Below are 144,179 nucleotides of genomic sequence, written 5' to 3' on the forward strand. Positions count from 1 at the left end.
GAAGGTCAGAAAGAGTGCGAAATGCACCTGAGAGGTATGGATTTATCATTGAGAATGATGAAGCCCACATCGTTGATAACGATGACCCTCTGACCTATTCGGAAGCTGTCAAGAGTAGGGACTCTGACAGATGGTTGGACGCCATGAAATCCGAGATAGATTCTATGTATACAAACCAAGTGTGGACTTTGGTTGATGCACCTGAGGGAGTGATTCCAATAGGGTGCAAATGGGTATACAAGAAGAAGATAGGAGCTGATGGCCAAGTAGAAACCTACAAGGCCAGGCTAGTGGCAAAAGGTTTCAGGCAAAAACAAGGCATTGATTATGATGAAACTTTTTCGCCAGTAGCTATGCTCAAATCTATTCGGATTATGCTTGCTATAGCTGCATACTATGATTATGAGATCTGGCAGATGGATGTCAAAACCGCCTTCCTTAATGGTCACCTTGAGGAAGAGGTCTATATGACACAGCCAGAGGGATTTGTCTCAAGAGGGAGAGCAAATCAAGTATGTAGGCTTAAGAAATCCATTTATGGATTAAAGCAGGCATCTAGAAGTTGGAACATCCATTTTGACATGATAGTCAAAGAGTTTGGCTTCATTAAAAATATAGATGAACCTTGTGTGTACAAGAAGACTAGTGGGAGTGCTATTGTCTTCTTGATATTATATGTGGACGATATATTGGTCATTGGAAATGATGTTCCAATGATGCAATCGGTCAAGACTTGGCTATCAAAGAAATTTTCCATGAAAGACTTGGGTGAAGCATCCTATATACTTGGTATAAGGATCTATAGAGATAGATCTAAAAGGATGCTAGGTTTGTCCCAGTCTAGGTACATTGATAATGTGCTGAAGAGGTTCAACATGGATGGAAGTAAGAAAGGTTTCTTACCCATAGGACATGGCATACAACTCTCTAGGAAGATGTCTCCTAAGACATCTGAAGAGAGGAATAGAATGAGTTCTATTCCCTATGCTTCGGCAGTAGGGTCGATCATGTATGCTATGTTATGTACCAGGCCTGATGTAGCTTATGCCTTGGGTATGGTAAGTAGATTTCAGGCAGATCCCGGGGAGGATCATTGGAAAATTGTGAAAAGCATTCTCAAATACTTGAGAAGGACTAGAGATGTTTTTCTGATTTATGGAGGATCAGAATTGAAACTAGAAGGCTATTCAGATTCTAGCTTTCAATCTGATCCAGATGATAGCAAGTCAATCTCTGGATATATCTTCACTTTGAATGGTGGAGCTGTGAGTTGGAAAAGTTCCAAACAGCAAACTGTAGCTGACTCAACTACTGAGGCAGAATACATAGCTGTTAGTGAAGCTGCTAAGGAAGCAGTCTGGATGAAGAAGTTCATCACAGAGCTGGGTGTAGTTCCTGAGATTGCCGGACCAGTCCCAGTTTATTGCGATAACACTGGAGCAGTTGCACAAGCTAAGGAACCAAGGTCTCATCATAGATCCAAGCACATTTTGAGACGCTTCCACCTTGTTCGAGAGATAATCGAAAGACAAGACGTCAAGATTGAACGAGTAGACACAAAGAACAATATAGCAGACCCATTTACTAAAGCTCTACCACAACAGCAATTCAATCATCACCTCGATTGTATGGGGTTAAAATATAAGGGCGATTGGCTTTAGTGCAAGTGGGAGATTGAAAGAGTAGATGCCCTATAAGCCAATCATTTGATGGGTTTCTCTTTGTAATCCTCCAAATCATGTACTTTGACACTCGATATATATCAATAAAGGCATTGTGTTTCATCATTTGCTGCTTATCTATTTTATTATTGGATGATGAACCCCATAAATTAGGACATTGGTTTTAGGGTTATGATGAGATCATACCAGTGAGACCTAAAATCCTAAAATCCTAATTTAGAATATTCCCAGTCAAATTGGTATATTGAGTCGGGGATCAATATTACCGGAAAGACTGGCACATCTTATGTATGCTCAATGTAGAGGGTGATTGATCTCACAATCACTTGTGTGAGACACTAATACAAAGATGTGGGTGCTCATTAGAGGAATGAGTTCACTGAAATGACCAGCCATGAGAACATCTTATGGATTCTTACTTAATTATCAAAAGATGGTTCTCATAGTGGGAGTTGTGCAAGTGATCCTTAGACCTGAGATCACCATGGTACCTTGTGCACTTGAAGCTATGTTTTGGTTTACCCTCATTCACGACATTGCGTTGTGTACGGGGTATTCTGAATATGGTGGATTTTGTACGAAGGTTGTGAGTAGGTCAACAAGGAATCAGTCACTTCTAGTAAGAGAAGGTAACATCCTACTTACTCTAATCTTATGATGATTCAAGAAGCCTTTGATCAAAGCAAAATGAATATTAGAAAGAGTTTCTAATGTTTCATTATTTGAATTATCATATAAAAGATTGAGAGAGACATGAATAAGTGATTGAGTTTGATATTGATCCATACTCGAGCACTTATTCAGGATGTAGTATGACTGAGGGATTGAATTGCACAGTAACTTTCCACTGAAGGGTATGTTTGGATTTGTCCAATACATTCCTCATCTTCCGGGTAGACATGATACGTTGCTAGACGTCAATCATGTCTTGTGGGTTGATCGGATCAAAGAGTTTGATTAGATCAAAGCATCAGAAAGGTTCTGATTGCTAAGTCAGGTTTAGCACTAAATTGAACCTAAATTGGATTAGAGGTATTCTAATCAGGTTAGGTCAACTTGCACCTGCACCTACTGCTGGCTAAGATAAGGAACCCAATGGGTCACACACAAGGGAATTGATCAAGGGTCTAATTGGATTAGATCATGTTTGCAAGATGAACATGCTAGCACGTGTTGCAAACCCTAGCTCCTGATTCGAATTAAATTCGAATATGATTCTTAGATTAGGTTGATCTAATATGATTAGATCATGACCTAATATGGGTTAGCCAAGAGTTGAAACCCATTTGGCTTTAATTAGACCTGATTTGATTAGGTTTAATGTTTTCTTTAAGTTGGTTAAACCCAATTGGATTGGGTTTGATAGGGCCTTCACTTCTGGACCATTGGATCGCTTCCTGGATGAAGGATCTGGTCCACTGGTTGGCGCCTTCATCTGGACCATTGGATGGCTTCCTGGATGAAGGATCTGGTCCACTGGTTAGCGCCTGAAACTGGACCACTGGATGGCTCTCTGGATGAAAGATCTGGACCGTTGCTCAGCGCCTGAATCTGGACCACTGGATGGCTCTCTGGATGAAAGATCTGGACCGTTGCTCAGCGCCTGAATCTGGACCACTGGATGGCACCCTGGATGATGATGCCCTGATCTGGACCATTAGATGGCGCCTAGATCTGGACCATTGGCTTTGGTTCACTGCATTTGGGCCCTTGGATCATCAGGATTTAAGAGGGAGATGTGAGAAAGAAGTTGATACACCCTTCTCCTTAGCACCCCATCATGATGGGATGCATCTCTTGGCACATGCCTCATCATGATGAGGTGTGTGGATGGGATGCATCCCTTTATGATGCATCCCTCCATCTCTTATAAATAAGGAGGTGCCTTGGGGTTCTAAAGATCATCCAAGAAAAAGCCTCTCCTTCTCTCTCCCTTATCCCTTCTTTCTTACAAGCCTCTCTCTTTTGTCCTAACCCAAGACAAGAGGGTCTTCTTTAGGACAAAAAGGCTAGTGAATGTTTTAGAGGTAGAAAGGAAGAAGGAAGTGAAGGAAAATCAGCCAATTAAATCCTTTGGAAGGATTGAACAATTAGAATCAAGTTTTGGTGGAGCTAGAGTCTTGAACCCATTCCTGTGTGGATCAACATCGGAGGGTGAACATTTGGGCACCTTAGGACATCTTCAGATATATTGGATATAGCGTGATAGGTATTCTTCTATACCAAGATTATATTTTCTATATTATTTGGTTATACTATTAAGGCGATCTTGGCTTATTAGGGTTTCATATAATGGGTTTTATAAGAAAATTTTATAATCCCGTATCTTCCGCTGCGCCCTAGGGCACTGGAAAACCCTAACACAACTAACCAGATAACATGCAGTTAGGGATGTAATTGTCGGACAGTTTCAAGCATGAGAAGCAAAAATCATTCGCATGCACAAATGAGCTAGGGCTACTTTGCGCAGATTCTTGTCTGAACTTCTAGAAAGAACAAGGCAGCAAGTGCAGATTGAATTGAGGCATTTCTTGGCAACATTCATAAATGTCATGTAGTTTTGCAGTTTTTCTAGATTCTACAACTTCTTATTGGTTCTATGTTGCTTGATGCACCCCCTTTGGTTAGTTAAGTCAGCATCAAAGTTGCTGAATTTTCTTGAGGCGGTCAGTCATGCAGAGTAGTTACTTCTTCATTTCCAGTAGCTGTTGCACTGGGAGAACAAATATCACTGCCAGAGTGAAGGAAAATTGAAGCTTATTAGATGCATACAATGCTTATAAAACCACCAAACACGATGGAATAAATATATAACTCGTGATCAGGAATTTGGCACTTTCATTTAGAGCAAATGCATTTAGATATGCTATAGCTTTGGTAAAAAGATAGGGGAAATGTTTTAGATACGCAAGGTTGCTGAGCACTAAAGAGGGTTCTCATGGAACTTCAACGAGTAGCTGATCAACCGAATGGCCACGACAGCAAATGCGAGATGGTATAGCCAATTTACCTGCAATAAATCTCGCAATTTGCTATCACAGCAAAGTTATAGCAGACTGTTATCCAGGGTAAGAAGCTAAGGAAAGAAGAGAACCTGTTGGTGGTAGAAGAGGAATCGAATGACCACTGCCCGCATGTCAGATGTAAGATGGGAAAGATTGAACAAAGTGGCTCCACTCATCTGCATGTGAGATAACCCTAAGTTTCCAAATTGTGTTATCCTTTAGCTATGGCATTGTGTAATTGTAAACTATTTTGGTGGCTGCTAAAATTTATGCTTCATGTTTGATGCTAATGTAGCTCGTGATATTGGTCCACCAAAATGTCGAGTCGGGATGGTAATACTAACTCAATTCTCTCTTTAAAATGCTTCATAAGGTAAAGGAAAATGTTTAGTTAAAATGTGCATTTAGGGATCTGACCTTCAGGACAAAAGGAACAGTAGTATAGAGCAGAAATGTTGCTTCTGCAAAGCCACAAAATAGAGATATCTGGCCAATGTAAAACAACACTACAGTCAGTACCTGGTAGAAAAAAAATTTCATAAGGGCATGCACAGAAAAGAAAAAACAATTCTAGAAGAGTTGGTCTTTTGCATGATTTATTGAAGCTAGAACTAGCAGATAGGAGGGTCAAACATCACATAGAACTCGGAAATTAGCTAACAAAACAGAAAAGTCACAGAGCCAGTATGCGACTTTGTGTTGCTTCCGGTCTGATATCCTGCATAGTATGAAAACTAAGAGCATGATAAGGAAGCTCCAGATCAGTCATGGGATATTTTTGTGCAAGATTTTGATGTTATGCCAGCACATTATCTTTCTTCACACACACACACCACAGACTTGCCTTTTTTTAGTTCCTGGGACATCTTTTCTAGCTGAATTTGAAACAAAGAACAGAGTGCATGTCAAAGGATTCCCATTGAGTCATCAGAAGTTGGCATTACAGTTAGATTTCCAGAGATCTGGTTTTTGATGCTCTCTTACATTTTGTATAGATATATCTCAAAAGAAAGGGGTCTTTTAGAAAGTCATGTTGTCGTGTGAGCATTTATACATAGGTTTATATCAACTAAAAATCTGTACTATGTTGATGCCTCATCATGCCAAGCAAGAATACTGTGCATAATGCTCGACGTATTGAATCAGATAACTGTTGGTTGCTTTCATGTCTATTTCCTTATTCTCTGCAAAATAGTTGGGCATTTATATTTACCTTCTCTTATGATGAGATAACCAATATTGCATATTGTAGGCATTTCTTGTATCATTAATATGATACAGATGAATAAATATCTACAACCATATGAAGTTATTAGAGTTAATTCTTACTAACAAGACAGATTAATGTGAGATGAAAAAAGCAGTTGATGAAACCATAGCATGAAGAAACCAGTTTAAAGGTTTGTGAACATGACTACGTAAAAAGATAATGTTTGAAAAGTGGATTGGGGCTTGAGGCAATGGTTACTGACACTGTGCTAGTGTGGCAGCAGTATGGGGTCCGGTACCAAGACACCATATGTTATTTCAAAGTGTTAGCACACTGCTAAATTACAAAACCGAAATAACTTTGATGGATATCGGAAAGGGTTAGAACACTATCATGGGGCTTGGCTAACCTCTCCAACATTGCTGAATGCATAACAAAACGTTCCTGCAATAACAAGTGCATCACCCAAAACAGGTTTCTTTGCATCTACAAGGAAACAAAGTTGTAAGATTAGTGCTAAGAGTTAAAGACGTATATGTTGAAACTAAAATGTCTAAGTTCATAAAGTGGACCTCTTCACTTATTGCACCTCAGCAGAACAAAGATTACTCAAAAACGTTTATCAAATGATCATTTGACACAAAAAGGTTTCCCTTGTCTAAGAAATCTAATAGGTATATTTTTGAAGTACTCTTTCAGACCTAGATGGCAAATCATTGCTGAGGTCTCAAGTGGCGCAGCAATTACCTCCATTGGACTCTGTTGAGTCTGATAGAAGAACCAAACAAAGGCCTACCACACAAATGGCGGAGCCGAAAACACTGCCCCAGGGAATAGCGTGTTCCGAACACAAGCCAGGTTAGGATTATAACCCATGGAATGGTTCAACAATCCAGCAGCATCACACTGGTACTTGATGAGTACTGGTAAGCCTTGATACTTGCATCAGAACAGTCATGTCCCTCAGAATCCAATGCAAACATTTAAACCAAGTAATGGGGGGCGAAATGGATCATCCAGCCCACAGTTAAAAGGCCACCCAGTTTTGGCCCAATAAACGCCAACACTGTTCGGTTGAATCCTCAGTCCGGCCCAAAATCAGCTCGGCTTCGGACTTCGCCAAAAGCTCCATCGACTTCAGATATTCGCCGACTTCCCCGACCAAATTCAGGGTATCTTCAATGTTCGCCGACCCGCCCCGACTAAGCTCGAGGCGCCTACTTCAGTAGTACGCCCCGACCCTCGAGCTCGGGGCACTCCATCGAGCACACCTCGGAACCCGGAGAGCCGAGCTACCCCCAACGCCCGTCTAGCCGACCTCGCCAAACGCATGATGCGACCTCTCAACGAGCTCAGCCTTGCCAATAACCGCACTCATGTGCGCGCCTACGCCCTCCTACATGGCCGTACATTACAACACCACCGTGCCACGCCTCCATAGCTAGCCTCGACAGTTAAAGGACAGCACCATGACTACTCCGGCCATGCCCTGCTGTGACTGTCAACATTTTACCGTTCACAAGAACGGACAGCACCACACGCCACTAACTGGCCTTAGCTGCGCACCATTCGGCTCAGAGCCACGCCCCCTCATGATGAGGATGGACAATGCCTCTTCCACCTGGGCTTCTCCACCGGAACTATAAATAGCCTGGTCAGGTAACTTCTAAGGGACTTTTAGCTGGACCAAATTTACCTCCACTCTAACTTGATCGTCGAAGGACCCTCACCGGAAACACCGGTGAGGCATTGTGCAGGTCCGCCGCCGTCACGCAGGAAGTGGCTTCCATTTTCTTCTTTCAACAACCAGTGGCTCCCTCTACTCCTCCGGCATGGTCACCCTCGGGCCAAATTTGAACCACAATATTTCTGGCGCTAGAAAGAAGGCACTGAGCCGTGACCACGAGGATAATGAGCCAGGAAGCTCCAAATGCATCGAGTAGCCGGAAATTAGCACTCGATTGCTCCCTCCAAAGTTCACCCCCTATACCGCATGTACTGGCAGACCAAAATTTTCAAATCCAGGCATAAGAGTTTTATTTGCTCGCCAAGCAAGTCCAAGCTCTGGCTGTGGTTATTCAAACCCTTCATCCGGCCAGAGCTTCATCAATCGCTGGACTTGATAGAAAAGTCGAGGAAGCGGGGCGACAAATCCAGATGCTTTGTGATCATGTCGCAGAACTCCGCGAGAAGCGCTATTGATCGAGGAGCAGATCCCCTCGAAGGTTTGGAAGACTTGTCTCCCATCGAAGTTTTGAGGAGTACACTCTTCTCACGTCCTCTCGGATCGAGATCCTCACAGAAATTGAGGGTTGCAACTACCTCCAATCTCCTTTGAAGATGCGACCATCCAAGTTGCGGAAGCGTTTGGGCAAATACTACCGCTTCCATAGGGATCACGGTCACAACACAGAGTATTGCTACCAGCTTCGTGATAAGATCGAAGTGATCGTCCGCCAAGGCCTCCGGAGCTGGTTCGTCGGTGGATCAATAGACAGAGCAAAACTCGATGGACAGACTTCGGGACCATCTGACGGGCCCGACGACGGACACACCAGCGTGGGTATCATCAACGCCTCATCTATGTGTCTTATGCGTTAACGCTGCCTTAGCCCCAAGGGACCGAGAAGAGGCCACACTCATCGGCCCGAGACTGGCGACTCGAGATGTAAATTACTTTCCAAGGAAAGGACCTTAGCCTCTCTAGGTCAGGGCTTTCTTTTTACAGGCCGTGTAAATTAATCAAGCTATCCGCCATGACTTTCCCAAGGCATCTTTGAAACCCTCGTGGGCTTAACATGCTCTGGATGCCCTGGAGGCATGAGTGATATGCCGAAAAATCTATAAAGTCGCCCCTGGAAGCTCGCCTCGGGGCACCCTGCAGGACTTAGCGAGAGCCTGAGGGCCTCGCAACTGCAGGTTCTATCTATAAAGTTGCTCCTGGAGCTCGCCTCGAGGTGCCCTGCAGGACTTAGCAAGAGCCCGAGGGCCTCGCAATTGTAGGTTCAATCTATAAAGTCGCCCCTGGAGCTCGTCTCGGGGAGCCCTGCAGGACTTAGCGAGAGCCCGAGGGCCTCGCAACTACAAGTTCTATCAATAAAGTCGCCCCTGGAGCTCACCTCGAGGCGCCTTGCAGGACTTAGCGAGAGCCCGAGGGCTTTGCAACTGCACGTTCTATCCTGGAGCTCGCCTCATTGTGCCCTGCAGGACTTAGTGGGAGCCCGAGGGCCTCGCAACTGCAGGTTCTATCTATAAAGTCGTCCCTAGAGCTCGCCTTGAGGCGCCTTGCAGGACTTGGCGAGAGCCTGAGGGCCTCGCAACTGCAGGTTCTATCTATAAAGTTGCCCCTGGAGGTCATCTCGGGGCGTCCTACATGACTTAGTGAGAGCCTGAGGGCCTCGCAACTGCAGGTTCTATCTATAAAGTTATCCATAGAGCTCACCTTAGGGCGCCCTACAGGACTTAGCGAGAGCCCAAGGACCTCGCAACTGCAGGTTCCATCTACAAAGTTATCCCTCGAGCTCGGCTTGGGATGCCCTGCAGCGTCAACGGGGAGCTAAGGAGGAGCACCCCCGTCCGCAGGATTCTACAAGTACGTCTCTAATCTGAGTGGGGAGCATCTACAAAGTTATCTCTCGAGCTCAGTTTGAGATGCCCTGTGGCATCAACGGGGAGCCAAGGAAGAGCACCCTCGTCCGCAGGATTCTACAAGTACACCTTTGATCTGAGTAAGGGGGCAACTGCAGGGTTTGTTTAAATCTTGAGTATGTATTAGCCCTCGAGTGAATTTTTACTCTCGGGTAAATGCTTATCCCTGAGCTCATTATTATTTTGGCATTAGCCCTCGGATGGATTTCTACTCTCGGGTGGATGCTTATCCCCGAACTCACCTGTATTCCCGAGTTGGCATTGGCCCTCGGGCGGGCTTCTATCCTTAAGCTAATCTCCAGTCAACTTTTTCCTCCTCCGATTTTGTCCTCCTAGGCAAGGCTTAAAGCGGCCTGCACCATCAAACAAAGAGCTTCAAGCTCGCTCCATGTAAGGTTTATCTTCGAATCAGAAGTATATGCCGAGCCAAGAGACTTTTGCAGATGCCAAACGTGGCTCCTGCTATGCGAGATAGGCTTGGACCTATACGCAGTTCGGATCTCGATATCCAAGCATTAAGCGGAAGGAGCTCAAATACTTGATCCAAGGCAAAACATATTGAAAGAAATATGAACTTTATTGATAATAAAGGCTGAAGGCCAAATACAAGGGTGCCCGACCTTGAGGTTGGGTTAGCTACAAAGGACCAAATGGCCGACTTCACAAAAATAAAAGCAAAAAAATCAATCGACGTGGATGACTTCCACATTGGCATCAGTTGCGGCCTCCATCCCAGTCGTGACCTCGGAAGCGCCGTCTCCGCTAGCCTCAGAGGCAGCCTCAGCTCCAACGTTGGCATCAGGAATGGCTACTGATTCCATCCCGGCGATGGGTTCGGAGGCGATCTCTGGCCGGACCTCGGCATTGGCCTCCGCAGCATCCCCGTCCACCTCGGCAGCTCCGTCTAGGTTCGGCTCAAGGCTACTAAGATCAACTCTAGGGCAAAACTGCTGTACTTGGAAGCGACAATTATCGAAGCCTTGGATCATGGCAGCAGCAACCCCTTTTCCTAGTTCGGCGAAGTACTCCTCCGACTGGCGAAACTTCTCAACAGCCTCACAGGCAGACGACTCCACTAAATTCTTGAGCCGTCCGATTTTTAGTTTTCGTTTCTCTGCTTCGCCCTGAAGTCTAATCAAGGCAGCTTCAAGCTCGGAGATGCGGCTTGCAGTAGATGAACGAGCCTGGGAATGCTCGGCCTCCATGTCTTGGATCTGGACGAGCCTGTCCTTTATCAAGACTTCGGTAGCCCGCGCTTTCTTCTTGGCCTTCTGAAGCCGATGCGCGGTAGCTGCATCCTTCTCTTCGGCCTCGTGCCACTATTTCTCATCGGTCGCCGCCCGTTTCTGGGCCTCTTGCTACCGCCGTGTAGCAGTTGCCGCCCAGGCTTTGGCCTCCTGCTCCTGGAGCTCGGCACGCTCCATCCTTAGCCTAAGCACTCTCAGCTCCTCCCGGTCGGCAAGCATGCCGGCATCAGCACGTCGACCACATGAAGTGACTAGCACGAAAAGATAAAGTGTCAACAAAAACTGAGCATTTACAAAGAAAATAAATAAGAAATAAAAAGGCGGCATTACTCACCCGCACACTCGTCGAGTAGACATGATGGACGAGGTCGCCAAGGTTCTTCTCCATTAGTGCATGGTTGCGCGGGAGCATGATGCTGCGCACGAGCCCGCGAACAATATCTTCAGATTCGAGGGCCGAATCGCCCTTAGGCGTGCGACATTGATGCCATGATTGTTCCCCGCCGGACTTAGAAAACGTTGGCTCGACTCTTGCTAGGTTGGAACCTCGGAAAAGGTCGCAACCTCGGTGTGCGACGGGACCATGGAGGGGACTGAAGTCCCGGGCCTACTCCCCAGCTCGGGATCTGATCCAAATGGCTGGGTGATTGCTCCGACCTTCAGGACTTGATCGGCGAGTGCAACCACCGCTCGGTCGGAAGGATCCCTCCCAGCCATCGACCGGGGCACCTCGGCCTCTTCCGCAAGCCCCTGGCCGGGTCTGACCAGAGTAGGGGAGGCAACCTCAAGCTTGCCCCGCTCAATCTCGAGGCTAGGGGCGACTCTTGTTTTCTTTAGCCTCCCCTCAGGCCGGACCTCTTCGGGGGCGGCCCTCTTCTTCCTATGTGCGGCCATCAGCGTCTCGATATTGAAGATCATCCCTGCAATGTCTAAAAACGAAAGGTCTTATCAGAATCCGACATAAAAAGAAAAAAGAAAAAGCTAAACTACTCTTACCCTCAGGACGAGCTGGGCTCAGACCAAGATTCACTAAGGCCTCCTCGCTGAGCAGGTGAGGGAGCCATGGAGTTTCTTTTAGTCCGAGCAAACTATTTAAAGTCTCCTGCTTGAACTGCGACAATTGCGGGAGCCTATTGTTCGCCGAAGCCAGCGAAAAGCTCTAGATCGGATTAAATCCCCGCGACCGTTCTGAGGAAATAAAGAAAAAATTATCCTTCCATCCGTGGATGGAAGTGGGCATGCCCCCAGATAGCTTGCAGCCTTCTCAAGGGAAGAAATACCACCATCTTTTGTCCACAGGATTGCCTTTTAATATAAAGCAACTCCTGAAGACATTCACTGAGGGGGACAGACCATGTGCCAGGCAAAGTGCAAGGAAGCTGATGATTATTCTCCACGAGTTCGGGGCGAGCTGTGTGGGCACCAGGCCATAGGCTGTCAAGAGCTCCTCCACGAATTCGTGTAGAGGAAACCTCAGCCCTGCTCGGAGCGTATCTACGTACACTCCGAACCAACCACTAGGAGGGTTGGTGACTCGCCCTTCGAGGTCCGGAAGCTCGAGGATGAACTCCAGAGGAATGAAAAATCGGGCTCAAACCGAGCCCAGATCCTCGTTACTCATGAGTGAGCCAGTTCCATACGAGCTCGAGGCCCACCTCGAGCTCAACCTCCCCCACATCGGAAGTGGCCTAAGCTCGCGATGGACCTACATCGAACATCGATGCTCTCGTCGGCGAATCCATTGCCTTGGTCTTAAGATTATAAGAGGGGGAAAAGATGAAAGACTCTTCGAGCGACCGAAAGAAGGGATAAAATGTCTACCTGAAAGCTCGCCGGAAAGGATGGTCAGGAAAAGAAAGAGAATATCCGCCGGGAGGTGAAAGTAACGCCCGATGCGAAGGTTGACGGAAAGCTCCCAGAGCGCCCGGAGGAAACCTCGCACACCATGGCAATGGCGGCTGAAGAAAGAAGACCAGGAGCGGGGGAGGGTCAAGCAACAATCCTAGGGCCCCCCTTTTCAGGCCTTATATAGCCCATTGCAGCGGCTCCGATCAGGTAACCTGAACGATCAGACGAGCCGGGGTTCGCCACGTGGCGGGCCTCAAGACGGCCTCAACAAATCTTTCCGAATCGTCGTACTAAATGCTGATCATTATGGAGGGCGCCCTGAAGCTCGAAACGTTGATGGCTGGCCTCTTGCATTCCATCAGGCGAGATGCTTTGGAGAAGGGAGCATTAATGGCCAGCTTCTTGCATTCCGCCAGACGGGATGCTTTGGGAGATGGGGTATTAATAGTTAAGGCTCTCCTCGTCCCATTCTAGCAACCCCTTAGAAAAGAATGCCTACGTGGTACACCGAAAAATTCCCACGGCGGATTCTACTTAGGAAAATATGGTGTCTCAAGCCTCCCAAGTCCGACGCCGAGCTCCCGACTATGAAATATGCTGAGGTATATCTAGCTCAGTATGCACCTCTTCTTGAACACTTGACTAAAGCGCTGGACGATCAATGGTCCGGCTACTTCCATCGCCCAAGCTGAAGGGCAACTCGACCTCGGAAGTGGAGGGCAAGTGATTGGGGGGGCAAAATGGATCGTCCAGCCCACAGCTAAAAGGCCACCCAGTTTTGGCCTAATAAATGCCAACACCGTCTGGTTGAATCCTCAGTCCGGCCCAAAACCAGTTCGGCTTCGGACTTCACCAAAAGTTCCATCGACTTCAGATATTCGCTGACTCCCCCGACCAAATTTGGGGTGTTTCCAATGTTTGCCGACCCGCCCCGACCAAGCTCGAGGCGCCTACTTTAGTAGTATGCCCCGACCTTCGAGCTCGGGCACTCCATCGAGCATATCTCGAAACCCAGAGAGCCGAGCTACCCCCAGCGCTCGTCTAGCCGACCTTACCAAATGCATGATGCGACCTCTCAACGAGCTCGGCCTTGCCAATAACCGCACCCATGTACTCCTACGCCCTCCTACATGGCCGTACATTATAACTAGGGCTGGAAGTGGGCCGGGCCGGGCCGGGCCACACCCCTACCTAAGTCCGGCCCGAAATTTTTTTTCGGGCTTGGGGCCGGGCCGAGGCCCGAACAATTTTACAGGAACGAGGCCCGAGCCCGGCCCGAGCCCATTTGGGCCAGCCCGTTTGGGCTTTTCTTTTATTTGACCTCTGAAGGGCTTTTTGAACCTTGTGTCATTTATTTTTCTCACAAGACTTTTAGTTCAGTAATAAGGGACCCCTTAAGGTTTATCTGAGTGCATTTACTAAGATTCTCTCTGATTTAGTATCTGGAAGTTCTTTGCTTTGATGAGTTTACTTCGAATGTCATGCCCTTCTATTTCATATCCTTTATCATCTCAGCAACTTTTTTTTTTTCAGTCCAATACATTTTTTCCCTGTCGCATTGGTTAGATAGCTTATTGAATGGTTAATACATGCATCAAGTTATATGGTGCATCCCCTGGTTCTTGCCATAGCTTATATTGCTCTTAGACAGTTAATGTTTCTTCTTATTATTAGTCTACAGCTGCTGTCATTTCCATTTCTAACTAGCAACTTCTTGTGGTTGCAAGGTTTCATTGTTTTGTTGAACCTCGTTGTAACAGGAACTCCACCTGAAAATGAAGGGAGGAAAGGGAAAAGGGGCAACAAAGAAGGAAACTAAGGAAGTACTGAAGCTAGCTGATGACAGGTTACTTGAGCTTTTTTAATGCTGCATCCAGTCAACCTTTGCGATGAAATTGCTAACTTCATCCTATCTGCTGTTGTAGCTTACAATACTTTCTGTTTGTGATGATGGCTTATGATCCATCTTATTTGCTGAGTAAACTGATTGAGCCTATGGAGCATGGAAACACTGAGTTTAAGTGCAGATGCACACACGAGGTTCTAGGCACAATTGCAGCAAGGCTGGGGCACACAAGTGGTCATTTTGTAATTATATGAGTATTTCCTATGAGTGAAACAAATATATGTTATGACGGAGGGTCCTTCTCCTGCACGTTCAACATTAAGGATTTTACTGTAGCCAAGATCCCTTTGCATAAGAGAGGTTTTCAGCATGCTATGTTGTTCTAGAAATATATTTGAAGTTTCTTTATTTCAGGAAGGTTGGGAAACGCAAGGATGCTATTAAGGCAGATAAGAGTAGCAAAAGACAGGCCAAGAAGGAAAAAAAAGGCCGAAAAAGATCCTAACAAACCGTTTGGGCCAGCCCGTTTGGGCCGTGATTTTATTTCGGTTCGGGCTGGCATTGGGCTCGGGCTTGGTCCGAGCCCAGGCCGGGCCAATGGAAAACCCGAGCCCGGCCCGAAATAAAATTGGACTTAAGTTTGCAGCCCGAGCCCAGCCCGAAATTCATTGGGTCTAGCCCATAGCCCGGCCTGCAAGCGGCCCGACCCGATGGGCTTCGGGCCGGCCCGAGCCTACTTCCAGCCCTAATTATAACACCACCGTGCCACGCCTCCATAGCTGGCCCTCGATAGTTAAAGGACAGCACCATAACTACTCCGACCATGCCCTGTTGTGACTGTCAACGCCTTACCGTTTCCAAGAACGGACAACACCGCATGCCACTAACTGGCTTTAACTGCGCACCATTCGGCTCAGAGCCACGCCCCCTCATGATGAGGGCGGACAGTGCCTCTGCCACCTGGGCCTCTCCACCGGGACTATAAATAGCCCTGTTAGATAACTTCTAAGAAACTTTTGGCTAGACCAAATTTATCTCCACTCTAACTTGATTGTCGGAGGGCCCTCACCAGAAACACCGGTGAGACATTGTGCAGGTCCGCCGCCATCGCGCAGGAGGTGGCTCTCGTTTTCTTCTTTCAACAACCAGCGGCTCCCTCGACTCCTCCGGCATGGTCACCCTCGGGCCAAATTTGAACCACAACAGTTTGTATATAGGATTGTCCGCGAAGTGCATTAATGACATCAATTGATGAAAATGATAATAATATTGGATAGTTAAGTGTATTTTGAATAATAATTTCATATTTTGGCTTGTTTCTAATACTTGTTATTTAAAAATGATATTATTTTATCTTTTGATATATTAATATTTACAAGGAGTCATATAGACCTAGCATCTAAATTTTGTCCATTCGAAGAGCAAGTAGCCCTTCGTTTTTCAAAATTTTCTCTTATTTATTAGTTCTACTATTAAGAATTTGTAATTTTTTTACGCTTTGTTTGGATGATAGAATATAAAACCTACGAATAATATATGCCGGCAAGGGAAAGGCTTTGAGAAAAAATCAGGATGGCAGAGTAATAAAAACATCAAAAGAAGTTGTGGAATTAGTTTTCTTTGTTTTTTTAGGATTTAGTTAAACTGTAATGGGTTTTCATTATCCGAGTCTTAATGATCAAGCTAACTAGAAACCATCTATAATATTTCAAAACCTCATCTTAACTAGATTGTATCTCCTTAACAAATCTTACTGTGTGAAAAATTATTTTTGATCTCACCGGCATCCAAACAAGCCCTTAGTGAAAAATTTATCTGGCATCCTGTAATTTGTAAGGTTACTTATTATGTTGCATGATCTACAGTCACCAAAATACAAATCAGACATCATAATAACATCAATAATCCTCATATTCATTTTTACAAAATTTTAAATATTTCAAATATTTGAATTAAACTTAGGTTGGCCCAACCTTACCTGATTTCAGCTGTCACTTGCAACTTATTGGTTTGAATTTGGATTAATACTTATTTTCTATACGACCAAAGAGAAGGCACAAGAATTAAACTTAAATTTTATCAAAATAAGATCTATAATTTTAAGAATTTGGGGATTCTCAAATGAGAGATCTTTATATCAAACTCTTATATTTCAGGGACGTTTAAGTAACTAACTCCTGCTCTCTCTGTCAGATTTGGTTTTTTCTCCGTTTCTCTTTCACATGTATTAGACATATCTTTTACCTTGAAACCATTGGGCCAAGGGTTTAGAACTTTATCTTTATTTTTTATTTTTAAATATATGCGCCTTGTACCGTAGTTTAGTGTTGGACTAATCAGGTGTCTGATAATCTTGGTCAAGCTCAAGATCCCAAACCACCTACTTGCTGTTCTACTTAATTCAACTCAACTAAACTTTAATCTTAAGTTAAATTAGGATTCGCTACATTAATTCTTTACTCCATTCTAATAATAAAAAATTATATCATATGATCGTGCATGCGGTCAACCACAATTGGTTATCTCTATAAACCCTATCCATCAAGCATTGATCTCAGTGCACACCACATAGGATACAATTTCTCCTTGCCACAGCATAAGGTATAGGGGTGCAAATGGGTCAAGTTAGATCGGGTCATGAGTGACTCAGACCTAATCCAGTTTCTTATTCGAGTTCTAATGTTGGACCGAGACCCAAGCCAATAAAAGATCGGGTTGGATTAGGTCTATGGCTAACATTTCTGACCCAACGGATCATTCTGATTGAGTAGGGTCCATGTATAACCTGGTCCCAACCCAAAGAATTTGGGTTCGGGTCGAATCTAGATCTAGTCTGAGTCAGATCTCCGTACTTGTCATTTTCTATACTTGGTTCTTTTATAATGAGTCAAAACTACGAAAAGCATATTATGCATGACCTTACAAATAAAAATGCCTAAGCATCAAGGATTGATGCCATTACAAACTAATCTAATAATGGTAGGCTTAATCTTATTAGCTCCAAGAAAAATTTTCTGTTCATATATGCTAATACTTTTTACTCAACAATAATATCCCCTGAATTTGTTAGAATTTATCTACAACTATTTTTTCTAAATATACTACTAGAAAAGTATACATGGCCAAAATAAAGAACATAGTTTTGATAATGATACATGACAAAGTTTAGCAATCGCAAAGGACTCATTAGGAACCTATCTTCTTCCATATGGTAAAATTAACTCTATTTTACCTTCATTAGTTTAATCTTCCTTCTTAGAGAACCAATGTTCTCATTTAATATAACCAACCTAAGTTTTAAATATAAGAAAAGATTAAAGAAATGGAGAGTTAGAGACCCTTAAGCACCCTTGTGAGCTCTAGCGGTGTACCGAGTTTGAATATGATCGGATCGACTCATAAGGTAGAAAACCTAAAATTCTCCCAAAATGTAAAAGAGTCGGAATTTAGCAAACCCCGATCTAAAATATAGAATGGGTCTAATTTTAAAACCCAATTTGATCTCATAACTTTTTTTTGGATTGGATCAAAATGAGTTGGGTCGGATTATGGATTCGTAGTCATAAATTAAAATAATGGATATTTTTTTTTGAGTAGATACCCTTCTAAATATTAGATTTTGCATGAATACCTTTCCAAAATTGATATTTGCATGTATTCTCGTAAAACTTTATTATTATACAAATGCTCCTAATATAACGATTGTCCTAACGGTGTTAAGAAAAATTATATTTATATTAATTAAAAATAAAATAAAATTTTAAATTTCTGCTATTGCCTCTATCTTTTTCTCGTATTATCAGAATCATGATCTATTTGCATGTCTATTCATTAAGAATATTTTAGTCATTTTAATTTAAAACCGTTAATTTTTTAGCGTCGTTAGATAGTATGAATATATATATAAAAATAAAAATAAAAATATAATAGAATAGCAAAATAAATATTTTATGAGAATATATATGCAAATATTAATTTTTAAATAATATTTATGCAAAATCTGGTATTTAAGCGTGCATCCATGCAAAAAAAACTAAAATAATTTCTACTTCCCACCGGGACGCTTCTCTGCAGCACTAAAAATGTTTTCTTTTTGATCGAGACATACTCAGCATCCCGCGAGGATTGACGCGACCAATCGCGTACGACCGGATTGGTGTGGGTCCCAAGGACCCCAACGGACCCTCACGGGTCTTGATCTCGCGTCACGATCCGATCCTGGCCTCCCCCCTCCACAAGACAACTCGACGCCGCTTCGAGGGCGCAGGTGAGGCCTCCTCAACCGATCTCTTCGTATTTTGATCTCTCTTTTCTTTTTTCCGCGAGACTCGGCCTGACAGGGATCGTCGATCCGTTTCCTCTCTCTCCTCTTTTTGCATCCACGCGGATCCGTCGTTAGATTTCGTGGATTGTTTTTGGCCTCGATCTTGCTAGGGTTCTTCCTTTGATTTTGATTCTCGAGATTAAAATCAGGGTTGATATCATTAGGAAGAGATTAAGATTAGGGCACGGTTTTCTAAGTTCTGGTAGCAGCTAGAAGGGAAGTCACTGGATGCTGAAATCTTGATAGGGCTTGCTTGCAGACAAGGAGAAGGATTTCAGGCATGGATTTCAAGCTTGGTCGTCTTAATCTCAATGCTGTCGCTCAGGTACCTCCCAAATTATCTTTTTAATGAATTATCTTTTAATTTTTTAAGTCGAGATGAACTATTTAAGAATTGCTGGTCAGAAAAATTTTGCAGTCAAGAATTGTCATCTTTTATTCCATTTGTTTTTCTTTAATTGATTATTCTTTACATTCTGCTTGTTTATTTTTCATATTGAAATGACAGAAGATTCTTTTTTTTTACCTCCATTTTCATATGAATTCCACTTGGAGGTTGAGAAAGGTTGCCATTGGAACCGTTAGATTGCCAGTGATCTTTAGCAGATTTTGTCTGACCCATGTTTCTTTTTTTGATGCTAATTTTCATTTTTACCAACGTATATTGATGTTGAATATACTATTGATTGTGCTGTTAAAATGCTAGCTGATTATAGTTTTGTTGGCCATTTCCTAATGGGCAAGCTTATACTTCAGTACTTGAATTCTGCTTCTCTCTCTCCCTCTCTCCCTCTCTCCCTCTCTCTGCTTCTTGGAAGAAACAAGAGGAATATGTGAAGCTGTGGTGTGGACAAAGAGGAATACGTGACCTATATTCCTTCCATAGTCAATCACATGCAGTGGATGTGTCAAGCTCTAGAATTATTAAATTCATAAATAAAGTAAAGGGAACATAGATTATGATTGTTCATATCACTATGTATGTTATTAACTAGTTATGATGGTTGTAGCACACATACGATTAGGTATGTATGTGGCACATATCACTATGCATATGCTTCTAATGTAGGTTGTGGCACATATCATTGCAGCAGTTGTAATTTGAAGCTATGATGACTATAAGTGGCCAAATAAATGTTATGGCATTTGTTTGTATATGCTATAAAATTTTGTAGCTAAGTGTTGATCATACTTTGGCCAATCTTTGTTCTATCTAAGGAACCGCCGTACTAAAAAATTCTGCAATTGATCAAACAAAATTTTATAAAATTTCTAATGTTAGGCAACTTAGGAGTATGGGTTCATACATTTTCCTTCAAAAACTATCAGAGCATATACGGACCCATGATGCTTAAAGCTTTAAGGAATATGAGTTTAGTGCTCATGAGGTTAAGTGTTTTATGAATTAAGTACATGTGGTGCATGCTTTGATGTCCTTAGAAGCTAAGCTATAGTAAAAGGGACTTAAAAGACAAATATTGGACCTTTTGTTTTGAGCCACTATGCGTGGATTAGCAACTGCTCTGCTTGTTTGTTTCTCTTTGTAACATCATCACATTATTATATTAGAATATTTGTTTATATAAAAAAGCATATTTTTAAAAGTTGTTTTGGAATTTCTGGACTTACATGGTCAGAGAAGTATAGTAATGGTTAGTTGTCTACAAAGGTTGTAGGAACTGGCTTGAGCTTGTAGATTTTTTTGGCATCATTAGAAGGTTTCAGAGTGAGAAAGTATGGAGAGAAGGGAATAGAGCCAGAAAAATTGTTCTTAAAGTATCATTCCATCAGTTTTAGATGAGCATTATCATGTCTCCTTATTTATCTGAACTCCCTCCCAGACTTGCTTGAATTATTGAGGACAACAAGTATAGAAGAGTGCATACCAGAACCTAATGCTTGCTCCAGAAAATTTATAAGTGGATATTTTATTTACTTTTTACAGAAAAAGAAGTGTGCCAATGGAAGTAGTAAAAATTTGGACATATGGTTAGCGGTCAAGGTGAAAGATGGATTCAGCAGGGATGCCATCGTTCATGGACATGTTGTGAAAGAAGTTTGTTTACAGGATCAATAAAATTTTGGATACTTAGTCAATGCTCAAGGTGGAAGATGGAAACAGCTGAGGTGCTCTTATGAGCTTTGCACATTAACATAAGTTGGCTTTTGCTTGTGTATCTACATGATCAAAATTAAATAATTTATTTTACAAAATGTGTCACATTATTGCCTAATATGCTGGGTAGAAGATACACATAAATAATTTTTAAAAAAGCAAGATGATGAATTACTTGATGGCTTGGGTCTTTGATATTTTTTCGATGATTTTGAGCCATACTGATCTATAGTCATTAGTCTCCAAATATCTGTATCTTTATTATGGATATGATTCTCCAAATTTTTTTCCCTAATTATTGCCTTTTTTTTCTCTCTAGAAACTAATTATATCTATTCACCTTTGTGATTCTATGAATTTCTGAATCTAATCCTAAAATTTTCATGCAGGGAGTTGGTGGATTTGTTTTTGGAAATGAAAATTCTGCCTCAAATGAAGATAGGTAATGACTACACAATCTTTGAAACTAACATGATGATTCCTAATAATTTCCTTGATTTATAGTTAATAGGGTGTAATTCCAGAATCTTTGCATAAATAGATATTTTCCTAACTATTATGCAAGGCATTTGTTTACACTTTACATGTTATATTGAAATTTGCTGTTTGTTAAGCTTACTTGTCATTGTTAATTAGCTGAATAAATGTGCCTCTATTTTTAGTGCGATGTGAATAACCATTGCTGCTTATCTGTGCTAGCTAGCTACATTTTCTTATGATTGTTTACCTTGGTCGCCAATGTAAATAGTGAGAATTCATCTTGTTGCAGAAAGATCCTTTGCAAGTTAGTAGAGACTGGGTAGGGCCCCTATGGAAAGAGAATGCTATGATTATCCATCCTAATTTGTTGAAATACAAAAAAAATCCTACCATGCAAAAACTGTTATTTTAGTAAGCTAAAATTAATTTTTTATCTGTAGATGCTGTAAACAGTTGGACTTAATAAGTGATGTGCATTACTCATCAGAAAAGAGTTTCAATACCTTAAACTTTATTGGAAAACCAACATGCTTTATCCCATCCTTATAAGTTAGTTTTTAGGATCAAGGTATGAACTATCAAAGTTTGAGAACATTTTAGATAAGGCTGTCAACTCGGTCTCCTAACTTTGAACTAATTTTACATTTCTAGCCAGGGTAGATTTGGGGAAAGAGGGCTTTTCATGAAATCTAAAAGCCCATTAGGTGGGTAGGAATACATTTTTTATGTGATGCTTTTCTTTAGAATGGAGAAGGCAATGCCAGATGGGTAATTTGTTGGCATTTGCCAGCTTCCCACTAGTAATCCTTTTCATTTTCATTGGACTATTATACTGATGGCCATGTTGGAATTATCTGACTATTTAACATTTGTGCAAACTTCAATGTGTTTTTTTATAAGATATTCCACTTAACACTAGGATTATTTGGCAAGGTTGGATTTTTTTGGATAGTCCATCAGAAATAATTATTTATCTGCTCTCATTGGTTTTATTACAATTTATTCTCTGTCATCTTTTCACATGATGCAAGTAGTCCTTTGCTTTTGTTTCTACATAATTCAAAGGCATCGTTTCTGCGATTCTGGCAAGTAGCTGGAATCTTCTACTTAGGGTAAAACTCCCACTTAGAAATCTTCCTAGAATCTCGAACGCGCACCCGTTTTCTAAGCACTTCCTTACTGAAAATGTCTCTAAAGCCTAGTTACTAGAAGTGGTTTAGGTTGCAGGTACATGGAAGTGGGTCTCTTGAAAAAAACTTAATAAGAAAACACTTAGGAGATGGGTGCGAGGACGAGTCTCTGAGGATTTTTAGAAGTGGATTCGCCACCCTAAATTGAAGATTCTTTCTACTATGCTCTAAAATATCTGCTTTCCTGCATCTGCACCTGCACTCACACCCACTCCCAACTCTGGCAACAGAACTTTGTCCTCACTTATTGGATACTGACCTTGTTGCTAGGCATTTAAACGGAACCATGGATTCGAAAATAACATCTTTCTCTTTTTGTGGGCTATCTGGTGCCAAGTTTATACATGTGAGGGCATATTATGAGTCTAGGGCCTGTTTGGATATGCAGGCAGTAACTACTAAAGGATGGGTAAAATAATTAGGGGAATTGTTTATTGAAATCAAATGATTTGATGGGTAATTATTATTATTATTATTATTATTATTATTATTTATCTTGGTTTCTTTAAAAATCTGCTGTTTATCTGATAGGAGAGCAATTGTACCATCTCTGAATATCCCATTCTTACAACCATCTCTTTTCCCAGCGGCCAAGAACCTTTCCATCTCTCTCTCTCTCTCTCCCCCTCTCACACTTGCATATAACTTGACCCTAGAGCCAATACATGCTAGCCCACCTCCTTTCGTCTTCCATCACACAAAAGTGGGAGGAGGAGAATGGAGCAATGTAAGGCGACGAGGACATGGTGTAGGAGAATGAGAGAGGAGGATAGGTGTAGGAGGTAGAAGAAGATGTGGAGGTAAAAGGGCATGAAGTCGGTGTGCTAATGGTTCATTTTTGACTAGGTAGGCATAGTGTTGGATTTGGGATTGGGTAGCAGGGAGCAGTAAAAGTGGGTTGAGAAATGTTGTTTTGTTGTGTGAGAGTTTAAGCGGCCTCCTCACACAACATGTGGGAATAAAAAATGGTACTAGTGATTTTTCTTTCTCCATGTAGTGTACCTCTTTTTTGTAGTATTTTGTGCCTATGTAAACTCTTTCTAAGACCACCTTAGAAATGTTTTCTTGTATAGTTAAAAATTCCCATGAAAAACCTATTTTCATGAAATATCAAGGAAATAGGATATATCAAACAGGTCCTCAAGGATTTCCCCTGAATGGTGATAGTTCACTGCAGCTGACGTTAATCGGTCATATAGGAGACCTTTCCATCTTATCTATTGCCTGTTTTTTTTCCTTTCTGATTTTCACGTATCATCTTTCTTATCTTCAAAACTTAACCATGTATTCACTTTTTATCAAATACTGTCTGCATTTTTTTCTATCAAAGAATGGATTCATGCAGTTGCTTGCAGTTTTATAATTGCTTCTAGAAGAAACTGCTTTATGACACTTTAATGTTTAACTTGCATCAATCTGTCTTGCTGTATAGCTATGTTGAACGCTATCTTGATCGTATAAACAATGGTGTGCTAGCGGAGGATAGGCGGGCTGCTATTACGGAACTTCAGTCACTTGTAGCCGAAAGTCGTTCAGCTCAGATGACATTTGGGGCAACAGGTAGCAGCTTCTTTCTTGTCTAACCCTATATTTCATTTGAGTTCTACATGACATTTGATGAATGCTTCTTTCCAAAACAGGATTTCCGATACTTCTAAATATTTTAAAGGAAGAACGTGATGATGTTGAAATGGTTCGAGGTGCCCTAGAAACTCTTGTAAGTGCTTTGACTCCTATAGGTACAACAGATGGATCAAAAAATGAGGTTCAACCAGCATCCATGAACTCCGACCTGCTTTCTCGAGAATCAGAGAGCATTTCTCTTCTTCTAAGTTTGCTGGTTAGTGATTCACCTTTTCTTCTTCTTGTTTTAATCTCATTTAATGCATATGTTTTTCCATTTTACCATTCATGTCCATTTCCTATATACGTTGACTGTTTCTTTTTGCAGTCAGAGGATGAATTCTATATCCGGTACTATACTCTTCAGCTTCTAACTGCCCTTCTTACACATTCCCCTAATAGGTACCCCATGTAACTCATGTTCTCGACTTTGTGTGTGTATAAGTGCGTGCATATTATGTACACACACATGTTCATTCCAGTTGGTTCCAGGAGATGATCAATAGTTTTAGTTAATGGATTGTTTCTTATTTCAGGTTACAAGAAGCAATTCTTTCCACTCCTCGTGGTATAACTCGGCTAATGGATATGCTTATGGATCGCGAGGTCTGAGTTTGTCCAAATATTCTATATACATCTTTTTCTCTTCTTCCCTTTTCAAAATGATTGTTCAAATTTATGTCAATGATAATTACGATCTTTTTCTAACCATTAGAAGTGAGTAACATCAACTCTGATAGGTAAACTTTGACGAAAACGTGCATAGGTCTGTTAACGACTGTCATCCATTGCCTTCCAATGTATACATTTGTCTATGTGGTTTTTTTACCATTTCTGAACTTGAAAACTTAAGTTGTATTTGAGACCTCTTTCCTTCTCATCATCTCAATCTGGGGCCAGTGCTAGCCATATCATAGTCCAATAACCCTGGGATATAAGGTTTTACATTTGACTTTGGTTAAATAATGGAATGCATTTTTTTCGTTTCTATTTTGTTTATGTTGGCATTAGATACTAACATATAAATCACATTATATTTGCTACCTATGTCATGTCTTTACTATGTAGCTTATATTATCAGTAAAGATTTTGACTACTCAACCACAAAGCCTGGACGTGCATGGTTTTGTGATTTTTTTTTTTTTGCATTTTCCTAGTATATAAAATAGAGAATAACTGCTGATATTTTTTTTATAAAAATGTGCTAGTAGAGATCAAGAAACCAATTGGATACTGTCCATAAATCTTTACATGACTTAAACTAAATCAATATATGGTTACCCCATAAAGAAAATTTCTTATAAAACAATTAACTTATTTGTAAGTCCACAAAAATCCTAATTGAAGATCTTCAACAACCAATTATTACATTCCTGTTGTTTCTTAGTATGCTGTATGCTTTTAGTAGTGTGGCAGGTTAGAGTTTGCAAAAGGATTAAGAAAGATACATATTTTATATATCTTCCTCTTTACTCATTTTATAAATCCTTAGACAAAAATTCAGAACTGTATAAGTATTAATATCAAAGCAAGTGTAGATATGTGAATGGGTACCCCAACCATGTGTAAAGTTTTCTTCCATACTAATTTTCTAATGAGAATTTTTTAATTTCTGACCTTGTTTAGAACAATTTTACTCAATGTTTTGAAGGACTGCACGTGGTGGACAAGCTACCAGGGAGCTATCTAGCACCTGGTTGTTAGGTGGGCACCAAGTGGTCAGGAATCAAGATGACCTAAAAACAATCAATTTAGAGGACTGATATATTTATGGAGAAGAAATAGTCATAATCCAGAAAGTGAAACATAATTTATTCAGTAAAATAAAGCAAGTCAATGCGAAGTACCAACTAGGCAACATTTGGTGCTGCTTCATATTTTGTTGCATCCTCCATAATCAAACATGATGCAAAAAATTAAAATGAATGACTAGGTTGCTAAAGCAGTCATCTTTTCAAACATTAACCTTACTTGATCGCCCAGTTGATGCATTTAACTCTTTTAGAACATTAACATTACTTGACTGCCCAATTTGTGCATTTAACTCATTTTAATTTTTACCACCACTCTAGCAGCTGAATGCATCGTCCCTGCTCTGCTTGTTGAGTTTCATCATTATTGTTAATTTCTTGCTTTCATAGTTAGTCAATCTTATTTTTTTTCTACTTCCCGTCGCTATCACTCCATGTTCTCCATCATCATAGTTGGTCAGCATCCATCCATCCAACAAACAGTCGATCATTAGCCCTAGTAGTCAAAACATGAAGGGTGATGCATTCCATTCGTCAGAGTTGTGAGGATGGGAAAGAAAGAAAATTTGACCTGCAGCTTCTCACATCATGTAGATAGAGCCTTGATAAAGACTTTTATCCTTCCTATTTCCAAGCCAGAACTCGTCACACAATTTTTTATTAGCCACCAACATGTGCTGAATGCAGGGACTAATGATGCAATAAATTCCCTCACAAAAGTGAGACAACCTCCAAAAATGAGAGTTCTTCCCTTTTGTATGGCAATTAGATTGCTTTTCAGCATTGTAACTACTCTGTTAGGAAGAAGATTTAATGCCATTTTGTTGGGCTTCAGATTTTTGATTTGGTCATGTTCTCTTTTTTTTTTTAATTTTTTGCCTTTTTTGCTTCTGTCATAGAATTTTTCTTCAAGAAATAAAATAATTTTGAACCTCCACTTAACTTATCTTTTCTAAGAAAATTCAATGACGATACATAAAGTGAGAGCCCAGGAAATTGTAGAAATAATAGGTAGGCATCAGGAAAGTTGTGAAATTTTTTTGGGACTTGTGATGCATCATATCTATGCAAATGTTGTGATATATATGGCATGCATTAAATTTATCACTTGAAGTCCCCAGTCCTCCTGTCACTCTTTTGTCATTTTGTATAAAGATCTAAAATACTGCTTTAAGTGGAATTTAGTTTTTAATAGAAGGGAATATGCAAAAAAAATTTTATGAACTTAACACCAAATCAATGAAATCAATGAACCACATAAGCTTAGTTGATTATGATGGTTGGTAACTGCTAACTATATTGATGTATATGGTAATACTTGATCCAATTTTTCATTTTTTCTCAATAAAAGGAGGTGCTGGTATTTGTGCCAAGATGTGTTTTCAAACTTTGAAGTGCTCTCTCTCTCTCTCTGTGTGTGTGTGTATCATGATAGTCACAGTGACCGAATCAACCATTTCTGAAATGTGGTGGAAATCATGGGTTTGAATCCAACAATCATTAGAACTTTTCAGTCATGACATGCCAAAATTTTCATGAATATAATAACAAGGAGAACCAAGCACTGAAAAAGTGATGCTTCTCAGATATACTTTTCATTGACAATTACACTGCTTCATTTTAGTTATAGAACCCCGGATAGTTCTGTAGTTTGCCACATTTTCTGAGTTGAGTGCAATTATATTGTCTAGTTGAGTGTTTTCTTGCTGCCATCATCCTGCCAATCTCTTACTCTATGCTTGCATTGTTTGATTGTCACCATTACCTGTGTATTGTTTAAATATTTATTACTTGAAGCCATGTATTTGCCAAAAGATATTGAAAAGAAAATGTTCCATACTAATCGACTTCTTTGAAATTCCTCTATTTTATAAGTTATTTGAAATGAAGCCTTTTATCTCTTCTAGGACTGATGGTTCAATCTATATGACAGGTTATAAGAAATGAAGCCTTATTACTTCTTACTTATCTGACTCGCGAGGCTGAGGTGAATTTCCACTCCTTACATTGCGTAACAAGTAATTCTGGTCCGAAAACATTTTATTCATATTTCTCCTTACCATGTTCAGGAAATCCAAAAAATCGTAGTTTTTGAGGGTGCATTTGAGAAGATATTTAGCATTATTAAAGAGGAAGGAGGTTCTGATGGAGGTGTTGTAGTTCAGGTGATTATTTTGAAACTCAGAATCCAGATAGGTCAGTCCATCATTTTTGTTGATAAATAACTTGGTTTTCTATCTGTATTCCTAGAATCTTCCATATAGGATACAAAATAGGGGAAGTTGGAATCTGATTTTTTTCATGCTTTTAAATAGAAAAACATCTCGAGGGTGGGCCTTGGTGCAATAGTAAGGTTGGTCCCTTATGACTTGGGTGTCACAAGTTTGAAACACGAGAATAGCCTCTCCACATATGAGGGTAAGGCTGCGTACATTTGACCCTCCCCAGATCTCACAGCAGTGGGAACCCCGTGCACTAGAACACCCCCTTTTTTTAAATAATAAAACATCACGACAGAAGTTTTGAAGTAGAAATTAGTTCTTTTGATATTTGATCTCCTTGCTTTTGTTGTAGTTTTTCAAGTTGTTGGGATTTATGTGTTCTTCTTGATCATTGTCATTTTTATAGGTGTACATGTTTACCACTTTTTGTAGTCAATATGTTCATGTGTCCTCCACCATGAATTTGTACAAGCTGAAACCTTAATGATAGAGCATGATACACCTTTAGAAATAACTCTTTTGTGAAATGGACAATGATTGTCAAATCACCCTTTTATCTCTATTGGTTTTAGCCAACACGTACTGAGAAGCCATAGCAGTTTAGACATATTATCCCAACCATTGCACTCTTTAGGATTAATCTTGGCTTCCTTCTTTGTTACTATCTAGTATTAGAATTTTTTGCAGAGAAGTGCTAATGTGTTTATTTTATATTAATTTCTATAGCTAAAAGACATTTTCACCGACTACATCGGGGATCTCTCCATTTAATTCTGTTGCATGTTCATTTTAGGGCCTTTCCGTTTGCTTTTATAGGCTTTGGATTATTTTCTTCTTGAAAATGTGGGACCCAGTTACAGGGGTGCAAATGAGCACGAACTGCTCGAATTTGACTCGACTCGACTATTACCAAGCTTGAGTCGAGTTTGAGTAGCTTAAACATTTTTTTGAGTCAAGCTTGATTAGCAAATACTCAGCTTGAAAGCTTGCGCGCCTAGTCGAGTATATAAATTTTTAATAATACTATATTTTATTTATAATATATATTTTTAATATAATATTTGAACATATAATATTATGTGTTATTTTGTTTTAACCATATTTTTAATTATGTCCAAGGCTCGAATTAGAGCTCGAGCTCAAGATGGCTTGGTTGATTTTTAAATCGAGTTGAGTCGATCTCAAGTATTGTTTTTTTTATCGAGTCGAGTTCGAGCTTGGATATTAAGGCTTGATCGATATCGAGTTGAGTTCCGATCCTGAGTATTTTGAATCGAGTCGAGCCGAGCCTCTAGTTGCTCAGCCCGGCTCAGCTCGATCGCACCCCTACCTAGTTATATGTTTTGTCCTAGCTCCTGCTGGGTCATTGTTTTATGAAATTATAAAAGAAAAATAAGTGAAATTTGTGGAATTTCCTGTCTAGCTCGTCTGATGGTTTTTTGATTCAGGTGACAGTAACATGCTTTTTTTCATGTTTGTAGATCTAGCTACTAAATTATCATTGTGATTACCTTATTTTCTTTCTGGCACTATCTAATTATATGTTCTTCATAAAAACTTTGAAAAATGTTAGGAGTATGATACATACTGTTTCTTGTTATTTGTCCTTGTCTTTCTTTACTGATGTTATTTAAGTTTTAACTTGATCTTTTTGTTCACTTATGCTGTTCACACTAATATTTCTTGCTGAACAGGATTGTCTTGAATTGCTGAATAATCTCATTCGCAACAATGCATCCAATCAGGTATGCGTCTCTTGAAGCCATTACTTCTGAATCTTTTGCATTGTTTAACTTTCATATGTGTGGTTTAGATATTGCTGAAGGAAACTATCGGTTTTGAACCTTTAGTATCAATACTGAGGCTTCGCAGAGGTAGTGCTTACAATTTTACTCAACAGAAGGTATGGTCACTCTAAATTTCTTCGACATCAACAATTAACATTTTAATTCTTCCTCAGAAATCAGAATTAGATAGCTGCTAAAGCCTAACTGATCTTTCTTTTGATTTTTTGCTATATACTTCTGAAACAATCACCACGCTCTAGACAGTAAATCTACTCAATGCATTGGAGACTGTTGAGTTGCTTCTGACAGGAGGTCCACCAGATGAGCTAGGAAAAGATGCTAATAGGCTATCCAGTCAAACTGCATTAGCACAAGTATGACAATTAATTACCAATTGAAACATGCACTTGTAGTTCCATTCCTAAATCGAATGTTCATCCTTTTTTTATTTGCAAAACCACAGAAGAAAATTTTGGACCATCTCTTATTGTTGGGTGTCGAGAGTCAATGGGCTGCGGTTGCTGTTCGCTGCTTGGTAAGATATCTTAGTTATCATGAGGATCATTTGGTTTACGCTGGCACACAAGGATGGGGTTTTATGAGAAATTTGCGCATTGTTCTCAGAGTCTGACAGTTTTCTGAACCAAACAGTGCTCTTTTTAATCATCTATAAGGAAATGTGATTTTATTTATACCATTTCCACAATTCAGATTCGTATTATTACTTCTCTTAGATGATTAATAGAGAATTTAAACTTCAATATTTTGTGTATGGAGGATTACAGATCTTTATATGGATTATAATAAAAAAATCACATCAATAAACTACTAATATGATTCACAGCATTGATAATGGTACTGTGGAGCACTAATGATCTGTCTCTTACAGTTTGTCACCTGTAAATTAACCTCTGAGGACTTACATGTGCCATACTAAATATAATAAAAATCTCACATGCCTTTGTTTTCTACTAGTTGCATGTTTTTTTTTCATCAAGTCAACAAGAACAATTGTTAATGCTTAATTTATCTTCATTACAGTACAACATTTGCAAAAGATGAGAGTCTTATTCTTGACTCTTGAGGCAAGTGGTGAATTTGCAGAAATGGTATATGAATGCTAGGAAATTTTATCAATCAGGTCAATGGTTGATAAGTAGGAACAAAATACAGCTGACCGAGGTCCTTATATCGGCATCAGCATTGGCAGATGATGTCGTAAAATTGGGAGGGGAGACAGTGGTTATAATATTTACCGCTGTATTATAACCAGATCAACAAGCTCTAGCTCTTCTTTTAAACCTTTATATTAGCTTTCTTTCTTTCCATGACTTACTGCCTTTCCAAAAGATGGATGATTATAATCCCCATTGTTTGTTGATTCAAACATTCGAAAGTTCCTTCTAGTGCTCACTTTTAACTCTACTGGAGATTGTATATACCCCTCTCAACTTATCTGCTGTGCTCATATTATTTCCTAGTAAACTTTGCCCAGATTTCTAAACTATGAAGTTTAGCCTGTCATATAATTGTCTCTTGAAATTTAAATCTTTTCATGGTTGTCATTGGAATTGCATTTGTTATTCCTTAATACTTGCAAGCGCGATTATGCCATTCCAAATTAAATGCCTGACAAATAACTGGCTTAGTAATACCATTATCCCTTTTACACAAAAGATAATGCAAATAATCACCTTGAGGTATACTTCTAACAATATTGACTGAATTCTGTTACCATCTTCTATCCAATTTGTTATATGTTCATGTTTATATGCACATTTAGATATAAACATATGGTCGAACTCAAATTTTCTATATAAGACCTAGTTCATATATAAATCTTGCGACATAGCCTATAGGTAGACTTGTTCCTGAGACCTAGTTTCCCCATCCCCTTCTGGGTCCATGGTGTTTACAGCCTTGTTCTACTCTGAAGGTAGTGGGCTGTTTTGCTTCACGCCTGCTATACTCTGTAAAATTATGAAAGTGCTACATTCATCTTTCCTACTAAAAGAAAGGAAAAAAAATTGAGATGGATATTATCGTTTATCCATGTAGTATTGAGGAAATGGTGAGAGAACGACCAGAGTCAGTCTATCATCTCATCATATCCTTTTTGAATCTTAATCATTCTTGAAATAAACCTACCATACGGATTTGCAGCTTCACTAGTCATCGTTAATGTCCATTGGCGCTATAATGCTTTATTAAGGCACAGGTTAAATATCCTTGTATAGTCCGTCATATATACGCGGAGGATGTCAATCACGCATTGTTGATACAAAGACAAAAAACTCCTGTTGCCAACATTATTACCCTAAGCCACCTAAGACTTCATCCCGTTCAGCTGACTAAGCACTTGCCATCGACATGGTAGAGGGATATGAACAATGCAGATACCCTTCCTATACTTAGGTAAATTTTAATAGAAATATAGAGGAGTGGATTATGGACAAGGAGCCATTGTCGTTTACCCTATTTTATTTGTAAAGAGTATCTAAAGTTCTAAACTATGAGGCATGATTTGGACAACTTGGTGTATTATACAAGGATAGCATGCCAGCTGTCAGTTTTTAACCAAGGATTAGGGGCTAATATGTACTATGTATCACACAGGTACCTACATATGGTATGTCCTGTTTTGGACAACCATTGGCATTGTCTTGGTCTTGGGGATGATTCATGTGGACCTGTGAGGCCTTTGATGGTTGATTTTAGCCTTTTGAGCTTATTTAGTTCTTTATTTTCAGTTTTCAATTGGTTATTCTTCTGTTCTAAGTAGATTTTTTTGGTTTTTTGTCTGGGGTCTCATTTTTTTTTTTTTTTGTGAGGGTTTAGATGCTAATCTGATGTGGAAACTCAATTTGAATTGAGACATCAAGGCCCTACTGATGACCTGACAACTGAAAGGGAAAAAAAAGAGGTGTGTGTGGGGGTGGGGTGAAGGAAGAGAGAAATGGATAAATGCTCTTATCCCTCTTTAGTGTTCATATGACCCATCCTGCCATCCGCTCTCTTTTCCTCCAAAAAATCCTAGAGCTTCCCGTGTAATAAAGCGGTATGTTGGGGATACTTTGTTTTGCTTAGAATTTGTTTTAAAGAGAAGTGTCATGTTATTCTATTAGAGTTTTGAAGGCTTGGAAAAAAAAAAACTTTGTTCTTCCTCTTCGAGTCTGATGTCTACTTCCTTCTCTCTTTTGCTCCAGAATTTCATGCTTCTCCACTGCTTTTACCCTCTTTACTCTTTGTTTCCCATATTTCCTGATATTTTTTGGTGATTTAACACCAAAATGATTTCAGAACTAAATCCACAATCAAATTAATATGCTGATCTCTAATCTGAGAACTAAATGAACAAGGTGCTATATTAGGGGTTCTGTACTGCTGTACCATGTAGCTAGTGACTGCCACATCATTCGGCACCAATCCTTCTTTCCTGAAATGTGCCTTGACACATGATTGAATACCAGCATGATGTTGTGCTGCCTATGAGCCAGAGGCACACCATATAACACTATCGTCGGTGTATTTAACTATTGTTACTAAGAGAGGAGGCAATATCTAGATGAAAATATCAGGGCCATGGCAATTAGCTGAGCTATAATTCCTAAAATTGATGTTATGATAAAACACATGTAAGTAAACTATTCTATTCAGCATATGGGCAAGGTTGTAGAGTTCCTCTCTACTAATTTTACTTCCTTATAAGCTAATACTGTACGTCAAATGCGTACCTTAGCAATTTTTTTTAAAATTTGTTATTTATTTTTCTTTTTTAGTATTACATAACTTTGATGAAAAGGCCTACAAGAGTGAGCCTTAAGAGAAATTGAGGCAAATTAGTATGATAGGTGACTAGCTATCTGTATGTGGAATTGAAGGTAAATTGTCAGAGTATCTAAGATGTAATCAAGGGTGGACTAATTCACAATATTGTAAGCTTAATTACTACTTTCTCACTTGATAGTATATGGATAATTATATCAATAAGTGGACCCATGTAGTTGCATTTCATGAAAACCCCTTTTAAAAGGAAGGCCATAGACATTGCTGTTTGATTATTGTTAATGCCCATTTATTGTCAGCTTTCGCCACAGAAGATTTTCTTAGATGCCGATTTAACTGAACATGAGTAAGGCTCTTTTTGGATGCTAGAAATAGAAGTAGAGGAGACGAACATAAGAAGGAATGGGGGTTTATTATGCTTATATTGATACAGTAAACTCTGTTTCACATCCTTTTCTTCATTTTCCCAGGATCCACATAGATCCCAAGTGTGCAAATAGCTTTTAGACCTTGTTGTTAGTGTTATTAGCTGAGTTTATAACTTAGTAAGTGTAAATATTTTTCTTCTGACGTGATTCACAGTAATAGTATCGTTTACTGATAGTAATGTCAAACCAATTTTTTGATTGATTTCAGGCATTGCGATGTATTGGCGATTTGGTCACAAGAAATCCTCATAATCTTGATTCTATTGCAAGTAAATTAGTTGGAGAAGAGCCTCATGTTGAGCCTGCTATAAATGCTATATTCCGTATTGCTATGCATACCTCTACTATACAGGAATTTCTAGCAGCTGATTATGTCTTCAAGTGCTTCTGTGAGGTTATCTCTTTTTAATGTTATGAAGTATACATGAACAACTGCTGTTTATTAGCTAGTATTGCTGTAGTTTTTCACCATAAATACTTATTGTATGCCACTGCATTTATATTATTTGATAATTATATTAGATGAAAAATAGATTTTAGATTTGTCAAAAAATATTTCTATTTGGTTGTCTTGGAGGATGTACTTACCTGCATAAATTTGTAGATATGATCATGTGCCTGCAAACATGCATGATAAGTATTCAAATAACTGCCATTATTCAACTGCTATTCCATTATAATGGCCATTATGTAATGGGAATAATGGCTGTTATTGCATATTTTAATTGTTCATTCAATTAAAATAATGTTTTCAATTTTCAGATCCCCATAGCTGTTCAAATAAATTTTATCCTGTGAATGGTAACATAATCAACTTTCTATCTAGTTTTAGTAGCTTCAGCCTAAAAATATAAGAAGATACAAAAAATAAAAAATAAAACATTAGAAGTAGAAAAAGAAGTTAAAAATTTAACCAAACAAATCAGCCATCAAAGTATGCTATATCATTTTCGGGACCTTTGAGTATTATTTTTTGTTGGCTCTATGCTGAAACGGTATATTTTTAAAATATGAGAAGATACAAAGATTAAAAAAAGTAAAACATTGCAACAAGAAAAAGAAGTAAAAAACTAAACCAAACAAATCAGCCATCATCAAAAGTATACTTTATCATTTTTGAGACTTTTGATTATAATTTTTGTTGGTTCTATGCTGAAATAGTATATTTTTTAAAATATAAGATGCATGTATATGTATCTGAGTTTTCGTTTTCAAAACCAAAACAGTATATAACCTTATTTTACATCATTTTAAATTGTAACATATCACTTAATTATTTGTTGTCGATTGAAAACTCGAAAGCCTAAATGTCAACCAAGTTCGAGCTCTAAGATAGCCAAGCCTATGTTGACATATTTACTTCTCAAGAAAAAAATGTTGTAATCATGGTATGCCGTACCAGCCCGAACCAGGCCGTACGAAGCGTACCATACCATACTTTTGGGACCGATATCTGGTACGGGTAGTGTACCAACACTCAGTATACCAAAAAAATTCTGTACTGACACTCGGTACGCCAAAAAAATCCTGTACTGACACTGTGCTAGTGTGGCATTGATATGGAGTTTGGTACCGAGACGGCGAACCTTGGTCGTAATGTTTGTATATATTCACAAAACTATCAAATTTGGCCTTTAAGCAAGTTTCGGCTGTAACCATGAAACATACCTCAGCTTTGGATGGGATCTAATTAAAGCTGACAAGGTTTGGCTTTAGTTTTCATATTTTTGGGCAAAAGTTAAAAGATTTTGGACATCTAGGGTGAAACACTAAAGTGTCATGATTCAACTTATATGATAACTTGACATGCTCGATGAAAAATATCTAAAATTTTTATCAACCTATTAACCAAACCTGAAATGTATGAGGTTTAGAACATAATACTTTGTCTATATCAAAAGTTCCTCCCTTCCCTCCCTCCCATGCTTCCCCAAATAGGAGAGAGAAATCCCTGACCAGTTACCAAGGAGGAGATACTAGACTTCCCTAGGAGGCGACCATTATGACATAAACTTTGAGGTATGACTTCCACCACTATCTGACCTACACTTGTTACTAATGAGTAGTTTGATAATTTTGATTTTGTTGTTATATCAAAAGATGATTAGTTGACTATTATTTTGCATTTGCACACATACCATGTCTAGACCATAATTGGAGATAGATGGACACAGGATTGCAGTAATAAAAGGTGGAGTATATATCACTTCATTTTTTACCTTTTCTCGAATTATGTGCATTGCATGTGCCCTTAGCCTAGCTCTATTTTTGCATGGGTCATGAAATTAGCCTCTATAAGTTCCTAAACTTTAGTAGAATATCCCTGTTTAGTTCTCTCTCTCTTCAGATGCCCTAAGAAGATGTGCATCAACCAATGGGTGTCTAATTATCAATTCAAATCAGATAAAAAGATGAGTCAAATATCGAGCTTTGTGTTAATAATTAATTACTGTGTATTGAGGTATCTCTGTAAACTTGAATGCCCTTATAAACTCATTATTCATTGAATAACTTTTGCCACAATCGCATTTGCAAACTTGGTGAAAAGGTAAATACGCCAAATATTTTCTTAAGCAAGTTTATTTCTGGGGTAACCCAACAAAACAAACCAGTTCAAGAGAAAAAATCGTTAATTGTGTATCATGGCCATGAAGATCATAAATTTGAGTAGAGAATCAAGGACAATACCACAAAAGGCCAAGCAACAAATTCTCTCAGTCATATAGCAATATACTGTAATATCTTATTTGAGACTCTTGAGAACAATTCAAATTGTCAATGCTAAAGAGTATGGTTGGTCATGTTAAACTCCAGAGCTAGGTAATTACTTCTGCTGGATTTATGTCTGGCAGTAAGGTCTTGTGTAACATCTTTGTAGTTTGGTACATGCATTCATACACATTAGTACTTATTGCCTGTAATGAAACAGAAAAATACTGATGGCCAAGCAATGTTAGCATCAACATTGACTCCACCAAATTCAACAAGCCATACTATTCCAGAAGCCATTGGCCATACATTTGGAAGGTTAGTAGAGAAGATAACCCTGCATCATTTGCCATAAGTTGGTTCTGCTGCACTGTATATCTTGACTTCATTCCTGAGATAATCGTGGCTTAGGTTTTGTTTGATTTCTTATATGCAGTTGACTGAGAAAGGCTGAATTCATTTCTTCTTTTTAAAACCATTATTTGTTGCTCAAAGTTTCATTCTTTCTCATTTTTATTAAGAAGTAAATTATCCTTGTGACCTAATTTGTTCTTGTGTGGCAGCATGCTTTTACAAGCTTTGGTACCAACTGAGGCTAATGGAGAATTTGAGGTGAGTCATTTAGGTTTCATCAGCTAATATTGTATGTAATAAGACATTAGTCATTGTAAGTACATGCCTTGGTTTCTTATCTCAACATGGGGATCGTCTTCATCCAAAAACACAGCAATGTAAGGAACACTGGAACTCTCTCCCTTGGACCTCAACTTTTGATTGGCTTCTGAGGCCTTATATCTGTAACTATTTAAGATTAGCTTGTTTTGCTTGCCTGCTGTTAAGGCATTATTTTCTCAGATTTTGGAGTAAATCAGGGTTAAAAATCTGAAGTCACCCTTCATTTTGTTTTAATAATTAAACAGTCATAGAATAATTAAAATAATAGCTGAACATTTTTGAGATCCTTATTTATGCTATTGCACTGCACTAATCAATACTGCTGATCCTGTACCTATATCATGCCAGAATGAAGTTGCACTTGATAGTTAATTATGGCTATGCATACGTTCTGCTTGTCTCAGATCCCATATAAGGGTTATAGCTCAATAAAAAACTCAGTTTTCTCAGTTAGTTGTGCATGATCTAGTAGTACAATTCACATGAACTAAAATAGTTAGCTCTATAAGCTTTGTTTGAACCTAGGATTTATGATCCCCACTTTATTGTTCAACTCAACTGAAGTACAAAGTGATTTCTCTAATAGCTAATCCATGACCTTGAAAAGGTTCGGTTGCTCAGGTAAATTAGGTCCAACAGAGTTTTGTGACCGGTAATTACTTGCACTTAATAATAATTGAGGTAAAGGCAACACGGAGTGAACTGCCTTATTTTGATTCAACTATTTTTGGTTTATCTTGTTACTTATTCATGCATACCTAACAAAAGGTTACAGCTGATAAAATGTGCGGAGAAATTGAATGTCTAAAAAATGGATGGATCTTTAATTTGAAGGGGGGCAAAAGCAAAGTCAATGCAGTTTTTTTTTTTTTTTTTGATGATGGTTTGCAAGTAATACTATTTGAGGCACAGACAACATGGATTCTACTATATTTAACTTCTTTTGATTTTTTTATCTGTTTACAATTTATCTCATTATTTATCCATACATGTTTAATGAAAAACTATATCTGATGAAAAAGGGTGAGGAGACTGATCATTAAGAACATGGAGAGTCTTTTGACTTAAATCCTATAATCTGCAATTTAAATATATAAAAACACATTTTTGGTGTTTCAGAATGTGATTTTAATTTTTGGAACATCAATTTTCAAGTGGTTATATCCTAACATTCATCTATTTGATATTCGAATGCAGGCATGCTCAAGAGCTGCTAGCATTCTCTCTCATATTCTGAAGGACAATGTCCAGTGCAAGGAGCATGTATGTGCATGATGCTTACCTCTCTTTTTTTTCACTGTTTTTCTCCTGTTTGAAAGTGAATTAGTATAAACAGAGGACGTAGAGGCTGCCTTGGTTCCCCTTATTCATAGTGACTAAATTGCAGTCAAGTCGCTCAGATTACATGTTTTCTATTTTATACATGTTTTCTATTGCGTTCCTTGTTCAGAATTAAAAGAAAAAATCCTGGAAACTTAATTCTTGGTATAAGTTCTGTTAACTTTTGCTTATCAATATTGGAGTTTAAGAGCTAGTTAATTCTCCGCCCCCACCCCCTTCCTTCCCCCTCTCTCTCTTCCCCCTTTTGACTCATTTTCATGTTAGCTTTTGCTTAGCTGCAGACTAGATTGGATTTAAACTTCCCAAACACTTTCAGGCTTTACGAATCGAGCTTGAGGCACCAGTGCCGTCGTTAGGCTCCCCAGAGCCACTCTTGCACCGGATTGTGAAGTATTTGGCTCTTTCAGCCTCAACAAAAAGTAAACATAACAGCCAAAGTGGCATTGCTCCAGCAGAAGATTCTTATATCCAGCCACTTATTCTCCAGTTACTGATCACTTGGCTGGAAGATTGTCCAAATGCCATCAGCTGCTTTTTAGATTCACCAGCACATCTCACATTTATGCTCGAACTAGTTTCAAGCCCACAGGCCAGTGTCTATGTGCATGGATTGGCTGCTATTGTTTTAGGAGAATGTGTTCTTTATAACAAATGCAGTGAGAACAATAGAGATGCCTTTGCTGTGGTTGATGTTATAAGTCAAAAGATTGGTCTCACCTCATATTTTTTGAAGTTTGATGAGTTGCAGAAGAATTTTGTGTCCCTCTCCACATCTGTCCAACATCGTAAGCCTCTTACAAGATCTATTACAGCTAGTATGGCCGAGACCGGAGAGATCGAGAATGATGAAACAAATACGAAGCATGAGCATCCAATCCTTGTAGAGATTTTTGACCCACAGTTTGTTAGTTTCGTTAAAAAGCTTGAAGCATGTATTAGAGAAAGCATCGTGGACATTTTCAGCCATACAAAGAACAAGGTCACTGTACTGCCAGCTGAGCTGGAGCAGAAGAATGGAGAGACTGATGGAGATTACGTAAAGCGGCTTAAGTCATTTGTGGAGAAGCAATGCAATGAGATGCAGGTTAGTTTCCAGGTTCATCCCATTTACATTTTGTTGGTTATGTTGGAATAATTCAAAGGCTGTGATCACTGGTGAAATTCATCCTTCCGTGTTTTTTGCTACAGTAGATTTAGTGATGTCTCTAACCTCTTAATTGGTAATGACTTGTAAAGGATCTCCTAGGTCGCAACACTACTTTAGCTGAGGAATTGGTGAGGTCTGGAAGCAGTGGGACATTTGATCCTGCTCAGAAACCAAGCAGTGGTAGAGAGAGGCTTCAATCTGAAAAACTTCGTCAAGATCTTCAGGAAGCAGCACGACGCATAGAAATGCTCAAATCTGAGAAGGCTAAGATTGAGGCTGAGGCTAGCAATTACCGGAACTTGGCTTCAAAGCTAGAAGCTGATCTGAAGAGCCTTTCAGATGCCTATAACAGTCTCGAACAGGCCAACTTAAGCTTGGAAGCAGAGGTGAAGGCTTTGAGGAAAGGGGGCAATGTGCCATATCCGGATGTGGAAGCACTAAGGGCGGAGGCAAAGCAGGAAGCCGAGAAGGAGAGTGAAGCCGAACTGAATGATCTGCTCGTTTGCCTGGGCCAGGAGCAGAGCAAGGTGGAGAAGCTGAGCTCAAGGCTGATTGAGTTGGGTGAGGATGTGGAGTCACTCCTTGAAGGGATAGGGGACGATGCAGGGCTGCAGGATGAAGATGACGATGAACAATGAGGCTTTTGATTCAAATTTGTTGGATTACCTAGTCCTGCCCATTGCATCTGTTTACGTTGATCAGTGAAAAGCCCTGGCTTGGAGATGCTTTGGAATGTCTCAATTGTACAGTGTACAATGGATAACAGCCATAAGTATGTTAATTTATGTCAATGGAGGACACTATGGAACCAATGTCAGCTTTGATATCTTTCCAAATGTTTTTGGTAGCATTTTTACCACATCTGATGGAACAAATTACCTCGATTTTGGGGCATTTCTGATATAAATCTTATCTTATGGTGGTGTGGATTCAACTTTAGACAATGGGGAGGTTGCAGACCTTGGTTTTTTGTTGGATGATAAATTTCAAAAATCTGATGTTCGTTACATGCAAATGGTGTTAGGCTGCTTATCTGTTTCTTTTGATAAGTATGTATTCAAGATTTTTAAGGGGAAAATGATGGAGCCCTTTTCTACTCTTTAAATGACTTGCAATACAGAAAGGTTTGCTAGATTTTAAACAATAATAATACACTTTCCTGATGGTAGGTGGGACAGCGAAGGTCCTAATCATAACCATTTCCAGTGTGGCCGGCTCAGTTTGGCTTTTATTGTCTTTCATGGAAGTGCTATGTGCAAAAAAAAAAAAGGTCATAAATTGTATCGAAATGCTTGTTGATGTTATGCTTAATTTCCATACCAGCGATTGGCTGCTATTATGATATGTTTGGCTTATGATGAGTAGAGATAAATTTAAAGGTTGAAACAGAAGCCGTTCGAGGAGGAAAATGTGTATGAGATCTCACAATGTAAGATCGATGGTGAAGAAATGTTAAAACTTCAGATATTTCAAGGGCTGGTATACACTTAGTGGAGTGTAACCTGCCTTGGTTAATGAAGAATAACTTCCCTTGAACCCAAGGTGACAAATTTTACGAAGAATAAAATAAAAATTAACTTTTATGTGATGAAATAAGCCTTTGGATAGAAGTTCATTGGCCCCAACCCGGGAAATTTTCTTTTCTTTTTTTTTCTTTAAAAAAAGCACTTGATGCTTTGAATCTTTTGTTCCTCTCTTTTGCTAAATCATTTTTCATTTTTTATCTCCCAAGTTGGACCAATGCCTATCTATATTTATTTGTACTTTTAATGTTTTATTCTAGGATGAGGTATTCATCTACCTCAGCTTTAATCATTCTTTAATTCCATGAAATTTATCTTATTTTATTAAACATTCTCTTGTTTGACATCATAACTTTTTTATTTTTTAAATAATTTTACTTCTATATGTGCCATATTTTCATGTACTTGTTATAAGCATAAACGAAAAATTTCTGAGTGTTGATGATGTATAGATGATGCTCTATTTGATATGCATGTCATATCAAGTACTAGTTAGCAACTATTATCTATAGGTATAAAGCGAATCAAGAATCTTTAGAATATTCCTTCCAACGTGAGTGAATTTTGTGCAGCTCTCAATCTGGTTTTCCCTCCATGCCTCGGCTTGCTTGGTCTGAGGTTTCTTCACGTCAATTTTGGTGTGTTCGTGCATGGACTCGCTCCTGGGCTGGGAGTCTTTGGAAATATTCATTTCGTGGCATGGGGGAAATTTCACTCAGAGCTAAGCGTGGCATGGCGTGGCATTTGGATTAGCTTAGTTTGGGTACTCAACATGTCATTTTTCGGTAGGGTTTCAGGTTCAGTTCATGGATCCGTGGATTTTGCTTGGGTTCAAGGGTGGTGCGGATCAATTAACGTTTGATTTCTTCCTATGGAGGAGGCCTCAGGAGGGTGGTTGAGAGTTAGGGTTTCAGGTTTATTTGGAGATGATAAAATGAGGCAACGGTTCTTTTTCCTTTTTCCATGATTATTTTCCCTTTCTAGTTGTATTTATATTTTTCCCATTTTAGTTTAGAAAAGTTCAACTGTTTTTTTCGATTCATCTTCGTGTTTTTCGGTGTTGCATGGCTTTGGTTTTTAATATTTTACTTTTTCTTTCTACTTTTTATGTCCTTACATTTGTGTTTATAGGGCTTCGTCTAAAAATTGTTCATTTTTTCTTTTGCCATCGCAGTATTGTTGCGTTCATTTTTTTATTTTTTTTAAAAAAAACATGTTTTTTTTGATTGGGTTGAGTTTTGTTAGCGTGGTAGGAAATGCAGGTGATTTAATTGAAGATGATTTGGTGAGATTGCGATGGAAATTATTAGTTAAAAGAGTTTTTTCTGACTTTTCTACTTCAGTATGTTTGTTGTTTCGATATTTTTTTTGCTCTTCTGTTCGTTGCTATCATTGGAGAAGATGAGGTTTTTTTCAACCCTCCTCTTGGATCATCGTATTTTGAAGATAATTAAATTAAATATGAAGTTCAAGATTATTAATTGGAAGGATTTTCTGCCTTTTTGTCTATCAATTTTGTCCTTTTAATCCTCTCAATTTAGAAAATAGAGTTTTTTTTCATCTCTTTCATCCCTTATTTTGTTTGCTACATTTTTTGATCCCTTTTTCCTTTTTTTTAAATTTTTGTTGTTGTTTTGTTCGATTATGATAGCTGGGAGGGTGGTCATTTGGATTTTTCTTATTTTGGTTGAGTTTATTTCTTCATTTTGATGGTTTATAGGTTGATGAACCATATTTTATGATTATGCTTTCCTATGCCTTTCTTTTACATTTTGTTCTTCCTCTTTTGCTTCTTTTTCTCCTTGTTTTCATTTTTCTCTTTTTATTTTTTGGTTGATTATTGGTTTGGATTCTTTTTATGGAGTAGCAGCTATGGTTGTGCATTTTGTGCATATTAGATTTTGCACTAATGTTAAATAAGATTAATCAGGAAAGATGATTTTTTTTTTTTTTTCATTGTTAACTTCTTCGATCGCGGAGGTATTGTCCTTCCCACCCTGCCTTTTTCTTTTAATTTATACATATATACATAAATGCATACAAATAACTGTTGGCCTTAACAAATCATTGAGAGTCTTCATCCTCTCAATTCTAATTTCTCTAAGGATGCTCAAAACTTTTGGTCCTGCACCAGTTGCCTCTTAGAGGATTCCAGTCTCATACTATAGTAAGTAGGGAATCACTCTAATATAGAAAGTGGAAAAGAACTTCAAAATATTTTTTGAATATTATTTGATGTAGGAAGAGGATGTAGGAAGAGGATGTAGGAAGACTTACTTATAAAAGAGATTTCTAAAACCAATAGATTGTCCTAGTTCCCATAGAATCTAACTTTTCTAAAGAAAAATAAAGAGATAAATATTAATAAATAGTAGAAATAGATTCTAACAAAATTTCTAACTTATTTGACATAAATTTCTAGAAGAGAGAAATTAGAAATTCAGATAAAGATAAAAATAAAAGAAAAAATCATTTTTTAAATCATGGGCCGTGGAATAATAGTTTCATAATTTTCTAGAAGTTCACTAGCATTCACATATCTTTGATAAATCATATAACTTTCTCATTTGATTTCCATTTTGAGTGATTCAAGATATATTAGAAAGCTAACCTGATGATAGATTCATGAAAGTAGCTTTACAAATTTTTATTACATTAATACTGATAAAGCTTTCTTTTGGATCAATGTATACTGGATTGCCTTTCTTAACGCAGGTGGATATGAAATTTGAAACCTAAACTCACAAGACACCTAGGAAGCCCTATCCGGAGTGGTTTGACCAAGTCTACGAGTTCCCTAGAGGGTATAAAATGAATTCTCGAGGCTCTCTGAAGATGATAACCTATCGACCATGGATCATGTAGGTCGATTCTCAGTCCAATGTTGCAAAGCCGGAAGCAATGACTTCCTCGAGCTTAGCCTCTTCACAACCTTTAGCTCAACATTTGGTACATCAACTGCCACCCAACTCCATTCAGACATGGACAACAAGAACCAATATTATGCATAGTTCTATGGAATTGAGGCCAATGAATCAATTGCTGATTTGGCTAAACTAACTTAGTAATCAAGAGAATTTGATATGGCTAGGTTCAAGCATGCTAAGATCGGTGCTATATCTCACTTAGGGAGGTCGAGTATGGCAAGATCACCTAAAATAGCTTGAATCTCGAGCAAAAAATAAAAAAGCAAAAATAGAAGGCAAAATTTTATTGAGCGGGTGAAACTACCTACATCCAAAATCAAGCCGATGATGTAGTGGCAGGTACATCCTATCACCCTTCTAAGTATCGATCAATAAGATGTGGGGCAGTGTTTACCATATCTAGATCGATGACCATGATCCCTAGACCACTAAATATTATGCCTTAGAAGGACACTTAGTATAAACCAAGTAGCAGCAGATCTTTAAAAGAAACATCTTACACATGCCATGTTGCAAATCGAATACCAAGTCGTGGGTCGATCTCTAAGGTAATTGTTAGGTTGCAGACTAAGAAAGCAAGAGCTATCAACTATAACGTTGCAAGACTCTAGGAGAATGTTTGGCAAGCATTACCACTATCCAGAATGTGGAAGGAGTGAGAACACTACTCAAATATGGGAGTACTGGGAAAAATGATAACTGCCAAGTGGAAGCGGCCTATGTGCCACAAGCTTGCTTGAACAAAAGTCAAAACTAGTTAGTGACACTTGTCCTCATAGTTAATAGAAGCTACTTATAAATATCAGATTATAACAATAGTTTAACATCTTTTCAACTGCACAATATCTGACCAAAAACTGGTATATTCTTTAGATTCATGACAGTTTATTTGTCCGAAAGCATTTGTGTTCCTTCTCTTTAAATGCTCGTAATTTAATTTTCCTTTGTCATTTACTTTCTATCGGTAGTGAAAGTTCTTAAAGTTTTAAGGCAGTGGAACTCACATTATTCCATACTCATATCTCAAACCACCATATTTTCCGATGAGAAACTGGTAGCACATTCCTGTAATTCATCCAGCCACCTTATCCATTATTTTTTGTCATTCTTGGGGGAAAGACTTTGGCAGGTGGACTAGAAGCGGAAACAACTTTTTCACTTTGTAACTAACCTAAACACAATTATTATTTAAGGCACCTTGCTAAAATAGATGTTGGACCAAATAGATAATGAATGCAATAAGGTTTCGGTGAAACTGGGGCCTTGGATTAGATACCTATTGGATGAATATAAAACACAAGATAGTGAAGCGACTCTAAAAACCATTGGTTTTTTCTCACCTCACGATGACATCTCCTGCCATCCCATCACCTTGTAACCTCATAATAACAACAGTTAGCAAAATTTTCTTCTAAGTAGTGGTTGCACCGCGTCCAATGTAGACTAAGGCCCTGTTTGGGGGAGCTGTTGGCAGTAGAGCTGTCGGAAGTAGAGCTGTCGGAAGTAGAGCTGTTATAAAAAACTGTTTGCTGTTTGGTGACTACATTCGTAAAGTGCTGTGGTACTTTGTTTTGTGTTTGGTAAACAAACTGAGAAAGTACTTTTATATGACAAAATTACCATAAAGGACATTGCATAGTATTATACAACACAACATAATAAAACATAACATAAATTAATACATAAATATACGATATAGTATAATATTATTGTAATATAAAATAATATTATGTTAATATAGCATAATAGTAATATAATTATTAGAGTAAATTAATATTTGGTAATATAACATAATATTAAATTATTTAACATAACATATTAATGTATTATGATATAATGTAATATATATTATATTTATAATATAATACAATAATAAAAGTATAAAATATTATAATTATTAGTATAAATTAATTTCTCATAATATAACATAATATTAAATTATTTAAAATAACATATTAATGTATTATAATGTAATGTAATATAATACAATATTTATAGTATAATACAATAATAAAGGTATAAAATATTATAATTAATATTATAAATTAATTTTCCATAATATAACATAATATTAAATTATTTAAAATAACATATTAATGTATTATAATGTAATGTAATATAATACAATATTTATAGTATAATACAATAATAAAGGTATAAAATATTATAATTATTAGTATAAATTAATTTTCCATAATATAACATAATATTAAATTATTTAACATAACATATTAATGTATTATGATATAATATAATATGATATTATATTCATAGTTTAATACAAAAATAAAGGTATAAAATATTATAATTAATATTATAAAATAATTTTCCATAATATACCATAATATTAAATTATTTAAAACAACATATTAATGTATTATAATGTAATGTAATATAATACAATATTTATAGTATAATACAATAATAAAGATATAAAATATTATAATTATTAGTATAAATTAATTTTTCATAATATAACATAATATTAAATTATTTAACATAACATATTAATGTATTATGATATAATATAATATGATATTATATTTATAGTATAATACAAAAATAAAGGTATAAAATATTATAATTATTAGTATAAATTAATTTTCCATAATATAACATAATATTAAATTATTTAACATAACATATTAATGTATTATGATATAATATAATATGATATTATATTTATAGTATAATACAAAAATAAAGGTATAAAATATTATAATTATTAGTATAAAATAATTTTTCATAATAATTTTCCATAATTTTTCATAAAATAATTTTCCGCGGTCCAGGGGCTCTTCTTCATGGTCCACGCTCGAGGAGGACCTCAGCGTGGGCCGCGAGGTTGATGATAAAAAAAAACAATAGATTGATTTTGGAAGGTATGGAAAAGGTTTAAAATTTTTTTCTTCTAAAATGTGGTTCAAGAGATGCATACAAAAATTGAAAAGAAAAATACCTTTTCCTATGGAAGAGAGTCTGACGGCTTGGGTTCTTGGCTCTAGCAGATTTTTAGGTTTATTCAGGGATAAACTATGTAATTATGTTATTTTAATATGGGCATTTTTGTCAAAAATATAGCTTTCCGAAAAAACTGAAACAGCTTCCTCCCAAAAGCTTCAAATTGGAGGGCCAGAAAGCACTTTCAGCTTTTGGGAGGAAGCTTCCTCCCTACCTCTCTATAAAACCCAAGCGTTTCCTTGCCTCACTGCGACAGCATCTCCCGCCATCCAACCCACCCCGTAACGTTCATAATAGCAAGAATTAGTAAAAATTTCTCCTGAATAGCGGTGGTAGCATTGTAATTATCAGTCTAAGCAATCGCTTTTGGGCCTGACGTCTCTTATTATTTGGGGTGGGCAAATTCAAGTACAACTACTCTCCGCCTCTTCCTCTCCATCTCTCGCTTTCCCTCCTATGAGCTCTTTTCCTTTTCGCCTTCTTTTCTTCAAAAAAAGAAAGAAAAAATTTCCACTAACAACCTCTCTTCTTCTCCTTTTCTCTCTTCTTCCTATTGGAAACAAGAGAGATCGAGACAGAAGGAGGGAGGCGATCTGATCCGTTCTCATCTTCCACTCATAAGAGGGGAATGGATCGATCTCCTTTTGCGTGATTTCTACATTATTTCTAGTTTAATCTTCAAGCATAAGCGAAGCAAATTTCGGGATTTCTAAGACACCTGATTCGTCGTCTTGAATTCTTCGTGGCGTCTTTGCTCTGCTTTATTTTTAAACTCGAATTTGCCTTGGTATTGCATCAGTTCTTCGTTTTTTTTCGTTTTTTTTTTTTCTTTTGCTGAATCTTTTGTTTCCAAAAATCGTGCAGATTGGGGCTCTCTTTTGATCGTTGATTGATCGCAAAAATAAAGAAAACGAAAAAGATGGCGGAAGAGCAGAGATATCAGGAGAGGCACCGCCTCTGTGCCAACAACTGCGGCTTGTTTGGCAGCCCCGCCACCCTCAACCTCTGCTCCAAGTGCTACAGTGATCTCCGCCTCAAGGACGAGGACCAGGCCTCCTCCGCCAAGACCGCCGTCGGAAAGTCCCGAGCCTCCTCCTCTTCCACCTCCGTCGCCGCCGCCGCCGCCGCCGCCGCCATGGTCTCTTCCCCTGCCATAACCCGAGCAGCAGCAGAGCCCGCCGCGGTAACCCTAATGGAGCCCACCTCACTGTCGGCAGTGGAGGCTCTTCCGGCGCAACAGCAACAGCAATCAAATCGGTGTGCGGCGTGTCGGAAGAGGGTGGGGCTGACCGGGTTCCGGTGTCGGTGCGGGGCGACCTACTGCGGGATCCACCGATACCCGGAACGGCACGGCTGCGGCGTCGACTATAAGACCGCCGGCCGCGACGCCATCGCCCGGGCCAACCCCGTCGTCAAGGCCGATAAGCTCCACCGGAGGATTTGAAGAGAGCCACGGCATGAGCACTGATTTGGTGGTCGACGGCCGTGATCATCGTCCGCCCTCTGTGGGCCTTCTGTTTTGTTTTCTTTTCTGTATTCCTTATTTTTAATTTTTATTTTAGAAATATAGATCCTCAACGAATAAAGAAAATTAGTAATCTGGTACGATTTATTTAGTAAATATATTACATAGATAAGATCGAATTACCTATTTTAGATCAATTTTATATATAATTTTTTAGCTTATTTAATAAATAAGTTAGTATTTTTAATTCGATCTATATCCAACATGATTTGATTACCATCCCTAACAATAGCACCATTTTCAACCGAGAATAATACATAATAGCCACTATTTGGGCATAGACAATTTACAATGTGAAATTGTTTTCTCAAAATTGATCTTTAATTTATGCTGTTGGCAGTCAGATGATTAATTAATGAAACAAATGCAATTTTGGTTTTAATCAAGTTTCATCATGTGAATTGATCAATAATGATATGCACTCCTTGTTTCTCTTAAAATTTATTTCAAACCAGGCTCAATCTGGCCCAAACCCGATCAAGCTTAACTCTTTGCTTACCACTTTCTTTCTTGCCCTATTAAATCACAAATTTCGTGAATTGGTCCTAGGTTCTTGGCATACGTATGCTTGTTCGTCTATAACTATGGATGGCAATTTATAGCCCAACTTGTAACCAATCTGCTTTAAGCATATTTGAGTTTGGCATAAACGAATTTGGGTTATAAATGGGTCAACCTGCTTAGACCCGATTATTTAATGAATCAACTTCAGGTTTGATCTTTTGACTCATTTTGACCAATTTAATAATTATATTAAGTATGACCTGACTCATTTAACCTATTTAAGACTCGTTTAACCCATTTAAAACCGACTTAACCTATTTCTTTCTCATTTAACAGAATCCGCACAATATGTTTAACTCATCTATACATTTAGCCAATTAAAAGAATACTTAACATGTTTAACTCATTTAACCTTATTCAGCCTGTTTAATAAATAGGTTCTGTGGGTCTGGTTGGCTTACCTATTTAATAGATAGGCCGATTTTATATATAGTTTTTTGACTTATAAAATAAGCAGGTCAGGATTGGGTTGATAAATTTTTAACACGACCCACATCTATCCTGATCCCATCCAACCCAATCCAACTCAACCTAATTGCCATCCCTATCTATAGCATAAATTTTAATCGAGAATTCACAATAATCATTGTTTAATCATGAACAATTTACCATGGGAAAAGGCTTTTAAAATTGATTTTCAATTTAGGCTGCTGTCAATCAAAAGACTAACTAATGAAATATATGAAATTTTAGTTTTGATCAATTTTCATTATATGAATCAACCAATAATGATATACACTCCTTGTTGTTCTCAACTTAGAATATCATCTATATAGACCACCATAGTATTTATCACACCCTGACCTGTTACTATAAGTCGGGCATTTAATAGATAGATGCACATCTATAGGGTTTAACCCCATAGGATATGCAAGACCTGCCTTTTGATTTATATATATTCATATCATTCCAAACTTAGGTAGCAGTAAGAATAATGCAATTATTCAAAAGAAATAGTTCATAATAACTAATAATAATGAATAACAATATAAATATCAAAACAAATTTATTCAAAGAAAAGCCAAAGAAATATCTTCTAGATTCTGAGCTCCTTACTCCTCGGTCCCAAGCCCTAGCTATTCCTCCACATCTGAAAAAAAAATAAAAGAGAGAATGAGCTTTATAGACTTAGTAAGTTACCAAAACTTCTAGTTGGATCAAGCTAAAATATAATTTTTCTAAATATAAATAATTTAACAACATTAAGATGCATTTATCAACATAATTTTTTTTCAAAATATGCCAGGCATAACGATAAATCACAAACTCTCTTAACCTTTGGTTACCACAACCACGATCAACCCGGTAACAAGGTCTAAAAAAGACTAGCCCCTGAATATAGCATATACGATCCATTAGCATATGCTAACGGTCGACTCTAATTAGCTAAGCCTGAAAAAGAATTAGCTCTAAATCACATGGCCATGATTCATCCCGTGACAAGGCAAAAAGATAGCCTTGAGAATAAAATACATGAACCATCAACCTGTGCTAGCGATCTGCCCCAACAAACTATGCCCCAAATGACTAGCTCTACCAATGATCGGCCCTTATTAGCTAGGTCCGGAGAAAACTAGTTCTAACATATAGTCAACGACCAGCCACATTGGCTAGACTCAAATCATAATTAGGCCGGAGAGTTTTCATAATATCCAAAAAAACTGGCTTCGCATACATAATATAAGCATACTTGTTTCACATCGCATTTCAAATTTGGGGCACTAAACTAAGAAAATCATGTCCTTTAAAACTTCATGCGGAATTAAAATATGAGTAATCATCTCTTTTCAAATGTCATGCAATATTAAAATAGGAATATCATCTCATTTCTAACTTTGAAATTATACAAATGGATCATTGTTTCCATAATCATACTAGAATAAGAAAATTATGCTTGACCCATAATATTTGAATTACTCCTTTTATGTAGCCATGCATAATTTCCAAAATTTCTAATTACCAAATATTTAAATGTTTTCCTTCTTAATCATTGGTTCAAAACTAGATAGTATAATTTTCAATTTTAAAACTCATGGCATGCATTATAAAATCACTAGAGATAAAGGAAACTTGCCGTCTTAAATTAATCAAATCCAAATTACTTCTAGCAAGATTGATCACAGCCTTAGACACGTGGACCAATCATAGACCTGATGCTCTTTTAGATTGAAGGCTTTGATCAAAATAACTTACATCATAAGCTCTCAATAAAAAGAGACTAGTGTGAAGAGAGAGAAGCTTGGTCTGGGTCTAATTAAGGGTATGGTCTATTTGTTTTAGGTTGACCATCAAGGGAAGGTCTAGGTCTAGTCAAATTTTGGACCCGATCTAAAAAGGTGAGATCATATCAAGGTGATGGGTTTCTTCCTTTTTTCTATTTTTTGGCAGATACAGAGAAGAGGCCTGAGGCGAGGCGAGGTGGCTGTGGCCTCTGCGTGTAGCGGTGGTTCGGCCATGTGCATAAAGAAAAATAGAGAAGGAAGGAGGAGAGGAGCGGCACCCCTGGCTATCCTGATGGCAACTTCCTCAACAACAAGGACCATGGAGAGAGAGTGAAGGCTCACTAATGAGTGGTAACAGCATCGAATCTCGGCCAATGGCGGTGGATTCCAGCAGGAAAAAGAGCGACAGATCTCAGAATAGGGGAAATAGAGGAAAGAGGGTTTTAAGAGGGGAGGAGGGATTTTGGGTGGTCCAGCTTGGTTATGGCAGCATAGCAACCACAGGAGATGAGAAAGAAGGGAGAGGAAGGCTCGATGGTGATCCATTATAGAAAATAAGGGGGATTTAAAGAAGAGTTTTAGAAGAGGATAGGCTTGGTGGCCATTTGCATTTTTCCACAACCTCGGCGGTGGTTGGGAGCAACCCCAATGGCCGAGAGCTATTTCGAACCAGCCTTATGAAGTCTGTTCCCTTATCTCAACGGTGGGAGCTCGAGCAAAAGATCACGATTGCGACTCTTCTATTTTGGTCCCAATTTTTTATTTTTCATTTCTTAAATAAAACCTGGCAATACTTGCTGACTTTAGTTTAAAATTGGTCCGATAGTTCTCACATCCTCCCCTCTTTAAAAAATTTTATCCTTGAAACTGACATATCTTATCCATGAAACAACTGAGGGTACTTGGCTCGCATCTCCTCCTTGAGTTTCGATATTGCTTCTCGACATACAAGAGTGAGTTGCCTCAAGTCCTGATTCTTTCTATCTACAATTGTTATTGGCCGCTCTTCATAAGACAATTTTTTTCTAAGCTATAGGGGTCTTGGGCCTTAGCCCGTTTTCAAACCTCCTTGCTTTAATGCCATCAGTATCCACCAAGCCTGGAGTGAGGCGACATAGGTCAATAAACTTGGCCTCATACTGGGCCACCATCATTCTCCCTTGAGTCAACCTGGTGAATTCACTCTCCTTTAAAATGATGAAATGTAAGAGAGTAGGATGTCTTTCTTAGGAGAATAAGAGACCCACAAAAGAAAGAGAAAACAACAAGAATTCTGAAGCACCTAGTTTCATAATACAGCACTCAACAGTACTCTATAATTCTACTAAAAAAAAGTACTCTATAAATATATGTGTTGAGAAAATGGTTACTTAGTCAACACCATTTCATGGAAATGTTGAAATGATGAACATAGAAAGGTGTTTCAGTTAGCAAACTTAGAGACCCCAATAGAAAAATGATAAATACAAAAAGCTCGCAAGCACCTAGTTTCATTCGAAGCAATTAAGCACCACTTGTGATAAAATTTCAGTATCAACAAAATAGAAAAATCAAAGATTATACAATTGGCATTCACATAAAGGATTCTCAATAAATTGTGGGTGGTTTTTGCCTCTCTTATCATCAAAAAAAAAAGATATTCACATAAAGGAAGAACATATCATTCGCCAAGAAGGACCGACAACAAAATTTAAATGCCACTTACTTGTATAAGAGGAGCCCGTCCTCTTCGCTTGAACAAGAACTCATAGTTGGTTGACAGTTTTCATAAATATAGGACTCATTTGGTTCACAGAAAGAATTTTGCCTCACTAGAATATTTTTCTTAGAAAACTAATGCCTGAGTATATGATACCTAAAAAGTAGATTTTTGTATATTTAGTTGACCATAGAAAAGTAACATAGAAAAGAATAAATTATATTTAGTTGAGCATTTACTTTTCTGAAAAGTTGTATAAAATGCCTATTATTCCTTTAATAAAGTTATGTAAAATACCTATAAAACATCACATATATAATTTTTACTAGCTTTTTTATTTATCTTTAAATCTAAAATATTTAAAAATAGGAATTAAAAATATTTATTGGGTTAAGTTTTTAGAGTTCTAACTATTTTTGATAGTTAGATAATTTCTTTATATGATAGTAATTTTTAATAGTTGTTTATATATTTTTGTATTAGAATTACCACAACTTCTTTATATTGTGGTAATTTTTAATAGTATATTTTTAATATTTTAAGATTAACTATTAAAATTAGCTATTAAGAGGATCATAATGGCCTAAAAGCATTTTTTGTAAAAAATTAATCATAATTTTCAGTTTATGGGAAGTGGCTTTTCTATGTCCTATATAGATTTTTATTTGTCATGAAATATCAAAAATTTATTCTCATGAAAAAGTTACTTTTCTATCTCTCTTCTTTAAAATCTTCAACCAAACATGAGATATTTTTTTATTTTTTCGTTAACCATACTTTTTTCCCTCGTCATCCCACAAACCAAACAAGTCCATAAAGTTTATGCACTTGCTAGGTATGGCTATAATAGACATCTTATGAGACCGTCAAAGGACTTGACATGGACTTATATCAGGGCCCTTTAACAAGTTTCGAGTCTTACTCTTCGAAAAGAAGGACATGAGCTAACAAACAAATACCATCCAACATACAGTTCACAGAAATTAAACATCATCAATTACTGGATTGCAATTGATGTCTTAGAAGATCAGGGACGAAGGAAATAAACCTATACGAAGAGCCAAAATGAAAAATAAAATTACATACCAATAGTGTATCTTCTTAAAAATTGTTGGTTGCTTAAAAATTAAATGATTTAGAAGTTAATTTGGTTTTCAAGTAACTTGATATTTCAAATTTGCAAAATCAAAGTATATAATATGGTTTCATGACTGTCCAAATGGATCAATACTACTTAAGAACCAATGCTTTTTAGCTAAGGTAGCAGAGTATGCTTTTGTACAAGGCATTAAGAACAATCATGTGAAAAAAATTCAATCCTTTTCATAACTAAATTCTGCAGCCCACAAAACATATGTTTGAATTTGTTGATACTAAATAATTATACAGATAACTAAGTTAAGATAGCTTATATTAATTATAAATAAGATAACCTATATTAATTATAAACAAGCTATAATGATTGATTTAGCTTAAAACAATATCAAAATAAGATATATCTTAGAAGGCATGCAACTTTTTTCAGAAAACTCTGTATACTACTACATAATACAAGTACAATTGACCAATTTACTGATACAGAATAGCTAAAAAATAAATAAAAACTCCAATTTTGACCAACTTTGATCATATTTTGTAAATGTGAACTTTCGAATTCCATCAATTTAGGATCTCCCATTACAACTTTTTTATATCTTAAGGCATAAATTACCTTCGATTACTGAACAAAAACTATATGGTGAAAAGAGTCATTTATGGATATAAAGATAAAAAATTATATGATTTTTTTAAAATCAGAATTATTATGAAAATGTATATAGTTAATCATAAGCATTAGATGTACATCCCTACTTAAAAAATCATGGATGATAGCCTATTAGGGAAACATGTCAAATGCTAAAATTACTTGAGTTGTATTTGCCTCCTTTTAAAAAAATTAATAGTTACCAAGTAAAAATAGATAGAACAAGAAATAATAGAAAAATATAGTGAAATAAGTAAAAATAAATATAAGCATCTCACAATTTACTTTGAAATGTTTGATAGATTATGATTATGTTTATAGAATCAAACATCATGTTTGGATGGAGCATACTTGAACTCGATAACCCCCTAAGTCATGCCCCACTGGGTTGAATACTAAGTTACATTAAGAAATAAACATTAGAATCATATAAGTGAATGCAAATAAAGTTAGTCTTTGAAGGCATTAGTAGCTTAATTGCCTAGTCTTGCCCGAGATGTGAATGAGGTTAGCACACATAGGATGGGCTATTTGTGGTGGAAACAATTATTGGAGGTTGAGATCAAGTTGAAACCATGGAGGTATAGATTGTGGAGCAATGGCTTTGGTAGTCAGGAGTAGAAAGGGCAAATATATATGATAGTGCAATGAGTATAGAGAAGTATCACCAAGCCCTCCACTCCTGATTGGCCACATACATATTGATTGAGTTTTCTTTTTGTCTTCTTTTCTAACCCCACTATCGGTGCTCATCCTTGAATTCTCTCTACCTCACTCTAAGATAAATTGTTGTAAGTCGTAGATCATATGGGAATGAGGGGAGAGAAGGATAGAGTGGTTTTTGGAATGGGTAAATGATAACCACCTTATCTCTAAATAGTTATTATGATAGACCATTTTACATTATATAACAATAAAAATTTAACAGTAGCACAGAAAGTTAAATATTTGTTATAGAATATATTTGTTATTCATCTTATTTTTTATTCATTATAAATAAGATTAAATGTTTAAATCAATATGTATTACCTACTTTAATTATTTGTGTTAGTTAAATATAGGAAGAAGTGAGCATTTTAGATTTTTTTAAAAAAGAACTATACCTCTAAATGGTAATTATGATAGACCAATTCATATTATATAATGATAAAGATTCAGTAGCAAGAAAATCATTCATTAGATATTTATTATAGAATACATTTACTTTGCATATTTTATTTTATTTAATATAAATAAAGATCAAATGACTAAATCAACAAGTGTATTGATTATTTTATTTTAGAGATTTTCTTTGGTACAACCAAGAACCTACCTAGCTATTTGCTTTTGGAAGTCCTGTAGATAGATTATGGAAACCAGATTAAAAAATAAAAATAATTACATTGTTGTAGGTGGACATCAAAATATATCAAGTTCTGGAATATATCCTTCATTGATCAGACATGGCTTATGTGATTATGGGATTGCGCGGTGGCTGGAGCTCATCAACAGCAAGGGCACCGGAGAAGATAAAAGAACTGATTTTTTAATTCCAAAACTATCTTTCATTGTATGGACATCCAGCTCATAATAAAATTAAACTTATCTTTGATATAATTTTCTACGGTGCATGTTCTAGATAGCCACCATATCATCTATTTTGACGTCGTTCATCTTGCAAACTCTATTTGGCACAAAACACGCAGCACATAAGTTCCACATTTGTGTGGCTCATTTTTTTTCAAAAGGTACTTATTATGTCATGCTAGTTTAAAAATTTCCCAAGACAAACTCCCTCTCAACCTAAAGCCACACCCAATGCCCACGCTATTGCATGGGTGAGAGCAACAGTACAATGCATGCCCCGGACTTTATTTTTGGGTTTCGGCCTCCTCTTTTCAAGGTCTTTCTCCAGGAAGACCGCAGCCACTCCTGGCCTTATCGTCATCCGCACAGGGGCGGAAGCTTCACCCCAAATGGCCTTCTCCAAGAGGAGGCCACGAGCGCCGTCCAACCTGGACTTCTTCAAGACCAATGACCAGTTGCGTGTCAACTTGGTTTTCTCAGGCGGATCCAAGAGATGAAGACAGATTCGAGGGCACTATAGAATATTTTACTTTCTGATTTTTTTTTGAATATATTCAGACTAAAATGATGTGAGTCGTCAGTTAAAAAGAAAAAAAAAAAGAATCCCCAACGTTCGTCTTTCTTTTGAGGCTGTGGGTGGGACTACCAGTCAATTAATTCCATGCAATTACTTGTGCGTCGACGTCAGCCATCAAGCCATCTTCCTTAATAAAACCAACAGGTCGGCCATCTTGGAAGGAGGACAAGGAAGGAATGCTACTGCCCACCAAACCATATCTTATTAAAATATCGAACCGAGTTGTACGTACCTTTCACGTAAAAGAATGATCATCCACCCTGCAGTCTATCCAACGGTAGTTTCGTGCAAAAGAAGGCTAATGATTCTTTTGCAGGAAAGATACGCCCCAATCCTATAAGAATACTATATAAATATTGAGTGTCAGACTTAACTTCTGGAAAACGAATCCTGTAGCGAAGGTTTTTGAAGACCAACGAGCTAGTAATAGTATGAAACCTTCAAAGAGATGAATTTCAGCAAGTGCTAACTTATTGCATGCAATATTTTCTCTTTAGTTTTCCGATCTCACGTATTTACAGAGAAAAAAATCAAGCTGAAGATTGAGTGCAACAAATGCACTGGCTGGTGATTTTTTTAATGGATGCTGCAGCGCAGGTTCCTCCAGGTTTTGCTTCTATTTTGTTTTCACAATAACAAGCTAATGCTGGGCGGACCTAACAAGTTAAACAATTGTATTTAATCTACGCACGTATGCACTACGGCATAAATGTTGCAAAGATTGGATTAGATTAGTTAAAAAAAAATATATTTTGTATTGTATGAACCGTAATCCATGCCAAGTGCTTCGGTTTGACCATTCCGTGTGATTCCTTGTGGCATTTTCTTGCTCCAAGCTTTAGATTCCATGATAGCCATGGAAGTGGAGCACTAGCTGATGCAAGTTTTCTTTTGAAATATATTATTAAAATCAATATGTAAATAATATGAATCAGGCATGCATTTTTATGTTTTGAGCATGTATTGAAAATAAACAAAATTTTGAGGATTCCATATAAAATATATCACTATAAATTATTAATAAATTTATTAATATATTTCGGAAAAAAGTATCTATTAATCTTAAAATTACTAATCCTATGAAAATATATTAATTATTATTATCAAAATAATATTTTTATTTATACTTATAATATATTATTATTTTGATATTATTATTTATTAGAAGTAAAAATAAAGAAATAGAAGTAAAATGTTAAATAATATCATTATATAAATATAAAGTATTATAATATATTTGTATTATATTTTACAAATATAATTAAATAATAACATGAAAATAATATATATCATAAATACTATATATATATAATATTAATAAAATATAATATATTGATGGGATATTGATGTATTATTTTTTTTTTTTGTTAATTTGAAAGATATTGTTATCAAATCACTGTTTTGGAATGTTTTTGGATATTCAAGTTTGAAGATGCATTTTCCATTCAGGGCTGAGAGAAAAATCTGGGATATGATTAATTAAATGTGGATGACCTCATCATTTTTACCTTACGGCACTTTTGACGTCATTATCCCGTACCGAACATCCCTTGACAAGTGGAACAGAACAAACATTCCACCTGGGGAAGGCAAGATCAGGGGTTGGGTTGGGAGGATGACTCCTTCCTCGAGACCACCACACCCCCAAAATCCCTTGTAAAACAAACCGCCTCCGGGACGGAAGTCCCAATCCTTTGGGTACGCACCTTTATTTAACTCCCAAAATCTCATTGTCCAAGCTAAACCAAACACGGCGCTCGTTAAAAGCCGGCTACTACTATCTCCGATCTCCGGCCACCGTCGCCTCCGAGCACCTCTCTCCCTCCTCTCCGGCGCTTCGCTCTCGCCCTCCTTTTCCCTCTCTCTCTCAAGCTCTGAGCTCTTGGACCTCCTCCAATGGCGGTCGAGAGACCTCCCTCGTAGCTCCGAGAGGTGGAGCTCTCTGGTTTCCTCTCAAAGTGGGATCTTTGGTGCGTCTAGTTCCAACAAACGAGCAAAGATTGGGGCTTTTTGATGCTCTGGGCTGGAAAACGAGCGAGTGCTTGGGATTCGTGGTGTTTCACTCTTTTATTTCCAAGAGAATGCCGATTTCTCGCTGTTAGCTGGTGGGATGAAGCGATCTCTCCGGTTTCCATTTAGCCTTCTGGTGGTGGTCGCCGTCTTCACCGCCCTCAGCTGCCGGGCGGTGCTCCGCCGTGGCATCGGCGACGGATCCTTGGCGGCGGGGACGCCGCCCCTCAACGCGACACTCCTGAGGCTGGCGGCTGCGGAGGCCGGGGAGGCGGAGCTGCGGAAGGACGTGGAGGACCTCCTCGACTGGACTTTCCCGTCCGGCGTCGCCGGCGGCCGCGGGGGGCTGCGCCGCGCCGCCTCCGCCTGGCGGCGGGAGAACCACCTGGAGGCGCGGATGCGATCCGGCCCGCGGCTTCCGATCCGTCTCCGGTCACCTAAGGACTACCGGATCTTCCCGGAGTTCCGACGCACCCTCCGCGATTGGTTCCGGAACCGCCGCTTACAGCCGGAGGTCATGGCGGAGCTCGCCGCCCTCGTCAAGGGCCCCATCGACCGCCACCTCGGCCGCCCCGACGCCGGCCTCCGCCGCTACGGCTCCTGCGCGGTCGTCGGGAACAGTGGGATCCTCCTCAAGAGAGAGCACGGCGAGTTTATCGACAGCCACGACCTCGTTATCCGCCTCAACAACGCCCGCACCAACGGCTACCAGCGGAACGTTGGATCAAAAACCGGCCTTTCCTTCGTGAACAGCAACATTCTCCACCTCTGCGCCCGGAGGAAAGGCTGTCTCTGCCACCCCTACGGCGAGGACGTCCCCATGGTCATGTACATTTGCCAAGCGGTCCACTTTCTCGACTACGCCGTCTGCAATTCCTCCCACAAGGCTCCCCTCCTCATCACCGATGCCCGGTTCGACGTGCTCTGTGCCAGGATAGTGAAATACTATTCTCTGAAGCGGTTCGTCGAGGAGACTGGCGAGCTGCCGGAGAAGTGGAGTAAGGCCCATGATGACAAGATGTTCCATTACTCGTCAGGAATGCAGGCGATTATGCTCGCCTTGGGAATTTGTGATCAAGTCAGTGTTTTTGGATTCGGGAAGTCTGCGGAGGCAAAACACCATTACCACACCAACCAGAAGGCCGAGCTGGATTTGCATGATTATGAGGCAGAGTATGCCTTCTACCATGACCTGGCCGAGAGGCCACAGGTAATACCATTCCTCGAAGATTCTGGATTTAAGGTTCCACCAATCGTATTTTATCAGTGAACTGTTTGTTTGATTCGATTCATTAGGTCGGCATGGTTGCCGTGTAATTGTAATTTTGTAAGAAGAAAGTGTAAAGGGAGAAAGTGATAAACTGTAAAAGGAACAAGAAAATGATTGGTAGATTCGTCACAAGGCTTAGTTGTGTGGATAACTGCAAATGTAAAATTACAAAAGAGATTTTTGGTAAAAAAGGAGTCGCATGAGGATATATGAAGCTTGACCCCTACATGCAAAGATGCTATTTTTGTAATTCGAACCTATGACACTCAGGTCACATTGCAATAACTTTATTATTGTGGTAAGGCCTGCCCTCTAAAAGAAAGACTTTTGGTAGTAACGAAATTAAATTCTGGAGGTGAAAATTTGAGATTTTGTTCGCATTCTTTGTACACTGATAATTCGTACAGTAAATCATTGATCCTTACTTTTTGTGATGTGGTTGATGCCTTGAGAGCTATAACATTCTTCATTGAATGGGAAATATGATTCAATTAATGGCTCTATGACGTGCAGTATTCCTAGTTTGGAGCATCCATGAAACTCTGCCTCCATCTTCTTCTTCTCTTTTGTTCTATTGTCATTGACACAATGCAATTATCTAAATTCTTTTCTTTTTTTTTTTTACCTCTCTTCTTTTTCAGAGTTCAGGTGGGTGTGTGGCAAACTACTTGACTTTTCTGGCTTTCTACCTAGGCAAAATGAATAGGAAAGAGACAATTATCTTCCATATGAGATTGAGTTTTTTGGTTACTACAATGACCTAAATTGGTAGTAAGTGGGCATTGAAATGCACCCATTGCAAGCGATCATTGCATATCTAGATTACTTCTTCAATATGCTACATTGCTTGTGACCTAATTACATCAGTTAGTTTTGTAAAAAAAATTGAAGATGAATCACAAGAAATTCTTTGATACTAGGTGAGATATGTTAATAGCAACTGCTTTATCTACTTGTCGTATGTATTCAGACTGCCTTTCATCTGGCTCTTTGTGCATCATCCCCACCCTCCCTTAATACCAGCATGCAATGCAGTGGGGCAGTGACTGCATACAATTACCTCAGCAGTCTCTTTTCTTAAATGTACCATTGATGCTTTACAACAGTTAAGTATCTTATTCTTCTGGTCTTTAACTGGCTGACTTTCCATAGGTAGCATAATAGTGACTGACCATATCTCATTTTTTTTTCTTATTACCATACAACATAGTTTAAATGTTTACATTATTTAATAGAAGCACATTTATTACTTGTCTGTGATTAGTTGCATCCTGTAAATGAGCAGAAATATGCCCCTTTTTTTCCTTATTTGATAGGTCATCAGAATCTGAAGCAAGCAATTAACTTTACTCCAAAGACATGTTTTGATGTGGTAGCAGATTTTGCACATCCAGTTATAGCTTTTCATTACATCTGTACATTTAAAATAGTTTTATGGACTATACTAAGTTAATTATGTGCATACTATATGTGCTTGCTTCAATCAATGAAATTTTATTTGAGGAGAGAAGTCAAATTATTTACTTCAATGCCTCATTAATAAGTTCACTTTTTAATCTAGCAGTCTTGGTCGACATGTATTTCGCAGCATTTTGGAACATCACATGGTTATTCTTATTTATCTGCATCATCTACTCAAGGAGGCATGTCTATTTGTTTTTTATTTTATTTATTTTAATTTAAAATTATTTTTTTAGTGTGCTGTTGCAAGCATACCTTCCTTCTAATGGATATAAGTTGCACATATAACTTTCAGCCTTAAAATTTTCATCATACATATTATATGACATCCTGTGTGATCAGGAGCAGAGTTTGCTTTTAACTTCTATGGTGCTGGAAAAAAGAATGTACTGTCTTGTTCTGTTGCCGTAATAAAAGTCATTTAAACAGCAATGCTGGAAAGCACATTGAAGTTTGTGTAAGATATTGGAAAAACCAGGGGGGGACCAGGATTTTTGAAGAACACATATACATATACATATACACATACATATATATTGAATTCAGAAAGTTCATATAAAAGTCTCAATCCATATAAAAATGTAGAAAAGTTTATTAGAATAGCTCTTATTTCTTTGTTACAGTTGAAATTATTTACAGTTAATTATGTACTAAACATCCAAGTTATTTTTTTTGCTCAACATGTACAAAAAATAATCTCTATATTCAATAATCAAACATGATTATCAGCATACCATATCCATCCATTCATCCATGTATTGATCTATCTATCCATCAATCTATTGATCTATCCGTCCATCAATCTATCTATCTATCTATCCATCCATCAATCTATCAATCCATCTGTCCATCCATCCTCTTATTAATGCAGTGCCATGATATTTTTGGATCATTTATAAATGATCCAAAAATATCATGGCACTGCATTAATAATAGGATGATTGGGGGGGTTACCTTTGGTTTTAAATCTTGCGTCAGGTGGGAAAAAAAAGAATTGGGAAGAGGAGAAACAATTTGAGACTCGATAGTGCCATAATCTAAGTGTTTTTTCCTCCTTATCAAGAGAGGGATAAAGCTCTGCAATAGTTTAAGGACAAAAATAAATTGGAAGAGAGAATGCTATTTCAAGGAGAAAATCATAAGGTCATTACAGAGATCCTACAATGCTGGCATTTCTCCTGGTGCAAGGATCATATGATGCACATGATATTAAAGAGGAAGGAGCATTTGATAGAATGCCATGATCTAATCAATAATAGTTACTTATATTTTTTGATAATTATCATCTGAATTTAACTTAAGCAGCACATTTTGCTCTTGTTTTTAGTCAGTGGCTTAAAAGTAAAAGGGAACAAGAAATATATATATATATATATATATATATATATATGTTTGTATAATATTAAAAGAAGGGTAAAGTCATAGGTCAGATTAATGGATCAGAATTGAGAAATCAAGTGAACTTGTGAGAATGAAAGAAACTTCAGAGGGAAATCTTAGATAGAGGATTTGGGTTGGGGGGGGGGGGGGGGGGGGGGGTGCAAAATGTGTTTATAACTATGAAACCATAAAGGCATTAAACCAGTCTGCTGCTGAGCAGAATTAGGAAATGGAAGCTGTATGTTCTTTGAGTATGTTTAATGAGATACCTTCAAGAATATCTCGCAGATTGGTTGTACTCATACTATTGCTTTTACAAAGGAACTTTTCACACATGTTCAGATGTGAATTTTTCTATGATGGAACGAATTGGAAGTATTGCTATATAAGTAGTTTACAAGTCTCAGCTGAGCCAGTGGCTTAGGTAGAGTAGCAGATGATAGTTCATAGATTGGATGTTGCTATTCGATCTATCTCATTGATAAGTGTCAGCTACAAGTAATTTTTTATCTGTCATACCCTTACTTCAGATAAAGAGGGAAATGGATAGACATGCTGCACTTAGTAACATACTTGCATGTTTCACATATTGCATGATCTTTGTCTGATACATTCAATTTTCCTTTCATTGGCCTTCTCTTTTTTTATTGTTGCTCTTTTTTGCACATCTTGAATTCTCTAGCTGTTAGTAAATTCTTACATTAATGGCAACTACCTTCAGTTGGAGGAACCTTTCTTTGTATCCCCTCCACTAGATGCTTCCTGGCTTATTAAAAGAAAGATGCTTTTTGTGGGCCCAAAACAAACCATCATGCTGAGCTTTTTCTATCTTTGATGCTTTGTTTATTGTAATCTTCTGGAAGACATCTTCTTCATTTGCTTATCTGAGGCTCACCGAATTAACCAGATAAGAGGAACAAACTGACAAACAGCTTGTGACAGCTGCAGAATAGCGCAGAATTCTTTTACCGCTTGTCACATTTTCATTATTTACCAACTCTTTTTGCAAGCACTAGGAAACTAGTTGTTAATTCCATATGGGAGTTCCTCTGGTCAATTTTTATAGCAATGAAACAGAAGCTGATAATAAAGTTATGAGATTACATTTTACAAATCTATCATTGCCCATAGACATGCTTCAAATTATTTTTCATACTGCTGAAAAGAGTAGTACATTGTTAGATGATATTCTAATGGATGTAATTATTTGGATGTTATTGTCTCGTTTTCTCAGAGAAGGGTGTATCCATTTGTCTAGAGCTCTAGATGCTTGAGGAGAATGATAAAAATCAAAGCTTAATCTATGATATTTGGTTTTAGCCTCACAACAGCACAAGTAACATAAGTCAGGAAACCTTTTGGCATTATTTAGCACCGATCTTTGTCATATAATGAATATGACCGGAAAATGGGGACCTTGTTTTGTAGTCATCAACGCTGTGTACTTTACCATCCAATTAGCATTTGTTTTCTTTCTTTCAGTGGAGTTCCCATTTGTCATTTTTTTCAGTATTTGCTCTAGGTAAGGAATGATAAAGCTTCAGGTTTAATAAATGTAAATTTAATAGGACTAGAACTATACAGCACAAATGTACATTTTTTACAGCATTTATATTAATTAAATCTATATTTTGTTTTAGTACCTTTGCCCTACTAGTGAGGCTACTTCCATTGCATGTGAAAGTAATTTTATAGAACAAACTATTTCCAAGATCTACCGAGCCAAGTAGTGTTTTACATTGTCAAATCTTCAGCTGAACCTATGAAAACATGAATTTCATTTAGACTCTACCATGAATATTTGAAGTTTTGGAATTTTGATCAGGTGTAACAGTGGGACACTATGAACTTACTTTATTTAGTGAAGTTAAATATTAGTACCATCGTCGGCAGCTGTAGTTGTAGTTTTCTGTGTCATTGAATACTAGTTGTAGCTAACCACTAGGATTGGTATGCTTCTCTATTTATTTTTTCTACGTAACATTGCATTCTTCTTCCTTATCTCGCCTGAATGCGAGTCTTTTGAACGTTGACTTCATCCATGAGATTGCACATACAAATTACTTTGGATGCATTGAGTTTGGAAAGAATAGTGGTTTTCCTTCTAGGGGCTTCGTGATCATCCTAACCATCCTAATCTGATTTACCATTTGCCCTTCAGTATTCTATACTCTATCGGTTGTTGAAATCAGACTGTTTTATTAGACATGCAGATTTCTGGCTGATCTAAGGTTGAACAGGATTTATCCTTGCATCTATATGGGCTTGTTTAAGTGGTTAATCATGCCAAGGCATGCCTGTGGAGGTCAGAAGATGTGAGGACAAATCCCTTGCAGTCCTAAAATGTGTAATGTAATGGAAATAGTGCATATCTTTCAGGGAGAATGCTGATGCCAACAGTCTTGTAAGAAAGGGATCTGCTCTTCAGAGACTAGAAACATTGTATGACTAGGTAATTTGCTTGATATGTTCGAATGTCAAATAGTCCATTTTAACATGGATGGTGAGCAACTTTTGCTCTTTGTTAGCATAAAACTCGATCAGTCAGGAACAACAGAATTGCTGAAATGATGCTTTACAAAACCATCCCTTTTGATCTTTTGGCGCCCGATTCTTTAGGATGGAGGAGAGTATGACTCAATCCGTCTTTGATCATTGCCTTCTAAACTCTTTTGGCTATTCTGTGCGGACATTTGCAAAGCATCGCATTATGCTCTGGCCTAAATACAGGGTGTTTGTTTTGGTACTCAATATGTATTCCTTATTCAATACACATCTAATAAAATTTCGAGGAAGGCATTTAATACATTAGCATGGGCATTCTTGATACTCTCTTAATCATGTGTAGAGCATGCGAGTCTTATGAGATAGTATGGAGACTTGTGATCTCCTAGTATTACTTTTAAAAAAAAGGTTATTCATGTTATTCGATAAATACACTCAATATTAGGAGGTTCATTTGTTTCTCACCTTCAAAGAATAGCTCAATTAAATGGGTGTATGCACTAAAATGAGATTTGCTACAGCTACATGGAAACACAGTGAAAAAGGGGAAAGGAGTGTTAAAAAAGTTGATATGGAGCTTCAAGTGGGGAAGGAAAATAAAAAAAAACAGAGAGTTGCTAGGGCTTATGATCAATGGTTAAGTATGGGCACATAATGGACTCTCATACAAGAAACTATTCCAACTCAAAACGGGGCATGATGTTCATGACCGAGTACACCAAGAAGCTCAACCAAGTCACTGCAAAATGAGGATTCTTGGACCATGATCACCATCAAATAGCTCATTATCAGCATGAGCTAAAGCTTAAATCAAGTTTTGAGTCAGCAACCACTCTTCATGAGGCCTTCCACAAGGCTGGAATACTTGAGAAAGCCATTATCCTCAGAGCCAAGTAGTTGACTTACCAAGCTGGATCGTCCACTAACCAACATGAAGAAGCTCTTGGCTATACGTCCAAGCCAAGTCAACGTGAGTCAAAAGCTGCCAAACAACCCGAGCTATCTGAAGTTTGCTCTCCGAGTTCGACATGGAGCAAGTCAAATGCTTCAGATACAGAAAAAGATTTCCGAGATGGTGAAGAAGACAAAGGAGATGTGCTAGATTCGAACATATATGAATGATAATAATATCGATCTTTATTCCTGCATCGACTTCTCATACAGAAAAGAACTGAAAATTGGCAGAGAGTGGATCTTCTGCCCTAACGTGGTGTGTTATTAGAGAAATGCTTATATAATCGATAGTGGCAATAACATGAATATAGCTTCCAAGGAACTTGTGGAGAAGCTAAATCCGGAGACTGAGAAACATCCCGGTCTCTATTAGGTCATTCGCTTTATTGACTTAGCCCTCCGATGAATCACAAGTGCTTTGTGTCCTTCAGTTGAAGCAAGGGATACGTTAGTGAACTTTGGTGTGATGTACTTTCCATGGTACTTGGGCAAACCTGCTATACAACTGAGATGCGCTTCACAAGGCAGAGGAGAGGAAATTCTTCAAATTGGTTAGGTGTAATGTCAAGCCCCCGGCCCGAGATCGTGAGCCGGGGGTCGCGCCAACCGCCGCACACCCGTAAGGAACTCTCTCCACGAGCATGCAAGGCATCTAAACCAAAACACCTCAATTATGTAATTCTAAAATAATTCAACTGAAATAAATGCAATCTTATTCCATTGACTAACTCAAGTCATAAGGTCTCACAAGTCTAAATACGCAGCGGAACAATAAAGATAAAACATCAATTTAAACAAAGCCTAATCTAGGATAACTTGTGCTTCAGTTCTTCTAGTCGCTCTCCCATTTTAAATCCCCGATAGGTTAGTTCTCAGAATCTGTAAAAACAGTAAGAAATCGTATAATGAGCTAGACAGCCCAGTAAGTAATAAACACCTTAACTAGTCAATTCATATAATAACATAAAATATAAATACAAATTGCGATGAATCAACATAATAACATAATCAATTCCTTTTCAAGCACAAATTCATTGAAATCCGTATCTTTCAAATATCCACATACATAATCATAAATCTGATTCGAAACAAATCACATTCATCTCATCAGTCTTTAGCTACGACCACACTTATACCCTGTGGCTAGGCTAGAAACAAAACCGCACTTATACCCTGCGGAGTGGGCCAGAATACCACACTTATATCCTATGGTGGGGCCAGAATTGCCAATGCATAACCCCCTATTGGCAGGGTCCAGAACATAGCCAGGCTGAGAGTTCTAAATCTGATGCACATCAAAATTCTTTTGTAACATAATAGATATATCATAATCCGATCTAAATATGCATATACAATGCAAGAACAGTAATATAACAATAGTCTGAAAAATATTATTCCAATTCACATATCCATTTTTCATTCAAAGCATCATCTCGTAAAATTCATAAATCACATATAAATTCATTAACAATTTATTCGATGCAAAAATAATATTATATAAATGAAGAGTCTAGCGAAGGCAGTTCATTACTTACATTGAACGCGATCCAATTAATCTCACAAATCCCTCGCAGAACTTAATATCCAAAAATCATATTTTTCTTTTAAAATTCATCACAATATATATATAAAACTTAAATCTTAACATCCTCCCAGGACCGAACACACGGAAGTATCCGACATTCCGGGTTCAGGTTTGTATTCGGGTTCATACCCATAAACCACCCTCTCCCTTTATTTTTTTTTTTTATTTTTTTTGGTTTCCTCTTCTTTTCTTTTCTTTTCTTTCTTTTCTTTTCTCTTTTTTTTTCTTTTCTTTTCTTTCCTTCCCTTCCCCTCCCTTTTTTTTTTTCTTTTCTTTTCTTCTCCTCCTCTCTAGAATCTTCTCCCGTCTTCTTTCTTCCTTCCCCCCTTTCTTTCTTCTTTCTTTTTCTTTCTCCTCCTCCTCTTCTCCCGACTTCTTCTCCTTCCCCCCCTTTCTTTCTTCTTCTTTCTTCTCCCGCGAAGGGAGGTCGCAAGCTCGGGAGAAGCCAAGTCGAGGCCGGCGGCGCCCGCGACGGCCGGCCCTCTCCTTCTTCCGCGGAGGAGGCATGCGGACGGGAGAAGAAGAAGAGCCCGCGACGGTCGGCCTTCTCCTTCTTCCCTCTCTTCTTTCTTTCTTTCTTTCTTTCTTTCTTGTTTTCAATTGGTATACAAAGAAATGAAGGGTAGAACCCTTACCTCAGCCCCGGCGAAAATCTGGCGGCTCCTTTCCGGCGGCAACGGAGAAAGAGGAAGATCGGTGCCGTGGCTTCTTGGCTCTCTCTCTCTCTCTCTCTGTGTGTGTCTCTCTCTCTCTTGGGCAATACGAAGAAGAATCCCCCCTTCTCCCTCTTCTTGGTGTGGCGGCTCTCCTCGGTGGCCTCAAGGAGAAGGAGAGGAAGCCCTAAAAACAGGCTTCCTTCTTCTTTGGGATGGAAGGAATTCCATCCCGTTGCCTCACGTGCGTTGCACGGGAGGCCAAGGTTTGGGACTGGGCCGGTCAAATGGACCGAGCCCAGTTCCAGGGTCTCACATGTAAAATGACAATAACTGCTACACCAAAAGAGTTATCCAATTCAGCGAGAAGGTCAAGCTTCATTAGGAGCTGATGGCTATCAAGGGAGAAGGGAGAAGAGAAAATTTTCTCCCCAATGATCCCTAGAGCCCTTTTTATATAGACTCTTGGAATAGGGAGAAGAGTAAATTCTTTGATTATGTTTGAAATGATCCCTAGAGCTCTTTATATAGGCTCAGGCATGTCAAAAGAAGTAAATTCCCCTCCCGTGGATTGATGACGTGTCTTTTTGTGCTCCTTTGATTCTTCGGCTTATTGCATCTTGGCCGTCCATGCTTCCTTTCTTCTTCGAGGGATATTTCTATGCTTGCTCTTGCGCTTGATGCATGACACATGTCATGGCCTACTTCTTTTGAAAATTTTTTAATGTTTGCTCCCTTGCTTGTGCGCGGATGCTTGCCACTTGGCCGTTGACCAATTTAGTTTTTAGATTTTTAAAATATTTAATTTAATTCAACAATCCCCCACATAAATTAAATATTTAAAAAACTTAAAATCAAAATAAATTTAAAAATTAAAATAAAGTGCTGAATATCTTATATTATGTAATAGGTGTAGATACCTTTCAGTTTGAACCTTCACTTAGTGACAATTGATTACCTCTGTGGAGCCAAGGTGTACTATGCCTTAAACCGTGGTCCATGGCTTAGATTTCATCAACAGTATACATAATATAACGTGAATATGCTCGAAGCGGGTTTGCGCTTTCCGGCCATGCACAGGTATCTCTTCATGTGTATTATTAGGAAACAGCCCACTTTTCACAATCGCGGTCTCACGACTACACGCATATAAATAAATCCTAAAAAGGGTACGAGCAAGTAGGTACCCTGCCTCATAGGTCTCGGATTCATTAAGAGTAAAAACTCAACCTAACCCTTGCTTTTTATGAGCACTGTTGCCCTAGGGATGGGAAAAACAAATAGTGCTCCTCATTAGTCACCTATCTAGCTTGTTTCTACCCATTGAACCTTTTCAGGTTGGGTTACCACCGTGACGACTTTACTTATAGGCTTAGTCTCATCTCCCTCGACAACTCTAGAACCACTATTCTAGACAATCCTCTGGTAAGCTGATCAGCTAGATTTCTTTCGGATCTTATAAAATTTAGTGCAATCAAGTTATTCTTTAATTTGTATCTCAATAATTTGTGGTGCACTTTCAAGTGCCTATTCATTTTCATATTTGCATTTTCTTGATTACATTTATCTATAGCAGATCTGCAGTCATAATAAATAGATATAGAAGGTAATGGTGAAGTCACAAGAGATAAATCTATCAGTAGATCTTTAAGCTACTCGGCCTCAATGCTAGTGGTATCTAGGGCAATTATTTCAGATTCCATAGTGCTCCTGCCACTACAGTTTGTTTGGTAGACTTCCATGATACAGCTGCGTCTCCTAAAAGGAAGATAAAGCTAGTGGTGGATTTGGTGTCAACTGTATCACTGATCCAATTGGCATCACTATAGCCTTCCAGAACAGCAAGATAACCACAATAGTGAAATCCCAGAGATATGGTACCCTTAAGGTACCTGAAAATTCTTTCTAAAGCAGTCCAATGATCATTATTAGGATTGTGAGTATATCTACTCAATCGGTTCACAGAGTATGCAATATCAGATCCGGTATAATTTGCAAGAAATCCTAAAGAACCAATGATCTGGGCATACAAGTTTTGATTGATTGGATCACCTAAGTTCTTCCTTAGATGAAGAAAAGGATTATAGATGTAGATACAGGATGCCAATTAGAGTAGTAAAACTTTTTAAGAATCTTCTCCGCATAGTGGCTTTAGGATAAAGTTATTCCATCTCCTAAATCTTTTATGTCAAATTTTAGAGATAAAAATTGTTTTACTTCATTAATAATTTCTAAGTCTGTTCAAAAAATTAGGATATCATCTACATATAGACATAAGATTATAATTTTGTTATTTCTTTTTATAATATACACATTCATCTGTGTTATTAATTTTAAATCCATTAGTTAGGATTATTTCATCAAATTTAAGATGACATTATTTAGGAGCTTGTTTTAGACCATAAAGAGATCTAATCAACCTACATACCTTTTTCTCTTGACCTGAGACAATGAAACCTTCGAGTTGGTCCATATAGATCTCTTCATCTAGGTCCCCATTCAAGAAAGCGGTTTTAACATCCATTTGATGTATAACCATCTTATGAATTGAAGCCAAGGCAACAAGGATCCTAATGGGCTAGCTACATGGGCATAAACATCAAAGAAGTCAAACACAGATTTTTGAGTAAAATCTTTGGCTACTAACCTAGCCTTGTATTTTTCTACAGTTTCATCTGGCCTAAGTTTATTCTTAAAGATCCATGTACACCCTATGGGTTTATTTTATGGAGGTAGGTCTGCCAATTCTCAAGTGTGATTTTGAATTATGGATTGCATTTCATTATCTATTGCTTATTTCCAAAAGGGAGCATCTAAAGATTTCAAGGCATCCTCTAAAAAAGTAGGAGAGTTTTCTATTAGGAATGTGTATTAGTCTTCTCTAAAGTTCTTTTACTTCTTCTAGGTTCAGTTTCTTCTTCTTCTTCTTCTCTAAATCTGGTTCTACTAGAACTAGTCCCTAAATTATTATTGATATTTATTTGATCATTTATCCTTGTTTTAAAGGTAAATATACTTTCAAAGTAGATTGCATCTCTTACTTCCATTATGGTGTTGTTATTAATTTTATTTATTTGAGAGTTAAACACTAAAAATCCATTAGCATTACTCTCAATTGCAAATGCTATAAATATTGCATCTACTATTTTGGGTCCAATTTTTTTCTTTTATTTTCTGAAATTTTTAATTTAGCTAAGCACCCCCACACTTTTAAGTATTTTAAGTTAGGTTTTCTATGTTTCTATATTTCATATGGAGTTTTATCATTATGTTTGAATGTAATTCTATTCAAGATATAAGATGCAGTTACTAGTGCTTCTCCCCAAAGATTTTCAGGTGCACCTGAACTAATTAACATAGAGTTAACCATATCCATAAGGTTCTATTCTTTCTCTCAGCTACTCCATTAGATTGGGGTGAATTAGGAGCTGTCACTTCATGAATTATCCCATGTTATTCACTGAACTGGGTCAGCTCAAATGAGGTATATTCACCTTCTGTATCAGACCTTAAGATTTTAATCTTTTTATCTAGTTAGTTTTCGCCTCTACTTTATAGACTTTGAATTTATTTAAGATCTCATTTTTAGCTTTGATAAGATAGAGGTGACAGTATCTAGAAAGGTCATCTATGAAAATTACAAAATATTTGTTTCCACCCTTTGAGGTTCTTCCTGAGTCACATAAATTACTATGTATAAGTTCAAGGAGATCAGAATCTCTACTTACAGAGTAGAAGTGCCTTTTAAGTAATTTGGTCTCTACACATATCTCATATTTGTCATTATTCTTAAGTTTTGACTTTGGGATTAAGTTCAAGTGCATTAAAAAGCAAATACAATAATCAAAATTATATCTTCACAAAAGGCCTTTGACTCTCTTATATAGACCTAAGACTCATGTGCCATACATGGCATGTTGGCAAGATAATTGGAACTACTTCCTAATCAGCCACATGGGGAAAAAATTCAAATTCAAATTCAAACTTCTCCCATGCAGGGCACATGCTGAAAATCAAATGGGGAAGGAGAGTAAATGGGTTAGACCCATTATTGACTTTAGTAGTACTCTTACCAATGGCTGAAATCAAGCCTAGGGTGGTGAGCCAGAGCCGCATTTGATTCCGCCACCTTCTAAAGTTTTGACCATCAAACTTTTCAGGTTTAGCACTAAGATTTTCAGATGTGTAGGAAGCTATTAATTTGTAGCTTAACACAGTTTTGACACCTGTAAAAATGAGAAGGTTTATGTCAAATTATTGAACTGATATCTAATTTGAACTTTAGATGTCTAGTTGAAAAATCCAAAGAATAACAGGCAGATCAGCTCTAGATCGGTGGTGGAGCACTTGGCTTACTTAAGTACCAGCCTTTCTTAGGAACGTATGCTTTTTTGACAAGCTTTTCTTAGACACTGTTATTCAATAGATAATTTTACTAGATATCATTCAATTTCATCCTAAGTGCAATATTAAGCTAGCTCCTATGAATTAAACAATTTTCGAATTTTTGTTTGAATGAAATCTGTAAATTACTCCGTGAGGAGTCCAAATGGAGGTTTAATAAACCTCTTGGAGGTTAGGCAATCTAATATTTTGCCTAAAAAATTAAGCACTAAAGTAAAGCTAACATAAATGTGTAACAGTTAAAATATAACAATTTACGATTATATAGCAAACTATATAATAAATATTGTAATTTAAAATCTAGTGCTAAGAGTATATAAACTTTCCTGGATTGTTAGCCTAGATGCACAAATATAATTGATAAATCAATAATTAAATATTTCTAATATTCAAAAACAGTAAATAAGAAGAATAAACTAGCAAATAATTAATTTGACAATATAATAATAAAATGAAGAAAAAGAGAGAAGATGGCCTGTGGATCGAAACATGCTGATGCGTTGTCCCAGAAAAATTTATGCCCCCCACGCACGGGTCTGCTGGCATAGATCTTCTAGAGATACGACGACCTAATACAGAACTATGTCTTCCCCATCAGTGCGCCTTTAGGGAAGAAAGAAGAGCACGTTCACGCTTGCAGATAGCTCAAAAGAAACTTAGAAAAATTATGAGGAGAAGAAGAAAAAATTTTATTTCTTTTCTTCCCAATGATCCCTAGAGTCCTTTTTATATAGACTCTTGGAATAGGGAGAAGAGAAATTTTTTGATTGTGTTTGAAATAATCTCTAGAGCCCTTTATATAGGCTCAGGCACATCAAAAGAAGCAGATTCCCCTTCCACAGATTGATGACGTGTCTTCTTGTACTCATTTGATCCTTCGGCTTATTGCATCTTGGCCGTCCATGCTTCCTTCCTTCTTCGAGGGGCCTTTCCATGCTTGCTCTTGCATTAGATGCATGACACTTGTCATGGCCTACTTTCTTTATAAATTTTTCCATGTTTGCTTCCTTGCTTGTGCGTGGATGCTTGCCACTTGGCCATTGACTAATTTAGTTTTTAGATTTTTAAAATATTTGATTTAATTCAACACTTTCCATCAGTGAGGACGGTCTAGGGATGCAGTCCCTTTTGAAGAGGCGTGAGATGTTCATTGCTCGGCACGCGGTTCGGTTCATGTTAGAGCCACACGGATTTTAGAGTCAGGTGATGGCACGAGATACGGTCGAGGGGGTTCAAAGGTGACACAGAGGGGTCGTCGAGTCTCTTTCATGTGGCACGAGATCGAAAGGTACCTGCCGACCGCGTCGGCAAACACCAAGTGGTTGATAGGTGATAGGCGGAGTATTGCTATGACCAGTGATCTGTGGGTGGACGCCCTTCCTCTGAGGTGATAGCCGACCATGGTTGATACAGAGGCAGCGGAGGGGCTGCGGATGTGCGACCTCCTAGCACCAGGAGGGGCAGAGTGGGACAAGGCCAGACTTCGACAAATGTTCGGGGCACACCTAGCTAAAGGATCCATTCTCTTCCGGTACCAGGATGTGCGGGGCCAGATGTCAGGGTGTAGGGTACCTCGTGTCGGGCCAGTGTTAGCTTGGGAGACCTCTCCCATGTTATCCAGCTGGAGCATGAGCCGGGGTCGAATTGTACTTGGATTTGGAGGTCCGAGCTCCACCCAAGGGCAACCCTCTTCTTATGGAAGGGGATGTGGGATCGCCTTCCGATGAGAGCAGTGCTGAGCAGGTGTGGCTGGGGGATCCCCGTAGAGTGCGAGACATGTGGAGCTGAGGAGTCGGTGGACCATGTGCTTTTCCAGTGCACATGGGTGAGGTCGACATGGCAGTGGTCAGGGATCCCGTAGGAGGCTCGGAGTGAGAGGCTACAGTTTCTACAGGTGATGAGATAGTGGCTGGCCAGTTCGCGGACTTGTTAGAAAACTATTAGAGCGACTTATACGGCACATCAGATCTGGCTGGTAAGGAATGCTCGTATCTTCGTCAAGTGTAGGGTATCACCGAGGTTTGTTGCGGAGTTTGCTCAGACACAGGCCACGGAGATGAGGCCCACCCACCCTTCATATAGACCTTTGATAGCTTGGGACACCTAGAGTTTTCTCTCTGCTCCGGCAGCTCCTCAGACGGTGTTTTTCACTTGGGAGCTCCCACTCCCGAGCCTCCTCAAGGTCAACTTCGATGGGTCGGTGCTGGATGGCGGTATGCAGGGTGGTGTAGGTTTTATTATACCGGGCCTGCGTTCTAGGGTGGTGGCGGCAGGTGGCTGCCAGCTATTTGACACGTCGGTTCCAGGGGCAGAGTTTAGAGCAGCCTGGGTGGATTTTCGACATGCGCGGGTGGTGCTGCATGCCACTTCGAACATTCTGGAGGGCCACTCGGCCACGATCATCGGGTGGATTCGGGGGGGTCGAGGGGTGAGAGCACAAACCACCCCTTGATCCGGGGCATAGAGATGATGATGAGAGATGGATGGGTCTTTCAGGCAAGCATGTATTCAGAGAAGCCAATGGAGCGGCTGACTGGATGGCTGCCTATGCGGCCTACCACTCAGGATACACCCTTTGGTTCGGAGAGGAGGAGTTGCCACTTGCACTCCACTAGCTGTTGTATTTTGATTTTATTGAGTGTATCCGTACATGTACTATATGAAGCATCCATTTTAAGTGCAAAAGAAAAGAAAAGAAAAGAAAAAAAATCTCCCAAAGGCCTTCGAGTTTGAGGTGGACTCAACAACATCCAACAGCAGCTTCTATATCGTTTGAATTCAGCTAACGGCAGCCATCTCGTTGTTTAAGGCTTCAACAACCAAGTCTAAGCCAGACTCTAAGACTAGATGATCCGACGACAGCTAGGTCAAATCCTTTCTGATGGCAACCCTTCTAATGATAGCTAGGTCACCATCAGTACGAATTTTGTTCCAAAAGCTTAGTTTTGCAAGTTTTTCTTATTCTAAGTGAGTTAGGACTTCATTTTTGATTTATAGTTGGAGTTCTAAGAGACCTCATGAGTTGCATTCATCGCAAGGGCCTTAGAAAATTATAAATAGGACCTTTATGTACTTTGTTGTCATCCTTGAAGCTATTTTTCTCTCAATTTCTTCTTGTCTGATGATACACTTCTCAAGGGCCATGGCCCATGGTGAGATGTGGGGTTCCAAGAATGAGACACTTGCGAGACAATTGTGCTCTTTGATCGAGGCCTTGGGAAGATTGGAGGTGGGCACTACAAGAATAATGGTCATTAGCGACGCATTTTTTGGCCTTTAACGACGCTTTTAAGCGTCGCTAAAAACCATCCCGACGCTTTCCTAAGCGTCGGCAAAGCGTCGCCTATGCTACAGTGGAGAAAATGTTTTCCGACACGTCGAAAAGCGTCGAAAATTAGCAACGCTTTACCGATGCTTTTTGGCGTCGGCAATTAGCGACGCTTTAAAGCGTCGCGAATTGCAATTTAACGACGCTTTAAAGCGTCGGTAAATTCAACATTTACCGACGTTTTATAGCGTCGTTAATTCAAACTTACCGACGCTTTAAAGCGTCACTAATTGATTTCTGGTCGAAATTTTAACGACGCTTTAAAGCATCGTTAGAATATTAATGTTTTTTAAAAAAAATTTAAAAAATTTTTAAACCCTGTTTACAAAATCAAAGCCACACACACTAAGCGAGATATACACAAAATCAAACATATTTATCTAAACATTCATATTGTCAAATTACATTCATACTATCAATTTACGTTTACAATGTACTTCAAAAGCATAAAAAAATACATATAAAACTCCAAAATAAATGCTTCAGGGGTCGCTAGCATGACCATCTCTACGTGCAGATGAAGTATCAGGAACCTGTAATAAAAAAACTTAAGCAGTTAAGAATACGAAAATTATTAAGCTCTTTAAGAAAAATATGATACTTATGCAAAATGTTCAAGTAGATGTAGTAATTTACCTGAGGAGGGACAAACTGATGCAACAAAGATGTAATCTGATTAATCTGAGCCCTCAAAGATTGCATCTCTGTCTGGTGGCTCTGCTTCAACTCTTTTATCTCTGCCTTCAGATCATTAACCTCTGTAGTGCTACTACTCTGTCTAACATCTTGAGTATATATACCCACTGCAGACAACTGAGTGGGGGTAACTCCAACGCCATAACCCCTCACTCGACCATAACGCTCCGAGCCCATCAATTCGGTAAACACCTGAGCTTCGACACCTCTGGTGTTGCCGATTGAAGATGACTCTCCGATACGCTCTGAAATAAGGGATATAGCTCTGTCCTATATCTCTCAAAAACAATCAAATTAATTTTTAAAAAATTAAAATATATAAAAAATTATTGCAGAAATTATTAATAAATACATACAACTATATCTCTCGACTCCTCTCGGACAAAGCTGCCATCTCGGTGGGTGTGAGTCATCTTATAGAACTCCACCTCACCAGGTTTCCTCCCATGGTCTTCCATCTACAACAAAAAGTATATTGGAAGAGTTTCATCTTATAGAACTATATCATGATACATGCTATATGATACAAGAGTTTCAAAAAGTTTAAAAAAAACTTACGAATTCAGCTCTGAGCCTCGTATAACTCTTCGAGCCTGAAGTGTGAGGAATTGTCTGAGATGCTCGTGCGGCTCGACCAATGTCAGAATATGTCTACCACGAAAAAAGTAAACATTGTAATATATTAAATATATTAAACATTATATAAGGTATTGAGAGAGAATACACAACCTGTCCTCTCTCGAAAAACCAATAGTGAACAAGCTCCCTCCACTGATGATGGTATACATCAGGAGGACAAACACGAGCAACCTCCTCCTCTGTCATACCCTTGCGCTTCCAGTCGGCCTTCAACTTCGACTTATATTTTTTTCATTTGCGGTTGAGGGACTTTAGCACCCAATCATGGCTCTCTGGAGGGAGCACAAACTTTTTCTACACCAAAATAAAGAATGTCATAATAATATTAAATCGAAAAATTAAATTTATAATAGTAAGCAAATTAACATACAGTAGCTATCAAATTAACAATATTAAATTCAATTCTTTACCTGGACAAATTTAAGAAACTCAACTTTATAAGAAGGAAGCATATCATTCCACTTATGATAGTTGAGCGGACACAACTGACCCCTACGCGCAACTGATCTTAAGAAACTTGATAAAAGGCTTCCAGCCCTTTTGATGGGCTGCCCTAGTTCGTTGCATTCGACGACCATCTTCTCATCCTCACGAAGCTGCCACACATCCCGTGCTCGAGAGGAACCCCGTGTCAACCTCACTCTCCCTTGTTCATCTATAAAAAATAATAATTAAAACATTGGAGGCAAATTAATTAAAATAATTAGATTGTAAATGAACTTAATATATGCACTTTAAATCAAATTACCCTGGATATGCAAGTCATCCATAACCTCCTGGCCTGGATGTTGCTGAGACTGGAACTCATGTTGAGACTCGGACTCATGCTGCTGGGGCTGCTGGGATCGCATGGACTGAGCAGAAGAAGATCTCACCTGAGACTGCTGGAACTCCACATCTCTGAATCGTTTTCCTCGGTGCATTTTGTTACCTAAGCAAGTACTTAAGCAATTGAAATCTGTTTAAAAATGCAAGAGTAACTAATGTATAAATCATAAAATATTAAAAATTCATGGGGTACTCCACAGAAGGAAAGGCCCTGATCGCTAATGTATAGTAACTAGTAATGCAATTGCAAGAGTAAATAATTACAGTCCAAATCTTCCACTGGATAATGAATCAACCAAACTCAGAATCATTTGATTCAGTTCTCACGAAATAATTTATGGTTCGATTATGTCACAGTTGTCTACTTCTGATGGGTGGACTCCCTGTCTCAGGAGCTATTATTCATCTTATCTGAATGGAAAACTGGTTTCGGTCCTGAGATACAATCAATGTTGAACACTCCGAGTCCAGTCATGCACCTTCAATCGTCTGTCAGAGTCTGGAATTCTGATTATGTACTCTGTCATCCAAATTGCACACAATATATTGCAAAACCTTGAGAATGATATATCAAATGTTAAAAAAATACTGAAGTGAGAAAATTTCAAGCATCTAATTGCAAACAGTGGATGAAGCACAAACCTTTCCTCCAACTAGACATTGAGGTGTAGAAGAATGAAGTTTCAACAACTACTAATAAGTTACCCATGTATGAGATTTGCAAGCTGCATTAAGCTCCCGACCTCCTCTCTTCTCTTTTTGCATGCAGAGTATGAAGTTCCTTATCATCTATAATCACTGAAGGCTTTTCAACGTTTAAATCTCAAACAGTCAGAAGAAAGAAAGAACTTGAATGTGGAAGAGGAGAGAGACAGTTGCTATCACATATAGTAAGATAGACAGACACATACAATGACAGAGGACAATGACGCATTTATATCAATAGCCCACAAACTTTTTGCATATGCCAAGAATCAGATTAAGGAAACATTCTGCAAAAGGAATTTTTCAACACTAGTGTTGTCGAATATTTATCATGGCATCCATCAAGGTCTTCATTTGTTTCTCTCTTTTTTCCTGAGACCTTCCGACATTATTCAAGTCTATACTTGCCACCATGATATATAGGCATGCCATCATAATTGTCAAACAGGTAACACCACACCTCATGTTCTTCTCAAGCATCTCCTTGACTAACCCAGTGTACTCTAACACCAATTTTCCAACATAAACACATCATAAATTCCTCATTTGCAAAAAAAATGAAAGGGAAAGAAAATGAAAGAGGTGCAAACTATTCATCTCTGTTTTGCTAATTTCATATGCAGGAATTTTAAAAATACCCAACATTTTTAGCCTGAGACATTGACTAGTGAAAATTTTGTCAAGGCTCACAAGAGTGTTGTGTCATAAGATAACATATTGTCCACCTAATGTGACCCCTTCTGTGTTATCAGACATCTCATTAGTAATTCTTTCTCATCTAGTCTACTAAATCCAACGGTACAAGTAATTGATTCAAGAATCTTGGTCAATATAGTCTTAGTTGTATCACACTCATTATACTTGGTGCAAGTCCAACCAACTTAAGACATCCTCAAAGCCTTCCCAATGCAGATCCAGTTAAAAAAACTGACTCTGCTCCAATTTCACAGTTATAAACATTTGCAAGACACAACGGAACTAGATCCTAAATATAAGCAGTCAGTTTATATTGAAAATCTGGATTTTGGTGGTTTGGATCGGCTAGAATCTTGCCCTACCTAGTTGAATGCACATCTTCAGGAATATAGATATATTACACTGATATGACTGTTCTCCATAATGTTCACAAAGGAAATAAAAAGGATGCCTTGGAAGTAAAAGTTAAAATCCATCTAGTCTTGCCCATTACCCAATTTCTTCACCAAATTCTCTTCATATAGATATCCTCACATTCTGACGTCAGCTAGCCTTAAAATTGCATGCTAGTTTCAAAGTTAAACCAAGCATCAGATAATAGAGTGGAACACCAAATTAAAAGATATCAATGAAGTGCCAAAATTATATAATTATAATTCCAAAGTACAGCAAGTTTAAAATAGATTATATAAATATAATTCCAAAGTACCGGCAGTTTAAAATTTATATAATTATAATGAAGTGCTCACCTGCAGTGAGTGCAGTTTGTAGTGTGCAGTGTGCTTGATGCACATCTCTGAAATGTTGTTTGGTGCATAAATCTAGTGCAGTTTGGCAGTGTTTAAGTGCTGCAGTTGTGTTCAGCGTGTATGTAGGTTAAGTGTTTAAGCGTGTATGTAGGTTAAGTGTATTAACTGCTTGAGTGCAGTCTGTACGCAGGTTGAAGATTCTAGATGGTCACGCATATGGATGCAAATGGGCCAGGCAGAGTAATCATTTCCACGAGTAGAATAGTGATTCTTTTTTTTTCTTTTTTGTAATCTCCACGAGTGGCAGAGTAATCATTTCCGCCAGTCACGAAATGAATGCAAGACATGCTTGTCAAACACTACTGCAATCACAGGACAAAGGCGACCTCGGCCAGTTCTTCCCTTAGATTTCGATTTGACTATCAACCAACCATGCCTTATTCCAGATTAAAAAAGAAATGGTAGTTTGGCTGCAGGAGAAGGAGGATAATACCAGCTTATTCTGCACTATCCCCAAACGAATATGGGGATTATTACAGGAGGAAGCTTGGGTTAGCAGTTGAACTCACCTGAGCAAAGACTCGTACGGTAGCGAGGATCGCCCCTTTCCAGGAGAGTAGAATCTTACAAACTCCTCCTATAACGGATAAATGAATTTAATGACCAGATTATAAATTCATGAAACAGAGAAACTAGAACAAAATTCCTAAACAATCCGATTATAAAAACAAAAGAAAATCCAAAACATCCAAAATTTAAAGATCGAAGCAAGAGAAGAAGATCCCAAACCTGGCCTTGTCCCTGTCCTTGCCGGCTCCAAACTTCAAACGCCGCGTGAGTGCTCTGCGGAGGAGGAGGAGGAAGATGTTCACGGAGAGGAGGCCAACGGAGAGGGGGAGGAGGGAAAGGAGATGCGGAGGAGGAACACGATTTGGGGTCGCTCGGCGGAGGGAATGGCTGAGATCGGTGAAAAGGGTTGAGGAGGGAGCTGGGAGTCGGTCGGCGTGAGCTAGCTAGGGATTTAGGGCTGCGGAGGGAGAAGGTCGATTGGGTTTTGTTGTGGGAGGGATAAAGTCCGTAAGCGTCATCGTATTTTCCCGTTATGCCGGCGCTTATAAGCGTCGGCAGATGTTTTTTTACCGACGCTTCCTAGAAGCGTCGGCGGTTACTGTGGGGAGAAAAAATTTAGCCGACGCTTTTATCTAGCGTCGGCAATATAGAGTCGGCAAAAACTATTTTTGTTGTAGTGGGGGCACTAAATGTTCGACGGGGAGAAGAGATGCGATGCCTTGTAGTTACCCGTTCTAGTTCTAGATAATTATTCTTTTCTTTAGCTCTTATCCCTATTTTCTTTTAGTTCTAGTTTAGAATTTACTGTTGCTTCCATTTTATATTCACTTTTGCCATGATTCTCATTTGTGCTATGCTACTTAGGTCTTGTGCAAGATAGGAGTTTTCTCACCTGCATCAGATTTTGATAAGATCCTCCTCAAAAAACTTGCAAAGAGAGTGATCTCTAGCTATGGGCAAGTCTCAAAGTCTGGAAATTTTCATTTATCTTTCATCATATTTGGTAGCACCTCGTAGTTTATCATTTGTCCTAATTGCTGGCCAACTGGTGCAATTCCATTCCTTCACTCCTTCCTCTCTTCCCTGGGAAATGGCATCACCTTCTTGAAACTAGCTCTCAATAGTTTATCATGTTTTCAAAAGCATGTTACATCACCATCTAACATCCTTCCACCGAAGAAGGGGCCTTCTTGCACTCTATTGGAGAGTTGCTCTCAATGCTGTTGTAATCTTGTCTACTTGTTTTCTTGATGTTGCTCTCCTCCATGCTACGTAAAACGGTCCCCGCCACCCTTCCGTTCCACCTGTATAGAGGCATTTGTGAACGGGGTCCACTTCATTGGGACCAATTGTATGTTAGTAAAATATTTATGTGGTTCTCAATTTCTTGAAAAAAGAAAAATATTGGAATACGTGGCACAGCCTAACATAACCCACTTTACATCAGATAAAGGTAAAATTGCAGAGATATTCCTTTCAAATTTGGCCAAGAAGCATATTCACTCCAAAAGTTTAACTTTTTTCAATTAATCACTATAATATATTTTTTGTGTCAAAGTAGTCCGATCGTTTTCTATAAAGAGGGTCCCCTTTGGAGTGGTTGCAGTTATATGCTACAAGAGGGGCATTATTGGGTTGTTTCTAGGTCCAAGATGCTAGGCAGAGGTACTTTGCTAGCTCCAGCTTCTTTTGGATCTTAGGACATATGGATCCTCCATACTTCATCATCCTTATCTTTTTGCTTGGGATATTTGCATGAGTGGCTTCTTATGGTCTTAAACATTATGATGATTGGTTTATCTCCAGCTTCCATGATATTAGCTATTGAATGATTCAGGAATGTTATTCAAAATCATGTCAGACCTTGGTTTGGTATTAAATGCATGTCTGCACTATAATCTATCACTACTTTAATCTTCATGTGAAATTTTTATGCAATGCAAGCAATTGCAACTGCATATAGTGCATCCTTAATTGAAGTTCTTTCTTCTGGACAATTTTCTAAAGTTGGCATACAAATATCTCACACAAAATCTATGATCAACATTTGGCATGATGGAGTTCAAAGTCTCCATTAATCCTTGGAAAAAGATTACACATTAGACTAATAAAAGTTAAAACAATGTAACTTGTACAAGGCATTATGATGAAAAAAGCGAATATAATAAAATTTAGACCAGACATTAAGGTCTAAAACACCACCTTTTGCCAATCTGACACAAATGTCCACCCATTTTCATCCATTGTTCCTTTATCTCCCAATATATTAGTAATAAACCAAGTCCAACTTTTTTTATTTTCAACCTCAACCATTGCCCATATTATGGGAAAGATATCATCAATCCCTCTATTCCAATAGGCGCTAGTAGCCATCCCCCATGTCTCTTTTCAGATGGCACCAATCCAACCAATTATGGGTCTGCATATATTTAAAAACCCCCTTTTGCATGCTTCAAGGTAAAACTATGATCTCTGAAAGAGAGGATGGTGCTCACAATCTTCTAATGATTTTCCCTACTATGCTCTATAGGACCTATGTATGGTTAATAGTCTCCTTCTTTTTGCCCTATATGATTTACCATTGCTATGAATCTTTTCACATTTCTACTTAGCTAACGCAACAACCCTATCGATCCTCTCCCACACCCTAGCATGGCTTGAATGATTGTTGTACCAGGTGAATCTCGACTCGAAGAACCTGAGATCCACCAACCCATTTGTCAACAGAAAATTCCGAAACTTTCCTCTCTGCCTTGTCGGTGTAGACCCTACCACCTCTATTCTCACTAGGCCGCTGGATGCAGTTGAAATCGTTAGGGACCATGGTCTGAATTTTCTAAGAAACAAGGTTGCTGACTTCACCCCAAAGGGCTCTCCTTACCCTGTAATCAACACTAGCATATACACCAAGCATGATCCAAAGAGCTTCATTTGGTTTTGAAATAACCATTACAACTTGTTGGGGCAGTTGTGGAACACGTCCATAGTAGCAGCACCCTGCTTCCACAAAACCATGATACCCTCTGACATGCCCTAAGACTCCATAACAAAGGATTCCTAAGTAGCTGAATGGTGACACTGAGCTCGACGGAAGCTATCTCTAGAAAGCCGTGTCTCACACAAGAAACAGATGTCCGGCCCATTCACCTAGACCAATGTTCTGAATGAGGTGTTAAAGGAGGGCTTGGCTGCTTTTCTATGTTCCAAACTACGATCTTCATTCCACACCACACTATAAATTTGGCCGCTGCTCCTCGCTGCATGGGGCCCCAACACCCCTAGCTGGGCTAGCCCATCACCAACTCCCTCTCCATCACCACTCCCGAATCTCCCCACAACACTGCCATTCTCACCTTCCTCACCTCCAATTGGTGGTCCAGGGAAATGACAGCAGCACCAGAGTCTGGTCGGCCAGTCGTCGGCTTGTTGCAGTCAGCCTCCTTCCCAACCACCTCTTCTCCTGGCCTAGAGCCCGAGGGTCTCGCGTCCAACCCATCCCGGGTGTCGTCTCCCGGCGTCACAGTGCCAGGAGCAGCCCTAGGAGGCCTCACCGCCAGCACCCCTGGCGGAATCGAAGAGAAGGTAGGGGTCACCGGGGCCGTAGCCGTCCTTGCCGGGGCCGGAGCCATCCTCGCTGGTGAGGATGCTGGAGTAGAGGAGGATTGGGGGGTGGCCCCTTGCTCTTGCATTCTCGAGCCCTGTTTAGGCCCAACCATTCGCTTGAGCGCCATGAGAGCGCCCAGCTCGTCCACGGGGGCAGCCCGACCCGCACTTCCAAGCCAACGCACCTGAGTCTAGCCTAAGCCTACCCCGACCGACCTAATCGCTGGGCTCCTAGGCCTTTCGTTGGATGGGCCCAGGCCTGCGTCCACCATCAGCACTTCCGAGCCAGCCTGCACCCTGGCCTGCCCAATGCCACCTGTGCCATCCGTCGAGTCAACTGGGTCGGTCAACAGGTTAAAACTCGACTTGACTCGGTGATTGCCTAAAGTCGCTTCCGATTCCGAGCCCGAGTTGCCTCCCTCGTTAGTCGGCCGATCCTTCAAGGGTTAGCGCCGCTGCACCACATTCATCAGTTTTTGCCAACCGTCTAAGTCCGACGACGAGCCAGGGGAGCTCAGGCGGTTGGGCGGGGACTGTGGCCTAGAGGAGGATGAATCAGGTGTTGACTCATCATCTTCCTTGGTTGCGGCAAGTCCTTCATTGCTCACGGCGGTCGAATCCTCATGGCTGCCAGCCATGGGCGAAAGCTGCCTGATCTCTTGCCAGAGCTTGAGTTCGGCATCCCGGGGTCTCCGACGGTTTCCACCACTATGGGGCTGGGGATCACATCCGTTGCTGCCCCTCCTCCTCCATCAGCCTTGCCTTCCCCTTGATTTGAATGCCGGGTAGCAATGGCGCGGTGGCATTGATGGCCATCTTGACTCTAGCAAAGCCCATCATCTTCTATTACTCCGTTATCCTATTGATGGCCAGCGGCCGGCCCGCGATCTGAAGGATTGTCTCGCTCGACTTGTATTCCACTAGAAGCCTAGATAGTCGGATCCAGACCAACATTGTCTTATGGAGTCCAGATCAGGCACGAAATCGGGAGCCCACAGCTCCATGGCCAGCAACCAGCCTATCACCACCCACGGGCCGCTGGCAAGGACAAGGTCTCGGCCTGTGGTCGTTTTGAACCGAAGAGCGAGATGGTCGTTAGCGAGCGGCATCACTTCCACCTCAAACTTCGTTTCCCCCTGGAGAGCAACATCCTAGGCCATCCCCTGCACTGGCAGCCGACGGCCAAGGCTTTGGACCACCACCGCCTGATCCTCTCACTCCTTCCGAGATGTCTCGATCAGCTCCTCCAGTAGCTTGAGGACTGTCGTGAAGAGTCGTCGGAGATTCTCCACCTCCGCTTCCGAGATCGGGTGCATCGCCTAGCCCTCAGGCCTTACCCTGTTGGGAATTATATCCTAAATGTTAATCGTCAGCATGTTGATGATTGAATTTTGTAAATGAATTGACAAATCAATAAAGTCTTTTTTTTTGGCATTATTCATCATTTTACATCTTCAAATGAACTCTTATATGATGAAGTCCTTAGGACTTATTAATGATAAAGAAGGATTTATCTTCGAGTCCTTAAACTAGTTCATGACCAAATGATATATTGTTACAAGGACGACAGCATTATCGAGATTAGGTCGTTGTGTGACATATACGTTGGTTGTCCTCTTAACCAAGGAGTGTAGAGACACTGGTATGCCACACAGGTGAAGTGTAGGAGTACATTTTACTGAACGTGACCAATTCCGGAACGCTCTAATGTCAAGAGATGTTCCGAGTGGATATGGGTATAAGTGTGGCCCTCTGACCTGAGACCGCAACATGTGACCGGCAAGCAACTTATTGTACTTTGGTACCGGACTACCTAAATTTCTAATTCAGTGACGGAAGGTCACTGGGTGCAGTCAAGTACTTGCGTAGTCAGTTGTGAGTCGAGATGGAATTGACCCCTCCTGAAAATAGGAGATAATGTCTTGTGATTAATTAAGCAAAACCTTGGCCAGGGTAATCCCAGTGAGGAGTCACAGGATATCTAAAGTTAATCACATAATGGATGTACTAATTATAGGGTTGACAGTGAACTCTAAGTCATCCTGGCATTAGGAGTCAAAGGGATTGAATTATACAGTAACCATAGTTCAGGGTTGCAGAATATTTGCTTCGCATATATTCGGCCTATCCGGACGTCGGGTACCATTGCTAGATGGTCACATCGATTAGTGTAGGAAGTCGTTCCTATACTACCGGCTTAGGTTTGAACCTATGAGGTCACACGCATAGTAGATTCCTGATTGATCAAGAAGGCTGATAAATGATTAAGAATCATTCAGGGGTAATTTGGTCAATTCGATTGGCAAATTATCTTATAAAATAATTAAAGTAATTATCGGAGGATTAATTAGTAATTAGATTGCTAATGAACTCAATTGGATTGAGTAATTAGACTAAAGATGAGCCAAATTGAATTAGATTCAATTCTAGGCTCAATCAGGATTTTTGACCTGATTGGATTAGGTCTGAATCAAGAGGACTTAGGTTGACCAAATTAAATTAGATTAAATTTATGCTTAATTAGGGATTGACCTAATTAGATTAGGTTCAATCCATGATAATTGGATCATTCTAATTGTTAGGATTTAATTAAATTAAATAGGTTTGATCTGAAACTGTTCGAATCTTGAAATTCACTTATCACATATCCATGCATGGCGCGATAAATTGATTTTTAATATGATTAAAAATTAATTTAATTTATTTAATGGTGCAATGGGACACTTGGCAACATCAGAGATCTCTTTCATCATTAGATGGGTCGAAATAGAGAGATAAATTCATGAAAAGAATTGGATAAGATCAAATTCTCTCTCTTCATGGCATATGTCATCCTTATCTTTATCTCACTTCTAATTAAGGTCGAATTTCGAATTTAATCACCACAAAATCACCATGTGACCCTCTAATCTGATTGGGGGCATGGGAATTTCAAAATTGAAAGAGGAAAGTGGCAACATGATGAATGGTTTAGATTAGATCAAGCTTCATCATGTAATGGCACATGAACTTGAATTTTGAATTCAAAATTCAAAACCCACAAAATCCTTCACAAATATGGGATGGTTGGCATGAAGTTAGAGGGGATAGCAATATTAAAAGGACCTCCATCAGCTGGTGGTCGAATTCAAGGAAAAAAGAGAGAAAAAGAAGAAGAAAAAAAGGAAAAGAAAAGAGAGGAACCCTAGTTCATGCATGAAAAAATTCTGCATTCAATCTAGCCGATTTCTTCCTCCTCTAAGTCCATCGCGCCATTAGTGTTAGGGGTCCCTGATAAGAGTCTTTAGATCAGATCTAAGTCCTCTTCAATCCCTCCAAACCTTTCCTCCAAGTTCTTCCAAGAAGGCGGTTCAAAAGTCGATAGCGTTGGAAAAATCAAATTTCAGCCTCAAGAAATTCTGCGCAAGCTAGCACTTCCGCAGGATTGGATCTCTTCAGGACTTCGCGTGTACTTCTCGTAGAGGCCATTCGTGTGCGTGGCTACGAAGTCAAGGATCAGATCCACAACTTTCATCCATCATAAAAGGTATTAATCTAGCATTAATCATTTATTATGGTGTCAAAATCTAGGTCCGATTCTCCGAGGTTTTACCCTCTTTTGGGGCTCCTCACGGAGATATCTCCAGAATCCATTCGATGGATATTCAGAGATTAATTGGAATAGAGTTCTTAAGTTTCAGATCTGATAGTTAATCATGCATGAAAGTTTTAGCATAATTGTTTAAACGATTTCGGCATAATCCTATGTGTTCTTAAAGTTCTGATTTCTGATTTGATCTTGTAAGCATGCATGAATTAAATTATCAGATTCGATTTTTCTGCTGCATTTTTGAAACTTAAAAAGAACTACGTATGGCTTGATTCTCCTTATAAAGGGGTACGTAGGCAATCCGATCAAGTTCAGCCATGTTTTTTTTTTTTTAAAAAAAAATCAGCATGCTTAACATCGAAGAACCTAGGATTCACTTTCATACCCAACCCCTCATCTCCTCCCCCTGCACCGGCGGTCCTCGGCTCCCCCCAACGACAGTGCTACCCACTGCCTTACTCGCCATACTCCTCACCGCCATCGCTGATCACTAGCATGGATTACAAAGCAATTGCCATAAAACGAATTGGTTGTTACTAGCGAACTCCCCCATAAGGCAACCGGCCCAAAGCACCTAATCTTCGTAGACTTGCTTCGCCGTAAAAGAAAAGATGTTCCAGAATATTTGATGTTATAAGTAAGCTAGCTTGCTAAATACTGGCACACGACAAGATCACAATAAAAATCCAACCATCAAAAGATTGCACGCATTCCCATAAGCCCACCCAGCCAAGGTATTTTCTTCGCCACCCCTAAGGTTGCAAATGGGTCGGGTTGACCCGTGACTCGACCCAACCCGATCTGCTTAGACTCGACTCGCCGCCTTGCCGCTAGCTTTGCCGTCCATCCCTCCATCAAAGGTCTCTACCCCAAGCCGGTTGACCTCATCATCCCCGTCTCCAATCCCATTGTCTACTACGGCTCTGGCTTCTGGCTTCAAATCGATAATGAAACCCACATCCACTCCACCTCAATCACCATTCCGAGGAACACCTACCGGTTCTTGAAATCTTTGTCTCCTACCATGACGACGATGAATTCCGGCACACCAACATGCTCTGCTCTGCCTACTGCCACCAGCCTCCAACCTCTCCACCCCTCGGGCCAATGGCGGCTTCCGCCAGGTCTATGCCACCGTCGACGACCGCTTTGTCGACGACCATGTCTCGTTCGTTGTAATCTATTCAAGCCTATCAAACCATACTTTTGGTCCCCTGTCGCTGCCATCGACGCCTTCGACATGCTGTCCTACGACCTCAACTTGATGCCCTTCCTCGGCTTCATGCTAGATGGTCGCCCCCATGACATCGGGCTTGGTGTGCACAACGCCTAGCCCTTCTAGCTCGTCAACGCCAACCTCCGCCTTTGGGTTGACGCTTGGTCCGATTCCGTCCAAGCTGGGTTGATCGAATAATAGCTATTATCATTATAGATAATATGGAGTTTTTTGTCAAGACCCAAACCTAAACTAGACCGGACATGGATTCGAACTAGATCCAAATTTTTAGGTTGGATCTGGGTTATACATGGATCCGATCCGACCTGAATGACCTGTTGGGTCAAAAATTATAGCCGTGAATTCAATCCGATCCTACTTGATCTTTAATTAGGTTGGATCTAGGTCCAAAATTAGAATCCAAACAAAAAAATGAGTTGAATTGGCTTACTCGTGACTTGGTCCGAACCCATTCATTTGTACCCTTAGCCACTCCATGGCGTTATCTCTCCAACCAATGACTGCTTGAGCTCCGCTCCGCCGCTCCGCGAGATGTTCCGTGGTCTTCCGGAGATACCCCCGCTAAAATCCCAAACGTCCCACTCGTCCCCTGCCCATAACCCCACTCCGCCGTGATGTTTTCTTCGCCACCCCATGGTGTCATCTCTCCAGCCAATCGATTGCTCGCGGTCCACTCTGCCGGTCCGCGTGACGACGTCAACCGGTCTTCCTGAAAGAGCCCCGTGCAAATCCCAAACCTCCCAATCCTCCCCTGCCCAGGATTGGAATTTTACTCCGGAACGGGACGGTCACACGGAAACGCCGATTCCTTTTCTCCCTCCTCCCGCTGCCCTAGATTCCTTCTCCTAATCTCTCTTCCCGAATCCCCTTGTCCCCAATCCCAAACCCTAGATCGCCCTTCTCTTTCCCCGTTCTCCAAATCCATGCAGCGCTCCGGGATCAGGGTTGGGGTTCCTCTCGAGCTCACCAAACCCTAGCGGCGGACGGTCTTCCCGCCATGGAGGGCTCTGCGGATGATCTCGGAGTCCCGGACTCGTGGGAGGTGGCGGATTTGGACGAGAGCATGAGCAGGCTGCTCGTATCGTCCCGGAAGAACCCGGTTCCGTCGGTCTCCTCGCCGCCGCGGGAGCTCGCTGACGAGGCAGCGCCGGCCACGTCGGCGTCGCAGGTGGCGGCGAAGGAGGATTCCGGAGGGCGCGGAGTCTCGGAGGATGCTGTGAGCCAGGTGGATCCGTTCCTCATGGAGGCGTTGGAGAAGCCCCGGGAACGGCTGTCGAGTAAGGTTTCCTGATTCTTAGCTTGTAGCTGCGATTACGAACTTCTTTCTGTGATTCTTTTTATGGAAGTGAATTCTCTGTTGCTTTCGAGTCAGTCAGGAATGCAATTACCCACTGTTTGGGAGTTTGGGGAGAAAAGAAAAGAAAGAAAAACTTTAATGAGGAGGGAAAAGAAAAGAAAGGAATAGAATAGACTTTCCTCTCCTCTTGTTTGAGAGTTTTAGGCTCCATTTGAAAACTTGGAAGGAGAAAGGAATGGAATAGAAGGGAAAGTTAAAAATTTTGATGTTTTGTAGTTTTTTAGATGAGGGAAAGGAAAAGAAAAAGAGAGAATAGGAGGGAATAGGAGGAAAAATTTTGGGCTCCAATTCTCTCCTTTCTTTCCTCCCATAAATAGGAAGATTTGGAGAGAAAGAAATTGATACTTAATAAATTTTTTATAATACTTATTTTACCCTTAAATTAAAGAAGTACCAAATTAAAAGGACAAATATATCCTAGGGCATCTTTTGTTTTAATCTTTCATATATCATCTCCATCTCCATATACCCATCTGCTGTACCTCTACGGAGCTCCATCTCCACAGCTGCACTTTCTTGAAGGAGCAACGGTTGTTAAGCTTCAAAGGTAAGCTTATTCTCTCAATAGAAAAAATTAAAATAATTATTTTTTCATTAACTTGTTTTTGGATGTGATCTATTGTTTAATTTATGGCTTTTGGATCTGTGATGATTATATGGCTGTGGATGTGATAAAGGCGTCTCTTTTACTTGTTTTGGATGTGATCTGTTGTCTTCTGATTTATGGGTTTTGGATCTGTGATGATTTATGAGGTTTGGTCTTCCTACTACATCTGCAACACTGCCACCGCGCGCTGGATCCCAATTCTCCGCCCTCCTCGCCCCCACCCCTTTCTCTCTTCTCCTGCCCTCATCCTCATCTCCTAGCCCGATTCCCCTTCCCTCTTCCACCTCATCTGCCTCCTCGAGTCAGGCACCGGCGACGCCATCGCCTACCGTTTCGACACCTTCTCCTCTGTGACGGGTGAATGGCGGTCCGACCCGATCGTCCCCGGCTTAGGCGTCTCGGCCGCCGGCATGGCCTGTTGGAGGACGGCCTCGACGGCGGTGCTCGCCTACAATTCGGCCGCCGACGCTGCCCGGATTGTCCCGGCGCCCCCTGGGTGCGGCAACGACTGGCAGCTCGGGGAGATCGGCGGCAGGCGGCTATGCTGCGCACGCATGACGAAGTCCGCCGTGGAGATCCATGCCCTAGGGCCATCGGACCGGTGGACCCTTCTTGGGCTGTTCGCTGTGGCAGCGGGTCCGGACGGCGGGGACAAGTGGGAGGGCGGGGAGCCGATCGTGTGCCATGAGGCACCGCGGCCGCTGAGATTCCAGAGCGTGAATCTCGAGGTGGTGCTGTGGGTGGACGGGCGCGTGGTGGCGGTAGACCTGGGGATCCGGTGGGTGAGGGAGCTTCGGTTCGACGGGTTGGCGCTGAGGGTAGCAAAATCTGAACCATTTGATTGATTTTGATTATTTATTGGTTAACATATATAATTCATTTATGAACTTTTTCTGCTTCTATCGGTTTGATAGTATTTGTCTAACTGATTTTATGTCTAGTTCAAAGTTCTTGTATTTTTTTATCAATTTCAGATTTCCCTCTTGTTGTTTCAATCACTTTGTTTTGTTTATTTTAGCATCCATAGGTAGTAGTATCTTCCTTGGTCTCAGATCCGTCTCGCGGGACACCAGGATAGGGTACTGTTCTGAGTGTTGGGACAGGACCTTTTCACCATTGTCGCGGCATCCCCGATCAGCATGTCTTGGGACATTTTGTCCCAAGTTTCGGGTCGGGGTGGGGAGGCAGTGTCATGTTCCATCGGCAGATCGGGACATTGAATAGAGTGATGACAAATGATGTATTATTACATTATGCTCAAATGCTTAGGTTTGTAGGTGATGCACAATTGAAGCATTTTAATAAATTTGGACATGATTATGTATGAAACCTTTTGAAATTTAATTTACATTGCTACATATAGTTCGGCTAACCATTCAATAGAACTTTTATAACATATATATTTATTTTTATATATTCAGATTCATTTGATTTTATAACTTATTTGAATTAAAAATTAGGTCCTAGATGGATAGGCGACAGCATAACATTCGCATTTGGCAAAGAAATCGGCAACAAGCTGATATTCAAGTTATTCTTCGTGTGATTTGTTTCATTGTGCACCAACGGTCTCAACGTACACATTTTGTGGATCATAGGCAATTAGGTTTTGAAAGACAATTAGTACGAGATGAAATAATGTGCCAAATAAACACAACTGAAAGATGTCGTGATATTATTCGTAGGGGAACGAAAGCTTTTAAAAATTTATGTGAGATTCTGAAAAAAGATGGGGGTTTGCAATCCACTCAACGAGTGACGATTGAGGAGCAAGTTTTTGTATTTGTTCACGTAATATCCACACAATGTGAGGAATCGTACAGTGTCATTATTTCTTCGTCGCTTCGGATATACCATAAGTCATCATTTTCATCGAGTATTAAGAGCATTAATATCATTGGAGGAGCAATTTCTTCGTCAACCCACTGGAAGGGACTGCATCCGATTCAAGGATAATAAAAAATGCGCTTACAAGAGAAGATAAGTTGCATATTCCTACTGGTAAGTTTTTGCTAAATATAACAAAATAAATACAAGCACGATACTTATGGTATCATATAGTACTGAATTTCATTCTTAATAGGTAAATACTATCTGGTTGATGCGGGTTATATGCTAAGAAGTATACTTATGGCACCTTACAGAGACGTGCGTTATCACTTGAAAGAGTATTCTACTCGAGCTCCAGAGAATCCTAGAGAATTGTTTAATCTTCGGCATGCATCATTACGTAATACAATTGAGAGAGCATTTGGTGTACTAAAGAAACGGTTTCCCATTATACGAAACACAACCAAGCCCACTTACTCATGTGAGACAAACAAATATTATTTTGGCATGTTGCATCTTGCATAATTATTTAATGGAGGTAGATCCTGATCAAAGATTTATTGATGAAGTAGATCAAGAGGTTCTAGATCAGTCTCCAACTGAAGAAGAGTTTCATGCTCCAAGAAGCATGAATGAAGATGTTGCACGAGGAGAATTCGTTAGGGACTCTATAGCAGTTGACATGTGGCTTGATTATGTACATAATAGAATTCCATAGGATCTCTATGATGTACTAATTAATTCTATATTTTCTTCAAACATATTTACTTTATTGTTGTATGTGTGAACAATTTTCATATATGTCAAACTCATTGGAATTAGTTGTGTATCTCGTTTTGATTTTATGTATGTTGGCTTTATTAATGCAATTGATTGTAGTTCTTTTTTATATTATATTGAAGCACGTATCATTACACTCTCTTTTATGTTCATTGTCACATAGATATAACCAATGGAGTGAATGGACAATAAATCAAATCAAGATGAAGGTAGTAAGAAGGAACACTTGAAATGGACTGCTCGTATGAATGACTTCTTAATCAAAGCATTACTTCAGCAACAACGAATGGGAAATAGGGTTGATGGAACTTTCACAACAACTGCATATGATAAAGTGCTTAAAGAATTGAAGAAAAATCTTGAGATAGACTTGAACAAGAACCATGTGAAGAATCGTATGAAAACTTTGAAAAATCATTTCAATGAGTGGTATGATGTGTTCAAGGCGACAAAATTTAGTGGTTTTTCTTGGAACCCAGTGACAAAGTTGTTGAGTGCTGATGTTGAAGTTTGGAAGCCATTGATAGAAGTATGTTTTCAAAACTAGTTGCTTAGAATTCATTACTCTGTCTTGATTCATAATTTAAAATATTTTTTCTTGTCCAAATTATGCTTATTTACTTTTTTACTTTTATTTGTATTAGGCAAAGTCTAAAATAGAAAAATGGATGACTACACCTATTGAGAATTATGAGAACCTGTTAGAGTTATTTGCAAAAGATAGGGCAACAAGAGAAGGTGCTATCACAGTTAAGGAGAGACGAAGACAATTGGATGCTTCAAAGAGTGTGAATAATTTAGAGGCTATTCAAGATACTAATGAATTTGTTTCACAAAATGAAGTTACAATAGAGGAATTTGATAATTTTGATAATGAAGTTGATATGATGTCCATGGACCCGCCATTTCAAGCACCTTCTCAAAGTGAAGCATCCTGAAAAGGAAAAAAAAGAAAGTCTATAAAAGAGAGTGATGAACCATTTAAAGGTATAAAACATGCATTTACAGAAGTTGCTAATGCCCTCAAAGTAGGAAATGCTATTCTTGAGATAGGAAATTTTGTTTGGGAGAAAGATCGAGCACATGTATATTCGGAGGAAGAAATTTTTAATTAATTGTTGGCCATTGGAATGGAGGGTGATTTACTTGATGAAGCATACCTTTTTCTCAGTAAACATCCAGATTGTGCAAGAACCATGTTTGGCTGTCCATCTAGTAGAAGGAAGCACATTTTGGAGACTGGAAAAGGAACTACGGGCTACCAACAAGACTAAGGAGTCCAGATGACTCATTTACAGAATCGAAGGGAAAGACTCCCATGGTGGTTGATGCTTTGGAGAAAAAAAGGTATAACCTCTTAGCCTATTATAAAAAGTTTATATTAGTAGTAGTAAGAAGCAATGACTAATTCCTTTAGATAGCATTGAATGAACCTCTTATTTTACTTTGTACTTATTTCAGGTTTGGCTGGGTAGTGGTTACTTCCTCTACAGTGAAAGTGAATATTTTGCAGACTGCTTTGATGTATTTTTTGTGGGCAAGTTTTATTAGTTAAGCATTCTCATTTTGGACAAGTCATTTTGGAAAAGTTGTAAAAACTAAAAAAACTGATATGCTTGTTTGCTTATTTGATTGTATGGATCTCGTATGCTTATTTGATTGTATGGATATCCAGTCTTTCTTGTTGGGTTACTTTAATCAAATTTATCAAACAGACATTAGTATAGCTAGAATAAACAGGGAAAATGAAATTTCGACTCTTTGGGTCAAAAATTAGAGCCGTGGACCCAATCCGACCCGACCTGATTTTCTAGTGGGTTGGGTCTGGGTCTAAAATTAGGACCCGAACAAGGATCCAAGTTGGGTCAGAGTCACTTATGACCCGGTCCGACCTGATCCATTTGCACCTCTACTCATAAGTATGCCCCTTTTATAATAAGGTTATTTTAGTAAAAGTGATAAAAAGGTATGCTTTCTTTTCTTCTCTCCAAACTTTCAAACAAGAGGAAGGAAAGTACTTTCTCTTCTCTCTTAAAACTTCCAAACAAGAGGAGAGGAAAGTCTATTCTATTCCTTTCTTTTCTTTTCCCTCATTAATGTTTTCCTTTCTTTTCTTTTCTTCCTAAAACTCCCAAATGGAGGGTTAGGAGGAAAGAGAAAGTACTTTCCTTCCTCTTGTTTGGGAGTTTGGAGAGAAAAGAAAAGAAAGCATACATTTTTAACACTTTTATTAAAATACCCTTATTATAAAAGGGGCATGCTTATGAGTAGAGGTGCAAATGGATCGGGTCGGACCGGTCATGAGTGACCTCGACCCAACCTAGATCCTTGTTCGGGTCCTAATTTTAGATCAAGACCCAACCCATTAGAAAATCAGGTCGGGTCGGGTTAGGTCCATGGCTACAATTTTTGACCCAAAGAGTTGAAATTTCATTTCCTCTGTTTATTCTAGCTATATTAATGTCTGTTTGATAAATTTGGTTAAAGTAACCCAATGAGAAAGACTGGATATCCATACAATCAAATAAGTAAACAAGCATATCGGTTTTTTTAGTTTTTACAACTTTTCCAAAATGACTTGTTCAAAATGTGAATGCTTAACTAATAAAACTTGCCCACAAAAAATACATTAAAGCAGCCTGCAAAATATTCACTTTTACTGTAGAGGAAGTAACCACTACCCAGCCACACTTGAAATAAGTACAAAGTAAAATAAGAGGTTCATTCAATACTATCTAAAGGAGTTAGTCATTGCTTCTTACTACTACTAATATAGACTTTTTATAATGGGTTAAGAGGTTATACCTTTTTTTCTCCAAAGCTTTAACCGCCATGGGAGTCTTTCATCATCTTCTCCAAAATGTGCTTCCTTCTATTAGATGGACAACCAAACATGGTTCTTGCACAATCTTGATGTTTAGTGAGAAAAAGATATGCTTCATCCAGTAAATCACCCTCCATTCCAATGCCCAACAATTCATTAAAAATTTCTTCCTCCGAATATACATGTGCTCGACCTTTCTCCTAAACATAATTTTCTTTCTCAAAAATAGCATTTTCTACTTTGAGGGCATTAGCAACTTCTGTAATTGCATGTTTTATACCTTCAAATGGTTCATCACTCTCTTTTATAGACTTTCTTTTTTTTTTCTTTTGAGGATGCTTCACTTTGAGAAGGTGATTGAAATGGCGGGTCCATGGACATCATATCAACTTCATTATCAAAATTATCAAATTCCTCTATTATAACTTTATTTTGTGAAACAAATTCATCAATATTTTGAATATACTCTAAATTATTCACACTCTTTGAAGCATCCAATTGTCTTCGTCTCTCCTTAGCTGTGATAGCACCTTCTCCTGTTGCCCTATCTTTTGCAAATAACTCTAACAGGTTCTCATAATTCTCAATAAGTGTAGTCATCCATTTTTCTGCTTTAGAATTTGCCTAATACAAATAGAAGAAAAAAAGTAAATAAACATAATTTGGACAAGAAAAAATATTTTAAATTAAGAATCAAGACAAAGTAATGAATTCTAAGCAACTAGTTTTGAAAACATACTTCTTTCAATGGCTTCCAAACTTCAACATCAGCACTCAACAACTTTGTCACTGGGTTCCAAGAAAAACCACTAAATTTTGTCGCCTTGAACACATCATACCACTCATTGAAATGATTTTTCAAAGTTTTCATACGATTCTTCACATGGTTCTTGTTCAAGTCCATCTCAAGATTTTTCTTCAATTCTTTAAGCACTTTATCATATACAGTTGTTGTGAAAGTTCCATCAACCTTATTTCTCATTCGTTGTTGCTGAAGTAATGCTTCGATTAAGAAGTCATCCATACGAGCAGTCCATTTCAAGTGTTCCTTCTGACTACCTTCATCTTGATTTGATTTGTTGTCCATTGGTTATATCTATGTGACAATAAATATAAAAGAGAGTGTAATGATACATGCTTCAATATAATATAAAAAAGAACTACAATCAATTGCATTAATAAAGCCAACATATTTATAATCAAAACAAGATATACAACTAATTCCAATGAGTTTGACATATATGAAAATTGTTCACACATACAACAATAAAATAAATGTTTGAAGAAAATATAGAATTACTTAGTACATCATAGAGCTCTTATGGAATGCTATTATGTACATAATCAAGCCACGTGTCAACTGCTATAGAGTCCCTAATGAATTCTCCTCGTGCAACATCTTCATTCATGCTTCTTGGAGCGTGAAACTCTTCTTCAGTTGGAGACTGATTTAGAATCTCTTGATCTACTTCATCAATAAGTCTTTGATCAGGATCTACCTCCATTAAATAATTATGCAAGATGCCAAAATAATTGTGCATCACCTACAAACCTAAGTAATTGAGCATAGTGTAATAATACATCAATTGTCATCACTTTGTTCAATGTCCCGATCTGCCGATGGAACATGACACACCGCCACCCCACCCCGACCCAAAACTTGGGACAGAATGTCCCAAGACATGCTGACTGGGGATGCCGTGACAATGGTGAAAAGGTCCTGTCCCAACACTCAGAACAGTACCCTATCCTGGTATTCTGCGAGATGTCCTACAGGGATCTGAGACCAAGGAAGATACTACTACCTATGGATGCTAAAATAAACAAAACAAAGTGATTGAAACAAAAAGAGGGAAATCTGAAATTGATAAAAAAAATACAAGAACTTTGAACTAGACATAAAATCAGTTAGACAAACACTATCAAATCGATAGAAGCAGAAAAAGTTCATAAATGAATTATATATGTTAACCAATAAATAATCAAAATCAATCAAATGGTTCAGATTTTGCTACCCTTTGTCATCCTATTCTAGATAGCTCAAGAAAAAAAATAAAATACTTCAAAAGCACCTCCTAGTTTAAATTTGAATTCACTTATCCTCTTATATATAAATAGATAGCATACAACTTTTGGTTATCTCCAGATTAACATCGCCCTGCTTGTATAAGGATTTTTTTTTCTGTTCAATGATAAAAAGTGTTTATTGTTAGAAGTTCATTTTCTTGATTTCGAAATCAAAACCAAAATTCTATAAATGTCAATTAAAATGCGGGTCAAGCAATCAATTACTTCAAATTTAAAGTAGAAATAAAGTCAGTATTGCTATTAAAATTGGGACGCTAACCAAGACACATGACATATATCTCACTATCACATGCAATTAACTGCGAAATAGCAATAAAATGACTCAAATCTCGTTTTATTAGTATTATGCACAAGAATTCACATCAATTACTGCCAAAGGTCTCCTAAGTAGTTCATTTGAAGATCAGACTTAACGACAGTAAAGTAAAAACTAAGCTCCAAGACCTGAAAAGGAAGATGGGAAAAGAGTAAGAGGGAGGAACCGGGGATGAAATGGAGGGAGGGAGGGAGGGAGACGTAAATGACGTCAGTCAGCATGAGACGTGCCACATACTCGTCCGGCCTCGGCGTCGGCCCGTCGAACTGGAGCTCCCTCACCCACCGTCTCCCCAGGTCTACCGCCACCACCCGCCCGTCCACCCACAGCACCACTTCGAGATTCGCGCTCTGGAATCTCAGCGGCCGCGGCGCCTAGCAGCACACATCGGCTCCCCGCCCTCCCACTTGTCCCTGCCGTCCGCACTCGCCGCCACAGCGAACAGCCCAAGAAGGGTCCACTGGTCCGATGGCTCCAGGGCGTGGATCTCCACGGCGGACTCCGTCACGCATGCGCAGCATAGCCGCCCGCCGCCGGCCTCCCTGAGCTGCCAGTCGTCGCCACAGCCGGAGGGCGCCGGGACAATCCGGGCAGCGCCGACGGTCGGATTGTAGGCGAGCATCGCCGTTGAGGCCGTCCTCCAGCAGGCCATGCCGGCGGCCGAGACGCCTGAGCCGAGGACGATCAGGTCGTTGGGGAAAGGCATCATGTTGGACCACCATTCGCCAGTCGCGGAGGAGAAGGTGTCGAAATGGTAGGCGGTGGCGCCGCCGGTGCCTGACCCGAGGAGGTAGACGAGGTGGAAGAGGGAAGGGAAATCGGGCCGGGAGACGAGGACGAGGGCAGGAGAAGAGAGGATGGGGTGGGGGCGGGGGGATCCAGCGCACGGTGGCGGGGTTGTAGTCTTGTAGATGTAATAGGAGGACCAAACCCTATAAATTATCACAGATCCAAACCCCATAAATCAAAAGACAACTGATCACATCCAAAATAAGTAAAAGAGACGCTTTTATTACATCCACAGCCATATAACATAGATCCAAAAGCCATAAATCAGACGATAGATCGCATTCAAAAACAAGTTAACGAAAAAAATAATTATTTTAATTTTTTCTATTGAGAGAATAAGCTTATCTTTAAAGCTTAACAATCGTTGCTCCTCCAAGAAAGTGCAGCTGTGTAGGTGCCTTTTGAAGGTTGTCTACCTTTAGAAATGATAACTTTGGATGGATTGTATAATTCATCCATTAGAGATTATTTGGAAATGTGCTGCTTTAACCAAGAAGCTTTGTTGGTAGCAAGGTTTCAATCTTCACCAAGATCTTGGCTGAGATATTGGCTTATTCTGACATCACCTGTATGCATACATATATATGTATATATATGTATGTATATGTATATATATGTATATATATTCCTTCTTATATATATCCCTTCTTATCCCTTCTTATGTATACATACATAAACTGATATCTCATGATTTAATATCAATATATCAGCTGACATTTCTTAACATCTTTGTTTTTTAATTATCTTAAAAGTGATTTTTAATTTCTAAAACTGATATCTAGACCTTAATCACTAGTATAATATGTTGGCTGATAATTTGATATCTTGATCATTATCTAATGGAAATATATTCTTTTGTGGGCAAGTTTTAGAACCTGATTTGGTCATACTAGAAAACTATATGATTTCATTGTTCCATTATTTATTTAGGTATTTTGTATTGTACTGGATGGTTAATTTCTCTTCAATAACCAATATAACTATCAAGACATTGATGTTTCATTGTGTGCCTGCATAACTCTATCTTTTTTGGTTGAGAATAAATTCACTTTTTAAAAAGCATCATGGCACTTGCTTCCTACATAGTTACATACATAAAAGATTAAAAGCTAAATTACTAATAATTTGATGGGTATACTTTTATTAGTGTTACTTTGACTGCACATACATCTCATCCGCCTGAGTTTCTAGTTTTTGAGTGTCATCATGCAATATGTAGGACAATTTTGTTGCACAAACAACTAAACCGTAGTTGAAGCTGAGGAAACTGACCTTTAGGCAACCTATGTTTGCATTTTCCATTGCCTGGCTTACGAGGTTTTCTTTCCTGTTTAGTTCTGAGGATGGAGCAAGATATTGTGAAGTTTATCCATGATCCTACTCAACAACAGCTGGAATTTCAGGGACTTCCTACTTCTTATCTACGACTGGCAGCACACCGTGTGGCACAGTATTATTACCTTCAGTCATTAGCTGTGCCAGACAGCAGCTTACCTGATGGATCTGGTTCTCGCATTGTGCTACGCAAAACTTCTCATGAATGTTGTTTGCCTCCAATTCGTCTTGCAGATATTCCTATTAATCTGCCCCAAGAAGACAGTAATATAGCGGTTAAGGTTGCGATTAAACAGAGACCACAGAAACATTCAGAAAATACCAGCAATGCAACTACTCATTCTTCTAAGATGAATTATCAGAAGAGTGTTGAAGAAAGAAAAGAAGAATATAACAGGGCACGTGCACGAATATTCAGCAGCGGCAATAGTGGTGGCATAATTGCAAAGTCAGAAGATGAACCAAAGTTGCTGGATAGTTTTCAGCACTGCACCTTCGTATCCTCAAAGTTGGATGAAAAATCCATAGTTGAAGGTCCGGAAAATAGTCTTGGAAGGGGTCTTAGTGATTCTTCTTCAGGCAGCAACAGAGCAAACAGAAATAAAGCAGAGAAAGAGCCTATCAGCAGATATAGAGCTAGCAATCGAGTAGCTATTTTCCGGGACCGAGAGGTGGATCGGAAGGATCCTGACTATGATAGGAGTTATGAAAGGTTTGTTTGTCAAAGTTTCACTTTTCAATTGGTACTATGGTTATTTCAATAATTTGAGAATGTGCAGTATGTATATTGCATTACTGTATGGAGCATAAACAAATTTTATGCAACTTTTAGCATCATTGGCATCTCTTTTTGGTTTCTTTTTGATTCACACTTTTTTTTTGTGTGTGATACAAAAACACTGATGCTGTTATCTTGAATTTTTGGCGACACTTTTTGCACATTTTTTGTATTCCAAAGTCATTGTTAAAATTTGTATCTCGAAAAGAAGCTTAAGCATAATTAGTTGCAAGCTTCAGATTGCGGCTCATTTTTTGTTTTAAACAATTTTTTTTATTGCATGTTTTGTATTTCTTTTTGCAAGGGAAAAAGTAACCTGATAATTTGCATGCTTCTTGAGGTTGGCTTTAGAGTCATCCCTATCCCTCTAAAAGTCTATCTATTTATACTGAAGCTGTTTTCTCATTTTGGCAATAATCTAAATGCCTTAAAGATTTTTTTAGAAGATTTTGAACTTTTCGTCGTGCATTGTGTTTCCTGTTTGTCCATTTGTCATTGTGATACTGCATGTTTTTTCAGGTATATGCAGAGGTTTGATCCTGGATTTGGATTTAATGGAGGACCATACACCATGCACCCACTATATTCTCCTGCTGTCAACTATAATACGGAATTCCCTCAGCTTGTATCAGGTCACAGGTCTCAACTTCCTATCGAACGCCAACCACAGACCATTCCACAACACCTACGTGGACCTTGGTCGGTGGCATCAACACCTACAGTGGGCTATGGTCCTCCAGAGGGTTTAATGGCCCCATTTAATCCTAATCATGTTGGTGCTCACCCACCACCATCAATCTATATGCAGTCCTCTCAATACCCTGTTCCTCCACGCCCTGGAATGACATTTGTTCATCACCATGAGCACATTCAACCATTTGCACAGGTATATGCCTTCACCATAGTTCAAGTTGTTGCATTTGCTGCCATGTCTTTTTTTGGCTTTTGTTTAGCATGCTAGTTATATTCTTGTTCTTTTTCTACGCGTCTTTCCTTATTTCACTTACTATATTTGGGTATGAGCATACCTACGAAGGTATATAGCTTATAAATGTTCAAAAATTAGTGAAATAACTTTTTGATAGAAAAAGGTAAATGCTCATAAAATCTGAGGCTGTCTTTGGTATTGTATATGCTTGATAATATAATAAAGGAGTCTAGGGCAGATAACACATTTGGTAGGCCCATGTTTGACTTTTTATTTCTGAAAAATACTGAAATTTCTAATATTTTTTTAGGTGATTTTCTTTTTCCTTTTAGAATATTTGAAAATCAAAACAAAAGTCATTTCACCATTAACTCTTCATAAACCCCACTATTGACACCATCCCTTCATCGCCGATACCATCACCATAGCCAACACCACCCTTTCTTGTTGTCACGCTGCAACCACCATTAGCACCACCAGGAGAATCACCACCATGATAATTGTTGCCTACATTGTAGTCATCATGGCTGCTATAGCTACCATAACTCCACCATTATTACTAGTTATGACCATCATGACTACCATCATGATTAGCACACCATTGCCGGCCCTCCTTTGCTACTGTCACCACCACCATCGCCACCACCTCTCACCACCATAGCCACCACCGGCAACCAGTGCACTTGCAGCTATCACCACCAGCACCACTATCACTTCTACTGCCACCAACGCCACTAAACATATCTCTTCCAAGACCACTAGGGTTGCAAACGGGTTAGGTCAGACCAAGGCATGCTTGACCTCGACCCAAACTGGTTTCATGTACGGGTCTTGATATTAGACTACAACCCAATCTAGTGGAAGATCGGGTCTGGTCAGGTTGGGTCTATGGAAAATATTTTAGACCAATAAATAGTTCGGATCAGGTTGGGTTCATGTGTGACCTCGACTTAATCTAAAATATTCAGGTCCGAGTTAGGTCCAGTTTGAGTCCAGCTCTACATTTATTTACTAACAAGATTTCATATGAAGAAGCTTTTGTTCTCACTTCTAAATTAAACTGACTTTTGATTGCCACATAATTGTTTGCTAACATGGCCAAAACTCCATGGATTAATATTTATCTACAACTACAATCTCCTTCAATAGGTTAATAACCACAATATCAAGCCTTTCTTAATAGTGAGATTAGTTAGAAGCGCTTTTCTCATAATAGAGGAAAAGAAATGACTTGGAATACTTTCTTTGGGTCAATTCGAGTTGTTTCGAGTCGGTAACTGATAAGAAGATCCAAAATATACCCAAAATAGATCCAAAATGTGGAACGAGTCTAATATTTGAATCCGACCTGGCCCTACGGGTCTTCAAGAATAGTTTGGGTCAGGTCAGGTCACAGGTAAACCCAACTCATTTGCAGCGTTACAAACCACTTACTGCCACTATGACTGCTACCACAGTCATACAGTTTTATTGTTTTCTTTTTTAAAAATGAACAATAACCTTCACTACCAAACATGTTCCTGATTGCAAGAAATAGCATAAACAAAGGGAGATACAAGGAATTAGCAAGACAAAAGAACTGGAGATGATACAAAATTGCAATCTTAGTGTTTTACTTCATTCACAAAAAGGAAAAAATTCCTTGAGAAGTGTGTTGTTGTTCTAGTTTCTTATTGTCCACTAGCATGGATGTATGTTCTCTTTATTAAGAAATTTCGTGGTGAATGATCTATTTATCTAAATCCATATTGCTGTTTCGCTCACTATTGGGAAGCTAAAATTGGAATCAGAAAATCAATTTGTTTCTTGAGCATTTTCACATGATTTTGTTCTAAGGATTTTTGTTCTCTTAGGATTTTCTCTTCTTTCCTAGGTATTCTCCAACCTCATGTAGGGTTCTCATTGCCATTGTTTATTAATTTTCAAAATGTGCTGTGCTTGCTTCGTATTCTGATGCTGTTGTTGCAGACTCATGAGCAACAATCAGAGGCAAGTTTTGGATTAGCCCGGCCCCGCTAAGGGGCCTGGGCATGCCTGCACCTGCCAGTATGGACTTTGAGCTCAGACATGTGGATGATCGCAGTGGCGACAACTGTTTACTGGCAGGAGAATTGCAGGCATAGGGAACCGAGGGTGACTAGTGCAACGCACCTCAAAAGTGAAAATTACTTAAGCAGCTCTAGTTTTCTCGGATTTATTGATGCTTCCTGCGGCTCAGATGCGAGAAGTATATCTAGTTTTAGAAGTTTGGTTTTTCCACAGGCTCCAGAAACCCTGTTTTGCATGTACAGGAGGAAAGCATTACTTACAGATGGTTATGATGAAGGTTTGAATTGGATCATTTCATTCTTCTTGCTTCTCTTCAGAGTCTTTATTGAGATTCTTAGATTTTAATTTGTTTTCTCTGCAGAAGTACCACACTCGGTTGCTGTCTTGCTTGAAGTAGTAAGATTATGGGCATGTTGGGCTGAGTGCTCCAATGCAGAATGAAGACACCAGCACATTGCTTCTGGAGGTATTGTTCTTGTTTTATCTTTTTTTCTAACAATGTGAGGTTTAAGATGCCAAAATATAAGAAGCATCATATAGTACGGTAACGATTCAGCCTTGCTTAACTATTTGGGTTTGGCTTGATGGATCCTCATGCACCAATTATTCCTATTTAAGACCTTTATCCCTTAACCTCTAAAGCTTTTCTTTCCAAGCAGTGTATGATAATCTATATTCACTGTTATGTAACACTGCTAAATAGCCATATTAAATAGAAAAAAATGCCTAATCTTTTCGGTATTTGTTTTCTTTTTCTTATTTTTTGGTTTTTGATGCTATCCAATAACTTCCATTCTTGATGTGATGATGTTCAATATCATCACAAATGGTGTAATTCTTGATAATGTTCATATCATGCTGCAGTTACATGGGCGATTATGATAATCTGGTTCTTCTCTAATGAAGTTATGTGTAAAGCAAAGAAGATATACGCCCTCAAGTTGATGGTTTGATGCATGTGCTTTTTGGGGTATTAGTTTATAGTCTGGTTCTTCTCTAATGAAGTCATGAGTATAGCAAAGAACATATACCCACTCATGTTGAATGGTTTGATGCATGCACATTTTGGGGTATTAGTTTGCTGTTTTGTGTTGTTTTAATGCTTCATCCGATATCATTCTCATCGTTTCATCTGGTCAGTCTTTATGTTTGAACTTATCCTGGTTGATCAAATGTTGTCTGAAGGATGAAGAAACTAGAGTGCATTATGTGAAGCATGCCGCGTCCAGTTTGATAAACCTATCAAAAAAAGGCCCGGTGCGCTTGCAACCAGTAGACAACTACCAGGTTTAGTGATTCCGAGACCCATTTTGGACAAAGATACTCTTGAGTGACATTAGATATTTATTTGATTCCATTTAGAGTGCATTATGTGAAGCATGCCGCATCCAGTTTGATAAACCTATCAAAAAAAGGCCTGGTGCGCTTGCAGCCAGTAGACAACTACCAGGTTTAGTGATTCTGAGACCCATTTTGGACAATGATACTCTTGAGTGACATTAGATATTTATTTGATTACATTTGACATGAAAATTTTCAAAGCAATAATATATAGCCAGAGAAAACAAATGGATTATAAAAAAGATCATTGACAAGGCCTATAATCATTAGTAGAGAAGAGGATTTTAAGATTTAGGCATTAGGCAAATAAATTCTTACCTTTAGACTAAGGAGGTCTTGTATATTATATCGTATGATTTTATTTTTCTGCACTTCTTTCTTGAGTTTGCTTGGGTGACATGCCAATGTTACTTGATAATTCTTTGCATAGATTGATGACATGAAGATAGTAAATTGCTTTGACCATGGAAATGTTGATTTTAGAAATATAATAGTTTATGTACCCCTTAAATTGGACTTCTCATTAACGTCAACTGTCATATAAGATCTTTAGATAGCAGCTTTTTGAGGGTGCTTAAAAAGTTCCATATCAAATGGTAGTATCATTTTCAGTATTCTGCTAACTTTTATAAGGGCAAGTAAAAATCCAAAATACATTTATTAAAAAGTAACCTCTGTAACAGTAACTTAGATCAAGTTCTCTTTAGTTGTGTAAAATCTCTTAGTCACGTAGTGTTTATGGCTTAATGCATTTGCTTGCATAAGTTCATGATGCTATAAAAGGTGGTGAAAAGACCTAGGTGGGGCTAGTAGATGGAAGCCCCCTGTGGCCTAGGCATGACTTAGGCAATTAGGCAGCTGCCTAGGGAGGAAAGCCATTCAAGTCTTCAAATGTACATCCCTAAGAGTGGTCCAAAAGTCAAACCTATAATTCACAATCAGAGAGGTCCAAAAGTCACCAAATTTCATAAGAACTAGCTAAATGTTAATAAAGGACATTGACAGTACAACGCTAACATAATATATGCATATAGAGTTAAAAATAGCAATTACCGATCATAACTAGCATAAAATGATGAATACTACTAATGATTCAACAAATGAAAATGGATTACAGTCATAGACTCGCAGTGACGCAGTCCCATAACATTAGAACCACTAATAAAATAGATTTATGCTAGAATAGATCTCAGATGTGGATCGATCTGAATTCTCTTCTTTTGTGATAGATAAAATGGCTAGAAGGAGTGTAAAAGATGCAACCAGAAACTTACATCTGAAAAAAGAGAAGAATAGGTTGAACAGAATAGAAGAATAATAATATAAATAAGAGAGATTATAATAGAGGGTAAAATCTCGAACAAAAGTGTCACTTCATCCAATAAAATTCATTCATGAATCCATATCTGTAGACACTGAAACAACCCTTAAACAATGTTTTTCCAATCATAGAGAGATCTCAACTTACACACAATGACCTAAAGAGTAACCTACATTATATCACTCAAAATAGGATTCCTAATTGAACAAAAGCTTCCGTCATATCAAATCTAATTACTTTTCTAAAAAAGGGTAGCTAAAAAATTATCAAAAGAAATGGTAAATTTGTAATTCCATGAGATCCCCAATAAAGGTCATCAAATCTTTCCAAATGACAATCTTAACACGTTTAAGTTTTGTAACCTAATCTTGAACTAAAGCAGGAACTTTAGGTGATAATCCTACTCATTATGGGGCAAGGAATGCCGTACCGGTCCGTACCGGACGGTACGGGCCGGTACGTACCGGTCCGGTCCCTGACCGGTACCGGACACAGATGAAAACCGGTATTTCCAGTTTTCTTCTGTGAACCGGCCGGTACGGTACCGCTTGGTACAGGCCTCGTACCGGTGCGAACCGGGTTTTCTTCTGTGAACCGGCCGGTACGGTACCGCTTGGTACAGGCCTCGTACCGGTGCGAACCGGCCGGTTCGCACCGGTACGGTGTTTTTTTTGGGGGGGGGGACCACAGCGCCTCGCTGTGGTTTTTTTTTTTTTTTTTGATGGGAAAGAAAGTGGTCCGGACCGGTACGGTACTGGTCCGGACCGGTACCGTACCGGTCCGGCCGGCCACCGGTACGCCGATCCGGACCGGTACGGCGGACCTTGTTATGGGGCTTCGAAACCCAATAGAAATATAACTATAAAAATTAGTAGGAAAATTGCAAGAAAATAAAAAAATGCTTTAACGTGCTTCTTAGGGAAAGATATGTAACTAAAACAAAACCCTTTTATCATGGGATTTAGATGCGCACAACTTATTAAGCAGATGCATATTTATGCACCTAGGCAGGCACCTAAGTGGACACCTACAAAAACACTGATGCCATATATTGCAGTTCTTATTACTACTAATAGTAACTGAATCAAGCAGCTGATTTTGATTAGAAAATTAGAAATCTAGGTGCACTTCTATTAGGCACAAATATAGAAATTAGAAAATTTTATTTTATTTGGAAATTAGGAAATTTTAATTTTATGTGGACTTTAGAACTAGAATTTTATGGATTCTAGAATTAGAATTTTATGGGGGGTGTACTAGTTTGGTATGAGGCGTACTGTACCATACTGGCTCGGTATCGATACCCGGTTCGGGTAGTGTACCGATACTCGGTATGCCAAAAAAATTCTGTATCGTACCATATTGATCAATACTAGTGTGGCATCGGTATGAGTTCGGTATCGAGACGGCAAACTTTGCTTCCAACAGATACTAATTTCTTCTATCAATCATCTCTGAACACACAATTTCACATTCTGTATTTTTTAAATATTTTAATATCCCACTAATTGAAAGTATAAATATTATATGAAGTATAGCCAAATAAGAATTTTTTTGTTGTTGATACCTACAAATAAATAGTGATCAATTAATGAATTGAAGAACATTTGTGGAATCCTTTATTACTCCTATGTGCCCAGAATGCCAAAAGGGGCCATGCTCTGTGTGTTAACATAATAATGCCAGTGCTATAAAGCGGTTGGTTTGTGTTATATTGACACGCTGTTATATTTGCAGTCTTTTTTATTTAAATGCTGAAGTAGCCAGCTTTTTTTGTTTTCTAGAATTCTAATTTCAACACAGGAATTTAATTATTTGTTTGTTTCTGCATTCTGAAATGAGATCACCTCAGTGAAGAGGGATCATATGCTAGAAGACAACATTATGGCTCCATTTAATGACTATAAATCTTCTTCTTCAATTTCAAGTGATTGCAGTCTAAAATGGAAATGATTGTCGGGTGTTGGGATCTATAGATGTCTTCAATCTTGGACCTTCTTCATGGAGGTAAGGGCTAGTTGCCCTTGAATTGGATGGATTATTGGAACTAGATCATGTTAACTACTGTTTTCCCATTATAGAGCTTTGAATTGGGATTTGGATTAGCGTGTTTTCTGCTTCTGTGCTCCCAAACCAGTTGGTGAACCAACCTACCCATGGAGTGAGAAAAGAATGGTGGGAATGGAAGCGTCATCGATGCTATTTGCCTCTTCAGCTCCAGCTTCTTTAAGATTGCCTGGAAGTCTGGCTAGCCACTATTGCGGAAAGATTCATCTTGAGATTGCAGTTGGCAGCATGCTCCTTGTTTCAGTTTTCTTGATAAGCAGGAGCTCATGGATTGAGTCCTTAATCTCCTCCAAGTTTCTGTGCTTCCAAGCTAACTGGTGAACCAACCAATCAGTGGAGTGAGGAAAGAATGGAGGGAGTGCAAGCGGCAGCAATGCTATCTGCTTCTTCAAATCATCGTCTCTTTTAATATTGCTAGGAATTTTGGTTTACCATTATGGTGAAAAGATTCATCTTGGGATTGCAGTAGCCAGCATGCTCCTTTAAGTATGCTTGATAAGCGGGAGGTCATGGATTGATCTTCAATCTCTTCAAAGGTAAGCTCTCGTTCCTGTCCAAACACACAAATGCACATGAAAAAATGGAAGAAAGAATAGCTCTGTGTTGCTTCTCCATTCCTCCTTGGAATTGTTTTGGCCAGTGAATAGGGCTATGACTGATTAAATCGAATGTTCCTAGCAATGTTAAGTATTATGTAGAAATGAGGATTTCAAGTCACAAAAAATTGCTTTTTTTTTTTTTTTAAATATCTAAGTTTAGAATTGTCAAGAAGGTACATGTTTCTATTTAACCAGGAAGGGTGATGGTTAAAGAGATGCAATAGTATGAACATCAAATGATTTTCCAGGTTAAAGAGATACAAAGCTCTGAATGTCAAATGATTTTTTTTTTTTAAGTTGCCCAACCATTCTGCCTCTCCTCTATTACAAAATCGCTTCACTCACGATTGACAAAATTGTTAGCATTAAAATATGCTACTTAAGTCCTGGGTTAAATTTGAAGAGTCTGACCTTCAATCAATATTTGCCCTTTTGTTTTGCGGGTATCCTTGGATTTTTTTTTTTCCATTCTTGAATCGATTTTGACTTTGGCTACCAAGGGAAATAGTATGACCTTATGGTATTTTCCGTTTTTTGATAGCTGTATTTAACTTTTTGGTGGTAGTACTAATAGGGAGAGCAAATAAAGCTGCGCATGCAATTCCTATTATTCTCTCTACCTTGTATATAGCCATGGAAACTTTGTTCTGTGCTGCTTTCTTTTGTTTGCAAAGAAAAGCTCTAAAGTCTAATCTACTGTCCAAATAAAACCAAACCTAATGAACCACAATATTTCTGTAATATATTTCCTATGAGTGAAGTTATTGCCTTCACTTCCACTTGATAAGAAAGCACTGTAAGGAAGACTGGAAGATCTGTCATGCCTTTATTATTCTTGATTCTAGCCCGCTTTGATCTTTCAGGTTTTTATTGCTAAAGGCAATGCTTGTGTGAGTAACAGTGCTTTTTTGTTTTGCCCTCGTATTGGTCGTCCTTACAGTCTTTGCCTACTATTCTTGTACTAGTCTTCTTTGGCAATGCTGCAAGAGGAAATATGCTAGTCTTCCTTGAAACATTATCTTCCTCTGGGAAGTGTACTACTTTGCAGCATTTATGAGCCACTCTTTTTCTGGATTCCAAGGGATTACAGTAACATAGGCAAGAGTTGGTAGCCTAATAATATCTATTTAAATGTGCTTGTTGGTCTAATTAAAAGTCAAGATGCACACTTGGTCTCATCAACTGGATTTACTGGCGACTGCATCACTTACTACACAGATTTTGTTCATTAATTTGTGCTTTTCCTTTTTGTGGGTCTCTCTGTGTCCTTGACATTGCTCATCCGATTAAAGAAAACATAAATCTTTATGACTTCTTTCTGTTCTCGGCAGATGAGTCCTGGGATGTTGAAAATGAGTTGCAGTTGGGTATCCTGGACATTGTATAAGTCAGCAAAGGAGGAATTTGCAGTTGAAATCCCTGAAAAAATGTTTTCTGCTCATTTGACTTAGTGCAATGCACCCCAACCACAAGTTTAGTGGGACTTGAATTGCTATCTTCATCAGGTGCTCTCTAAAACAGTTTCTTCAGTTTCTGCTGAATCTAAACTTGATTTGCTTGGAAAGCAAAGTTGTAGATCATCGGAAATGATTTATCGAGCTTCAGACATTTTATCCTAAATGTATACAAATGCAATTGTGGGATTGATGCATGTACCTGCACATGCCATTAATGTGTGATGTGAGCACATTTACATCTACTCAGATAATCGATTTTCTGAATATATACTCACATTTAAAAACCACGGTGATAAGCTAAATTGATTGTATAAGTTGATGCATGGAAAGGATAGGCTTGCCCCTAGCGAAACCAATATTTGTTCCTTCTTGACCTCGTTGGAAAGTGAATTCTTTGGAAATTCAGGAATATGAACAGCTTGTTTGAAGTAGAATTCTTGCTAACTTAGCAAATTTAGATATAGTCGATACCGAGATGCTCCAAGTCCATTGAAAATGTTTGTGTCGATTGCATTTAGTAGATTATACATTGGTTTCGATGTAAATGCATCTCTATGAAGAGAAGGCTAGCTATAATTGCAGCACCTCAGGCCATCACCTGTTATTTTCCCCTTTAGTGATGAAATTTATACCTTGGTTCCCATAACTAAAGATTTACTATCTTCTGGGTTGTGCTGTTGATGAATATTATTCTGTGCCAATTATGAGATACTTTATTCTCGAAGTTTACTAATGGTTTCTCGTGTTGTGATATGTAGCCAAATGTATTGTGCAGTAGTCCTGCAATTTGTCCCTAACGGGGGATGGATTGGTCAGATCAAAATATTCTATGGTGATGATTTTACTCATTCTGAGGATGTAACTATTGCTACCTTTTGATTGTCCAGTTTCATGGGGAACTGTTTATCATCTTGGAAAGAAATTTTGGTTATTTTCATAACCATCCCAGAACAATAGTGGTTCGAGCAACAGTTTCCTGAACTAATACCCGCTCTCATGCAACCATTGAGATTGGTCTGGCTTCTCAAAATGCTGTATATTTCATGGTTGTTTTGAATGTAAGTATTGTTTTAGCATTTCCAATTTTTATCATTTTTCTAAGAATCCAAGTAACCATTTTTGTGTATATATACGCATATGTACATACATATATCATAGGATTGGGTCATGAGGATTTTTTTTAAAATTTGGTCAAATTATGATTGGAGATCGTCATTGATGATCTTGATCTTGATATGGTCTACAATCTCAATAATGTTTACATTAAAAATTATGTAATTTAGTGACTTTTAGTCTATGCATGAAGTGATCAAAAATTATATATTTTAAATAATACAAAACAATGCATAGATTAGAATTTTTTGTACTATATAATTTTTGATATGTAAGTAGTTTAGAGGTATTAGATCATGTCTAAAAGCTCGGATCATCGATATTGGACTTGTACAATCTAAATTATGACTTGATCGAATTTGAGTGAAGATTTACTTGGCTAGATCCCAATCTCTGATGTATGTATTTATGTACGTATGTATGTATTTATGTACATATATACATATATATATATATTTATGTGTGCACGTATATATGTATGCACGTTACGTATAGATGTAGATACTCATCTATGTATCAAGATAAATGGGTTAAACATGCAAGTTAAATGGGTTAAAAGAATTAAGCATTGTTACCCCTTTATGCATGTATGATGTATATTTGTACGAAGGTTGGTACATATGTACATAGGTACCTATGTATATAGGTATGTATATAGGTATGCAGGTATGTACGTGTAGGTTGGTATGCTTGTACATATGTAGGTAGGTATATATGTAGGTTGGTTTGTATGCATTGAAGTAGGTATGTATGTACATGTATGTAGGTATGTTTGTAGGTATGTATGTACATGTTTGTACATATGTATGCAGCTATGTATGTATATATGTAGGTAGGTAGGTAGGTATGTATATACGTATGTAGGCATGTGTAGATACTACATCCCTACATGGTTACGTACATACATGCCTACATGTGTACATATGAATAAACTTATGTACATATGTACATACCAGCATATGGATGTATTTTTGTATACTTGCATTTCTTCTTGCAACATATATACGTGTATATGTATGTAGATATGCAAGTATGTATCTATGGATGTGGGTATGTACATATGTAAGTATGCAGGTATGTATATCGGTATGTACGTTTCTATTTATGCATCTAGGTATTCTTTCTCATACTTTCAAATAGATCGTAGCTTTTTTCTTATACTCTTAGCTGCACGATCTTAATGACTGATTGTTTCTTCTTACTCTTCTCCCCATATCTCAATAAACATGAAGTGTGCCATCATAAAAACGAACATCTAATATATAGTGATTTGGCTTGTCCTATTCAAAATGTAGAATTCGTAGTTTACCCCTAAGGACAAGAAAAACAGCGCAGATTTTGTGAGCTTGCAATTCTTTGTGGCCGCTGGCTCTGCATTCAATTTTATGAACGAATCCGGTTCTAAGCTTGTAGGGTATCGGGAGAACTGATTTGGTTTAGCTCTCAACATATTAACCATCACTGGATTCAGCTGTTGATGAAACATAGCTCTTCCGGTAAATCCAGAATTTCTTGACGTAATTACTAACGCATTTTTTATTGAAAATTTTAGTTATATGTCTGAATCTTTTCATAAGGTGGGTTTGATCTCGCCTCAGAAGTCTGGACAGAGACATGGATGCTATTGCCAATGTGGTCTGTTTGGATCAAACCTTCACTAATCCAAGCCAGAGCCATCTGTGGTGTTCTGGATTATCCAAGACTACAGTAGCCATAGTGTTATGAGCAATCCATCTAGTTTTTCTTTTTGCACAGTTTGTTTGGTGTGGCTTCCTGTGGACGGTGTAGCTAAGCAGCCCAGATCTCCGTAAACCATCAGAGAGCTGATGATGGGCAATGCTTGATGATGCTCGCTTATTAACTTCCAGGTCATCATGATAATGAATGACGTTAGGTTATCAAGTGGTATTTAAATGAATCTCTATCTAGGGCTAAAAACAGATGAGATAAAAATTAGATATTAGTGTACCTTTATCTATATTTTTTTTATTTGATAAATATAGGTGCAAATAGAATATTAGTTGCATACTAAATTTATATCCATATTTATTTCTAAATGGATATGATACAAAGTGGACATTCATAGTTTGATTATAAATACTGGTACAAGTCGGATAGTTAAACTTTTGATGATCGGGTATTATTACGTGAAGGATAAACAAATAAAGTCAATGCTATGTTAATATCGTTAGTTATTTTTTAAAAAATTCATGAGTGCTATATAAGTTTTAACAAGGTTACAAGAAGGATTGAATATTTGGATATGGATCGGATATTAATCTATCCGTATCTGTATCTATTTTTTTTATGGATATAATAGTTGAATGCTCAAATTTGTACCTATGTGCAGATAAATTTGGATGTAAAAATGAAACTGAAAAAAATACTATACAGTCAACTTTCACCCCTAGCATTTCTCTAATAACTTTTACATAAAATAAACAAAGTTACCAACTTGATATCTGATGCAATATTTTAGCTGGCTAAATTACAGTTTTCTGATGTGCCTGTACTTCACCTTTCTACCACGCTGGATGTAGTAATGTCTCCATGTCTTTGTGTCCGCCCTATATTGACTACTCTATCCGAGCTATTTGGAGATTGTTGTCCCCATTTTGTCTCATTCCAGATGAGCTAGAAAATTTGGAATTCTTGAGGAACTCGGTTGTTGAGATAGAGAGTATGTCAACAAGCTTGCTTAGGCAAAATCTAGATGCTTGCACAAGCATGCCATCAACATTGAACTAGTCAGAAAGATGAGGATCAAAGAAAGGATCGAAAATAGCAAAGGTCCGAATACTTCAACCATTAAAGACTTTCACCACCCTTTTATTACCGTTCAAAGGAGACTCCCGACGAGATCAATGATTAGTAGATGGGGGGTGCACATAACTCCATATTGTGTGTGGTGTGGGGACGAGGAGACGGTTGATCATGTGCTCTTTCGGTGTGGGTAGGCGAGGGAGACTTGGCAGCTGTCAGGGCTTCCACAGGGGGCCTGGGGCCAGAGGGAATAGTTCGTGCAGGCTATTCGATGGTGGTCCGGTAGCTCCCAGCGGTGCCATTGGCCTTTGGAGTAACCTGCATTGCTCACCAAATCTGGCTGGTTAGGAACGCTCGGACCTTCGTGAGCACAGCCTGTCTTCGAGGTTCGCGATGGAGCGGGGTTGAGCACAAGCAGCGGAGCTTATTCGAGGTACCTCAGTGAGTGGACCTTTGATAGCTCGAGATATTTGGGATTCTCCTCTTGCTCAGACAGCGCCACGGATGGTGTTCTTCACCTGGGAGCTCCCACCCCCGAGTTTTCTCAAGGTCAACTTTGACGGGTCGGTTATGGATGGAGAAAATAGAGGGGGCATAGCCTTTGTTATCAGGGATCCGCGCTCGAGGGTGGTGGCCGTTGGTGCCTGTCAACTCTCATACACCACTATTTTCGAAGTCGAGTTGCGAGCAGCCTGCGCGGGCATTTGCTATGCTCGCCACGTGTTGCGGGCCGACTCTATTATCTTGGAGGGTGATTTGGTCACAGTGATAGGTTGGGTTCAGAGGGGTCCAAGTGGTCTAGATCGGGATCATCCCTTGCTTCGGAATATTTGGTCAATGGCTGGGATGGGGTGACGTTTCAGGCTAAGCACATTTTAGGAAGGTTAATGGCGCTGCAGACTGGCTGGCCACTTATGTGGCTAATCATTCTGGCGGCATATGGTGGACCCAGGAAAATAAGTTGCCTAGGGCTTTTCGTGATGTTTTGTTTTCTGATGTTATTGGGCATGCCCATACTCGTGTAGTCTGACTCGCCCGCCTTAGCTAAAAAAAAAAGAAAGAAAGAGATGGAACTGGGTAGGTGTGTAGCTTTAGGCTATAGTAGAAGGATGTAGCGCTGGGATATAGTAAGGGTGTAGCGTTAAATAATGGTAAAAGTGTAGCATTGGGCTACAGTAAAGGTATAGTGTTGGTTTATGATGGATAATCTCAGACCTATTACTAGGATAAACAACTACGGTATAAGTAAAGATAAAATAAATTGATTGTCGAAGGGTTTCTAATATAAAGTACAATTCTAATATTTATACTAGTACATAGAAATTGCCCACTATCTACTATTGACTGTTGTAATTTTGTCTGCTGTCATGTCTAACCGTAGCTATCTTCTACAAAGCATGTTGTTTAGCAAGATCATTCTACACCAAGCATTAAGTGAATTACAATGTCTGAATTTTTTGGATTATTAGTATATAGAAATAAATCCTAAGATATATTATACAAAATCTAAAATATTAAATAAAAAATATATACATGAAAATTAATAATCTAAATTTTAGTTGTAATTTAATATATAAAATTAAATTACAAAATTTTTATTTTATAGAAATTAGTTATGGATTATATATAAATATAATAATAAGAAATTGGAAGTTGATATATAGTTATCTAGAAGTTATGTCACAGACATTTAAAGAAAAGTTTTATGTTTTAGAAATTAAGTTCCTAGAGTTTAAAATAGAGAAAAATAATTACTAGAAGTTTAGATTGTTGTTAATTATTACATAGAAGTTAATTTAAATAATTATCAGTTACTCAAAAAATAGATTATAGGATTTGTGATATACATACATCTATTAAACAAAAATCTAGAAAGAAAATATGACATTCAAAAATTTTATATATAGAAATTTAAAATAGGTTTTTTAACAAAAATAAAAATTTCATAATATATTTCATAAAAATTAAGTTATTGAACTAGAAAACATAGAAACTTAATTTTCAAAATTATTTAACATTCAGAAGCTTAAATTTTTAGAAAATTAACTTACAAAAATTAAAATAATTTTTTTTGTCGAATTTGAATATTGTATAAATTGTTCCATACAGACTACTTGTTCTTAAAACAAGATAACTCATGCACATTAAAATTATTCTAGTACTAAATGAATATGGATCAGAGAATGAAGAAAGGAATAAAATTGCTGTATTAGCTTATAAGAAGTTAAGATAGATGCATGCAAGGTGTCTCTACATTCCTCACAAGAGAGAGAGAGCATAGACAGAAATCCTGAGGGTTCCTACTAGAGAGGAAGAGGGTGATGGTCTTGAAGAGAGAGAGAGAGAAAGAGAGAAAGAGAGAAACATGATCAGTGAGGTGGTGCTAGCATTGGTTTCTCATGGAAAAGAGAGATTGATTGGAGGAGAGGAAAAACGTAGGATTTAAAGACAACAGATTTCTCACAGATGCAGTAGAAGAGGGGGCATGAGTTTCTCATGGAGAGAAGGCACGGATATTAAGAAACCTGAATCCACCCCCGGCACTAGATATTATACTCTCTTTCATCCTTGTAATTGACAAGCCTGAATCTCCAAAAAGTTGAGGGTACTTCTTCCTCATTTCATCTTCTAGTTTCTAGGTAGCTTTTCTTTCCAAAATGGTGAGTCCAGCACTTTGACATAGTGAATGATATATTGCCACAGAATTTGATCCTTCCTGTCCATAATCCATATAGGATGTTCCTCGTATCTCAAGTTCTCTCTAAGGCATAGATATTCGAGTTTCACAGTATGGTTTGGGATTGGTATATACTTCCTTAGCATAGAAATATGGAAGATATTATATACATTAGCTAGTACAAGTGGCAAAGCAACATGCCTCGAATTCTTTCTAATTTCTCAAATGGACCCATAAACCCAGGACTTCACTTGCCTCGAATTCTAAATCTCACAATACTATTCATAGGCAATATTTTAAGAAATGCATGATCACCCACCTGAAACTCTAGTTACCATCTTCTTATTTTTTGCTGTATAAGCTTAGGTCCTCACAACTTTCTCTCACCATCACATCCCAACAGATAGACGATCAACATTTCCTATCATATAATTCCTTACAAGATGGCACTTGGATGCTAGCCTGCAAACTATTATTATAGGCAAAATCCACGTGCTCAGCCATGAGCTCTTCTGATCAATAAATCAATATCTCAACATATCCTCCAAATTTGAATAGTCTTTTTTGTCCGACCACCAGTTTGTGGGTAGAAAGCTATACTAAGGTTTATCTGAGCCCCAAAAAACAAAAATAGTCCATCTTCCTTCTCTTGCCTTCATTTTTTCAGCTCCAATTTTGAAGCTTGTCTTCCTGTTTGTCTTTGCATCAACTAATATATTCTCATCAACCAAAATGAATCTAGACATTGCACTCGATGCTGTAATTCAAGGAAGGCAAGAAGTGCTAGATCACTTACGAATTATAGGATTTCTAAATCCACATGTACTCATCTGTTATTTCTCTGGCTTCTTCATTCTAGGTCTCATTTTCAAATCTATATCTCTTGATATCCTCTTCCTTATCTTTCCTTGCCATCTTGATGAGACCATTCTTTATGAAAGATCAGGTTTCAGAATTTTTGTTTGGGATCCTAGGTTTGACCAAGTTTCACACTATAAAGCTTCTATCTAGGAGGAATATAGCCTCTTAGATATTTTATCTTTCTCTAAATCTCCTCCTAAAGCCAACTGATCTCTCATCCTTGCTACCCTTTGTTTCTGGTCATCTTCAAATAATTCCTGCATTTAAATCTTGGGATGACCAGTCCCAACCTTCTAGATTTAGGGTTTCTCTTAAATCTTAGGCCCATCAATGATGTATTGAATGCAAACAGTCCGATTGATATTCCTGATGAAGAATTTGGCTTGGGCCTTCTTATATGAAGAAGACCTTCGACCAGCAAACCGAGCTAATCTCCCAACATGAACACATCCCTTTCTTCCTAGTTTGGATTTGTAGATACCTTCTATGTTCCCAGTTGGTATAGATTGTGATAGGACATCCCTGATTGCCCACTACCTTGAACGAGGATCGGCCTATAACTTTAACCTTTTTAGTTTTCGTCTATCTAAATCAAGGCCTTAGGGAAATAAATTTAGGGAATTAGGTTTATCATGGTCCTTTTTGGATCTTCCAAATGTGGCTCTATCAAAGCAAAAAAAAAAAAAAAGGTGGCTCTATGCCTATTTTCTTGAAGTCCGACTGCCCATGCTTGATTTTCTTAAAGCCTATTTAGTCAATCTCTAATATGCTTGTCCAGGGGGATCCTTTCTCACTTTTTTTGAATGCTTCATAAGATTCCATGAAGGTCCTGCCCACCAGGGTAATTCTACTCCATGGGACTCACCAAATTCGATATAAACTATTTTGGCCATCATAGAAAAGATTAGATAGAGGCCAGGAGCAAGTTTCGCCACATCGGATGCTGCATCATGCGCCAAACTTTTAAAAGATTCTAACTTACCATTACGACATCCAATTAATGTACTCTTTTTTTTTTTTAAAGTCAAGTAACCTTTTGAACTCTACGATACAGCCCCACTCATAAAAGGTATGATGCACTAAGTGATCAAGGCCAAATTTATAGATGTAGGAACTTTATAGAGACACTTTCTTACTCCAAAAGATCTCCACGTAGGCTCCATCATGAAGCGATCTAGAAATAATAAGTGCTCAGCCAAGCATTAATCTCTAAATTTCTTCGCTCACCAATTTGGCCCTACTTAAGCAATCCATTATCCACCCCTATATTTTTTAAACTCCTCCTTTTATGATGAACTTCTAATTACTCATCAAAAATTGATTTCCCTGGACAATTTCTTTTACTAATGATTATGTTTGGAGTATAATTTTTGAAAGAGTTTTTTTCGTCAAAGGTTTCATTCCTGCCTAATCCACATCGAGTAGACCTTGTCATTGTGAGAATTCTTAATTCATGAGTTATAGGGAGAGACTTATGTTACCACAAACCGAGACTAAAGAAAATCTTGGATTTAAAGATGGTGTTAAAGATTACAAATTGACTTATTATACTCCTGACTAATTAACTGACAACCTCCTAATCAACTTTCTTCGATAAAGCAAACAAACAACCTGTTCCGACAACTTTGAACCTTCTCAACCTCTATTCATTCGCCAATCAACCGGCGATCAATCAGACGAGCTAGTTGGGAAGGGGTGATTAGTGAAGAAAGGAATTGCTGAGAGGTTGATTCTACTATTTGATCAAGACGAATGAGTAGTTGTGAAGCATGTTTAGGAGGAGGTCAAATTGACCCTTCTCTGAGTCAGACTAGTCAAAAACGGGAGAGCCCGCAGTCTATACTGCATCTCAGTGTTAGTACGTAAATAAATCGTGAATATGGTCCAAGTAATAAATGCCCAAGTTTTTTTCGGGTCCCAACTGCAATAAGATCCCCATGCTTCATTAGCCTATACTACTCCATAAAGAATGCCTATGGTTAAAAAGGTAAACCCTAAACTAATCATACGATAACTCCAATGATTCAAATGCTGAGTCAATTGATTTTATAGTATTTTTTTTTAAAAAAAGTGCTTTTAAAAATAGGTATATTTATAAACAAGCATGCTTAAGATATATAGTTACATTTGCTTTGTAGACAGTTAAGCATGTGCCATAAATTAACAATAAAATTGTAACTTAGGCTTGCCCCGCTTGTCACAAGCCTCAACTAGAGATTCTAATACCTTCGAATCTTCCATGGTGCATTACCAAGTATTTGAACCAACAATTATCACGCAAGCAGGTCATCATCTCTTCCTACAAAAGGGCAAATTAACAATAAAATGTTCATTGAACTCAAGGACCAGAAATAAAATGTCAAGTCAATAAGACCTCAAATGTTGATCGACAATTCTAAGGGCCGGAACTTTCTCCTACCATTTTTCTGTGGTCTGGCTGTGAACGCCACAAAACAAGTGGCAAATATACTTCCTTAGCTGCAATTTTAGACCACAAAATGAGTTCAAGAAATATCAACGTACTCTTTCGCCACCAGACGCGTCTTGGTACCGACTGATGTTACCGTTTCCCACCTATTATTTACCAAGATTACTTGGCCTGGATTTCCCCTTCCAACGATGCCCCCACACGGGGAGACGAGCCCCGCCATGAGGCTATAGAGCGCACTGAGCCTTGCTTCTTGTGGCTTGAGAAGGCTCCCGTGGGAAGCCGCTGAAAACCAAATAGCAGACCACTACTCTTTTTCCTCCGTGTCATTCTCGGCAAAGCTTAGTGGTGGTCTTCTTCCCCCGCTTGCCCGCCTTTCTATTCTACTGCAGCCTCCTTTTTTGATTCCCCTGCCTTCCAAATTTCAAACATCGCATGGAGTTTTTCTCACACCTTTACACCTGCTCAAACATCCCCTTTCTCCCTCTTCCTCTCCCCGTCTCTCTCATTCAGGCACGCACATAGCCATAAATCCATTTATATGAGTTGAGGAAGGGAGAAAGTTCTTATTTAGGTAATAATCTTCTGATATCTATCTAATAGATACATAAGAACCTAGACTGGAACATATCTAGTGGGCCTTATGAATCATATTACAAATAACCATCACTTTCTTAATAATGACAACAATAATAATAATTAAAGGCTGATAGATTCACTCTACAACAATATATTGATCTTGCAAGCCTTCGAGATAACGTGCATCAATTTGTTCACTCACTACCTATTTATTTCTCTCTCTCATACCATATCATGAGACAGATTTAAATGCCATCCGGTAGCACATCATAATATTGTAATAATTTTGATTGTCTCATCCATTGCTTTGCCATCAGACATCAGAGTGTGCTGTGAAACTGAGCATCAATTCACGCGGGACTCGGAGTTATTTGGAGCTGCCAGAGATTTTTCAGTAATCTATGGAAATGGTAGACAACATCGAACAGGCCACGTGAACACCAGTCTCCACCTCTTAAACTTCTCAATTAATGCTTCTGCCGTCTGCATGTTTTCATACTGATTGCCTTCTTCTCTCTTTCCTTGTAACTGGTCTTGTTCTCTCATCTATGTCGTAATTATTTTGTCTTATTCAATAAAAGCTGTGCTGGGTAGCTCCTTAATTTTAATTAGCCTCCCTCATCATCATCATCATCATCATCAAAAAAAAAAAAAAGAAAAAAAAAAAAAAGAGATGTTTATGAGCATACTCTTGAACACATCCAGTGGCCCATGAATTGCACTGCAAATTATCAAAGTGTGACAATTTAATTATGAGGACCATTGGATTTGCTTTTCCAGCAGTGCCATGGATCACGGGTACTTGTGGTCGTAGGCACCTTCAAGGTAAACCGCGTCAACTTGTTTATCCAACCTCCCTCTCCTCGAGTGTGTGTACGTAAAATGGCAGTGGTGAATTGGTTAGTTGCCTTTGGGCCTCAAAGTTGGACTTAGAAAAAGTTCATTACCTAAACCGAAGAAAGTAGAATACCATCGGTTTTAAATGCACGACTGAAACCATTCTTTATGCTTTGTGCGCTTCATCTAGGAATAGAATGATATCTACTTTTTGAGTTTTCATATTCTTAACGTAATAAGTCCATGAACCCTACTCACAGTCGATATTATAGTTAGAGAACTGATTTATATGGCAACAAAAAAGAATATACTATGAAAAAAAAAAATGGTACCACAAAATAATTCATAAAATTGCTCTTACACTCAGCAGAATGAAAAAAGTTCATTATTATAATCACCCAAAGAGTCTGTGAAGTTGGGAAATTTTCTCCCATACAAAGAATTACAGCTGAGTTTGTTTTTGCTACCATAATGGAGTTTTATGACACAGAAGAAAATTCAGCTACTTCACAGTTTTTACAGAGGTAATCTCTCTTTTATTTGCTGCATTAATTAACCAAGCCACCTAAATTTTATAAAAGGATACCAGTGCCCATCGTTATTCTAGTCTCCCCAACGAACGACTCCCGTCTTGCGCCTTCTAAAGCAAAGAGAACCCAAGAGCTTTTTGTTACCGTGCAGAAGATTGGATTAGCCTAATAACTTCAACCGCTCATGTTAATTTAATGTAGTGGAAACAAGGATTTTCCTGTGACCACTTCATTGCCGAAGCTGATGATACATTCCTTCTCTACCTCAGGAGTCTTCTGAGGAAGGTAATGAGAGTGACCCCCACCGGATGATCTTATATGATCGTTGAGCGAACGCTTGTGTTTGAAATTTGACCCACAGGTACAAAACCACAGCATGCCACAGTTCTTCTCATGGGTCCTCCAATCTCCTCTCACCGCAAATGGCTTGCTGCACTTTCTACACTCGAAGGGCTTCAATCCATGCTTCCTCTTATAGTGAGTCCGAAGGGTTTTGAAGTCCTTTAATGGTTTTGCTTGGGGATGATGAATGTTGTTCTTGCACCCGTGAGCACAACAGTAGCATGGAAGCTGGAGCATTGCAATCCGTTGTGTGCCTTTCAGAGATTCTGCTCCCTTTCTATATTCTGATCCATGCCCCCACATATGCATCTATAAAAATAAATATTACAAGCTAGTTTATGATTAAATATATAAGATATAGTGGTAGTTATAAATAGAGAAGAATAAAGTAGAATAGTCTCATAATTAGTAAAAGAACTTTTATGACTTTTTTTGTTATCTAATCACTAGATATATGTTTTTCTGAGTTATATTTTCACAGAAGACATTAAGAAGTGGACATTACACTAATCTAAGTATTAGAACAAGATGAAATAGATGAAAATAAATCACTTTGTAACTTCAGCCAGATATAACAAAAACAATAAATCTTTTGTACTGAGTTTATTATGTTTATGACCGCACACAAAAGCTAAAAAAGTTATAAAAAGAAAATTTAGGCCAGAGTGAAAAATATTGCCTGATCATGTGACTAGAAAGATAAACAAAGTGAAAAACCAGGAATATTTGATTTGTTGATCAGGCATGACCATAACTAATGCTGTTTTTTCCTCTTACTTCAATGTCCATAATTTTGGTATATGTGCTTGGACAAGGGGTTAATTCTTGAAGGAAGAGATAATTTTTTTTTTCTCAGTTCTTTACTAATTCACAAACGTTTGATAAAATAAAGTACAATGATTTATTGAACAAATTATAAGTCATGCATGTGAGATCGGCAGGAAGAGAGAAAAGCATAATCAAGTTGAACTTTCAAACTTGGGAAATAGAGCAATTCATCTTATTGTTGGGAAGAATATAATTATATGGACTCAGATAATTAGAAAACAGTAGGAAGAAGGAAATAAATTAGAAGTTCAAATACATATAATGAGTTCTTGAGAGGCTGACCTGCATATTGTTGTATCGGTTGAAGCTCTTATTGCAAACAGTGCAAGAGAACTGGACCGGCCCCATGAGGATCTGAGCTGGTGTGGGGATCCAAAACCTTTTTGATGAACCTCCCGACTTGCCGTCCTGTAAGCTCTCCATCTCCTCTTCTTCTTTCTTACAGTTCAAAGGCTTGGTCTCCCCATCAACCTCTCTTGATGCACCCGGCAATCCAATGTTCAAGGCCACGGTGACCATTTCTTGACTGACATCCTTCCCAACAAAGTCCTCTTCTTCCTTGATGGGCTTCTTAGCCCCTTCAAGACTACTCAAAAGTGGCAAGCATTCTTGTGCTAGGGGTGGAGAGGAGGAGGAGGAGGAGGAGGAAGGTAGCTTGAGCCATTCAAAGAAGGGAGGAGATTGGAAGCAGAGATTCATGTCTTCATCCATGGGGTATTTCCTTGGGCCCGTGTTACCAAAATCCTCTCCTTCTGAGTCTCCTCAGCAGGGGATCGGAGGATAGAAGTTCAGGGCTCTTCATGTCAAGGTATGCAGGTATTGGCTGGAAGAAGAGGGGAAAAGAGAGAGGTAGTTTGGTCTTCCATTAAGTCTTTGAGGTGGTTTTTGCTGCCCATTTTTCGTTTTCTTTTTCTAGCATGCTATGAGTACTTCACGAGGGTTGAATCTGTGGAAGCACAAAGCATTGTGGGTTTTAGAAGGGAAGTGCTCGACGGAATCAAGAAATATGAAGTAGGCTTCTTATTTTGCCATATTTCTTCTAGTATCTATATTAAAAAAAAATTCTAAAAGTCAAAGATACCTCTTACTAACAGAGTCGTTAGTCCTATAAATAATTAAAAAAAAAATGCAGCATCCTCTTTTTTTTTCTCATTTTTAGAATATACTTTTTACTATTACACACTATATAGCTAGGTGATATATATGTGCCAAGAAAATTAATTTTTTAGCAAGTCTATATACACTTTTAGGTAAATCGATATATATTTTCTAGAATATAGTATTTTCAGTATATAGCATACAACTAGATAATATATACTTAACAAATTAAACAAAGCTAGAAAATTATGTCACGTGTACTGGTACTGATGAACACCATATTCTGAAAACTATATATCAATTTATTTAGAGGTGTGTATTGCTTGCTAGATGACTAATTTGCTTGATGTGTATCATTTGGCTATGTAGTATGTACTAATAAAGAACATATTTTAAAAAATTTGCATCAATTTACCTATAGGTATGTATTAGATCGCTACTATGCATATATCAAAGAGGCTTGTAGTATGTATCAGAGAATCGACGAATATATATCACCCAACCATGTAGTGTGTATTGGTGAATATGATATTCTAAAAACTATATATCAATTTGTTTGGATATGTGTATTGGGTTACTCGATAATTAATTTGCTAAGTGTGCATTATTTAATCATATAGTATTGGTGAACACCATATTTTGAAAACTCTGTATTGATTTATCAAGAGGTGTGCATTAACTTGTTAAATGATTAATTTGCTTGGTGTGTATCATTTGGACATATAGTGTATATTAATAAAAATACGTTCTGAAACGAGAAAAAAAGAGGATGCTACGCTTTTTTTTTCTTCTGTAAATACAAGACTGTCGACCCCATGAATAAGAAGAGTGTTTTACTTTTAGGTTTCCTCTTTAAGATAGGCATTAGAAAAAATATAGTAAAATAGGAAGCTCGCCCCATATTTTTTTCTCTAGTGCTTGCCCCATGTGAATTTTGCTCGTAGGATCATGTCATGCTGATGGAAAAAGATAATACACATTAATTGTTTTATAGATGTATTTAGATTCTTTTGGTGGCTTTTTATCTATTATTTCCACAAAGGGCCTGTTTGCCCATTTTTATAGGATTGGGTTGAAAGTCCCGTAGGATTCATGGATTGGACCATCCATTTAAGCATGGACCTGTATTAACCATACTCTACCCAACCCAAATTTCATGGGAAGAAAAAAATTTCTTCCTGCAGCACAAAGTCTAGGATTTGGACTAGGTTTCGATAGGCTCTTAGAAAATATAAGCTAAATGGGCCAACAAGTCCAATTCCTATAGTATTTTCAGCCCAATCCAATAGGAATATTCAAATAGCCCCTAAAAAGTAACTAATTATTCTTGCACAAATAGCATCTTGCTCACGCTAGCTATTGAGTTCAATAGATCATCAGTGGCTGTGGAGCTCACCTAGATTGATTGTGCCATTGTATCTCTAGGTAGGGCTTCCATGAAGTGTCAATGGCCTTTCTCCAAGATGAGGGTATCGTAGGATTGTGCCCATAATAATAAATATTTGTAGGATATTTTTAATAATTTTTCTTTTTTTTTTTCCTTTTGCTCCCTAACACATTTTTGAGATCCACATGTGAGCTTTTAGTTTTAAACGTTTTATATTTCAGAGTTTTGTTTATATTATATTTTCTGCAATAAGTTTGATTAAGGGCTCATTGGGGAAAATTTTCTTGGGTAGATGTTTTCCTAGGGAAGCTATTTACTACATAATAATAAATATTTTTAGGGTATTTTTAATAATTTCCCTTTTTTTTACCTTTTGCTACCTAACACATTTTTGAGATCCACATGTGAACCTTTAGTTTTAAACTTTTTATAATTCTGAGTTTTGTTTATATTATTTTTTCTGCAATAAGTTTGATTAAGGGGACTCATTGGGGAAAATTTTCTTAGGTAGATGTTTTGCTAGGGAAGCTATATATTTAAACACAATCCATGGGGGATATTATGTTAGACAAGCATTTCAATAGGAAGACAATTTGAACTCGATGGAGGAATTTGTTTGCTATCTTACTTGGAAAATGACCTAAGAAAGTTTCCTAGGATTTTTTTTCTGATAAATTTTTTTTAAAGCAATATGCTAAGAAAATATATTTTTTGAGAATATTTTGAAAATGAGATTTACTAGAGTACAATTTTTGAAAAGACCTTTTATAAAACACTTTTCTCTTTGAAATTCTCTTTCCTAATTGTTTAAGAAATCAAATTTTATGGTGGCAAAAAGTCTATTTTGGATTTTTTTGAAAAACTTCTCCCAAAAATAATTTCAGACTCCTCTTGGGATATATTCTTAAATGTGCACATTATAGGGTGTATAAAAGGCCTCCCCTATAGAAGTTTTTGGCTCTCTTCAAATGTTTTATGTCATTTGCCAATTGAATGGGCACATAGCTTTCATACTAAAATGCATTCCGACGGCTCTTTCACTACAGGAATGGTAACTTTTACCGGCATTTTTTATAGCCTTTACCGACGCTAATAAGCGTCGGTAAAAACCCCGCCGATGCCAGAGAAAGCGTCGTAAACGCATCGGCGATACCTGAGTGGGAAAGTTTTTTGCCGATGCTAATGGAAAGCGTCGGCAAAACCTGGGATTTACCGACGCTAAAAAAAGCGTCGGTGTAGTTGGTTTTGCCGAGACAAACAAGCGTCGGCATAAACTACTACTCGAGCATGCGGGCATAGCTGCTGGGGTTTTTGCCGACGCTTATAAGCATCAGTGAATGGGTTTTAATGATGCTTTAAAGTGTCGGGAGTGGAATTTTTTTTTTAAAAAAATATTACAAAAACACATGCATATCATAAATCAGCATTTACATCAATATGAACCTGCATTATAATTACATCAATACAAATATTTAGATCATTCAAAATATTCATATTGTCATATATGATTAATAAGTTTAGAATTATAATGTACTTTGAAAAATATAAGAAAGATACATATAAAACTCCTTAAATAACAGTCTAAAAAGTATTAGGGACCGAATTCAGCACCATCAACATCTCTACGAGCTGTTGAAGTATCAGAAATCTACAAAAGAAAAAGAAAAACTTTAGAAGTTAGGAATATGAAAATTATTAACTCATGCAAAATAAGTGATAATTATGTAAAGTCATCAAATACATATAGTTATTTACTTGAGGAGAGAGAAATCGCCATAATATAGATGAAATATGCTCAAGCTGAAACTGCAAAGTTTGTTGGTTCTGCTTCAGCTCCTTATAAAGATGATAGTTAGATCCTTATCTGAGAGTAACATAATCTGTTGGATTTATGCGTTGAGGGATTATTATTGCTTATTACACAGACTTTGAATAGATTTAATCATGTTGGTATAACTTACCCCTCATGGAAAACTATCCTACTCCTCAAAGACGTTAAACAGTTGGATTTGCTTAAATGGACATAATTTACTTTATGAAAATGCCATAAGTGTTGAAACAATGACTCACATTGGCATGTTCATCTGCATTATATCTAGACTCTTGGCGACAGATACCATGACCAGTAGGCATTATATTGACAACATTTAGGTAGAAATCTGAATTTTCTTAAGCACCTGCTTAGGTCCAAATTAATCTACAACATTTTTCATGATGTACGTATAAAATTTGAGAACTGGTTTCTATTCAAACTTCAGTCTTGAGGAAGCACAGCCTACTGACGGATTGGTATCCATGAATAAGCACCACGAATCACCTTAAATAAGATCAGAAGTAACAGGCAAGACATCATGCATATAAATAAGGACTTCATAGAGGCATTGTTTCTATGGACCAATCCATGAGCTACTAATATTTGGTTAATTCTAAAATTTGAAATGCCGGAGAGGGTTGGGGAAAAAACTCACCGGCTATTAAATGCTGGAGAGGAGGGAGGAGGAGAGGAGCTTGTCGTCGAATGTCGCTCAGCACCAGAGAGGACAAGGTCGGCTGCTCGTCGTTGGAAAGGAGGGAGGAGGAAAGGAGCTTGCCGTCGGACGTCGCTCGGCATCGAAGAGGACAAGGGTCGGCTGCTCGTCGTCGGAGAGGAGGGAGGAGGAGAGGAGCTTGCCGTCGGACGTCGCTCGACGCTGGAGAGGACAAGGGTCGGCCGCTCGTCGTCAAAGAGAAGGGAGGAGGAGAGGAGCTAGGGTTAGCCTTGATCGGGATGCAGAATGAGGAGGAGGGGAACAACCGCTAGGTTCTGATGTCAATTTTATTTCTGACGACATATATAAGCATTGTCTTAGGCCACAATCTACGACGACGCTAATTAGAGTCGTCTATGGCCGATGCTTTTTAAAAACGTCAGCAAGTTTTGGCGCTAGACCAAAAATTGCCGACGCTTGTAAAAAGCATCAGCAAAAAAAAGTCGTTAAAGCACGATTTTTCTATAGTATTTATTATCCGCGGAAAATTTTCACATCCATTCCCTTGCTTTGACTTGCCGTGCTTCTAGAAATTCTTCTTTTGATAGCGGAGTCCTCGAACTCCTCTATGTTTCTTTCTTTTTGGCTAGAGATGGCTTGCATGTCTCCTTTGCAAAGGCTTAAGACGAACAAAGGAAGATTATTCGGATACACATTTTTCTCAGAGTTATATTCTTGGAAGATGATAGAGTCGATTTGGACCTTCTTTAAGAAGCTAGAGAGTTTCATGATTTGGCTTATGTCTTATGATTCAGCTAGGTGGAGCTCTACCCACCCTCGAGGATGTAGGCAACATCCTCAGGCTTCCCCCTTAATTATGGTTCGGAAGAGAGACGACTACATATATGAGGCGCGACGTAGGAGATGCTCGGTATCATTGATGTGGATGGGGCAGACTTGGTTTCAAGAGCCTTTCCTCATTTCTCATCATTTCCTGTTTATTCATTTTAATTACTCGTCACTTACTGTGTATTTCTGAGAGGGTGGATTCCTAGCTAGGAGGGTCTGAGTCGTATGCATATGCCTTGATACCTTTTGTCTTGTACAACTTTTCTCCTTGGATGATGCCAGGTTTGTGGATTCTTGCCTTTAGGATCTTCTAGGGGTAGTGGAGAATGGGCATTCTATCAGTCCTTGCATCCTACATGAGACCTTCGCTTGCTTGAGTACATTTCACCAGGATCCTTGGCAGTTTAGAGGTTGTGCAACATTGAATCATGTGAGTTTTCCAAACGCTTCCAGTTTTGTCGAGCATCCTAAAATAGTTCGTCTCATTATTTTTGAACTTCTTCTTCTTTGCATTTATGGCTGATGGAGCACCTCCCTATTATGGGGGATCCGCACTTGGTTTGCCCGAGGTCCCGTTATATCTGCATGCATTAAAGACCCATGACTCGGAGCTTGGCAAGAGAGAGAATGATGAGGATGGTAGTTTCCTTGGGAAGAGTTTGGGCTCCTCTTCTATTGTGTGGTATTGTGGTATTGGAGCTTGCCATCGAATGTCGCTCGGTGCCGGAGAGGACAAGGGTCGGCCACTCGACATCGGAGAGGAGGGAGGAGGAAAGGAGATTACCGTTGGATGTCGCTTGGCGCCGGAAAGGACAAGGGTCGGCCGCTCGTCTTTGGAGTGGAGGGAGGAGGAGAGGAGCTTGCCGTCGGACGACGCTCGGCACCGGAGAGAAAAAAGATCGGCTACTCATCATCAGAGAGGAGGGAGGAGGAGAGGAGCTAGGGCTAGCCTTGATCGGGATGCAAAATGAGAAGGAGGGGAACGACCGCTAGGTTTTGTTGTGTATTTTGCTTCTGACGATGCGTCGTCTTAGGTGAAACACTACAACGATGCTAATTAGCATCGTCTATTGCCGACGCTTTTTAAAGCGTCGGCAAAAACCACTTTTTCTGTAGTGTTTTCATTCAATCTAGAGTGAGTGACCATATCCTCCTTCCTGCTTCAATGGTCCCTAGATCCACCATCACTGGGGAGTTTGAAGGCACTTTGAATTGATCTAGGGTTGCCTATCATGCATGGAGCTCTATCGTTGTCTGCTTGGCTTTCCATTGGTAACCACAAGTAAGGCTACAAATGGGTCGGGCTAACCTGAAACGAGTGCTTAAGGAGCCGAAAAAGAATTTTTTCTATGGCAATTTATTTTTGGTTTATACCTAAGCAAAGACTATTTATGGAACGCCTATTATGATATTTTTCTTTCTTATGGAACACCTAATTATAGCTTTTTTTTTCTTTCCCCTCAAGTTTAGGATTATTTATTGTAATTGCTTGAAGAGCATTCCAAACGTGCCTATATAAAGACATGCCCTATGTTATGTTTTTAGAAATGAATTTCAAGTTTGAGAGAATTAAAGATTAAGCCTTTGATTTGACGAGTTTCTTCTTTTTGGTTGTTCTGTATCTCTGGGCTTTTCTTTGGGTGGCGAGCATGTCTCTATCTCAGGAAGATTGTTTATGAGTGGTGATCACTAGAACTTTACATCCTAGGATAAATTTTTTTGGATGGTGAGTTTTCTTTTTCCATCAAACTCTGTATTCTTTAGGTGGATTTCTTTGGGTAGTGAGTTTTTCTATATCTATTGTTCTTATTCTTAGGAATTTTGGGTTTACCATTATTTTCAAATTCTTGAGTGGTATTGGTTTGCTCATTGTTTGGTCTTCCCCTTTTTATGTTTTTTGGCATCAGACTTGGTATCAGAGCAAGGGTTGTCATGGCTAGTCAAGGTCGTGGTCGAAGAGGCAGGAAGTTGAAGGACCAAACTGTGAGAAGGATCTTCATGATGCTGAGAATGAAGAATTGCGGAGAAAAGTGTAGCGGCTTCAACAACAATTAGCACGTCTTCAAACTTTGAGATATAATATCCCAAATTATGAATTAGAGAAAAAATATTCACATGATGAGGAAGAAGAGACCATTCCTTTTCATCGTGATCATAACCCGACATCTAATCGTTCTCGAAGGAGTTGCGAGTTTCAATAAGAGTTCGACATCAAAGTTGATATTTCTGATTTTGAAGGAAGGGCGCATCCTGATGAGTTCATTGATTCGATGCATATGGTGGAGCGCATCTTTAAATACAAAGATGTACCAAAAGATCACAAGCTAAAAATTGTAGCCATCAAGTTGAAGAAGTATGCCTCTATCCGGTGGGAGCATATTAAGAAATAGAAGGCACGTGAAGAAAAAAGACGAATTGTGACATAAGAAAAGATGAGAAAGGTGTTAAGAAAGAAATTTCTTCCTGATAATTACAGACAAAATACTTTTCTCAAGTTTTATAATTCTAAGCAAAAAGAATTATCTATAGAAGATTATACTGCTTAGTTTGAGTATCTAATGTTGCGGGTTACATTGTGACATTTGTGACATGGTATAATTGCAACCTTATTGGACTTTTAAATATGTATGCAAGCTAGCAACTAAGGTTGAGAAGCAACTGAAGGAGCCTCGTAGGAAGTTTTTCGCTCTACAAATCATGACACTTCTTTTAACTGGAAAAGTGCCGGACCTTTCAAAGCTAATTCTACGAAGGCGTCCTTGTCAAAACTTCCTCCAAAAGCAGAAAGTCCAGCAATTGGTTCTAGTCATTCCTTACCTCTTATCGATCCCCGATGCTTCAAATGCCAAGGTATAGGCCCGGCCCGGCCCGATAAAAATTAATGCTTCATAAATTTTTTTAATAAATTAATAAATATTGAAAACTAAGGATTTATGAATATAAAGCCACCTTAATGGTAGGGGGTTTGGCATAGACCCCTACCAGTTTATTAATTTAAATCAAAATGGTACATAAAGGGAGGTTTGGACCTTGGTCTGACCTCCAGAATACAATAAGAAAGGGGCCAAAGGGCCGAGGTTTGGACCTTGGTCTGACCTCCAGAATACAATAAAAATATACAATTATAAAAAATTAAGAAATCTTACTAATCATCAGTGATTCAGTGAATCAGTATTCACTCTTCAGTCTTCAGTAGTGTTTGTATTGATGAGAGCACAAAAGTGCGACCTACATGTCACTAAAATTAGTGTTGTTACCAACCGATAATGATAAATTCATTAGATTAATATTATATTTGGGTTTGACACAGATTTTCATAAATTAAAAATAAAATATACATTGAGTACAAATTTGACTTCGGAAGGATCCCTTCCCAGATCCGACCCGGTTGAAGATCGAGTCAGGTCCGGGTCCAAATCGGGTCCAATTTCTTTGTGCTTTTGGAAAAGAATTTTGGGCAAATCTAATTTGACCATATCATAACTATGAGGTGCTGGGTAACCCATGACTTGAAAGACTTGCAATAGACCTTTAGTCAGAACAAATGATCCCTGACGAACTGAGTCCGTCCGTTTACAAACCAAATTTCACATCACACTATTTGTTTTTTTTATCTATATGACTGAACTTAGTGTCTCCTAGCTCCCATATCAGGAGGGCCAAAGATCGCACAACGCCCGCGCCTCCTTCAGCCCGTGATCCAGAGATCGCATGCCAGCGCCCCCCTCTTCCAGAACCGAGAATCCCAGCATCACGCGTCCGTGAATGGCATCTCCGGTGATCCCGCAATGTCCCAGCTTCATTCCATGGCAGCCTCCGTGTCCGGACATACCGCAACCAGCCGGGAAATGCGCGGCATTCAACCTCCAGCATGCGATCTAGCACGGATTGACGCCCTCCGCCCCATCCAAGCCGTGATCAGACTCCCAAAAATCGGATCCCCCAAGCATCCCGTGATGCAAGCCGAGATCGCGTGCCAGCAGCCCCCTCTGCAACCGCCCAGCGACCCTGTGATCCAGCCGTGATCCAAGCTCATCCCATCCCGTGATCAGCGATCCAACGCGTCTCTTCCCTTCCATTTCTCCCACCGCGTGCCAGCAGCCCACCTTCCGCTTCAGCTCCTCCCAGCACCCGAAGAAGGAAGCCCCAGCCGTGATCCACTCCTCCGCATTCTTCTCCCAGCAGCCATCCACGAAGGATCTCGTCCGTGATCGACTCCTCCCCGCGTCCTCACCGCGTCTGCCATCTCCCTTCCGCATCAGGCGTCCGTCCGCGGCTATAAGAGGAGTAGGAAGAAGAGGAGGGGGGGGGGAGTGCTCGGTGGGAGGCCAAGGGCTAGGGAGGTGGGGAGCTCGGCTGGTTCAAAGGAGAAGGAACAGGGGAGGCTCTGTTCTTGGGAAGAAGAAAGAGATTAAAAGTATTAGTTTATGTGTTGTTTAACCGTGGGAGAGAAAAAGAAACTTTATTTTATTTTATTTTATTTTATTATTTGCAGAAGAAAGAAGCATTAGGCTTCATCTTCAATTTTTTTCACTTTTTTTAATCATTTCTTTTTATGAAATCAATCAATTTCTTTCATGCAATCCTTGTTCTAGGTTTAGTTAAATTTCTGTTTTCTTTATGCAATCGTTTAATTTTTCTTTTTATGCAATACATCTTATTTTTCTTTATGCAATTTATGTTCTAGGCTTTTGATCTTCTTAGCACTGTTTTTCATCTATTTTAATTCATGCCAAAACTCTTCTCTGATTAGTTAAATATATAAATATTCTTTAAATCTAAGTATATGTCTTCTAGTTAATTTCAATTTAAAAAAAATAATTCTCCAGTAGACTAGAAAATCTATCATCATTCTACATCCTCAAAATAATGTTTTTCTTTAATCATTCAAAAATCGATTTCAAATCCGAGTGAACGTTCTGATTTTTATGCAACTCCAATCGCCTCCCTGTGGATCGACCTCTTACAACCGCTATTCTTCGAGTAGGAAAGATAAGAGTAAAATTTAATTTAACTTTTGTTCGTCGGTTCTAACAACGATCTGTCTAGCATATTTTTAGGTAGACAGGAATCGGTCGAACAAAATTTTGGCGCCGTTGCCGGGGAGGCAAATCGAGAAGTAAGAACGATCACGAAGATCAAATTGGATTTTGGATGCCCGGAGTGAACGCACTCCGGTAGTAAGTTTTTATTTTTATTATTTTCAGTTAATAATTTCGTACTTATTAAATTCTGAAATTTGAAATTCAAAAAAAAAATTGAAAAAAAATATATTTCAAAATTCAAAAATTCAAAAATTTAAAAATTTAAATTCAAAATTTGAATTCTGTGATTCGAAATTTGAAATTCAAAAAAAAAAGTTTAAAAAAAAATTAATTAAATTAAAAAATTCAAAAAAAAATTATTTTTGCTAGTAATTGATAAGGTGCAATCTCCCGAGGTTATCATACCTTTATTGGGGCTCCTCACGGAGTAATCTCCAGAGCTTATTCAACGGGCATTCGGAGATTGACTGACGCATAAGGATTGTGTTTAGTTTAGATTCAAGTTATTGCTAAAAAAAAAAAAAAATTGCTTGCTCATTTTAATCAGTACAACCTAATGACATTGCATAAACTTTAAAAAAAATATTGATTATTTGCTGCATTTAGTATTAAGCATTTGCATAAAGTAATTAAGGGCAAAACCCATTAAAAAGATAAGGTCGGAAAGTCATTACCTCTCCTTAGCCCAAAAATCACCACCTTGCATACTTATCCTAAGCCAAATTAAATTAAAATTAAATTAGACGTTGGCCTTAGGGTTTTCGAGCTCAATTAGGCTCTTGGAAAGAAGCGGCTGAAAGCCACTCCAGTGAGGATTTAGTAATTGGTGATGTCTAAGAAAGTTTTACAACAGTGAGAACTGTTACGGGTATTGTGGTATCGGTGTATCCCTTCTGGCACCACTGCACACCCCGGGACTTTCCTGGTCACTGGTTACTGGATCACTTAACTGGTAAGCTCAAGCTTAATCTGAAAGGGAGATTAGGAGCTGTCTAATCTAGAGAGAATTTCAGGAACTTTTATAACCTGATAAGTCTCTATGCAACTAGATATAAGAAGCTACTAAACCTCACTTAGCTCTAAAATTAATAGGGTCAAATTATTGTGTGGTGTTGATTGTGGTCATCTTGGTCTAGCCCTTCTTCTTATCTTTTAGGATTTCGTTTTAAAAAAAAAAAAATTGAGTCTAATTAAGTTGTGGAAAATGTATGCATGGTAGAAGGTCATTAAGGGATAAGTTAACCCCATTTGATCCTGAGATTGACAGAACTTTTCATCATAACCTGCGAACTGTAAACCAACCGTCGATCTCTACAATGGGTGAACATATTAGAACCCTGAATGAATTATTCGCTCCTGCATCCGCTAGTCCACCTACATGTATAGTATTGCCAATAAATAATGCAGCCCAATTTGAAATTCGGGCTGCAACAATAAACATGTTACCCAAGTTTCATGGGTTCGAGAGTGAACAACCCTATATTCATCTAAACAAGTTTTTGACAATCTGTCAAACATTTAGAAATCAAAACTTAGATGAAGAGGGTATTAAATTAAGATTGTTTTCCATGACTTTAGAAGATCGTGCTGCTGCATGGCTGTATTCCCTTGCTTCAAATTCCATCACATCATGGGAACAGTTGTCTAGGAAGTTCATGGCTAAGTTCTATCCCATGGTAAAAACTGAAAAAATTAAGGATGCCATCAGAACTTTTAGAGGAAAATCTGAGGAGGAATTTTTCCAACTTTGGGAAAGATTCCATGATCTGTTAGTCAAGTGCCCGCACCATGGGCTTGACAAGGCTGATCTAGTACATTTCTTTTATAAAGGACTAACTCCGGCACATAGAAACATGATTGAGTCCATGCACAAGGGTAGGTTCATGAACCAAACCCCGGATCAAGCCTATGAATTTCTTGTTGACTTAGCCGAGAACGCCCAAAATTGGAGTAGCTATAGTGAGGAAGTAAATAGAGATGAGTTCGGGTCTAGAAAACCAGGTAATTATGAAATGAAAACAGACCCAGAACTCAAAAATGTTATGTCCAACCTAGTGAATGGGATGAACAATTTAAGTAAAAAGTTTGATGCTTTTACTGTTTCCACTAGTTCGAGTTCATACAAAGAGTCAAATCCCATCATGAAAGTGGAACACGAGTCATATAGTTTGTGTGTCTTGTGTAACAGTCCGGAGCATCTAGTGGAGTGCTGCCCTAATCTGCCCATCATAAAGGCCGAGCAAGCAAATGCTCTAAATTCATATAGTGCCTTTAAGAAGCCCACTCCCAACTCGTTCAGCCCAGTTTACCACCCTGATAATAGGTTCCACCCAAATTTCTCATACAAGCAAAATGAACCTATTCAGCATCAAAGTGGTCCACCAGGTTTTCAAAACAACTTACCCAGGATAGGTCCACCACAAATGAACCAACCTTTGGTTCCATCTGTACCGCCTTATAATACCCCTATCCCACAGCAACCTTCACAATTAGAAACCATGATGGCTAATATGATGAAACAACAACAAGATTTTATCAAACAACAACAACAGACCAATACAGCCCAAGCCCAGACTAACCAATTCCATGCGCAAGCAATTGCAAAACTTGAGGTTAGTTTGAGCCAAATAGCTAACTCTCTAGGGGATAGGAAGAAAGGTAAACTACCTAGTCAACCAGTGCCTAACCCTAGTAGACAACAAAATCAAGGTCAGATAGGTCAGTATCAAATCAATTCTAATGGAAATCCGACCTATGAAGTCCAGGCAATTACCACTTTAAGGTCTGGCAAGCAAGTGGACAATAAAGTCCAACTTCCTGAAAATGAAAAAGAAAATAAAACTGAATCCGATAAGAACCCTATTCAGAAGAGGGGTCAAGAACAGGACAAACCGGAAGAAAGGGAAGAACCCATAGAAACATACAAACCCAAGGTTCCTTTTCCCAGTAGACTTCAGGACTCCAAGAAACAATCTAATTTTGATGAAATCATGGAAGTCTTTAAAACTGTTCAAATAAATATACCTTTTCTCGATGCCATAAGACAAATTCCCTCCTATACAAAATTCTTGAAAGACCTCACCATGGTCAAAAGAAAAACCAGTATTCCTAGGCAAGCTGTTATGGCTGCACAAGCCTCATCTCTCATTCAACAACAGATTGCCCCGAAATTCAAAGACCCTGGTTGCCCAACTATTGAAATAAAAATAGGAGAGACGATCATCCAGAGAGCTCTATTAGATTTAGGAGCCAGTGTAAACCTACTTCCCTACTATGTGTACCAAAAATTAGGTTTGGGAGAATTAAAGCCTACAAATATTACCCTTTTCTTAGCAGATAGGACAGTGAAGTACCCCAAGGGGATTGTAGAGGATGTAATAGTGAAAGTAAATGAGTTTTACTATCCTGTGGACTTCGTTATCCTTGAGACTGAACCTGCAATACATCCAGATAGTCACAAACCTATAATTTTAGGTAGACCCTTCTTAGCCACAGCAAATGCTGTGATCAACTGTCGAAATGGGATGCTGAAGTTATCTTTTGGAAACATGAAAGTCGAGCTTAATGTCTTCAACATAAGTAAACAACCAGCAGACGACAAAGAAATCAATGAAGTTGACATGATTGAAAGTCTGGTTCAGGAGACTTTCTTACAAACTTATAATAAGGACCCTTTAGAAGCTTACCTTGCTCATTCCGAGGAAGGGGTCAAGCATGCGCCCCTTAGTTCGGTTCCCCTTATGAGCATAGATCGTCATCAGCCAACTGTTCTTCATCGGACTCTTCCAAAACCATTCTTAGATAATGGTTGAAAAAAAAAGGAGGATTTACATTTTGTCCGGCTGAAGACATAAAACTTAGCGCTCTTGGGAGGCAACCCAACATGTAAATATCTTCTATTTAAAAAAAAAAAGTTCAATAAATTACTAACATGCAGGTTTGGGGAATTTTGTCCCAATTTTCAATTTACCCACCCATATCAGGTAACCTCTCCTCTGTCCTCTTACTGCTTTAAATTTTCTTTAACATTGAGGACAATGTTAGATTTAGGTTTGGGGGTATTTTTACGCATTTTATAAAGAGGAAAAAAAAGTTTTTAGTTAAAATTTTTGAAAAAAAAAATATACAACACACAAGGTATATAAAATCTAAGAGCCCAATGACTAGTTGGAAGTAGTGCAAAGTGAGTTCTTTTTATTAAGTTCCTTTTAGTGAGTTGTAAGCTAATTAGTGCTTTGAATTTCACAACACATCTGGCCTGCATTTTCTAAGGTATAGGTTCGACATTGTGTTGAGAATATGGTAACAACCTCGAATCCTGATGAACCATCTTTTTCTGATCCAAAAAAAAAATAAAAAATGGTGGATTTAGTCAGGTACATCGAAAAGGGCTACCTATTGTCAAAGGTCAGCGGGCTTGTGATGAGGAACCCGAGCATAGGTCCGTAGGGGAGTCTTGATGCCCGACACCTCATGCCAACTGGTGTGAGAATTGTCGACTAATTGCTCGCTACATGGAGGAATCATCACAGGAGTGAAAGTGCACAATATATACATTATCATTTCTCTTTCAAAAAAAAAAAAAAGAGAGAAGAAAAAAAAATGAAAAACAAAAAAAAAATGTATATTGACCTTAAAAAAAAAGACAATAGTGTGAAAGCCGTCGTTGTAAAAATTTGAGTAAACTGGAATATTACATATAAAGCCCATGAGGTATTAAAGTAAACATCCACAGCTCTCGAAATTCTGCAGAAAAGATGATTTTGAATCAGCAAATAGGTCTTGTCCGACCAATTCTTGGAAACTACTAATATTAGCGATATTTTGGAGATCCGAAACCTTAGCTGGTGCATGGTCTAGACTTCACTAAGCACTCAAGTATAAATAAGTATTACAACTCCCTAGCAGAAAACTTAATAACTTCAACTTAAATTGCATACTAACCTAAAATTTGGGCTACTTAGTAATTAAAACCTTGTGTGCTTTTGAAATTCTTATCAGTTATGTACTTGAAATAAGACTTTCATTTCACAAACCAAATTTTATTTTGGGATTGAAGTTTGTGGGTAACTTCACTGCAAACCCTCACGAGACAACACTCGTCCACTAGGGTAACCTAGGGGTTTAACGGCTTGTTGCACGTGCTAAGTGCAATCGTAATGCTCTACGAAAGTGAGTATTTATCTTAGTATATTTATATAATAAATAACACTTTTGCACTCTTATTTTATCATTTTCACACTAAATTGCTAGAGACTAGCAATAAGCTAGTTGGGGGGTGTGATGAGAGCACAAAAGTGCGACCTACATGTCACTAAAATTAGTGTTGTTACCAACCGATAATGATAAATTCACTAGATTAATATTATATTTGGGTTTGACACAGATTTTCATAAATTAAAAATAAAATATACATTGAGTACAAATTTGACTTCGGAAGGATCCCTTCCCAGATCCGACCCGGTTGAAGATCGAGTCAGGTCCGAGTCAGGTTCGGGTCCAAATCGGGTCCAATTTCTTTGTGCTTTTGGAAAAGAATTTTGGGCAAATCTAATTTGACCATATCATAACTGTTACGGGGGAACTTAGCCACCATGCCCCACGTGACCGGCACGCGCGCCCAGGAAGACTACGGCAGCCCCTTGATCCAGCAATCCGACCCCGAGTCCGACATCTTCGTCTCCGCAGCCCGACCCCGAGTCGGCTGCCCCTTGATCCAGCAATCCGACCCCGAGTCGGACATCTTCGTCTCCGCAGCCCGACCCCGAGTCGGCTGCCCCTTGATCCAGCAATCCGACCCCGAGTCGGACATCTTCGGCTCCGCAGCCCGACCCCGAGTCGGCAGCCCCTTGATCCAGCAATCCGACCCCAAGTCGGACATCTTCGGCTCCGCAGCCCGACCCCGAGTCGGACACCTCTCGACAACGACAGGCTATTCCCCAGAGGCACGCCGCAGCCTCCTGCTCCACTACTCCCTGCAACGGTTGTATCTGGCGCTGCTCCACGATCCCCTGTAACAGCCGTACAAGGCGGAGCTCCACTACGCCCTGTCATGGCCGTACCCAGCGCTGCCCCACGACGCCCTGTAACGGCCGTGTCAGTGGCAGCTCCATCGTGCCCCACGATGACGAACCCCCCTGAAAGACCCCCCAGCCTGGTATATATGCAGCAGGGAGGAGGGGGAGGGTAAGCAAGAACTTCCAGTGCATTCTCTTACTTGCTACTATTATCTCTCCTTCTCCTCCAATCTCCTCTGACTTGATCGTCGGAGGGCCCCCACTACCCCAGTGGTGGTGCGAGGCTTGCTTGCAGGTTTTCTGGTGGAAGGTGGAGCGCAATCAACACCAACCAAGGCAACTCAAACGGAACCCCGTTCACACCGCTGTGCCAATCGTTCTCGGTTTGGACCACCAGCAACAGTTGGCGCTAGAGGAAGGGCACCGAATCTCAGAGCGATCGTAATGGCACGGCGAGGTGGTCGTGGAGCTTCCAATGCCTCCGGTCGCGGGGCCTCTCGCGCCTCCGGCCGGGAGGCCGCTGCGTCTCCAACGCATTCTCAGCAACACTCCACCGTTCCACCCCCCATTCAGATGGTCGAGGCCGCTCAGTTCGACCAGTTAGCCCAGCAGGTTCGCACCCTCGCGGAGGCAGTGCAGAACCTGCAGGGTGTGATGTCTCGGGCGCCGCAGCGGGCCCAGGAGCCGCTGCTCCCTGAGCGCTCACCTGTCCTCCTCAACCCGCGCTCCTTCCTCTCCCATGGGGAGGAGCGCCGGCGCGAGGAAGATTCTCGAGCACGGTCCATTCTGCCAGGACCTTCCCATCGGAGCTGCGCGGGGTACGAGAGGCGGGCCCGGGCGCGTTCCCAGACCCCTCAGTCCTCAAGGAACCCGCGCTCCAGTCGGTCCCCCTCTCGGTGCTCCTTGTCTCCCACCCATCGGTCGCGCTCCCTGGACCGGCGAGTGGACGATCTCCACCGACAACTCCAGGTCCTGAAGGGCCACTCCAAAGATCCCTTCGCCGACTTGGAGATCTCCTCCCAGCCGGCGCTTGCCTCGAGGATCCTGCGGACCCCGAATCCGCCGGAGTTTAAAATGCCGGCGATCGAGCCCTATGACGGGGCGGCGGACCCGCGGGATCACGTCGAGAGCTTCAGGACCCTTATGCTCCTCCACGGAGCATCAGATCCTCTCCTCTGCAAGGCCTTCCTGGCGACCCTCCGTGGCCCGGCAAGGGCGTGGTTCGCCGGCTTGGAGGCTAACTCAATCCAGTCCTTCGACCAGTTTACTCGCCTCTTCATCATCCATTTTGCCGTCAGTAGCCGGCGGCGACTGGTCTCCGACTCCCTCTTTGATGTCCGGCAAAACGAGGGAGAAAGCTTGCGGGATTATCTTACCCGCTTCAACAAGGCTACGCTGGAAGTCCGGAACCTGAGCCAGGAGGTGGCTCTTTCAGCCCTGAAGCGTGGCTTCCGAAAGGGCAGACTCACCTTCTCCCTGGACAAACGCCTGCCGCGGAGCTTCCCGGAGCTGTTGTCCCGGGCGAACCAGTATGCGGACGCCAAGGAGGCGGCCGCCCACCGGAGCAAGGAGGCCGCCGAGATCCCTCCAAAGCTCGGGAAGAAAAGGCGAAAAGAGGCACGCCAGAGGAGGAGCCCGACGCCTCAACATCGGTGC

The 144,179-nt window shown here is 38.9% G+C and overlaps 6 protein-coding genes and 1 long non-coding RNA gene across 20 annotated transcripts; 5 read left to right on the forward strand and 2 right to left on the reverse strand.

The window, feature by feature from the left end:
- The first annotated feature begins 13,960 nt into the window (after positions 1-13,960).
- Positions 13,961-14,979, forward strand: LOC120104796. The gene is made up of 2 exons (XR_005507151.1): positions 13,961-14,486; positions 14,901-14,979. It is a non-coding gene; the product is annotated as an uncharacterized LOC120104796 (long non-coding RNA).
- A 3,652-nt stretch (positions 14,980-18,631) lies between these two features.
- Positions 18,632-41,067, forward strand: LOC103717985 (golgin candidate 6). 3 transcript variants are annotated; one of them, XM_039116573.1, is made up of 19 exons: positions 18,632-18,753; positions 18,886-19,135; positions 21,316-21,368; positions 24,029-24,156; positions 24,237-24,436; positions 24,548-24,621; positions 24,756-24,825; positions 27,904-27,957; positions 28,040-28,135; positions 29,887-29,937; positions 30,006-30,095; positions 30,240-30,353; positions 30,443-30,514; positions 34,402-34,587; positions 37,123-37,220; positions 37,466-37,514; positions 38,775-38,840; positions 39,235-40,002; positions 40,155-41,067. In XM_039116573.1, exons 2-19 carry the CDS (start codon positions 19,091-19,093, stop codon positions 40,701-40,703), a joined length of 2,763 nt encoding a protein of 920 aa, XP_038972501.1. In that variant the 5' UTR covers positions 18,632-18,753; positions 18,886-19,090; the 3' UTR covers positions 40,704-41,067. The 3 variants fall into 3 exon arrangements, with proteins under 3 accessions (XP_038972501.1, XP_038972502.1, XP_008804804.2); XM_039116574.1 differs by having other exon boundaries at positions 18,682-18,753; positions 19,057-19,135; XM_008806582.4 differs by having other exon boundaries at positions 18,686-18,753; positions 19,070-19,135.
- A 6,818-nt stretch (positions 41,068-47,885) lies between these two features.
- LOC103717986 (zinc finger A20 and AN1 domain-containing stress-associated protein 5) lies at positions 47,886-49,106 on the forward strand. The gene is made up of 2 exons (XM_008806583.3): positions 47,886-48,263; positions 48,341-49,106. The coding sequence occupies exon 2, from the start codon at positions 48,396-48,398 to the stop codon at positions 48,918-48,920; it is 525 nt and encodes a 174-aa protein (XP_008804805.2). The 5' UTR covers positions 47,886-48,263; positions 48,341-48,395; the 3' UTR covers positions 48,921-49,106.
- A 9,851-nt stretch (positions 49,107-58,957) lies between these two features.
- Positions 58,958-66,095, forward strand: LOC103717987 (sialyltransferase-like protein 1). 3 transcript variants are annotated; one of them, XM_039116575.1, is made up of 2 exons: positions 58,958-60,593; positions 61,295-62,933. In XM_039116575.1, exons 1-2 carry the CDS (start codon positions 59,484-59,486, stop codon positions 61,415-61,417), a joined length of 1,233 nt encoding a protein of 410 aa, XP_038972503.1. In that variant the 5' UTR covers positions 58,958-59,483; the 3' UTR covers positions 61,418-62,933. The 3 variants fall into 3 exon arrangements, with proteins under 3 accessions (XP_038972503.1, XP_026664605.2, XP_038972504.1); XM_026808804.2 differs by lacking the exon at positions 61,295-62,933 and adding an exon at positions 65,700-66,095 and having other exon boundaries at positions 58,959-60,593; XM_039116576.1 differs by lacking the exon at positions 61,295-62,933 and adding an exon at positions 65,708-65,801 and having other exon boundaries at positions 58,960-60,593.
- An 11,183-nt stretch (positions 66,096-77,278) lies between these two features.
- LOC113462091 lies at positions 77,279-78,772 on the reverse strand. Its single transcript, XM_039116577.1, has 6 exons — positions 78,669-78,772; positions 78,349-78,552; positions 78,178-78,270; positions 77,976-78,077; positions 77,560-77,889; positions 77,279-77,456 (listed from the first exon to the last, which is right to left on the reverse strand). Exons 2-6 carry the CDS (start codon positions 78,442-78,444, stop codon positions 77,406-77,408), a joined length of 672 nt encoding a protein of 223 aa, XP_038972505.1. The 5' UTR covers positions 78,445-78,552; positions 78,669-78,772; the 3' UTR covers positions 77,279-77,405.
- Positions 78,773-90,867: 12,095 nt separating this feature from the next.
- Positions 90,868-113,910, forward strand: LOC103717989 (R3H domain-containing protein 2-like). 10 transcript variants are annotated; one of them, XM_026808806.2, is made up of 8 exons: positions 90,868-91,512; positions 102,162-102,873; positions 103,459-103,825; positions 105,836-106,193; positions 106,278-106,382; positions 110,431-110,585; positions 110,716-111,181; positions 112,576-112,985. In XM_026808806.2, the coding sequence occupies exons 1-4, from the start codon at positions 91,233-91,235 to the stop codon at positions 105,884-105,886; spliced, it is 1,410 nt and encodes a 469-aa protein (XP_026664607.1). In that variant the 5' UTR covers positions 90,868-91,232; the 3' UTR covers positions 105,887-106,193; positions 106,278-106,382; positions 110,431-110,585; positions 110,716-111,181; positions 112,576-112,985. The 10 variants fall into 10 exon arrangements, with proteins under 10 accessions (XP_026664607.1, XP_008804810.1, XP_008804808.1 ...); XM_008806588.4 differs by having other exon boundaries at positions 110,507-110,585; positions 110,660-111,181; XM_008806586.4 differs by having other exon boundaries at positions 110,507-110,585.
- Positions 113,911-124,169: 10,259 nt separating this feature from the next.
- On the reverse strand, positions 124,170-126,562 carry LOC103718008 (zinc finger protein WIP3-like). The gene is made up of 2 exons (XM_026808817.2): positions 125,942-126,562; positions 124,170-125,140 (listed from the first exon to the last, which is right to left on the reverse strand). The coding sequence occupies exons 1-2, from the start codon at positions 126,368-126,370 to the stop codon at positions 124,682-124,684; spliced, it is 888 nt and encodes a 295-aa protein (XP_026664618.2). The 5' UTR covers positions 126,371-126,562; the 3' UTR covers positions 124,170-124,681.
- Positions 126,563-144,179: the final 17,617 nt, after the last annotated feature.

Source organism: Phoenix dactylifera, unplaced genomic scaffold (genome assembly GCF_009389715.1).
Source record: "Phoenix dactylifera cultivar Barhee BC4 unplaced genomic scaffold, palm_55x_up_171113_PBpolish2nd_filt_p 000112F, whole genome shotgun sequence".
Classification (NCBI taxonomy): domain Eukaryota; kingdom Viridiplantae; phylum Streptophyta; class Magnoliopsida; order Arecales; family Arecaceae; genus Phoenix; species Phoenix dactylifera.

Coding starts and splice junctions, on each gene's coding strand:
- LOC103717985 (XM_039116573.1), top strand. CDS start 19,091: ATGGATTTCAAGCTTGGTCGTCTTAATCTCAATGCTGTCGCTCAG. Junction 37,515..38,774: donor AGGCTAATGGAGAATTTGAG/GTGAGTCATTTA, acceptor ATTCGAATGCAG/GCATGCTCAAGAGCTGCTAG. Junction 40,003..40,154: donor AGCAATGCAATGAGATGCAG/GTTAGTTTCCAG, acceptor TGACTTGTAAAG/GATCTCCTAGGTCGCAACAC.
- LOC103717986 (XM_008806583.3), top strand. CDS start 48,396: ATGGCGGAAGAGCAGAGATATCAGGAGAGGCACCGCCTCTGTGCCAAC.
- LOC103717987 (XM_039116575.1), top strand. CDS start 59,484: ATGAAGCGATCTCTCCGGTTTCCATTTAGCCTTCTGGTGGTGGTCGCC. Junction 60,594..61,294: donor ACCTGGCCGAGAGGCCACAG/GTAATACCATTC, acceptor CTTCTTTTTCAG/AGTTCAGGTGGGTGTGTGGC.
- LOC113462091 (XM_039116577.1), bottom strand. CDS start 78,444: ATGACAGAGGAGGAGGTTGCTCGTGTTTGTCCTCCTGATGTATACCAT. Junction 77,890..77,975: donor AGGAGTCGAGAGATATAGTT/GTATGTATTTAT, acceptor TGAGAGATATAG/GACAGAGCTATATCCCTTAT. Junction 77,457..77,559: donor ATCAGTTTGTCCCTCCTCAG/GTAAATTACTAC, acceptor TTTTTATTACAG/GTTCCTGATACTTCATCTGC.
- LOC103717989 (XM_008806592.4), top strand. CDS start 91,233: ATGGAGGGCTCTGCGGATGATCTCGGAGTCCCGGACTCGTGGGAGGTG. Junction 102,874..103,458: donor TATGATAGGAGTTATGAAAG/GTTTGTTTGTCA, acceptor ATGTTTTTTCAG/GTATATGCAGAGGTTTGATC. Junction 103,826..105,835: donor ACATTCAACCATTTGCACAG/GTATATGCCTTC, acceptor CTGTTGTTGCAG/ACTCATGAGCAACAATCAGA.
- LOC103718008 (XM_026808817.2), bottom strand. CDS start 126,370: ATGGATGAAGACATGAATCTCTGCTTCCAATCTCCTCCCTTCTTTGAA. Junction 125,141..125,941: donor ACCGATACAACAATATGCAG/GTCAGCCTCTCA, acceptor TTATTTTTATAG/ATGCATATGTGGGGGCATGG.